General features: G+C 42.6%; 4 protein-coding genes and 1 long non-coding RNA gene across 5 annotated transcripts; 2 read left to right on the top strand and 3 right to left on the bottom strand.

The window, feature by feature from the left end:
• Window positions 1-31,072: 31,072 nt before the first annotated feature.
• Rwdd1 (RWD domain containing 1) lies at window positions 31,073-50,092 on the bottom strand. Its single transcript, XM_006984325.4, has 7 exons — window positions 49,889-50,092; window positions 41,791-41,856; window positions 37,710-37,840; window positions 35,340-35,483; window positions 34,594-34,726; window positions 34,080-34,142; window positions 31,073-31,370 (listed from the first exon to the last, which is right to left on the bottom strand). The coding sequence occupies exons 1-7, from the start codon at window positions 49,959-49,961 to the stop codon at window positions 31,249-31,251; spliced, it is 732 nt and encodes a 243-aa protein (XP_006984387.2). The 5' UTR covers window positions 49,962-50,092; the 3' UTR covers window positions 31,073-31,248.
• A 257-nt stretch (window positions 50,093-50,349) lies between these two features.
• Window positions 50,350-54,086, top strand: LOC143268856 (uncharacterized). Its single transcript, XR_013044992.1, has 2 exons — window positions 50,350-50,717; window positions 53,893-54,086. It is a non-coding gene; the product is annotated as an uncharacterized LOC143268856 (long non-coding RNA).
• Window positions 54,087-63,112: 9,026 nt separating this feature from the next.
• On the bottom strand, window positions 63,113-68,367 carry Calhm4 (calcium homeostasis modulator family member 4). Its single transcript, XM_006984324.3, has 2 exons — window positions 67,752-68,367; window positions 63,113-65,997 (listed from the first exon to the last, which is right to left on the bottom strand). The coding sequence occupies exons 1-2, from the start codon at window positions 68,310-68,312 to the stop codon at window positions 65,611-65,613; spliced, it is 948 nt and encodes a 315-aa protein (XP_006984386.2). The 5' UTR covers window positions 68,313-68,367; the 3' UTR covers window positions 63,113-65,610.
• A 3,677-nt stretch (window positions 68,368-72,044) lies between these two features.
• On the top strand, window positions 72,045-126,996 carry Trappc3l (trafficking protein particle complex subunit 3L). The gene is made up of 5 exons (XM_076553010.1): window positions 72,045-72,137; window positions 81,503-81,600; window positions 86,703-86,802; window positions 120,814-120,999; window positions 126,249-126,996. The coding sequence occupies exons 1-5, from the start codon at window positions 72,045-72,047 to the stop codon at window positions 126,366-126,368; spliced, it is 597 nt and encodes a 198-aa protein (XP_076409125.1). The 3' UTR covers window positions 126,369-126,996.
• On the bottom strand, window positions 113,738-119,640 carry Calhm5 (calcium homeostasis modulator family member 5). Its single transcript, XM_006984322.4, has 2 exons — window positions 118,189-119,640; window positions 113,738-114,826 (listed from the first exon to the last, which is right to left on the bottom strand). Exons 1-2 carry the CDS (start codon window positions 118,726-118,728, stop codon window positions 114,437-114,439), a joined length of 930 nt encoding a protein of 309 aa, XP_006984384.2. The 5' UTR covers window positions 118,729-119,640; the 3' UTR covers window positions 113,738-114,436.
• Window positions 126,997-142,441: the final 15,445 nt, after the last annotated feature.

The raw sequence follows: 142,441 nt of genomic DNA, 5'->3' as shown, positions 1-142,441 counted from the left end.
GACCAAATTCTTTTAAGAATATCTGAGTGGGTAGTTTCAATTTTTCAGGGCTTTATTACCCTTTCCTTTATCCCAGTTGGTCCTGGTTATGGATTTTTCTGTTTGTTTTCATTTTTGTTGGTTTTTTTGTTTTGTTTTGTTTTGTCCACTTGGCACATGATAGGCCATATGTGAAAAGGGAACCTTGGTTGAGGCCTCATCAAAACTGCCTCTAGAGGAGTCTGTGTGGCATTTTCTTAGTTAATGATTGGTGTAAGGAGCTGAGCCCACTGTGGGAAGCACCACCCTTGGAGAGATTGTGCTGGGTTGTACAAAAGAGCACACTAAGCAAGCCATGTAGAGTAAGCCAGTAAGCAGCAATCTTCCATAGACTCTGCCTCAGGTCCTGCCCCCAGGTTCCTGCCTAGAGTTCCTATTCCAACTTTTGTTCATGGTGGGGTATAAGTGGTAAAATAAAATAAACTCTTTCCTGCCCAAGTTGCTTTGGGTCATGATTTTATCACAGTAACTTAGAGAAAACTAAGTTACCATCTGTGCTGGCTAGTTTTATGTCAACTTGACACAAGCTAGAATTATCTGAAAGGAGGGAACCTCAATTGAGAAAATGCCTCCAAAACATCAGGCTAGAAAGCATGTTCTTAATTAGTGGTTTATGGGGAGGCCATTGTGAGTCATGCCATCTATGGACTGGTGGTCCTGTGTTATATAAGAAAGCAGGCTATGTAAGCCATGGAGAGCAAGCTAGCGAGCAGCACCTCTCCATGGTCTCTGCACCAAATCCTGCCTCCCGGTTCCTGCTCTGTTTGAGTTCCTATCCTGACTTCCATCCATGATGAACAGTGATGTGGATGTACAAGACAAATAAACCCTGTCCTTCCCAAGTTCCTTTGGTCATGGTCAACAGCAACAGTAGCTCTGGGACGCCATCCTTCTGTTAACTGCACCTAATCTGTTTCCACCATTGCATAAAACAGATCCTACCAGTGAAGGTTCCAGTGGTTTCATAAAATCATTGTATATATTAATTTATTTTCCAGTGCCTTCTTAGTGATATCCTTCCAACCCTGTTCCTCTTCTTTGATGTAGATATTATCTGCCCTTGGCTTTCTACTTAATCTACAGTACTGGGCTTTTGTTCAAGGTCTGTTCTTCTCCCATCTCTCAGCCTTTTGTTTCCCAATGCACTGCTTTTAGGTAATGATTCTCAGGTTCCCATAAACACAGAATTTGACTGTGGGAGAGATTCTTATTCTGTTCATTGTACAAATATTTCCTGGCAAGAGAATAGAACACAATCTAAGGGTAATTTAAGCTTCTGACATTGAGCTTGTCCCATTTTACATAACACTTTAAACTAAGGAAATATTTGTAAAATAATCCAGCAAGCATACTATAAAATATGGATATCAATAGTAGAAAACTACTTAGCAAAATAAACAGCTCAGCCAAGACTTTCTGGTCATGCTAATGTGAATGTCATTGAACTGGATGCTTTCAGGGTCATAGATGTATGGAGCTTATGAACATGGAGAGGATGGGGGAGAGGGAGGCCTTACACTTGGAACAGAATGCAAACAATCTATGATACTGTAATTGGTAGAAGGTACAACAAAATCCTCCTTTCACTCATGGAATTTTTACTAAAGTTTGAAAATATAAAGAGATGAATAGACAACCCAGTTCATGAGAAAATATTTGTAATAAATACAAAAAAAAAGAAAAACGGAGATTCATTTTTTATGAAGAATTTCTTCAAATGAGTAAAAAAAAAACCAACTCCATAAGAAGGAGCAAAAACTGTGACTAGATAAATATACATAATAAATCTCAGTGAGTATTCAGATTTATGGTGATCTTTCTCTTTAATATTCATTGGAATACAAATTAAAAACGCATCATAGACTGATTCTATAACTTGATTATTGTGAATAGCACATCAAGCACATGGATATGTGTTCAGATCTGTTCACCACAGGACAGTAAATGTACTTGTGAGGGCTCTTTGCCTTGGTCTGTGTTCTGTTACTATGTTACCGTTTTGTCCCATGTGTTTAAGGGGAATGGGTCACCCTGACTGAACTGAGATAAGCTGGTGGCTCCTGCCAGGTGTGGCTTGGGTATCACAAGAGAAGCCATCTGTTAGACAGGATACCACAAGTGAGGCCATCGTCTCAGTGCTGAAATACTGGTATTTGGTTGTCTGTTTAAGGGTTGTTTGTGTCTGTCTACTCATCTCCCTCATTTTCCTGGAAGAGAAGGAGAGCGAGGCGTGACGAGGGCTGCCTCCCTCTGTCTTGCTACCGGGCCAGCAGCACAGGTGGAGCTGGTCTTGGCCCGCAGGAGAAGCCTGGGGCCAGCCAGCAGCTTTCAGAGGGTGAGGGCACATGTTCTCGGTGCAGGCAGACAGGGACAGGAGCTACGGGCGAAGTGGCAGGGAATTTACTGTCTACAACTGACAAGCTGTGTGAAAGCTGAACAGAGAATCTGGGGTTAATTGTTAATTATTATAGTCAGGGGAGATAACAAAATTCTTTTTCAGGAACACTGGTGGCCAAGGACACACTCTGTGCCCACTGTCCCCCTCCCTCCCTCCCTTCCTAGGACAAGTTCTTCTTCACTGTGATAAGATCAAGGTCTCTTCTGCTAGCCAGCAGCTGCCCACTTTAACCCTTCTTTGTCCTGATACTTATTGAGAAAGGATGTTGAATGACCAGCCTGCATACTTTGAAAAGATTTTACTTTAGAATAAAAGTCAAAAGTATATTATGTTTGGGAAAAAAAAATTTACGCTTTTGCCTCCACAGGAAAAGAAAAATACATGGAGTGTGGTCATTTGAGTTCAATGGATTACAAACACTTGTCATCATTTAAGAGAACTGATTACAAATTATTATTGGTTAAGATAAGAAAACCTGCTGCTAATCTCAAATGTTTTACATTGATACAGATTTTTATATATTAATGCAATTATAAGTTTTTTGTTATGATATATGCATATATATCTATGGTTCTATTCTTGTTTGAAATGTTATACCTATTTGATGTTCTAAACTGCTGGGAAGAAACCACAAGAAAACGGACTTTGATGGAAATTTGCATGTTGTCTAAAAAGCAAAAGAAGGTGAAAGACTGGAATAGTGAGATGAAAGGAAAAAAATGAATTTGTCTATGTCTGGCTGATCCAGAAGAGCAAACATAGAGAAAGGCTTGATCTGGAGGTACATGGAAGTTATAGACGGCCAGAGAGAACTAAGTATGTGAACTATGCTGAATTTGAAGGGAAATTGTAAGATATATTTGGGATTTAACCATGTTATGTTAATTCTGGTTGGTTTTCTTCATTTTAAAAATAGCTGATTCTTCATTGCAAAATATTTATGTTAAAAATGGAAATATGTACATGTATGTGTATATGAACACTCATGTGACTTAGGTTTAACTCTATATATGTGAATATAAGCTAGCTTTAATTCCGTACGGTATGAATGAAAGTTGGATCCAACTGTGTGTATGTGTGCTTGTAACTATTGTTTTATCTTAAACAACAACCACACAGTCTTCCTCCATCTTGGCTGGTGACCTCATTGTGACGTGGGCAGCCACTTGGCTGTCAATAATCTTTAACTGGGGTTATAGAATACCTCTCTTAGTCCTAATGAGCTCTCTATTCATTGTATCTCCTTTTAGGCTAAGGAGGCAACAAGCCTCAAGTATTTTGGATTGGGATAGATTTCTATATAATAATTCATGTCACAAAAATAAGGTTTATAAAAGATAGAATTGAAAAACAATGTTTATTTAATAAAATATTAAAACCGCACCACAATGCTTTTATACACAAGAATGCACCTTGCTCTGGCAGGTAAACTTTGCAATTTAAGAGGCTCCCGGATCATAATGGCTTTTAAGGCATGAAGGGGTCATGGGAAACAACTGAGGGTCGTGGACCTTAGCAGTTTTACCAGGTGGTGGCCATGAGAAGCACCAGCCACAGAAAAATGGAATAGGCTTGATTCTAGAAGGAATTTTGGAAAGGAACAAAATGTAATAAATGTTCCATTCACTAAACAACAAATTGATTGGCTACTTCAAAATAATGATTCTTGGGCAATTGCTTTTGCTTAATTTTAGGGGTCAAATTGATAATCATTATCCTGCTGATCAATTATTACAGTTTGCTCAGATGCATTCTTTTATTTTTCCTAAAGTGGTGTTGAAACTCCTGTGAAAAAATGTTGCTTTGGTTTTTACTGATGGTTCTCCCAATGGGAAAACAGCTTATGCAATTAATGGTAAGGTAGTTCAAACTGCTCTGGTGGAAGATCCACCTCAACTTCCCTCTCCATCTCTTTCCCCACATCCTCCCCTTCAAAGCCCACTAAATGGGGCTCCTCCTCTAGAGATACTCAAGACCACTCCCCCGGGGTATTTAAGCTGCATTCCAGAAAACAAACACATGGTTTTCTGGTCTCTCTTCCAGGCCTCCTCTCTGGGGGACTGAAGAATCACCCAGGAATGCTTTACCCATTCAACTGGGGCTTTTCTACTTCAGCTTGATTTGGATTGCTATGTCAGTGGAGAGGCTTATCAGGATGCAAAAAAACTTATCATCTGGAGGTCGCACTGAGGGGGCATTGATTTTTCCCCCACTGGCCCAGGGACACATGGTAGGAAAACACCCCTCTCCCCCACACCTGCTCTCTGCCAGACTAAGATCAGTTTTTGCCTGGGTAAGTTGCCCTTTTCAAGTGATTGCCTAAGAGGCCCAGGGCCTCTTCGAGTTTTGGGGTGTCCTGCCAAAGATGCAGCTGCGTCAGGCCCCTGACCCATTCTGGAGCAAAGGGCTGCCTTTGTTCCGTGGGATCCTCTTCTCCAGAAGACATTTTTTTGAAGAGAATTTCCCACACCCTCTCGGTTTTTTGTTTTTGTTTTTGTTTTTGTTTTTGTTTTTTTTGACCCAAGACCTACCACAGTGGATGCATTGTGCTAGGCTTCGGGTCCCTGGCACAGACTTGTGAAATGGGTACTTGCCATTCAATGCCTGATCCCCAAATTCCCCTGTGCTATCTTTTACAAAATCTGTTCGTATTGGGGCTATCTGATACCATCTGTCCTAATAGCCTGATTTCAAGGTAGCTTCCTGAGACAACCACCATAGAATTTTTCATCCTCTGCGATCTTGAAAATTTTTGTAGGCTTGGAGATAATTGGACAGAACTGCCCTACATCCATGGCTTTTTAGTTCTGTGTTCCTGTCCTCCCTCAGAGGCCAATGTCTCACAGCACTGTCTTGTTGGCTAGGGTCATGGCACCTCCAGATTCCCGCCTACCTGGGAACTGGGATCCTGAAAATTACACTCCCACCATGCTGCCAGGGACACAGCCCCCCCCCCAGTCCTCCCCCAAACTCTACCTACCTAACCCTCTCCTACTGGGCCACAGATGGAAAACCAAATCCCTCTTCCTTACCCTCCTTCCTGCCCCCCCCCCCCGTTCCTCCCTATCTCTCAATGCCTCAACCTACACCCTGGTTCCCTTTTACATACTGGCCTAATACCCCCAAATGTTCCCCAGTTTCTTCTCATACTCAGTTTTGCCAGACTCCTGCCCTCCTCTGCCCTCTCCTCTGGAGCCAACAGAATTCTCCAAGTCCACATGCCCTCTCACAAATAGAGAAGCAATTGGGTTCCTTCTCTGCTAATCCTTCTGTTAATATCAAGGAGTTCTGTTATTGTCCCAGGCCTATGATCTGACCTGGCATGACTTTATGTGATCCAGACCTCCACCCTCACTCCTGAGTATGGTGATATTTTAATTGTACTTAAATGTGATTTTATTTGTATGTTAATAAATAAAGTTGCCTGGGGGTCAGAGCTAATAGCAAGCCATAGCAGAAACTGGGCGGTGATGGTGCATGCCTTTAATCCCAGCTCTTGGGAGGAAGAGCTAGGCGGATCTCTGTGTGTTCAAGGACACAGCCAGCATGGAGACACATGCCTTTAATCTCAATACCAACCATAGAAGACCTGGAGGTCTGTACAGATGGGCAGTGACGAGGAGGTCATGTGGTTGGGTTTACAACCAATGAGAAGGCAGAATAGAAAGTCAATAAAAAGGACAATCACACAGGAAGTAGGTCTCTTTCAGAGGTAGGACAGCAGCGGCAGTGAAGGGTGAGGTTTTTAATCTCAGCTCTTAGCTATTGCTCTGACCTCTTGGCTTTCATCTCTGAATCAGCTCTGTGTTTCTTATTTAACAAGATGGTTACATCTACACCTGAGGAACGAGTTCAGGCAGTAGCTAGGCAGTGTGCAGACCAAACCCACCTAGTGGACAATACAGTAAAGCCAGCTACAGAGCTTCACTGGGATTACCAACCAGGTCAAAACGGCCACCAGGGAAGAGACCTCATGATTTGTTGCTTCCTCCAAGGTATGGAAATGGTCTTGTACAAAGTTGTGAATTTTGATAAGCTCCAGAGATTACACAGCCAGCTGACAAAAAAACCAGACGTTTTTCTGAACAGGTCCCAAAAGACCATGGTTCAATATACTTGCCTTGACCCAGCCTCCCCAGGCACAGCCATGGTCCTGGCCACCCTTTTTATTTCTCAGTCAGCGCCAGATATTAGAAAAAAAAATTTAAAAAGGCTGAGGAGGGTCCCCAAGCTCCCCTACCAAGGAATTGGTGGAAATGGCTTTTAAAGTTTTTAATGCTCAAAAAGAGACAGCTGAGTCTTCCCCACAGACAAGGCTGCAACAGAAGGCCACGCTCCAAGCCCAAGCCTTAGCAGCTGCCCTGTTTCAAAGTTTCAGGTTTCCATATTGACAAACAATGGCGATACTGATAAAGCACATATGATTGCCAGGAGGCTTTTGAGCCGAGGGACGCTGGCACTATCGATCGAGTCATGAGACCAGCATGGCTGTATTGCATGCACACTGCAAACAGGGGAGAAATGGATTATCATCCAATAGAAATGAAGCAAAGATGTGAGCATGCAGGTGAGAGCATGAAATGGGGGATTTTAGTCTGTTTTCTAAATTGAGTGTTCAGTGATTTTTTTTTCTCCTGGGGCTGAATGTAATTAGAATGGAATGGGTTACTGACTACTGATTAAATGATTTGATCTAAAACCACCAAAAAAAAAAAAAGAAAAAGAAAAAAAAAGAAAAAAAGAGAAAAAAGAAAAAGAAAGAAAGAAAGAAAGAAAAGAAAGAAAGAAAGAAAGAAAGAAAGAAAGAAAGAAAGAAAGAAAGAAAGAAAGAAAGAAAGAAAGAAAAAAGAAAGGGTGGACCGGGCAGTGGTGGCACATGCCTTTAATCCCAGCACTTGGGAGGCAGAGCCAGGTGGATCTCTGTGAGTTCGAGGCCAGCCTGGGCTACAGAGCGAGATCCAGGAAAGGCGCAAAGCTACACAGAGAAACCCTGTCTCGAAAAACCAAAAAGGCGGACATGTTTGCCTTGCTAACAGATTTCATATTAAAGGATAAATAGGTTTTGGGTGTAACTCTTCACTAAAAGAACATGTTTTGCAATGACCGTTTTCAACTACTCATGTCTCTGGTAAGTGATTAGTTGGGTAAAAGGCTCAAAGCCCATGCCAGGGGTCTAAGATTATGTTTTAAGTTAAATAAAGGTCTGAGGATGCAAACACTTAAATATGTTCTGAGGGTCTCAGAAAATGACTTAAGATATATAAGTTGTGAATGTAGATATATAAATAATGGGGGATATTTTAGATTTCTTTCTCCGTCTATGTGTTACACTGAGATTTCAAAGGTTTCGACTTTTCCCATTGATCAATAGAGTTCTGATAATCTAGTAGAATAATTACTAATTGCTATTCAGTCACAAGCTCAAGATTTTAAATTGTCTTTGGTTGTCTTCTAAGTATAGACTTAAAGGTGCTTTTCATCAGGCTAAAACATCTGTGTCCAATCTATATATCTGGCTATCTGGATGGCAGGTGGGGATGTTTATGCTTTTTAACCCAAAGGTATAGTTTTTGCTAGGACTCAAAGCCATGAGTCTATTCCAGCTGTCCTACAATGTGAATTTAAATACAATGGTAATGCTAATACATCCAAAACTTTCATCTCTTCTTGTAAACTAAAACTTCATGTAAGCTTCAGGGAGTCAAAAAGAGTCATAAGACTTGGATCCACCTGTCACAGGTCAAACAGACTCCGGATAAGCTCAGCCTCAGTTTCTCCTCCTGTCTAGTCCTGAGAACAGGATCCCTCTCTTTCTCCCTGCTGGTCTTGGGACTCCTCCCCTCCCCCACCTACCAGAATAATGGGCCTAAAAGTTCCAGATGTAAGATTTTTCTTTAAGTTTCTAAACTTTAACTTCTGTTCCTAGTCTACATATTCATCGCAGAAAATTTCCCATCAGCTAAAGACTGCAAATTGCTCATAAACAAACTAGTAAGCCCTGGACTTGAAACTGATGTAAACCAGATGCTTCTGACAAGCTTTTCTATTAGTGTGAGCCCCAGCTTTGGGCCAGCATTTCAGACTGCTCCAAAGCTACCTATACTTCACTGGTCTCAGATGGTCCACAAACCATGGAGAGCAAATTAGAAGTATCCTGCCCTCCCCAGGCCTTTGACCAGCCTTCCAGACTTTCTGGACCTGATAACAACATCCTATGTCATCTGAGAAGCAGTTACAGAAGAGACGACATCACCCCTTATCATTAACAAAAGGCTGGAATGATAGGTTCAAAGGGAACTAGTTCCTCTCTATCAAAGGAGCCATTTTCCGATCACTGTCAAAAGACAAATGGCTGTCTATGGTGCTTATTAGCATGCTAAAGCTCATGGCTGGCCTCTAGATTCCTTCAGTATTACAAATACCTGTTAAAATCAGAGAGCTACAAAAAGAGTTACTCAAGTTGCTGGCTGGGATCTTATTGGCTTAATTAAAATTAAAATATCAACCCTTAACCCAAACATAAATGTGAATCAACAATTTGATTCATATGATCTCGAGCCAGTGTGGAATGTTATGGCTAACGAAGCCTCATTTTATGCTAGGCATCTGTAGTTCGAATGGAATTGGCCCCATAAGCTCATAGGGAGTGGCACTATTAGGAGGTGTGGCTTTGTTGGAGTGGGTATGGCCTTGTTGGAGGAATTGTGTCACTATAGGGGCTGGCTTTGAGGATTCCTATGCTCCAGATACTGCCCAAGGTCTCAGTACACTTGCTGTTGCCCTCTGATCAAGAAGTAGCCAGCACCATGTCTGCCTGCACACTGCCATGCTCCCTGCCATAAAGATAATGGACCAAACCTCTGAAACTGACTGTAAGCAAGCCACCACAGTTAAATCTCTTCCTTATAAGAGTTGCTGTGGTCATGGTGTGTTTTCACAGCAACAGAAACCCTAACTAAGACAACATCCATCTTGGTAACCTCCAACTGTTTGTCTCTGACTCCAGTCCCTGGGAGGTAAGTTCCCAGTAACCCTGATTCAGTGACCACCCACCCACCCACCCACCCAAAAATGTACAGCCATGACTATCTGCCTGTTATGATATGACTGCTTTTCTTGATTCTGCAACTTGCTACCTCAGACACACAAAGGTTCTTTTGAGTGGCCTTAATCATTTAACTCGGTAGAACAAAACAGATTCTGCTTGCTTGCATAGATATGGAAGGTCTTTGTGTGGTTTTCCCCTTTAAAAGTCCTTTCCCATACTTCTCCTCCATGGCAATCTCAAATTTGGCCAAAGTTCACCTTGCTCGCAGTTAATCAATAAATCTTTTAATTAAAATTGGATTCAGTCTGTGGTCTTTTCCCAAGGGTCACAAACTCTGTAACAGCCAACTCTAGCCAAAAGAGATAAAGAAGAGGTGACTGATTAAGGGATCAATCCATCAAGAGGACATTACGATTATAAACTTAGAATGGACAAGCACAGGTGTACCTAGTTGCATGAGACAAATGCTAATAGATTTCAAGTTAATACGGACATCAACACAGTCATAGGAGATGACTCCAATACCCTATTCTCACCAATAGATGAATCATTTAGGCAAAATGTGAATAGAGAAGCATTAGAGCTAAGTAACATCATGGATCAATCATACTTAACAGATATCTAGAGAACATTCCACCCAAACACGAAACAATTTACATTCTTCGCATCCTTCCATTAGACTTATTCTAAAACTGATCACGTGTCAGGGAACATGTAAAAGTAGTGCCTTTCAATACTAAGAACAATAAAATGTACAAGGTTAGTTGTTAAAATATACAATGTGAATTTCAGAATCAAGATTCAAATGAGATTTTAAAAAATGCATATAAGTCTAGAGGCAAAATGTATAACCAAAAGACACTTTAAACAGATAAAACGAGACTTTGAAGTAAAAACATAATTAAAAGGGAGATATTTCTGAATCCGTTCAATTAACCTGTGTCTTTGGATTAGAGGGTGGAGGCCATTCATATTTAAAGTTATTACTGAAATTGTGTGTTGATTGTTGGGATGGTGTTGCTGCTGTTTGTGTTTTCAGTACTACTTTGCCTTTCAGTAGTCACAGCTTGAATTGCTTTCTTTCTACAGTTTCTTGGCTACTCTTCAGTACTAAGTACTGCTTCCAGTATTCTCTGTAGAGCTGGTCTGGTGGACATTAATTCTTTTAGTCTATTTACACTATGGCAAGTGTTTCTTTGTCTTTCAATGGTGGACGGTAATTTTGCTGAGTATAGTAGTCTGTATTGGCATCTGTGGTGTTTTAGAATTTGAAGCAGATTGCTCTGGGTTCTTTTGGCTATGATTTCCATTGAGAAATCAGCTGTTATTGTAATGGGTTTTTCTTTTATGTGGATTGTGATTTTTCTCGTCCAACTTTTCAAACCCTCTATTTTTTGTATATTTAGTGTTTTAATTATACTATGCCCTGAAGTTTCTCTTCTGATCCTTGTATTTAGTGTTCTCTGTGCTCTTTGTATCTGTATGGATATGTCCATCTTTAATCTGGGGGTTGTAGGGTACCCAGCCCCAGTTGACAAATCTACAACACAAACCCTATAACCCAAACTCACGGAACATCATAGAAGAGTAGGTAGAAAAATTGTAAGAGTCAGATATTCAGGACAACGTCTATAAGATAGTGTCTTCTATATATAATAGGGAAGGGGCCCCCACAAAATCTCAACAATATGACATGCCAACACGGATAGGAGACATTTCCCAAGGCTCTACCTTAGATGAAAAACTACAATCAATCAGTGGCTGCTGAGAAAGTAAGATTCAGTTTTCTCCACAAACTATTGATAGCTAATGGTGGCTGGGGAAAGGATGTCATTTTTTTTTTCAGTAGTGTAGCCACTGATAAGTTTTCCATGTTCCAGCAAATAACCTCCCATGCACCATCATGCAAGTAACCATTTTTAAACCCAGTAGGTCACAATACAAGAAAGACATGAAAGCAAACTTGCTGGGAAGAAGAAAATTTTCACTGGGGGGAACGGGATGAGACAGTGTAGTAAGAGTGAGAACTATAATTTATTGCATGTATGAACCAAAACTGTCAAAGAACACAAAATTGAAAAACAGTATACCACGTGGGCACATATTCCTATGGAAATGCGCTTTATTTAAGGGCACATGGCCTTTGTGAGAGGCTGTGGTTGTTGAAGTCTTGTAAATAGCATCCCAGTGTGTTCCCTTTCTTTCTCTCTCTCTCTCTCTCTCTCTCTCTCTCTCTCTCTCTCTCTCTCTCTCTCTCTCTCTCCTCTCTTTCCTCCTCTCTCTCCCTCCCTCCCCTCCCGTAAAAATGACTCCATTTTTGTTTTTTCGAGACAGGGTTTCTCTGTGTGGTTTTGGTGCCTGTCCTGGATCTCGCTCTGTAGACCAGGCTGGCCTCGAACTCACAGAGATCCACCTGGCTCTGCCTCCTAAGTGCTGGGATTAAAGGCATGCGCCACCACCACCACCTGGCATGACTCCATTTTAAATTGACTGTATTCTTAAATCCTGCTTACGACCAAAATCTTTCTTCAAAAATATCCCTTGTTGTGGAATATTACTTGAAGATGTATTACACTCATTTATGCTGTGGAATATTTGTTTAATGATGCAAAGATGTGTTGCATACTTCTATGTTACATTTGTTTACCTCTGTGAAACTGTGTTATTGTGCCTGTCTAAAACACCTGATTGTCTAATAAAGATCTCAACAGTCAATAGCAAGGCAAGAGAGAGAATAGGCAGAACTGAAAGGCAGACAGAATAAATAAAACAGAGAAGAGGGAGGAACAAGAAAAGGACAAAAAGAAAAGACACCAGGGGCCAGTCACCCGGCTACACAGCAAGCCATGGAGTAAAAGTAAAGAAAGGTATATAGAATAGAGAAAGGGAAAAGCCCAGAGGCAAAAGGTAGATGGAAAAACTTAAGAAAAGCTGGCTAGAAACAAAGCAAGCTAAGGCTGGGCATTCATAAGAAAGAATAAGTCTCCATGTGTTTATTTGGGAGCTGGGTGGAGGGCCCCCAGTAGAGTAGAACAACCAACTACAATCATTCATCTTGTAGTTAAGTTGTGATAATTCTTTGGTGACAGAATGGATCTGTCTAGTAGTTGGTCTCCTGTTTTCTGGCCCCACATCAGGTGAAAGTGATCATCAATTAGAAGTCGCTGTCAAAATCCTTTCAGTTGGGCTGGAGAGATGGGTCAGTGGTTAAGAACACTTGCTGCTCTTCCAGAGGACCTAGGTTGATTCACAGCACACACATGAAGGGTCACAACACTCTGTAACTCTAGTTCAAGGAGATTTAATGTTCTCCTCTGACCTCTGCAGGTGCACACACATGTGGTACACAGACATACATGCAGGTATAAACATAAAATAATAAAATAAATTCAAATTTAGACAAATAGAGCCCAAGTTGTTAACAGTGAGATAAGATACAAATGGTGCCGAGAGGAAGTTAGCCCAAGTTGTTTACACTGAGATTAAATACAAAGATCAGGAGATGATGTCAGTGCATAAACAGCTCGTAAACAAAGAAAAAAGTATAGGGTGGCCTTTAGAATGATTGGTTGGTTCCTTCCACCCCCTCCTAGGGTTCTGAGGTTTTCTGGTGTAGAAGAGGCTTACTGCCTATCAATAAAGGAGTTCTTGCTTGACTTGACTCCCCACTGCAGCTGATTGTCTCCAGGTAAAAGGAAGGCTGGGAAACTGGTAAGCTGAGTGGCACACTTACCTTTCCTCGGTTCCAGGCCACCTCTTCAGAGGTGAGCTAAGTTCCTGGTGGGGCAAGACCCCACACAGAGTGAGTTCCAGGCCTAACATGACTACACAGTAAGACTTTGTCTCAAATAAAATAAAATATAAATTTGATGCCTCAAAGCAGAATACTTGCTCTTTCATCAACAAATATTTCCATGGATTGCTCTATTATATCTAGAATCAAAACTTTTACCATAAATTTTGAAAACATGAAATTGTCATCTTATCCTTAGGGTTTTTTAATACACAGTATGAAAGTTAAAATAATACTTTTAGATGTTTTAAATACATATGAAATAAACCTAAATTTTATTAAGCACAGTACATTTTAAAACCCTATTAAAAATAGGATGTTGAATGCCAGGTGGTGGTGGCCCACGCCTTTAATCCCAGCACTTGGGAGGCAGAGGCAGGCAAATCTCTCAGAGTTCCAGGCCAGCCTGGTCTATACAGTGACTTCTAGGACAGCCAGAGCTGTTACACAGAGAAACCCTGTCTTGAATAACTGGGAGGGAAAAGGGATGTTGAAGAAAATAATCAAAAGAAGTTTTCACAACACAATTAAAAGTAAGCAAGGGTTATGTAGCATTTCTTCTGGCTGTCTTTAATCTACTTCCAAACAAATTATTTCATACAAGTCTTAGATCTCCACATGCAACAGGAGAAGGAAGGAAGGAGCTGTAAACAAATTGCCCTTGGGGATAGAGAGATGACTCAGCAGTTAAGAGCACTGGCTGCTCTTCCAGAGGTCCTGAGTTCAATTCCCAGCAACCACACGGTAGCTCACAATCATCTATAATAGGATCTGATGCCCTCTTCTGGCCTGCAGGTATTAAAATCCATCACTAAGAGAATGTTGCACATTCTCTAGTCAAGGACACAGGCACAAGGAGAGACCACTACTTCCCCCAAACCTGGGGGAAGTACATGAAGTTCTGGAGACACATCCAGACAAGGTGAGAAAGGCTGCTTGCTATTCTGGGATTAGAGTGAACCATTCAGTGTACTCCATCATAATTTATTTCTGTTCCCTCTCACTGGATACTCTATGTTGTGAGTATAATTGATCAAATAAACAAGACTGTTTTGGTTTGGACTTTAAACATCCCCAAGTCAAAGGCTTGGCTGCTAGGCTACAGAACCATTGGGATACGGTATAATCATTCAGAAGGTGGAGTCTAAAAGGATATACTGTCGTTGGAAGCAATGTTCTTGAAGAGTATTTTGGAACCTCCCAGTACTTCTTACCTTTTTTTTTTTTTTTTTTTTTTTAGCTTCTTGGCCACCATAAAGGGAATCGAGTTACTCTTTTACATACATGATGTGTCTCATCATGGATCCAAAGTGATGCTTAAGGACCAGAAACTGAAACAATGCACCAAAATAAATCTTTCTACCTCTTAAGTTGATTTTCTCGGGTACTCTGCCACAGTGATAAAAAGACGGCTAATATGAGACAGAGATCCTTGGACTGCTGTTGGCAATATCTGACAATGGAGTTTAACGGCCTTCACAATTTCTCATGAGAGGAGTCTGGGGGAGTTTGAAGAAGAATATTGTAGAACTTAAATAGGCACTTCTGTGGATGCTCAGGGCATCTGAATAGGACAGAAATACAATTTACTGGGCTCACTGCTAAGAGTTTTGACTTCAGTCTCAGAGGGGACTTTGGACTTAGACCTCTGAACAATTCTGGAACTGTTAGGACATAGTGACTCTTGGAAATAGACTAATTTGCATTTTGATTTAAGAGCTGGACATGAGTCTTTAACAGACCAGTGCCAAATGCTATGGTTTTTTAAAATCTTGTTTTCTCCTTTTATTGAAAATAGATTTTTTTCTCACATAATATATCCTGAATATGATTTCCCCTCTCTCTACTCCTCCCAGTTCCTCCCCACCTCCCTGCCCATACAGATCCACTCCCTTTCTATCTCTCATTAGAAAACAAAAAGGCTTCTAAGGGATAATAATAAAACAGAATATAGTAAGATAAAACAAACAAGCTTCTAAGGGATAATAATAAAGCAGAATATAGTAAGGTAAAACAAAAACTAACACAATAGAAGTGGACAAAACAAAGAGCCCAAGAGAAGGTACCAAAGTCAGAGACCCACTCATTTGCACACTTGGGAACCCTATAAAAACACTGAACTGGAAACCATACTGTATGCACAGAGGTGCAGAGGATATGGTCTCCCAAAGGTCTACATGCTGAGTGCTTTATCAACCAGCCTGGGGCACCATGCTTGCAGTGGAGGCTTGAGGCGGCAGGGTGTGGAGCCGAGCAGAAGGAAGTTGGGTCACTGGGGATATGCCGATGAAAGGAATATTGGGAACTGTGGCCCCTTCTCCCTCTATTCTGCTTCATGTCCCCTATCAGATGAGCTGCTCTGCTCCACTAGTGACTCTTCAGTGTGATGTTCAAGTCCAAACCAAAGTACCAGCCAACCATGCAGTGAAATCTGAGACCATGGCCCAAATAAACATTTACTTTAGGTTGTCAATTGGGTATCTCACCATTTTGTCACAGTGACAATGTGGTGATGTGAATGAGAATGACCCCAATAACCTCATACATTTGAATGCTTGGTCTCTAGTTGGTGAAACTACTTGGGAAGGAGTGGGATCTGTGGTTTTGTTAGAGGAAGTATATTACTAGGCCTGGGCTTTGAGGTTTCAAAAGCCCATGCCATTCCATTAGTGCCCTCCCTGCCCTCACCCCCTACCAATGCCTCGTGCTTGTAGATCAAGATGTAGCTCTCAGGTACTGCTCCAGTGCCATACCTACCCACCTGTTGTCATACTCCTTGCCATCGTGGTCATGGACCCACCCCTGAAACTATAAGCCTCAATAAATGCTTTCTTCTGTATGTTCCCGTGATCATGGTTTCTTATCACAGCAACAAGAAAGGAACTACGACAGATGGAAGCTTATGATCAGAAGCTGGGATAAACCAGAATGAACCCAAGAACATTTCCCACTCAGTTACTGACAACCTTACTATGAGTAAAGGGAGTTTCAGTGAATTGTAATCAGTATACACAAACAACTATCGGGATTCATTTTCCTGTCCATAAACATAATACAATACAGCTGCATCAGTCAAGTGTCCCTTGAATAAAACATAGTAAGATTAAAGCCTGGTTTTCTTTTTTGTGGTCCTCAAACCCCTGGGAACTAAGCAAGGGGCAAGTGACTCCTGAAAAGGGAAGAAAATAAACTGTAGTCACCATTGCTTACACTGTGTCCAGTTCTAAGACTTGACTGGTATTTTCCAAATTATATACTTCATTCCAGGGTTGTCACACAAAATTAATGGCGAGTAATTTTTATTTGTTTTTCATAGATGACACACAAGTGGTTCATCCATTCAATCATTTCTAATTATAATAAACTTTAATTATATTTAAATTAATAAAATAGTATCTGCTTTAGCATTATATTTCATTATGTTTATGTAGTATTTATAATAAATGTATTTATATTTATCTAATAGAGATTTAAAATATGACTTGATAAATAAAATGTCTAAATGTTTCCATTACCAGGAAAGGTAAGAGAAAGGAAATACATTGATTACCTCCAAGATTGTGTCCACAATGGCAATCATCTACTAAGTTTCATGTTATTAGATATTTTTCTTTTCATTCACATGTCTGTATATTCACTGCAGTCACTCAATCATCAAAGTAATATAAAAAAAAAAAGAGAGAAAGAGAGAGAAACTTTGTTCCACAATGCTAAAAACATTTTGAGGTAATTTTTGTTCATTCATTTTACAAATATCTTAGAAAATCAGTAAAATCTCAAATAAATGTTGTCTTTCAGTTACATGAAATGGTTTGAGTAAGTCATTAATGAAAATTAGTTTATACATTCTTTTACGATGAAATCTATTCCTATATGTAAGGTGTATTTACTTTCATAATATATTTTTATTATTTGAGAATTGCAGATACTTTTGATGATAATCATGCCCGACTCCTCCTAACTCCTTTCAGGTCCACCCCGACTCCTTACAACCCCAACTTCATGCCCCACCTTCTGTCATCTAATAACTCATTGACTCCAATTTGTATTGTTCAACTTCTCCTGGGTTTGGGGCCATTCATCAGGGGATGGTCTACCTAGGAGGAGCCACACCTTTAGAGCGCACTATTGCCCTGCACACACTCTAGAAGCCACCAATTGTCCACAGCCCCTTCAGTTAGCGGTGGGGGCTTGTCGGTGACTTTCCTCTCCATGCTAGAGGGGTGACTGGCTTGAACTGGTGCAGGCAACCACAGCTGATGTGAGTTCCTGACCGCAGCAGTCCTGTCATTTCCAGAGGATGCTGCTTCACTCTGGTCCTCTCCACCTTCCGGCTCACGGTCTTCCCGCCTCCTCTTGAGCCTTGATTCTATAACAAAAATACCCCGTTTGCAGCTGAGTACTCTGCTGACCCCTAAGTGTCTGCATTTCCTCTAACCTGAGTTTCTGTATGGAACTACTGCAAGAAGAAAACTCCTCTAGGAGCTCTGAAAGCTGTGCGGATCTAAGGGTGAACCAGCTTTCTTTTCCTAAGTGACTGCTCCTCCGTGTTCTTGTTCTCTTGGCGCTACCACCCGTATCCAGTGTGTCCAGTGTGTGCCTCCATCCTATCTCAATTGCAATGAAGATAAAAAGGAGAAAAAGATCCTTAAGACAAAACTTGTACCAATTATCCTAAAAAGTATTCATATTTCTAATCTATCTTTTTTTCGTGTGTGTGTGTGTGTGTGTGTGTGTGTGTGTGTGTGTGTGTGTGTGTGTGTGTGATGTGAGAGTGAGAGAGAACGTAGGGGAGACCTGCGGAGTTCAGAGGAAACTTGCAGGAGTCTGTTGCGCCACCTTGTGGCCATGTGACCACACCCAGGTCATCAGGCTCAGCAGCAGATGCCGGTCTCATCTCACTGGCCCACTTCTAACTTAACTTTCCATTTTACTTTTAAGATTCCCTTCTTTGATTCTCGTCTTAGTTCCTTTTGCTGCTTGGAGCTGCCGATTGCACAACAGTGCTGAAGCTACCGTGGATGAATGCTTTAACCGCTAGGTGGCACTCAAGAACACTGCACTCTGAAGACCATTTACCCATTTGGTTGATAGATGGCGATAAGTGTCTTTGTATGATCAAAGTATTGTCTAGTCGCATTACAATTACCATGAAGAATAGACTTTATGCTTAGAAAGGGGGTCTCTATCATGAAAACAATACCTAATACTGTATTTAATCATATGCTATCTCAGGGTGAAATTCAGATCTCATTTCTGTTAGAATCGAACAGAAAAATAGACCTCTTTATTTTCATCATAAATAATATAGACTAATAAAAGGGAAAAAAACATACTCCATAGCTCCAATAGAAACACAGCTGTCTCCTTGATAGGTACCGATATCCTTGAAGCCTGGGGACCTGTGTGACTCCGGTGTGCACGGGTTTCTTTGTTAACAGAGCTGTCTTCTGTATCTGATATTTACTTGCTAATGTCCACCACACTCAGTTTACCTCGAAAGGAATACTAGCTTGTTTATCCTGAGCCAAATGAGTCATCATCCCTCAGGAACAGGTTGTCCCAAATGACATTCCAACACAGAAGCAGTTACATGAATTTTCAATAGTCACAGAACAGAAGAAAGTCACAGATTAAGGCATTTATCAAATTCATTAGTGGGGTGCCAGGTAGGCAGGCTGCAGCAAGGCAGAGGGATGGTATAAAGGTTGTAGGTCTTACCCAAAGAAGGCAATCTGAGTGGTCTGCTGACGTCACACACTCGCGAAGTTGTACCTACGGAGATCCAGGCAGGGTGACAAACGGCTACGAAGATGACTAACAACAAATACAAGTTTGGCAACAATCAAAGCAACTTCCCAGCTCTCCACCATCGCCGAGTTCTTAGCAGTCCACTGGTCTGTAGAAGCTTTAACATCGGTGTGGGTTTGGTTTGTGCAGACCTCAGTTCGTGCTAACTTGTGCCCCAGGAGCCACCCCTAGAACTGAGTCCAACTTAAAACTAAGACTTCAGCTCTTCATTGCATTCAGTTTTCCCACAACCGGTAAAGACTGAAGCTCTGTGATTCCCGCCATGGAGAAAGGAATATTTTCTGTCTAATCATCTGAGTTTCTCACCACGTCATAGACAGTACGCTAAACTTAAAAGCCGGTGTTAAACCTCTAATCGGCATCAACACAATTTCAGTTTCCCCTTCCTAATAAACCCGTCTTCCTGAGTTCCATGAGGTCATAGGCCTCCAGGGGAAGTTTCATGTCTGCATGTCAGCATCAGCGGAGGCAGATCTTCCTCTCTGCACTGTCTTCTTGATCTTTGTTGACCTTTATTAATGTGCCTTATTCTCCCTGGACAGTCACACAGTGTCTCTTACATAACACTGACAACTGCATGTGGCAGCCATGGAGCTAGCCTGGTACTCCCATTCAGCACCCTCAGTGGCCTCTTGGTTCCGGTCGTAATCTCCTGTAGATGCCCTTGACCCTTTTTCATCATTTAAAAGAAACATGGGCGCTCTGGACTATGGAAAAACAGTTCTCAGCCATAGTGTATATGCAACTCTTTTATTTGGACTTTTCTCTTTCACAGTTTTTAAATTGTCTAAATTGGGGTCTAATTTATACACTATTCATGAGTACTAACCCACTGATAGACTTTGTAAAATATATATTTGTCAACCCAGATTTCCAGTTAATTTCCTCTACCTCATAGGCAATCCGTACTTTCATTTTAACATAGTGTTTCCTGTTCTAAAACTTTATATAAATGGCATCATTTTGCTGCACATACTGTGGAGGTCAATCTGTTTCTAATGTGACCTAATGTGTCCCTTTCATAGTAGTATTCTACCCCATAAAAATAACACTTCTTTGTTCACTCACCTGAAGATGACATTCAGCTTGTTTCCAGTTTGGACTTTTCTGAATAAAGTTGCTGTGAATAGTCTTGAATAGAATTTAATTTGGAATTCCTAAGTCTCCTGCAAAAAAATACTTAACCCTTGTGGCCCACAGAGTAGACGACTGGTGGGTTTCCATCCCACCGTGCTCCGCGCCAGCGTCCTGCGGGCTGTCCCTGCTGCTCCACACTCACCAACGCCAGGGCTGCCACTATTCTAAATTTTACATATTCTAATGAAGGTCAATGTACATTATTTTCATTTTGGCTGGATTCCTTCACTTTCCTGATATAGAAATCCACAAGCAATATGACCTAACAATACTAGTAACTTGAAAAAAAAATCAATATGCTGTCTTATACATATATATGAAACAAAAAGCAATAAAAGATATATTTGTATAGGAAATCCTTAAGTATTACTAACAATACATTTAAAAGTAGCCAAATTGTTTCACATATAGCAGAATTATGATAAATCCAATTACTATGAGTTTGTAAAGAATCCTTTGTAGATGTAACCAACCGTCTTATTAAATAAGAAACACAGAAACAATGTAAAAGAGAAAGCCGAGAGGTCAGAGCTCAGAGCTAAAATCTCACCCTTCCTCCTGCTGTCCCAGCTTCGCGAAAAGAGACCTACTTCCCCTCGGTTCGTATTTTTAAAGTATGTTGTTCTGCCTTCTCATTGGTTGTAAACCCAAACACATGACTGCCTCGTCACTGTCTGAATGTACAGCCCCCTAGGTCTTAAAGGCATATGTCTCCAATGCTGGCTGTATCCCTGAACACACAGAGATCTTATGGGATTAAAGGCGTGTGCCACCACCGCCACACTCTTGCTATGGCTCTAATAGCTCTGACCCCCAGACAACTTTATTTATTAACATACAATCAAATTAATATTTCAGTACAAATCAAAATAATATTTCAATACAATTAGATTACCACCACATTTCCCCTTTTCTATTTTAATAAAAAGAAAAAAAGCAAAAGGTTATGACTAACAAAAGAAAAACTATATACAAAAGTACAATAACTATATACAATATATACAAGTAATAAATACCTAAACAGGTATTTGACGAATCAGAGAAAATAATTCCATTATCTATCCTATTTTGATAATTCCAAGATGTATCTAATGTACTTTCTATCCTAATTAATTTTCAACTATAACTAACTAATCTTCAACCATAACTAACTAATCTTCAACTCCCTCAGAGACCCAAGAAGGGAATAATATTAGCTAACAAAAATAAAAACAGGAAGTGCATGCAAGCAACTTCCAAAAAAATTTTGTGAGTTGACAGAAACAGCCAGCTGCCTGGGCAGTCACCTGAGGTTTCTCCGCAGTGTTGGGGCATCATCTTCAGCCTATAGGCTTAGTGTATCTGACAGACTCATTTGTGAAGTAGGATGTACACAAGGTCAACAGTTCAACCTCACATTGGGTGAGAGCAGTCCACGTACCAGAAACACCTGAATTCCACTAGTGTCCTGTCATGATTCAGGATTTTAAATTCTGGAAATTGTTGACAGTTTTTTAATTCAGCTGTCCATTCTTCTTGGCTGTGTATATATGGCTTCATCTCAGCATCCCCTTCTTCTCCACATCCCTCTATTAAATGCCAGTCTACTTTTGAGAGGCATGAGCTTTCAGCTGCTGTTCCATTGTACAACAGAATCCATCGGCCCTCTGCCTGTTAAGCTGCCTTCGAAGAAAAGGGCACCGTACCTTTTCCGGATGCGAAGGCCACTTCAGGGATGGGGCCATATTGTCCTGGCCTCAGAAGATGCCTTTTGATAAAGCCATAACCACACTTGTTTTGGCAAGAATCAGTAGTCCCTTGTTTCGTGATCTGTCTTTCCATTTTGTCCTGTTGATTCAAGGATACTTTGTTGTCCAGTGGCTAACTTTTGCCATTGTTCCTTGAAGAAACATTGTTTCTGGAAATGACCTGTCTACAGTCCCTTTTCAAATGTCCTTGCTTTCCACATCCAAAACATCTAACACTCCTCAAACCTTTTGAAATTACTTCTCCTACCCATGTATCATCATGCTCATCAGCTTCAACATTAATTGTTTCTCTAATCCAATCTTCCATAGGTGCAGATCTTGCCCTTAATGGCCTGATTATTCTTTTGCATGCTGCATTCGCATTCTCAAAGGCCAAAGATTCAATTATTGCCTTACCAGCTTCTGAATCCGAGACCGTTCTCTTTACTGCTGAAGCCAGTCTTTGTAAAAAATCTGTAAAAGACTCTTTTGGGCCTTGCTTCACCTTTGTAAATGACTCAGATTTTTTTCCTGGTTCCTCAACTTTGTCCCATGCATTCAAGGCTGCCGTTCGACATAAAATTAGGGTTTGGACATCATATAAACATTGTGCTTGTGCTGAAGCATATTGGCCTTCGCCCATAAGCTGATCCTGGCAAACTTGTACTCCTTTATCCCTCCATTGTTTTTCTATGTTTTTAGCCTCCTCCTTAAACCAAGTCAGAAATTGAAGTCTCTGGCTGGGTTCCAGAACACCTTGTGCGAGGCCCCGCCAGTCCTGTGGTACTATCCTATTATATGTTGACCAAGTGTTTAACATTTGCTTTACATATGGGGAATGCATGCCATAAGATACTATTGCCTCCTTAAACCTTTTTAAATCCAACATTTCAATTGGAGCCCAAGTATTTTGTGTAGCCATTTGATCAGGCATCTGCTGTACTGTTACAGGATAAATTAAGGGTGACTGTGTGAAAACAGGCTTTCTTTCTGCAACCTTATGATCCCGACTTGAAACAACTTCACTGTTAATTTCTTCTGTCTGAATTTTTACAGGTTTAACAAGTTCTTCTAACGCTGTTATCCTGGCACTTAAATTGACTATCTTTTTAAATATTAAAATGTGGATTATTATAGTGATGAGGTGCATAATTCCACCAATACTAATATTATATAGTTGTTCCATTGCCAGACTGCCTAAAATTTCGAACAAAAACCAATTTTCTTCCAATGTACACATAAAACCCATTTGTTTTTTAATGTGGAAAAAAATTCTCTTTTAGATAGTTTCCTTTAAAATATCTGATATATTATGACTTACCAAATCTGCGTAGAACAGTAGAAATCCGAGGGGATTTTCAAAGCAGCCACCTAGTGTCCCAGGTGTAAATCCAGAGAGAGAGAGAGAGAGAGAGAGAGAGAGAGAGAGAGAGAGAGAGGAAAGAGAGAACGCACAAGAAAGCGTAGCCGGCTAAAGCTTAAATGCAGCCACGTGTTCCCTCTTGTGCTGAGTCAAGGCTTGGGTCTGTCTTCCTTAAGCTCCGACCACGTGCGTTTACAGGCAGGGCCCTGTTCGGCAGGGCAGGTCTGAGTTGTTTGTAGCACCGGCTTTAGGCAAGCTGCTCACAGACCTAGGCCCGGGCTAGAAGTTGCTACCCGGACTAGGACGCCAGCAGCTCGGACTAAGAAGCCGATCGCCACCGGCCGCCGTGTGCCGCCCTTGCGGGAAAGCGGACCTGCTGCCAAGCCAAGCAGTTTTTAATGGATTCTTGTCACGTTGGGCGCCAGATGTAGATGTAACCAACCGTCTTATTAAATAAGAAACACAGAAACAATGTAAAAGAGAAAGCCGAGAGGTCAGAGCTCAGAGCTAAAATCTCACCCTTCCTCCTGCTGTCCCAGCTTCGCGAAAAGAGACCTACTTCCCCTCGGTTCGTATTTTTAAAGTATGTTGTTCTGCCTTCTCATTGGTTGTAAACCCAAACACATGACTGCCTCGTCACTGTCTGAATGTACAGCCCCCTAGGTCTTAAAGGCATATGTCTCCAATGCTGGCTGTATCCCTGAACACACAGAGATCTTATGGGATTAAAGGCGTGTGCCACCACCGCCACACTCTTGCTATGGCTCTAATAGCTCTGACCCCCAGACAACTTTATTTATTAACATACAATCAAATTAATATTTCAGTACAAATCAAAATAATATTTCAATACAATTAGATTACCACCACAATCCTTTGCCTAGGAAACTTATGAGACACGACAGCTATTTTATTAAATGCTGAAAACTCCTAACACATTTCTGAATATGACAAAGTAAAACCTTTCTTTTGGTTGTACAGTGATTATGTTCTAATGCTATGAGAGATTACTAAAGTTGCAACGTAAGCTGGGGTACATATGGATATTCTATGCTCGGCTACATCTGGACTGTTCCCAGCAAGGAATACCCAGTACATTAGAAATCTGTGCAGGATTTTTGACTCCTAACCACCATGGTTACATAAGGGGACAACCAGAAGTTGTTGGAAGCATTACCAATGCTGTCCAGATTCACTGGCTCCAGCACAGCTTGGGGTCAGTGAGAAGTCCCTAAGCACACACACTGAGAATTATCCCAACGAACCTGCCTGTTGGTTCTACCATCATCTCCTATTGATTCACCATGGTGCTTTATTTTTGTAACTTTTCCTTACCTAAAATTTTTAATACCACACTTATTAGTGAACTTACATGAAACAAATATTAAAATGTTCCAAAGAACAGTTTTTCTTGAAAAATAGTTACCCAACAGCTATATATCATAATTCAAACAAAACAGCAGGCTAGCCAGATGTGGTAGCACATGCTTATTCTCTCTGTATTCAGAGAACTGAGGCTGGAGGATTGAAAGTTCCAAGCCACCCTGGGCTACACTATGAGATCCTACTTCAAGAAATCAAACACTAAGGTATCCACAAAAAAAATTAGTAAATAAAATAAAAATAATAAGAACTGGATTGCCTGAGTCTTGTTTTATAAAAACATCTCAGTTCAGTGCTAGGTATATAGTCCAGAGGTATAGCACCGCTTTACATGTAGGAGGCCTAGGGCTTGATTGTGAGGTTCATTTAAAAATTACCTAATTCAAATTCCACATCCACTAAAACTTCTTTGCTTCTCAGAATTCTTGTAACTCACTTTTTGTAATTCTTCACACACTGCTTGCCCATATTGTTTATAAACAGAGAATTATATCATCCTAAGAAATTAGATGTGAAAGCAGACAATGAACTTGATTCAAAACTTTATAGTATCTAGTAGCAATTTACATAAACTGTAACAAGCACACTGTAAGGATTAGTTGGGATGTATTTTTTAGGAGACATCTTCCCACAGTTCAGCTGCAGTAACAGATGTGTACCACTCATACTGTGCAGAATGAACCTAAGAGGGGAAGATATACACTCATTACACACACAAAATCAATACCTAGTAGGCAACGGCCTGAACAAAGATGTTAATAGAGCTGCTACTTTGTCCCAGGCAAGCATTTTTTATTTAATTCTAGAGCTGATTTTTAGTTCTGAAAATAAAACTATAGTATATTTCTCATCACAGTACTTATAGAATCACACACACACACACACACACACACACACACACACACACACACACACACTTTATTGCAACCAAAGATTAAGTAAACACTAGTCTAATATCATCAGGATTCATGGTTTATACAGTTGGTTACTCCAAGGCAGTGTTCATACTGAATTCTTGCTCCCCAGGATGGTAACTCAGACACCTGTTACCTCTCCGATCTTCTCCTGCACTGTGCGTGAGTTCTGACTAAGCCACTGCAGAGTCCTGAGGACTCAGAATTTTGCAGATGCACCGGGAGGGCTCAGCTATGTCAGCAGAACTCTCCGGTGTATTCAGGTAAACAATATCCTCGAGGTCTTCAGACATTTGTTTCTGCTCTGCATCTATAGCCTCTCTATACAGCTGATGAAGACCGACTCTGTTCCTTCAGACCCTGACAGGGTCAGCAGATGCTTGTGTGCTTGCTGCTGAGACAGGAGACTGCCCAATTCTTGTTCCAATCTTTTCTATTCCAAGAACTGACTTGGTTGGCCTGGTGAAAAAAGTGTCTCTCTATGTCTTGTTTCCTTTGTTCATCAGACTATCCAGTGGACCACTTATCACCACAGAAGTTACTACCGAATTAAGAGCCAGGTAATAGTAAAGAAAAAACGTTGACTAAACCAGTGTTATAAATACTAGTTAAAGCCACCAGTATCATGATAATGGGATTAGGGGCAACCATGGTAGTGGTCGTTGTAGATGATGAGTTCCATGGCTATCATGGAGTACCATTTGGCATTGCAATAAACATTGTGGTTCTTGAACTAACAATGATGGCAATGTCAGAACCAATCTTAGCTGCAAACTCAATATAGACTACAAGGTAAGTGTGCAGGCCTCTGAGACTGCACAACACTGAAGAGTGGACCCATACCCTGACCTTCTCCATCAGGGAAGAAGTGAAGTCCTGGATGGAGAGCTGCTAGACTCCAGCAGCCTGCTTTAAGTCATGGCGTTAGGTGTTTTAGATTGGGTGTAACTTGGAAACAGACTGGGGACTATTTTAGGGCGGGAACATCTATGAGAAAGTAGAGGAAGTGTCGCTGAGCAAGGGAGAGGTCAATGAGACAGAGGCCACGGTTGATCAGTTGGGTACCCAGGACATCTCCATTCTGTTCCTCAGTTATTCAGAATTGGGGCTCTGCAGCTACAGACAGGGATGAAGGGCAAGAGTTGTGCCAAGTGTAGCTGAAGGAAGAGTGCAGCCCCCATGCTCGGCAGTCTTTCGGTGTTTGCCTGGGTTGGTGGTTTTTGATACAATACCAGCAAAAAGGGGATGGTGTACACTTACTTCTTTATGGTAATTCAAGGTAAAGACCTGTGGAAATTTTCACTGCTGAGTACCCATCTTAGGGCAGTTGATCAGCTTTGATTTCTTTTGAATTCTATAAGTATGTGTGGTGGGGGTGAGTTCAGGATCTCCAATGGTCAGACGAGGGTGGCAGACTCCCTGAAGCTGGATACAGGTGGGCTGCTGCAAGGGGTGCTGGGAACTGAACTCAGGGCCTCTGGAAGAGCAAACAAGAGTTCTTAACCACTGAGCTTTCTTTACAGCCTTCAGGGTTTTTTTTTGTTTTTTTTTGTTTTTTTTTTTTTTAAATGAACTATTCATTCTCTTCCCCTTCCAGAAGAAACTAAGGATCAGACACTGGGTAACTTCATCTCACTCGGACAGCTGTTATTCCAACTCTAGAGGTCATTAGTCCATTTCCCACCATTTTCCACCATGAGACAACTATGTTTCCTTTAAAAAAAAAAAAAAAAAAAAACCTTTACATGTGTATAGTGTGTATTATGTTGTAGAATATTATTTTAACTGTGTAAAGGTGGTTACGTTGTTTCTGCTGCCTTTGTTCACAATGCAAAGATGTGTTACATTTGTTTGATTAAATAAAATTAACCTGGAATGGGGAGACTGAGTCAGCAATTAGCTGACAGGAAGTGGTAGGGAGGAGCTAAGTGTAGCGAGGGTTCTTGAGGGCTGAGCAGAAGGACGGCCCTTTTTTCAGGAGACATGAATAAGAAGAGGTTAGCTACTTGCTCTTCAGCCTGTCTGAGCTAGCAGGATTCCACCTCAACCTCTGAATGCTGAGTTCTGTAGAAGGATCGAGATTTAGTTAGTTTCCTTTAGCAGCCATGACAGAGAAGGTGCCTGAGGGAACAGAAGTCCCACCTCGCTGCAGGGGTGTGGCCAAACTGCTGCTGGTGGCTGTGGAGTTGCAACTGCTGGCTGGGACAGCAGTTGCTTTAAAGGTGCAGCCACCGTGTTGAATGCAAAGCAACAGTATCACACGTATGTGCATGGTCACTGGGCATGAGAATGCCACAGCACGTGTGTGGAAGTCAGAGGACAATCATGGCTGTTCGTCATCACCTCTACACTGAGAATTCCCTAAAATTAGCGGGTAACAGCAAGTGACCTTGACTGAAATGCAAAAACGACCCAGCAATCACTTTCTACTTTCCTATCACTGATTCTGCTGCTGCTGCTGTTAAATCTAGATAGTGTCAGTGTTCTGGGATACCATGAAGTAGTTTGGGAGCTCTTCTTTCTGTTCATATTTTATTCTTAATCTTTTTAAGAAAAAATTAAAATTTCAAAGATGTTCTGATTACAGTGAATTCCACTACATATTTGTTTCTCTAAGATTCTTTGTCTACGATTCAAAAGCCTGATGTTCCACACAAAAGATTTCCAACACAAATGCTCTGTCTTTGTGCAAGGAGACAAAATCAAGAACAGTAACACAAAGAAGTGTCAACAGAACACCCCTCTCCCCAGTTCTGCCTGACTCCTTTAGAAACAGCACTACCTACTTCTCCTAACTTGCTATTTTTGCAAGGCCATGCTTTTCCAATAGGATTTCTCAGTCTGCCTCTCCTACTCTCTCTACTTCCTTTTCTACCTACCAGTACTTTGGTTCAGTGTTCCTGAAACAATTACCTGGAAACTTAAAGGCAGTTAACATGGACGGTTCAGGACCATGGACAGTGCCACGGTGACATCCTGTAATGGGGGCCAACTGAAAAGTTAGTGTATTATTAAACATATTTGTTGTGGTGCCTAAAAGTGGGTCAAGTTCTAGTCACAATAGTAAACTTCTGCATTATTTTGCTTCATCGACTGGAAAAACATTAACACTATCACAAAGGACAAATGGTTCATAGTAGTCCAGTGATTACTGAACGGATCTTTTAAGTGACTGACTGTCCCCAGTAAACAATCGGAAAGCAAATCTGTGTGTTTTAAAACTGCACATTTACAGTGTCAATGCAATTACCAAAGGTTGGGTCAAGGATGAGAAGTGGATATAACTTCACTATTTTCACTGGAGAGTGCAAGATCAGTTCTAGATATAAAACGAAAATTAGCATAGGCCATTTTTCTCCGATGATAAAAATACAACGTCCTTTGATGAGTGTGTCTTCACAACTGAACAATCCCTTTGGCCGTCTTTTGATCCTAGTGAACTGACAAAGAGGTCACATGAACTTTCACCTGAGAAGAAGCACCCTGACAACTCACTATCTTGTTGGCAGTCAGTGTCTGCTGCTCTAACAGCGGCTGAGCAGCACACAAGCTAATGCCACCCACTGGTACACACGCTGCAGGTGCCACTGCTTCTGGAAAGCTTTCCCCACAGTGGACGGCCTCTTCCCGTTACTCGGTGTACATGGTGATCATGCTGACACGTACTCCTGCCTTGTCCCACTCTTTACACAGAGTATGTATTTAAAGACAAATACATCAAGTGGTGCCAGGTAGCTCGCCTCCCTTCCATCTGCAGCAATGGGTAACACAACACACAGTAACAACCCACAGTCATCTGACTTCTAGAAACTCATCTTTGGCTGCTTGACGCACAGTTTGTGAAGGACAATGAACTCTTCTTTTCAGTGAGATGACACTGACCCCTCCTCCTTTTAGCTTGACCTCAACTGGACAATGTTCAAGTCACCCTTTACGTGCTGCCTCAGATCACCGCTTCCTCAACTTACCCCTGAGGATTCTTGCTGGCAAAGAGCACGAAGGGATGAGGACTCAGGAGCCTTCTTCAAGGATGTGGGTGGAACTAGAAAGCCCGATTTGAACTCTTCAGAGAATTCTCATTCTTCCCATAAGTCATACAGTGCTCTTCGGTGGGGTCCAGACATGAATTCACCTTTTTATCCTACTAATATTGTTATATCACTTGGCACAAATAGAAAAAACAGACACAAGTTTGCCCACATGCAAGTGGTCACGTACTGCTTCCAATGCGACTGGTCAGGCTGCTGCACAAGTGGAATCCTGAGCTCATTCCTAGAATATGAATCCAACAGTGGTTTACATTCGTGTGACAAATCTTGACGTGTCATGAGAACCAGCCAGGTGGTCTTCGTATCAATCGCTTTTCCTACAGTCTGGAATGACCAAGGTGGAAACCCACTTCAGTACCAAACAAAACATCTAACAGTCTTGTAGATCACAGGAAGGGAGAGGGACGCTTTGGCACATCCAGGTGAGGGACCTGACCTTGGCAAGGATTCTTCGTTGCTTTGCTAACCTTAAAGGAACAGCTTCTTCCAGGTTCTTACTCACATAACACAAACTTTTGGCTCTCTCTGCATAGGAATTCTGAGTTATTGCTGCCAGGTAGCATCAAGGCCAACCAAAACATTCTCAAAAAGTATTAAACTCCATGATAGTTTTATTATAAACAGTTTGATTTCACTCATAAGTCTCACTGCTAAAATACCTGTGAGATCGATACTCCATTTGTGGGTCCATGACAGACATATTTTTGCTACTTGGAATAGCACAAGTGATTTCCACTAGGGTCAAGTCAACCTTCTAAAACTGTAGTGAACGGACAGCTTCCCAGAAGCCTGGCTCTCCTACCTGATGCCCCAAAAAACGACCTCAATTTAAATGAAGACGACATCCCATACACACGTGTCTGGATGTATTTCTCACCAGTAACGAACAGTCCCAGTAGACCCTTTGGACTAGTTAACTGGCAGGGAACACACTAATCCTGGTAGGACAAACCAACACCACAGTGCTCAATCGGGAAGGTATGTTAGAACACCTCTAGAACTGCTGTAACGAGACAACTATTTTAGATCAGATTGGGACCCCGTTTGTGGATCTAACCGGAGAAGGGCCCCGGGGTGCATGCCTCGAAGCCCTCCAATTCTGACTCAAATTCTGCCACCATTGTAATAAAGTCTATTTATTCCTCTCTACATGATATTTGAGCTCCTAATTTTGTTAAGACTCAAAATTATTGTGCCTTGTTATTGTTGTATTCACTGGAGTCTTCTTGTAAGACACTTGGAACCCAAACTAACCACGGACTCCAACATAAAAATCCTGAGTTACTTCAATTCTTCATTTGTAAACCCACACATGTACAGCAGCAGCCTACGTGATACGAGTGGAGGGCTCTCTCCATCACTAAATGATTTTAAATATCTAAACTGTTCATCAATAAAAGGAAGTAAACATTTTATATTTGAAATTTTATGGGCAGTTTATTAAGTTCAATGTTGAAAGCTATCAGAAGAATATTCTCCTGAAAAATATGTTTTTTTCTTAGAAAAAAATGAAAGGAAGATCCAAACCCTCTCAGCATAGCCACAGATGCTGTGGCAGTCATGCCTCTCTGGAGTCAGGGAGTCTGTTAGTCCGAGGAGTCGCTCCCTGGGGCCACAGGATTGTAGTCAGGATCGTCCTCAGCATCCTCCAGTTCCAAGTCATCCATTTCCTGGAACAAGGACTCATCCACCTCCACGTTGTTCCCGGCTGTGAAAAGCAAGACAGTCTCAGTCTCGCCTTACACTCGAGAACACACAACCATGGTGTGGGAGGGGGTGAGTGGTGACTCCCAGCTCCTGGGGCAAATCTTTCCTAAGTTCATCAGCAGAGACTCTGACAACACAAGAGCACCTCCAGTCTTCATGTTCATCGTGTTTTTAAAAAAAGGCTCACAGAACACTTCAATGTAGCATGTTACAGTAGAAAACAAGACTCACTGTCTTCTACACAGTGGACCATCACTGAGCCCAGATCATCTCATCTAGTGGTGGCAGATACACATATCATCAAGCTCTGCTGCAATTCTTAACTTTCTGTCGGATACTTGTATACTTCCATTAATATACAACAGAGGGCAAAGGTTCTAATGTGGAACCCTATGAGAAGCATCAGCCAGGCTCTGCCTCAGCATCACTACCCTGAGACGGCCTGAGGGAGACACAGTAGGATACACAGCACTCCCCAATCTGCACAAACGTTACCTTCCTTCCCTCTCGGAGTCTAGCTTACTGACATTCAATCCATAAGAATAGAGAGAGCCTTGAGCAGTTCAGAACTAAAACTATAATGTACCAAGTCCAGGCCAAAGAATAACTGACTCAGGAGTAGTGAAAGTTTCTCAAATATCTTCAGGGAACACCTAACTCCACCAAGAATGAAGCAATTCTAGACGTCTAGAAAAGGCAGAAGAAAAAGTAAGAGCTTCTTGAAGGGAAATACCTGGAGGCAACACAGGCAAGGCCAGACTGAGAGACACTGGCGAGTCTTTTTTCCCCTAGCAACCAACTTCAAAGTTTTACAATTAAATAGGAGTTTCACCTTCTCAAAAGCAGAGCAGTAACTATAGACTACTGAAGGTCCTGAGAAGGAGAGAGAGACTCAGAGGCTGGAGAGATGGTAGAGGACCCAGATTCAATCCTCAGTACCCACATTGTGGCTTACAGCCATCTAACTCCAGTTTCAGCAGATGTAGTGGCCTCTTCTGGCCTCCATGGCAACTAAGCACACATGCAGTGCACACATACATGCAGGCAAACACTCATACACACAAAATAAACAAATCTTTTTAAAAAGGGAGAGAGGTTCAGAGAAATGATTTAGGAGGCTACAATAAAAGTCCAGGCAGAAATAATAGAGCCTTCAAATAAGAGGAAGAGATTGCTGGGAGACATTTCCACAGTAGACTAGGCAGGTCTCTTTGGGAAATCTAGAGATAAAGAGCTACCCTGACCTAAGAGATGAAGAAAGGAGTCAAGATCAAGTGAAGCCAAGCACGTTGGAGCACACCGCTAATTCCAGCACTTGAGGTGCAGAGGCAGGAGGATCTCTCCAAGTTCAAGGCTCGTCTACACAGCAAGTTCCAAGCCAGTCACTGCTATACAGTGGGACACTATGAGAGGGAAAGAGGGAGGGAGGGGGAGAGGGAGAAAGGGAGGGAGGGAGGGGGGGAGGAGGGGAGGGCGGGCAAAAGTAAAGATCCTAAAGTTCCTGAAGCACAAGAGAATGAGATGAGGCTTTGGGGAGCTGGAATTCCTCAGCAAAGCCAGAGAGAATACCCTACTGAATTTCTGCCTTTTTTTGTTTTGGTTTGTCTGAGAGCGTCTCACCCTGTAGCCTAGACAGGCCTGTAACTCACAGTGCAGAACAGTATGGCCTCAAACTTGGGCAATTTTGTTCAGTCTCCAAGTACACAGATTACAGGTGGTAAACTACCATGCCCGGCTTTGGGTTTTGTTTTCAAGACCATAAAAATAGAAACCTTGACCCATCTGCTAGAGAAGGTAATAATATAAATTTGAGGGAAAAAAAAATATTGAGGGCTGCCAGTGTAGCTCAAGGACAGCATTTACTTGCATGCACATGGCCTGGGGTTCAGTTCTTAACACCACAAAGAAAGGGACAGGGTGAGCGCCACTAAGTGCCCCTGTGAGGTCTAGAAGAATGGTTTAGCAGTGAGCGCCATCAACAGTGCCTACTCTTCTCCAGCAGATAACCAGGGCATGTCTGAGAAGCCAAACCTAGACAACTCCAAATGGCAGGGTAGGCGTGAGAGAAGGTTAAGGAGACCTACAACCCTAACAAAGTGCGACTGTGACCAGGCGTGACTAAGCATGGCGGCCAGTCTGAAAGCACAAGCAGGCCAACAGTTGTGCGAGGCAGGCCGTGGTCCACACTACCCTCTGCTGGGCACCGTGGAGGGAGGGAGGACAGCCCTATAAGCATCTGTGGATGGATGGGCAGCTGGAGATGCAGAAAGAACAGAGGAGGTAAGGGAGGAGCACAGGACAAGATGCCCTACAACTGCACACACAGGAGGAAGGGCCAGCTGCCCAGTAGAGGATGCTGGGAGTTCCACATCTGGGGCTTCTCTAAACCCAGAGCAGATCGTGGATTCGCTTTTCCAATGTCTGATAGAGACTTGTGAGGAAAATGTCACCTGAGCTATGCTGTCCCAGTTTTCCAGCCAACAAAGGCTCGTGTATTATAACTGCCACCCTGAGAACGCTGAAGTCATCAGAAAACTTAAAAAGCACACATTGCTATACAATTTAAACATTTAGATAGAGTATATAAATTGATCATCTATTTGAACTTATCTTCAAAATGCCATTTTAACAGGTTTGACAGGATAAATTTCCTCTCGATAGATTAAAAGACGACACATTACACCCACAAGGAAGTCTAACAGTATCTTACCATCCTCCAGGAACTGGATATCAGATGTGTCAAGATTATGATCTGTTTCAAATAACTGTTTCCCTAAAAGAAATAAATATGCTTAATTCAAATGGCACAGCATCCCTTCATCCCTGCAATCACTTCAAAGAGGAAGAGCTCAATGAAACAAATCTGAACATCTGTATTGCCGGGAATTTCAAAAAATTTATGAATTTTGCAGTAGCTTAGCAGTTAAGACTTGTATTCACACTAAAACAGAAAAAAATGAAAAACCTAGGTTCCTCGGGCCTGGAAAACTAAGGGTTTGATTCTCACACTCTGAAGGCTTTTGAGCCTCAATATTCTTATTCCAGGATCCAGATACAAATCCAGAGTCACCAAGAGAAAACAAAGATACAGCACACACAGTAGCTATGACTTGTGTGTGGAGAGATCATGTTCACTACGGCAACCTGTCCTGATCACCTTTGCTGTCAGGGAACGGCGCGGGGTGCGGGGTGAAGGAGTGACTATGCCAGAGAGGCAGCCATACCACTTAGTTTATTTTTCCCGGCTTGTTCTTCTTCTTTCATCCGTTTCTTTTTAATTTCCAGGAGTTCTGCATCAAACTTGGCCTTCCAACTCAAGAAATTCTCAATCGTAACAGGAGTGCCATGGAACAGTTTCTTAGAAAATAAAAGACACAGGCACCCTGTCAACGAGGCAGCAATTTAACAAGTAAAGCCAAGCGCTTTTGTCTTTTAGATATACACAAGCACGAAGGTGAGAGCATTACTCATTTCTGCCTGGACTAGTTCTCTTCAGTTTCAGCAGCTTACTCTGCAGAAGTCAAATTTTAAAAATATTCTTCTTCTAAAAATTAAAAAATAAAGATACTATGCAATGTACTTCTGTACTCGCCATCGTTATTTATTATTAAGAAAGTTGTTGGTTGTATCATCTTTTGGACACACATCAACTCACAACACTGCCATCACTTTTCACTTTACTCAGAGCTTGGCTGATCTCTGTCTAGTTAGCAGCTCACTGCGCCAGGGCTTGAAAGTTCAGTACCACACACCGGCGGCTCAAATGATTCACAACCTTGGTCTCACATGAGTGAGCTTTATCAGTCTGTCACTTGTCACTCACAATATGTCACCAACCAAAATTTCATTCCTAGTAAATTTACTCATTAGTTTCACTATTGTGATTTCCAAATCATCAGAAAAAAGGAAAGATAAATATCAAACAAGCCAACAAAGAGATGTGAAGAAAATGAAGATTTTTCAAGTATACCTTCTCTGCTTCTTCTGCTTCCTTTTCTTTCTGTTTCTTTTCTTCCTCTCTTCTGGTTTTTATCTGATCGACAATCTCATTTAACTTTTCCTGAACGGCTGTCACAAGAGTGAAGATCATCACCATGCCAAGATTTTCCTCAGCCTGCATGAAACAAAGAGCGGTATCGAGAAGCTGCCCAAAGAACCAAAGTTTAGTATAACATCTAAACCCCATGTTTAGAACATGATTCCTCATTCAGTTATACCATATATTTGGATAAGCGAACATTTAAAATTTAAGTAGTGAGCCAGAAGTAGTAGCCTGTAAATCCCAGCACTTGTGAGCCGGAAACAAAGGATCAGAAAACCTTGGCTACATAGGAAGTTCAAGGCCACCCTGGGTTACATGTGCCTTTGTCTTTAATGACTAAGACGTGGTCACAGGAAACAAGGAGGTACTGTTGTTCTAAAATCTGACAATATAGACTTCAAACCAAAATGAGTGGGAAAGATAAAAAAGGGTCATTTCTTAATGATTAAAAGAATTTCAAGAGGAAATGTATGTCCAGAACACGGATGGGTACATGCAATTTTGTAAAAACAAATACTACTAGATGTAACATCAAAGATTAATCCCAGCACCACAGAGTGGATGACTTCAATACCCAAAAAGAGTTGCGAGCTGCCTTGTGGGTGCTAAGAACCAAACCCACGTTCTTTGCAAAGATCCAATTCTTGTTTTGTTGAGTCTCTGTATTTTGTTTTGTTTTGTTTCCACTTCATTTATTGTGGCCCTACATGTAATGATTTCTTTCAGTCTACTGATTTGAGGGTTTGGGTCCTTTGTTTTCTATAGCTTTGAGGTATCTTTTAAGTTATTTGAGATCTTGCTTATTTCTTAATGTAGATAAAGCTATAAACCTCCTTCTTAGGACTGTTCTCATATTCTAAAGGGTCTGGTATGTTGTGTTTTCATTTTCATTTGTTTCTAGGAATGTTTTTATTTCCCTCTTGATTTCTTCAAGGGCCTATTAATCACGCAATAGTGTATTGTTTAATCTCTATGCATTTGTGTGTGCTCTAGAGTTTCTCTTGCTGGAATTATTTGTTTTCTGGTATATTCTGTGACTTGATCTGTGTGCTAATGTATGATCTGTTTTGGAGAAAGTTCCACAGGATGCTAAGAAAATGTATATTCTTCAGTGTTTGGATAGAATGTTATATAGATATTCTTTAAGTCCATTTGATCTATGATATCACTTAATTTAAATATTTCTCTGTAACTCCAGCTCCAGGGGGTCCAATGCCCACTGCTGGTTTTCATAGGCACAGGTACACACACAGTACAAATATATACATACAGTGTAGTACTGTAAACCTGGTCTAAAGCCCATGACTGGGGAGGTCACAGATCCTAATGGAGAGCCTACTCAGCTAAAGTTAAACAGTCTTCTAAGTACTTATGTTTGTACTTATAGATTAATGCTGTTCCCAGTCTTGGAGAGAATCCTAACTGCCCAAAGTGCTGAAAATAAGTGACTGCTGACTCCTCATCTCTAAATGGCACATGTATATCAGCCCATTCTACCAAAGTTCAGGGACCATCATGGAAAAAGGTGTGGAAAGAGTAAGAGCCAGAGGATAGGGAGGTATTCTGTGTCTTCTGAATGACATGCCATTGAGTCATGAACTCATGACAGCTGTAAAGACATACACAAAATCTGTATTAGATTAAACCTGTCAAAATCCCAACATTGAAGGTAGAGGACACAAGGCCCCACCCTCAGCTGAGGAGCTATGGGCAGCTGGTAACTTCTACGGGAAGGAGTCATGTTCCTTCGGGGTATGGCCAATGGTGGGTTGCCCATGCTCCCGTGAACAGCCCCTTACCAGGTGAATAGATAACACTAACTGGTCTACGTGAGCTCTTTAAAAGAAGGGCTAGAGAGATGGTTCAGTGAGGTTAAAAGCAAACCGCTCTTTCAGAAGACCAGAGTGCAGTTCCACGCCCCTCCATCAGACAGTCACAACTGCCTGTAACTCTAGTTCCAGGGGGACCCAACACCTCTGTGGGCACCTGCACCCCACGCACAGGGACACATATACATACACATAATTAAAAATAAATCCTTAAAACAACAAAAAAGGAAGAACAGGATGTGAAGGTGGGAGGGGTTTTGTTAAGAGAGGGTCTGGGGTAGCATTATATACATGCATGAAATTCTCAAAGAATAAAAATCTTGTCTTTCTTAAAGATGCTTTGTGGTTGTGTATCATGAATTCTGATTGGTCAATGTACTATTTACATACATTTAAAAACATTTTCTAGCCAACATTTAATACTAAGGCCAATAAAATATGCTACTATAAAGCAAAATTATTTCCTTACCTGCAATGCCAGTAATTTTAAAATGTCTGAGACATCATTATCTTCTAGATTTTCCTGGGAGAATATTTCATAAAGGGGAGCTTCATCAGGGTATTTTTCACTATATGTAAACTTGAGAGTAGTCTGGACAGCTAAAGCACAAGATAAAATTTTAATAGAAATACATTAAAAATATAAAAAAAATTCAGTGTTTCTACTGAGTCAATAATTTATAAAATCAGTAAAAAGTAGTACAATAGAATTACTAATTTAAACAACAATCTCAAAGAGATGAGTGAAACAGATCAAGGAAAGGCAGAAATCCCTTCCTGCCCATGAAACATATTTACCACCTAGGAGCACTTAACTATACTGTATTTCAGAGGACTGACAATATCATTTTGTAAAAAATCCTGGCAAGGCTGGGCGTTGGTGGCGCACGCCTTTAATCCCAGCACTCGGGAGGCAGAGCCAGGCGGATCTCTGTGAGTTCAAGGCCAGCCTGGGCTACCAAGTGAGATCCAGGAAAGGCGCAAAGCTACACAGAGAAACCCTGTCTCGAAAAACGAAAAAAAAAAAAAAAATCCTGGCAAACAAAAACTTAAGTGAAAATAATATTAGCATTTTTGTTGTTGTTGTTGTTTTGCTTTTTTGAGACAGGGTTTCTCTGTGTGGCCTTGGCTGTCCTGGAAGTCACTCTGTAGCCCAGGCTGGCCTAGAACTAGTCTCACACTCAGCCTTTACTAGAGGAAGTCCCTGACTGCAGAAGACTTAGCGGTAGACTGATTCATATTCAAATACGCGCAATGATAGCAGGATGCTGATAACTAGGTGGCTAGGTGACACATTTTTTTTTTTTTTTTTTTTTTTTTTTTTTTTTTGGTTTTTCGAGACAGGGTTTCTCTGTGTAGCTTTGCGCCTTTCCTGGGACTCACTTGGTAGTCCAGGCTGGCCTCGAACTCACAGAGATCCGCCTGGCTCTGCCTCCCGAGTGCTGGGATTAAAGGCGTGCGCCATAGGTGACACATTTTTACAGCGGGCAGGTTGAGAGGTTAGCTGGGAAGTTTTCAGGTAGACTCATCTACACTAATAGTCTTAACTTTATGCCATTTAGAAGTGCAATTCTTATGAGCACACTAGTGCAAGGTAAATGCTGCAGCCCAGCACATGGGTGGGTGCTCTGGTCCATGAACAGCATGGAGGCAGTCAAAAATGATAACCCTTTGTAATTCAATCTACGATCTTTTATTTAGAGTTTATCATTCCTGTTAGTCACATCTTTATTATTAAAGCCTAGCAATTAACAAATATTTCTTTGCTTTGTAAGAGGGGGTGTGCCACAATGCACATGTGGAGATCAGAGAACTTACAGATGTTGACTTCCTCACCACGTAGGTTCTGAGAATCAAACTCAGGTTGTGAGACTTAGCAGCAAGTATCTTTTCCCACTGATCAGCCCCATAACCCACTAATTAAGATGAAATAATTCAAATCCATGTTGCTCTCAACTAGAAGGCCGAAGCCTACAGGACTGATACTGTTTTAATTTTCATGCTAAATTTCAATAAGTATTTGTATGGGCCTCTTGTGGTGGTACAACTCTATAAGCTGAGCCCTCAGGGGGCTGACCTATGTGGATCATGAATTCCAGAACAGCTGCTGGGAATTGTTTTTTAAATATTAATCAAATTAGATGATTTTTAAAAGCACTAATGAACCAAAGCTGGGAACACAGGCAGCTCAGTGGCAGAGCGCTTGCCTGTGTGTTCAAGGCCTTCATTCAACTGGAGTTCTGTAAAATAAAAAAGCACTTCAGAGGCAGGCACAGGCAGGGGGACTGAGTGTGCAAGGCCACCCTGGGTTATACAGGGAGATCCCATCAGACCTAGATGCAAGGTTTCGGGTGAACTAGGTAAATTCTTAACACTGTGCTCTAGTCCTCAGCCAATAACAACAAATGAAAACCAGTAACTGCCAAGAGATTAAAATCACAAGAAGTAAACTTAACACATAGAATTCACCGCAGTCAGCATATTAGTATTTACCTCTACTCTCTGGAGTTCTAGAATTCATTGTTTTCATGTTCATTAACCCGAGAATATTTTTAAAGACACAGTGTAAACAACTGCAGTGAATTTTATCCTGCAGATACATTAAAACACACTTAACTATTTTAAGTAGTTACATTTTTTGTTTGTTTTTAAGTAGGTATTTTTGTGGCTACTGTGTGTGTGTTATAGTTTCACTGAATAGCTCAGGCTGACCTGAATTGAAAATTGCCTTGCCTCAGTCTCCTAAAGGATGGGACTCTAAGCATGTATTACTATACCTAGTAAAAAGCATAAGCTTAAAAAAAAAAACCAAAACTTACTGCTTCTACTATAAGCAATCCCAGGTATCCATTATAGAAAAGACATACCTACAATCTCAAACCTAACAGGTACATCATTCCAATTCCTTCAATATTAAAAATGAGCCAACTTCCTTAAGAATGTCACCACTTACTGGCTAAGACAGAACCAGTATGATTATTATGATTATGATGACATCCCATGTATCATTTACCTTCCTTACAATAATATCCCGTAAGCAGAAGTGCACAGAGGGTTATTTTCTTACATCCCTTGTTCCATGATCTACCAAGGTCAATTCTTCAGTCGCTGCTCCATGATCTTACACATGTAAGTTTCTACAACCCTTGCTCCACAATCTAACAAGGGTCAATTTTTACATCCCCTGCTCCATGACCTAACAGCTATCCTGTACTAATCTAAACTCAAAACAGCATATTTCTCTGCTTGCCAACACTGAAAATCTACTGGATAAGATGAAATATCTTCATTTTAATTTGCCTTAAGTACTAGTGGCTAGTTTTTAAGTAATCATTTATAACTCTATGTCTAGAAACTATGCATCAATTTCCTGTCCACTCTTTTACTAATCGCTTCATTAAGATAAAGTATAGGCCCAGAACTCAGGATGCAGAGGCAGCAGATCTCTGTGAGTTCGAGGCCAGCCTGGTCTACAGAGTGCGTTCCAGGACAGCCAGGGTTGTTACATAAAGAAACCCTGTCTTGGAAAAAAATTTAAAAATAATAAAGTAAAATGAAGTATAGGAACAAAAACAGCATGACCTAGGTACTGTTTTAAACACCGTTAAAAAGCATTTCTCAAATTAAGGATGAACTGTTCACAACTACTACTACAGGAGTGTTATTTGCTCCCAACGAAGGTACTGTTCAGAATATGGGAATGATCTCCAGAAAGTTTAATAAGAAAATTAAATTTTGTCTCAATGAGTGCTGCCATGCCATTGTGCACACACACACATATACTGGTTTCACATTGCCAACTGATGCTGAAGAGTTGGGGGGCAGGGTGAGAACAATATTTATTTGGAACTTTAATACACTAACATTGTAGAAACTTACCTATAAAAGTACAAAAAGAGTAACTTTAGCAGTCTTTTCATTGAGATTGCAAAATATCTCAATGTGAAACTCATTTTCCATAACATAACAGTTTTCAAGTGATAACCACTAAAACTGACTGATCTTGTTACCACAGAACTTGTTACCACGTGAGAAAAACATTCTTGAGACTGTCAACTTATATGTAACTTTCAAAATTATTAACTGACTTAGACCAAAAATAGATAACCTTCATATTCTCACTAAATTTAATTTATTAGCTTACTAGTTTTAAAGCTATTTTATTTCGGGGGTAGGGAGACAAGGATAAGCAGATAGGTGCACATCCCACTTGTTTATAACAGCAAATGCTCAATAAATAATCTACACTTCCGAGGAAAAGAGCAGCATTTGAAAGGTCGTAGTCACCTGACAAATGCTTTGAACAAAAATCTCCACCTTCTCTTCATCTGCTGTACTATCAACCTGAATTCTTCATTTTTAAACACCAAGCATACTGGCCAGACAGACTCCAGAGCCTGGGCTGCCTCTGTCCCCAGGAGTCACACCTCCACAGTAAACACAGGCTTCAAACACAACAGTGGCGGCCCTCAGCACCTCCAGCCCTGCGATGCCCTGCACAAGGGCCGCAGAAGGAGCCTAGAAAAGCAGCGGAATTTCACCGTGCTTACTTTCGTCATTTTCTCCAGCCTCTGACGTCACAGTGATGGTGAAGCTGGGCGGATTCTCTGATAATACTGCAAGAAAACAGACACAGCAGTTAGCAGGATGCTTCCTACAGCGGACACTCCCACTGGTTTATCGCTGCTCAGCACTAGAAATTCATACCTCACCTGTGTTTTCATTTCAACCACTACAGACTAACAGAACACTGAAATGAGAAAGCCATCATTTCAATCGAGAGTAATTTAAAAAAAAAAAAAAAAGATTTATTTATTCATTATGTATATAGTGTTCTGCCTACATGCCAGAAGAGGGCACCAGATCAAATTATAGATGGTTGTGAGCCACCATGTGGTTGCTGGGAATTGAACTCAGGGCCTACTGGAAGAACAGTCAGTGCCCTTAACCTCTGAGCCATCTCTCCAGCCCCGAGAGTAATCTTAATCTGCAAAGAAGTACCTTTAGTTAAACAACTCTCTAATTAATTATTAGATCATTTATATTTTATTCCAAAATCTACCAGTACATGAAATGCATTCCAAAAAAAATCCCAAACAGAATGGTAAACAAAAACTTTGGCATTTTTTTTTCACCAGCCACGCCCACTGATATATTCATGTTATGATGGATTATTATATTATCTTGTTATTTTCTATAAGTGAAGTCAAAGCTAATCTTTCCAAAAGTCTGGGCCTTTACCATCTTTCACACAATTAGAAAAGAAGTTAGATAAGAATCTAAACATCAAATTACTTAAAACTTACAAAGCCAGACATGTAAGTCAACATTTACATAGACAAGGAAGCTTGAGAGATCACTTTAGAACATGTCCAATAACATCTGTTGATCATCTACTCTCACACAAGAGTATTATAAAATGCTTGAGGAACCCCAAATCAGTGCCCAGCGGGGTCTGGAAAGTGAGCAAATACTGACTTAATGGACGAAATGGAAAAGGTAACAAAGGAAACGCTAAAAACCAAGTGAAAAGTAACCAGGACGCCTCTAGCTGCAGGGGTGGCCACAGCGTCTAAGCCTTGCTCCGCCCCTGGGAAGCATGGCCTCAAGGTTGGCAGCAGCTGTGTGAGAGCTCTGAGGAGCACAGATCACTCAGCCACTGTGGAGACTGCACGGCTTCAAACTGCCCAGGCACTTTCTGAAGCCACCACAGACTCGTGTTATCAGTAATGTTTTTAAGATGGAGACCCTCATTGTGACTTGGGTTTAAAACACAATGATTAGCTGGGCAGTGGTGGCGCACGCCTTTAATCCCAGCACTCGGGAGGCAGAGCCAGGTAGATCTCTTTGAGTTTGAGGCCAGCCTGGGCTACCAAGTGAGCTCCAGGAAAGGCGCAAAGCTACACAGAGAAACCCTGTCTCGAAAAAACAAACAAACAAAAAACAAAAACAAAAAAAACACAATGATGCCCAAAAGATGAACTGGACTCAAACTGTCCATCACAGTCTCAGACAATACACCGTTGCTGAAAAGGCATTGGAAGCTTCTTAAAAGCTCCCAAATAGGTTATTACCGATTTTAAATGTTTATTACACTACATTATGTACATTTCATTATTCTTCCTTAGCATTAACATATCATGAGATGTAAATACTGTGACACAGAAATAAATGGCATACCAACCAACAAGGACTCCAGGAGGCTAGTAGCCTAACAAACACAGCCATGCTGACTGAGCACCACGGTGTACGTGTGCTGTGCCATGCAGTTTAACAAAAATCCTTTAAATCCAATACCAAGATCATGGGTTTACACTCTTAATACAGTCCACCTAATTTAAGATATTAAATACAAAATAATTTACCTTATATACCACTAAAAAAGATGCCAATTAAACCATGATACGTAAGTTCTTATGTTAATCATGTTCAAATAAACGACACACGTCTCAGAAACAGTTACATCCATTGTCACCTCAAGGCCACAATGAGGACACTGAACCGCAGAGCTCTCTCATAAATTACCTCCATGCAGCTCTGCGGTTGTAAGTGGTAGTATGAAAGGAACCACACAGGGCTTCCTTTTAAAAGGAAAAGAACATTTCCAGCTGATGAATTTCAGGACTGTTATTTGAATGGGTCTGAAAGCCATGAACGGCACAATAGGAAGTAAAGGGGAGGAAGGGGGATGTGTGTGAGGGTGGCGGGTCACAATGGCCGGGAAGCTGAACTGTTGTCAACCGTGGGATGGACAGACATAAGTGGAGCAGTGCAAGGACAGCTCACAGTGCAAGCCTCGGCAGGAACAGCTTCAGCAGCTGGAACCGTGGCTCTGCACAGGACAGTGTATCTAGCGAGAGTACACAGGACAGGAGGCAGGTTGTACAAGCAACCAGGCAAGGCTAATGAGGCCCTGAACTAGGATGGGAGCCATGGGAAGAGCAGGAAATTGTGATGACAGCTGGAGCGGGCAGCTGCGGATATGGCGCCACTAAGCCAAATAGGAGTGCGGAAGGAATGGGACGGATATGTTAGAATAGAGGGAGGCCTGCAGGGAGGAGTGGACAATCAAAAGAGCCAACAGGAGAACCAATAAGGCCTCAGTTCAATCCGGATCTTCTGATAACAGCCAAAGCTATCAGACCAAGGAGATCATTAGGATTAGATGAGAGCACTGGAGACACATGATAAAAGACAAAGGCTAACAATTAGAGAAAAAAGTGAGAGGGGGAAAAACAACTGCCGGAGAGTAAAAGCGGCAGCCACAGAAGAGAGTAACAAACCATAAAGAAGCATTACATAAATCACAGGACAGAGTCTCAGGGTGGAGGATAGCCCTGTTATCCCACCCCACCCCACCCCAGCCCATCTCTGCTCCGCTTCCTAGCATGGAGGTTTATCACATTACCTGCTTTTAAAAGCAGTTCTCAGGACAGTCTGGTGGCACCTGCCTGCAATCCCAGCGTTTAGGAGGTGGAGGGAGGACAGTCAGGAATGCAAGGATGTCCTCAGCCACAGAGGGCACTGGGGGCTAGCCTGAGCTAATCGAGGACCTGACAAAGGCAGGGAGGGTGGCAAACAACAAAAACTAACAGCAGCTCTCTATCTGTCCTCAGAGAGTTGGGAGAGACGGGGCTATCCAGTCCACACACTAGAAGCCCTAGTCCGGGCGGAAACACCAGGTTTGACACAAGTCTCTATAGTATGCACTGTACAGTTTGTGTACGGAGGACCTACTGACAGAGCAGATCTGACCCCGGCAGGGCCGTCAGTCATCTGGTTCCTGCTCCCCTGTTAGTGCTCTCTCATTTCTTCATTTCCCACTTCTGACTTCAGGCTCTAGCAATGCCATCACTTGTATTCAGCACAGTGTGTCTGTTGCGGAATGTTTAACTAGGCAAAGATGTGTTACCTATGTTTATGCTGCATTTGTTTAACGATGTAAATATGATGTTGCCTTAGGGGGCTGGTAGGCAGAGAGAAGTCAGAGGAGGAATGCGGGCTTGAGAAGAGAGAGGGAGAACAAGAAGGAGAGAACAAGGGAGAAAGAGGAGAAAGAGGGAGACACCTGGGGCCAGCCAGCCAGGCAGCCACCAGCAGCCAGACAGAGTAGGACACACAGTAAAAAGCCCAAAGTCAAACATAGATGTAGAGAAACAGGTTAAATCAAACTGTAAGTGCTAGTGGGACAAGCACAAACTAAGGCCAAGCGTTCATAACTAATCACAGGTCTCCATAAGTCTCCGTGTCATGATTTGGGAGCTGGTGGTGGCCAAAAAGAAAGCCAGCTACGTGTGTCAAGCCAGAGCCCTGCTTCTGCACATCACGTCCCTGGGAAAGAGTTTCCTTAGTTCCACTTAGCTCATCACCTCTGTTTTCCAAAACTCTCCTTCCCTACTTCCCTAGAAGACTGGGTTCTTTAACGTGTAGCTAACAAATACTTAGTAAATGAAGATGCCGAAGGGACACAGAGAGGCTAGCAAGAATGACACCGAACAACTGACCCCCGACAACAGACTAGGAAGGAGAGGTGGAGCGAAGGAAGAAAAACTACCAATCCACCAGAAACCACAAGAGCCCTGTAAGGGCTGGGAACAAAAAACACGGGACCACAAAGGTCACAGAGGCGGGAATCTACCTGGCAGTTCTAAGGTGTGCTGATGTCCACATGCAGCAGGAAGTCAAAATCATTAGCTAATGCAGACGGCGGAGGATGAGACCCCGTTACCAGAAGGAGCAGCAACTTACACGGTCTGTTTCTAATAAGGAATCTCTTATGCTTACTGAACTGTTACGAAGTATTTACATCTACATTACTTCCCATCAAACACTTGAAGAAATCCAGGCTTGCAAAGGACACCACACCAAGCTGCCACTTTAAAGAGGGAGGAAAAGGAAAATAAAGGCTAAGGAAGAGAAATGCCAGAACACTCTTACGTGATGCGGTAAGTTCCTGCTACAAAAATGAAGACAGATATGCCTTCTGACAGCTACCAGGAATTTTCCTTAAAAACTGCTAGCTCCCCACCCTAACCAACCCTCAATTTTTATCTCTGCTGCCGCTGCTACCAACTTGACCGAAACGGTGAGACCACACCTTAAGGATGACAAGTCCAGAAGCCCCTTCCTGAAGGAACTTTCCTGAATGGGTGCTGCCATGAGACTTTTACGTACAATAAAAATAAACTTTTACTTCTAAAACCTAACTTTATTTAGGATGTCTGTCACAGCTGAATCTAAAATAAAACAATAATAAAAACAAATAAAATGAGGGGAATCAGGGGATAGTGCCAATGTGGGGATGGGAAAATTACTCAATTGTATTTGCAAAAATCAACAATCCCTGGATTCTGTTTTGTTCAACATGAGATTTCACCATGAAACCCAGGCTGGCCTGCAATTTCCAATCCTCCTGACTCAGGCTTCCAAGTGCTTGGATTATATGCATGTAGCACACCTGTGGATTCCTGAGTTCTGCGGATGGAGCAATCCCATTCTAATGTACTGCTTGCTCCAATGCATGGCTGTGGGTTAGGACAAGCCGCGGGTGCTGATGGAGCAATCCCATTCTAATGCACGGCGTGCTCCAATGCCCAGCTGTGGTAAGTTAGGATAAGCCACGGGTGCCAGACTTCTACCGCTGTGAAAAGAGCACAATATTTTTGACGTGACGTTTATTGTGTATGTGTGTGTGCTTATGTGTGTGTGGTGTATGCATGTGTGTGGTATGTAGTGTGCATGAGTGTGCGTGTGTCCCAGGTGTGAAGAAACCTGCAGAGACAAGAAGGGATGTTGGATCCCAAGAGCTGGAGCTACAGGCAGGTGTGGGGCATCTGATATGGGTTCCTAGACAGTGCAGAAGGTGTTCTTAACCCCTAAGCATCTCTCCAGCCCAAGATCAAAGTACTTTTGAGAAAAGTAGTGGGTTTCTGGGCATAGTAGAAAGAATTAATGAACAATCAGAGGAGATGCCAGGTGATACAGAGAACATGAAATAGATGGAATTGAGGGTTTTGTTTAAAACATAATGGAGATGATGTCTAAAAGCTATGCCAACAGGCTATATACAAACAGCCTTGGTTTTTCACACACACACACACACACACACACACACACACACACACAACCAGAAAGCTCCTATTAAAATAGGTTCTTTGCTTGATGGGGGTAACTAACCTTTCAGAAAGTATTTCTCAAAAGTCTGCTTTCACAACACACTCTCTGCTCTTCCTTTATGATACCGCCGTAACTACTGAGTGCTAATGACTTCTATCAAAGGAGACTGACAGAAGAAATACAGGATTATGTCCGCTCTTGGTAAAGCCAACAGAATTAAGGGAACTTGCTTTTGGTTAACTGAAGGTCAACCACTGACTTCCAAAAACCTCCCCCACTACCATATATTCTAATACAGAAATGGAAATAACTAACTTCTACTAGCTGAGCAGATCCTTGTCAAGTGAGGCACCACTGATGGAGAACAGTATCAAGAGTCTATTTATACTCTGCAAAGCTACTTGTTAGGAGGGTGGATCAAAGTGCAGCCAAGCTACAGAACAGGCAAAAGGAAGAAACTGTAGCGTGGTGATGGTTCACAACAAACGCAACACTGGATCAAAAGGTCATCGCAAATATAACAGCAGCAGATTATAAGTTTCAGCAAGGTCTGTGGGCCAGAAGTTGCCTTTCTGATATCACACAAGGTCAGGTGTTCCTAACAAATGCTTCTCTCCTAGTTCACAAATATCCATTACAGAGAGGGTAGGGTGAGGCAGGGTGAGATCCAATCCCTTCACCAGATGGAGCATTTGCCAAATCCAGTACTAAATGTGATTCAAAATGAGGTGAGAAATCTGTGAACTAGTGTTCTTGGCAAACCGACACAGGGTAACTTTCTTAAACCTAAATGTAAGTATGGAAACATAAATCCAACAAGCCACAAAACAGAACTTAGAAATCCTCACAATTTCCAAGATCAAGCACAGAAATATTTTATTTCAAAGTCCTACCGTTTCCCTAAAAGGTTTCATAAGAAAATGATCAAAAGCAATGCAAAAATCCCTAACATGTATAAATCAAGATGTTTTATTTATTGCAAAATGTGTACGGATAGGAATTACAAGCAGGATCAACTGGTAACTATGGAAGCGTTGAATGCATCACAACAGTCACAAACTGTCACCTATCACCCTGGCTCAGGCTCCTCAGGCACTTATGCGTCTGACAAGAATTTCAAATACTACAGTTATTGGGACCTAGTAAACTTTGACACAATACTGCTTTATAGGACTTACAGTATATCACCTTGTAAGACGCACATGCACAGTATTCAGCAAAGGGCACCTTTACATCAAAGACAAGTTAAGAATATTATACACCGCATGCATTTTTGCTTCTGCCTACAAAAGGCTCGTGCCTATTATATTTCGAGTACTAGAAAGGTCTAAACATCATGATTAAGACTATCTGGCAACTGACCCTATTTTAGTTTGACATCGACATAGAAGCAAGGATAGAGAAGGGAGCCAGACTCCATACACACTCACCCAGGTAACGACACTCTCAAACCCCTCTTCACTCATCCCCTTAACATCCTCAGCACAGCTGTATTGCTGGTGAGAGAACATGAACACACAGGGGTAGCTGAGAGACTTCTGCCTGTTGGCAAAGCAAAACAAAACGTGCCACCATCGCAAGCAGTTGATCAAAAGGTGAAGCCAAGAAAATAAAAAACAAAAACTGAACAATGAGAAGGCGGGTTTGGAGTTCAGGAGTTAAAGCAATGCCCCTTAGGCTCTTAATCCAGATAATCGGTGATACTGGCAACATTGGGAGGAAGAGCTGTGGAATGTAAATCCCACCAAACTGGAGCCTACACTACGCGTTCAAACTGGCTTCACCTCGACTGCTCTCCAATCTTGAAAAACCATAGACAGGTTATCCACGAAAACACAGGCTCACGCGGAAGAATTCTCCTAATGAATTAATTTCTCACACGTTCCCCCTTAGCCCAAATCTGCTCTTCCTTCACCTCGGCTTGAAGCTGGATCCCAAACCTAAGTCTGCAGGGTGAAAGGACAGAGAAGAACTGGGGGCCTCTGGCAGGAGGACCCAGAGCGCAAGCCACTGGCCTTCCTGAGCCTCCAGAACCTCGACGGAGTCTAAGACACCGTGCAATCGTTAACACCTAAGATCCAGGGCGGCCCCATCGTACAGCAGGCATTCTGACTAATGCCCGATCACTCTTATACTTAAATAAAGCAGACAAGCCCGAGTGCTCGGCTCTCAAGACTCAGCACGTCAACCACCACTGCAGGAAAAACAGCTGCTACTTCATAAGAGGGTAAAACGAGGAGAGAGGGAAGGGGGGAAAAAAAGACACTCGGCCCGCGGCGCAGGCGAAACTCATCGCACTCCGAGAGTTTCTTTGAATCTCGGGGAGGCTGCGGTTACGTTGACACCAAAGTGCTCGGGATCGACTTCCCGAGGGCCTCGGCCGGGCCACCCGGCCCTGCAGATCTCAGGGCAGGGGAGAAGGGAGCCGGCAGGGTGCTGGAAACTTGACTGGGGAGCCTGGGCAGAGGGGCGGCAAGGGAGGGCCGCGCGGCCCGGGGCCTCCGCCCCAGCGCGGGCGGCGGCCCAAGTCACCTGTGAAGGAGTCGGGATAGATGGACTCCAGAGCCTCCAACTCGTTGCGTTGCTCCTCGCCGTAGTCTGTCATCGTGGCCCGCGCTGCTGCTGCCCGTGCATCGGCGCGACACCCCGGCGGCAGGCTGCAGCGGACACGGCGGCCGCCGGCTGCCGAGCGGGCGCACGCGCAGAGTCCAGCGGGGAAAAGGCCTGGACCCACGCCTGGCCCCGGCCTGCAGAAGGGGGGGGATCCCGATGCCTGCGTCGGAGTTCGACTCGTCGTGCCTGGAGTGAGGGCCGCTGATTGGTCGCCTGCCCACGGCCGCTCGGGATTGGCTGGAGCGTGACGGCGGCCGCTCGGGATTGGCTGGAGCGTGACGGCGGCCGGCCAGCGCCTGCCGCTGGGCCGTGCGGGCTTCGGATGGAGATGCCCAGCCGAGCGGCATCCTCATTCTGCGCTCGAGAAGTCGGGCCTGGAAGTCTGGCTCCCGCGTGGGGGCGCGGTGGCGTCACCGGGGGCGGGGCCTGGAGGTCCGCCGGCTTCCGCCTTTCCGGGTTCCCGGCCCAGCGAGCGGGGTCCTGGCCCTGAGCAGCTCGGGGGCCGAGGCTGGCGGGAGTCCTGGGGTCCCCCGAGGGCTAGATCGGGGCGGGCTCTTGTAAGCCGAGCTGGGAGGTCTGGGGAGCCGCGGGGGGCGCGTCCCCGGGTCGGCCCGGGCTGCTGGGGAAGCAGGGCACCCCGGGTCGAACCGGAGGCTGGACGTCCGAGCCCCGGCTTCAGCAGATCTTGGGCTTCCCGTGAAAGCCGGGAAAGGAACGAGGCGGAAAGTTGTTCCTCACGATGTCTACAGTTGTGTTTCAGCGAACGGGTGGGGGTGCGGGTCTTAGTCCCAGTTTTGACATTGCAAACATTGCGGTGAAATGCCGAGGAAAGGACCCAACGTTTGCTCTAGTTCCACTTCTGCTAATAGACTAGTCAGCTTCAAGTTCATCGCAACGATCAAAATGTCAATAACCGTAACAGCAAAAAACTAGGAAAACAGTTTGCATACTTTTTTTGTGAAATAAGTATTCCAACAGTTAGTTGGGTTTTGTATTTGTTTATAATAAAGGAGCGCGTGTTAGCTTAAACAAAATGTGGGGAGATGTGCCGCGGGGAAAATAACCCAACATACTAAAAATATTCCCTCAAGATTACTTTGCCTTTCTTGTGTATTAAAGCTCGCTTTACTTGTATAATGTTTTCTTGCTAAATTATGATGGTTCCGTAGATGAGTTTTTTTAGGTTTTCTAGGTTTTGACTGTGGTCGTTGCTTGGATTCATCTTGCTGTCTAGCCTGGGATTGCTAGAATTTGTGATACCCCTAATCTGGCCTCAGTAGTGCTGTGAGCCACAGTGCTCCACTTACACATATGATTTTGTTTTGTTTTGTTTTTGTTTGTTTATTAGCAAGTATTGCTTACTTACAGCAGAGGAATAAATTATATCCAATGTATTCAGGCACATTTTACTTCTGACTTCTTATTTCAGATATATTGAGTTGATTTTTGTCTCCTTTTAAACTTTAAAGGAGGGAAAAGGAAACTCCTGAGATACTGGATATCAAGGTCCACGAAGTAACATTTCAATTATAAGCTGCTTATTCAAAGGAATTCCAATGATTTGTTACCAGATGGACTATGGGGAGCAGCTACTTCAGTTTTTGGTTTTGGTTTTGTTTGTTTGTTTCGAGACAGGGTTTCTCTGGCTAGCCCTGGCTGTCCTGGAACTCGCTCTGTAGACCCAGAGCTTTGAACTCAGTGATCTGCCTACTGAGTGTTGGGATTCAAGGCGTGTGCCACCACCACTGCTTCACAGTTCTTAAGAAAACAGTTCACTTGGCGAGTTGGAGGCCAGTGGGGAGCATGCGCAGTGATCTGTGTGCATATTGTGAGGAATTCTTGAAGTGTTAGAATAAGTGGTGCAGACTTGTATTTGAGACAGTGGCATTTGAGACACGCTACTGTGGCTACTCCATGGCACAAATCTGAAAACAGAGGATGCTATGGCGATAACCTAAGCAAACGGATGCTGATTTGAACAAACATAAGGATCAAGTTCGAGGTATGTTTTGAAAATAAAAGTGTCAGGATTTGGTGCTGGTGAGTAAGGGGAGAATCAAGATGAATCTGGCTAGACAAACTTGGAAGATAAAGTTCTGATGATCAGAAATGTCAGGTGAAGAAGGCAGCGTGCATTTGACAAAGACGATGACCCATGCATATTTCAGTGACCCCGAGTCAAAGGACAGGCAAACAAATCCTAACAGAATAACAACGAAAACAACCTGGCAAAATAGGTGAGGTACAAACAACCAGCGTAAAATTCACAGACTGGCTACTATTTGCGTGTTTCCGTCTTGTAAGTGGAATGGCCCTTTGTTTGATCACCTCTTTATGAAGTGAAGTTGTGGTACATCCCTAACTTGTCTGCCCAGCTCAGAGACACAGGTAAGTGTAGTCCTCACCCCTCATCGAAGAAGCTGCTTTCCAAAGCAGACTGAGAAGCAGAAACTACAATTCATCTGAATGCAGACAACAACTGACCGTGGGGTATCTAGCCCCAACTGATACATCTTGCACACAGCCCATACACCTAAGGCTGGGGAACATGGCAGAAAAGGGAAGGAAAATTGAAGGATCCAAAGGACTAGGAAGTCTGCTGCAAGATTGTCTTCTAGATATGACAAGTATCTATGCCCAGGAAATCTCAAAAATATGAGCACTTAAACAAGACCTGAACAGTGACAATACTAATTGACAAGCCAGCAGGGAAGGGGACTCATAGGGCCTCACCACTTGATGAAGAGCCACAGATAATTTCCAGCTGCTGAGAAGGAGAGAATTAGTCTTCCTCACAGATCCACCCTAAATGATTATCCAATCCCAAGTGGTTAGCCCAAAAAAGTACACATATAAGCAACACTAAATAGACTCAGCAGATTGCATTTTTATACATACTCCCATATATATGTGTGTGTGTGTGTGTGTGTGTGTGTGTGTGTGTATATATATATATATATATATATATATATATATGAAACAATAAAGAATAAGAGGTCATTGATTTTAAAGGGCGGTGTGAGGCATTAGAGAGGGGGAAATGACGTAGTTGTGTTTTAATAAATAAAATTTTAAGAACTACAATTAGCAAAAAGTAAAAGGAATTCTGGGTAAACTTTCATGCCTATTACATGTTAGCAAACAAAAGGTTTTTATGAATGATTGTGTGTGTGTGTGTGTGTGTGTGTGTGTGTGTGTGTGTGTGTGTTTTGCTGGAGATCAAACCCAGGGATTTGCACAGACTTGGCAACTCTCTACCACCGAGTTACATCCCCAGTCCTTGAGGGAGACAGTGCCTTAGGAGAGTTCCAGGGCTGCTGTTACGAAGAAACCTGCAACTCTTACTTTGTCGTACATGAATGGAGATTAATTATTAAGCATGTTCCGTTGATCTCTTGATTTCATTCTGCAGTAACGGGCACTTGTAGGACAGGAAGCCCTTAGCTATAATTGTAGAAAATTCTCAAAGGGGGAATGATCCTTTTAGTGTTTCTGTTTTAACTTGTAGTTAATGATGTTAGGAGCAGGCCTGCTTCAGGCTCTGCCAGGCGACAAACGGTGTAATGAGAGTGGTCCTCATGGTTCAGGGGACAGAATCAAGGGATCTCTGCTTAGCCACGTACAGCTACATAAGCTTGTAAGACTGCAGAAAGTCCAGGAAGCACTGTGTATTAAAGCATGCTGCGAACTCAAAAATACAATACCAGCTTTATTAATAATTTTTAAAAATACAAAATTGACCAGAAACAGCAGGAATAAGGGGCCTGAGGTGAGGTGTTGAGAGGACCAAGGATGATGACAGGTGAAGATGAAAAATGAAGAGCAAAGCAATAGCTGGGACCAGGAAGTACTGCATGTGCTGATGACTCGTGCTAAGTAAGTTTGTTAAGAAGTACAACATCCTATTGTTTTTTTATCTGCAGTATAGCAGCCACACCTGATCCTATCGCTGCCTCAGCTGCTGACTGGGCCTGCACAGCCACCGGAGATGCAGCCCACCCAGGGGAGCCTTTGTGTCCTGTGGCCACCACCTCAGCTGCCTCCACTTAGGGAGACAAATATTGTTTTAGCTAAATCTCTAACTTCTTATTTTACCAATAAAGACTCGGGAGCCAGATGCTGGAGTGAAGACCTGCTAGCTCAGAAAGGCAAAGAAAGCGTGCTGACTGACCTTCCTCCTCTGCTGTCATCCTAGAAAGAGCTCTCTTCTAGGCCAACTCCTCCAACCAGATGTTTCTCCCTACTTCCTATGCCTCTCTCTCTCTGACCTCACTCCCTTCACTCTCTATGGTTACTTCCAGTCAACTGGTGGCTTGCTCCACCTCTTGAACTATCGTTGACTTTATTTAAATAATGCAACCTTGGGGTTCACAGCGTGATCAAATATCTCACAACATCATATATACTATTTGCAGAGGGGAAATGGCCAAGGTCAACAGAGACCTAAGTCAGACAATGTTGGCAAAGAGAACATGGGATCCCTCAGACATAGCTGCCCAAGGACTGAAAACCACAGACCATGGGGAAGAGTCAGGTCCCCAGAAATGGTAACTGACTCCTGCAAGGCACTAGCTCGAGGTTCAGATGGGCCTTGCCAAGTCCTTCCTAGACAAGAACACAGAACTAAAGTTCCCTTTGTCCTTTCAGCAGAGCCTCTAAGGAAGACCTGGGTCATTTTATTGTTAGTATTTAAGTTTCTTCTATAAGTACTAGAAAGTTACAGTGGCTGTTTCTTAGTTGATATTACTGTTACTGTTCTTGTTGCTGCAGCCAGGTACCTAACAAGAAACAGATCAGTGAAGGATTTCACAGTCATAAGGATATATGGAATATATATATATGATATATACATAAGGATATATAATATATATTCTCACAGTTCATAGGGATATAGGAATATGGCTCAGTTCTTAGGGATATATGGAATAATGGAATATATATATATGATATATATGGGATATATACATAAGGATATATAAGGTATATATGGGAAGTATTCTCAAAGTTCATAGGGATATACTCCCATTGTGGCAAGGAAGGCTGAACTGCAGGGAGCATAATGAAGGGAGGAGGAGCCTGCCACAGCTGTCTGCTCACATCTCCATGGATCTGGAAGGAAATATGTTATTCCTGTCTCCCTTCTTACTCATCCTGAGCCTGCAGGATAGTAATGTTGAGTATGGACTCAGGCTAGTTCTTCCCTGCTCAGTTAGTCTTCTCTGGCAGCACCCTCACAAACATATCCCAGAGCACTAATAATGCTCCAGGTGTTTCTTAATCCAATCCAAACACCAATCCAAGTTGGTGTTTCTTTCTGCTTTGTGGCTGTGAGGTACCAAGTCAACCTTAGTGCTCACAAACCCAGAACTGAGCCTTGCCTTTTCAAAGCTTACTTTTAAGTTCTTAGTCCATGTGGCTAATGGTTCATTTACTGAGGTGTCTCCAAGGCCCATCACTAATCACAATCACATGACATTTCATTTCAGTGTCCACTGTCAAGCCCTGGAGAGGTGGTGTCGTCCATCATCTGGTCTACCATACCTGGTCTCTCTGCTTCCAGCCTTACCCTAAGTCTATGACACGGTGCAGCTGCCCCATGGTGCTGCTACAATCTAACTCCTTTGCTCCATATTTCCCTGCTTGCTATGGATTACAGGTTTTATCAGTGTAAGCCATATAGACCATGGCTCCGTGACATTCATGTACAACAGGTCTCCTTTCTCACCTTGTTTTCTCACCTTGTTGGTCCCCTCCAGTCACATTAGTCTGTGCTGTGGCTGAGACATGTGAAAGTGTCTCCAAGGGTGTACACCTCTGGTTCTCTCTGTAGTGTTGTGACACCATAACCAGATGAGTCTCCCTCACCACCTAGTCTGTCCTCAAAGGCAGGGCATTCTGTTGACTTCTGTATTTCAGGACATACAACAGTACCTAGAACAGTGTGGGTACTAAACAAACAGATGACTCAGTACATGAGAGGGTGTTTGCTACCAAGCCTGGCCCCCTGAGTTTGATCCCCGGGACCAACTGCAATAAGTTGTCCTGTGACCATCATAGATGGACCATGGCACACACACAAATATAATGATAATTTTATATAATCTTGAATGAAAGAATGAACCCAACGGAATGGTTATGATATGGTTATAAAATGACAGGATGGGTGCTTAATTGGAGTATAGGTCTTCCGTATAGTTATTTACCATATGAATTTGGGTAAGACACAGCCTCTGTGTGTCTCAGCCTCTCTGTCTAGAACATGAGGGCTTTAAGTTATTTCCAAGTTTCTAGGTATAAGGGTCTGTGATTCATCAAGACTTTGCTTATGTTGAAGTTGGTTGTGTGCAATAAGACCTCCGAGTTAGTTAACTTCTCTAACTCAAGGTTTAATAGGTAAAAGAATAGTGTTTCTATTGGTGACCTTGTTGCTCATTGAACAGCCAAATGCTAATATTATTTTAATTTTTTCCTTGTATTGAAAATAGATATTTTCTCACACACTGTATCGTGATTACAGTTTCCCCTCTTTCTATGCTCAGCTTGTCCCCCACTCCCCTCCCATTCAGATCTTCCCCCTTTCTGTCTTCCATTAGAAAACAAACAGGCTTCTAAGGGAATATAATAATATAATATAATGTAATGTAATATAATATAATATAATAAATAGTACAATTAACATAATACAATATAATGTAATATAAAGATAAAATAAAACCTAGCCCATCAGTACAAAACAATACTGGGGGAAAAAAGAGTACAGTGAAAAACACGAGAAACAGATATAGATGCAGAGACCCCACCGGTTCACACACTCAAGAATCCCATTTAAAAAAACAAAACAAAACACTAAACTGTAACCCATAATATACAGGCAAAGGATCTGTAGGGTAAAAAAAAAAAGATATAAGAAAAAAATACATAGAAATAAGATAAATTAAAAAAAGGAAAAGCCTGACATGATATTATGAGATATGGAACCTACCTCCAAAGACGTCATTGAGTTCATTTTCTGTTGGCCATCTACTCTGGTCATGCAGCCTGCCCATAAGAATAGTTTTTTTCCCCAGTTAGACTCCCTTCGAAAAAACTAATTTTCATTTGCAAGTGGTTATCAGTTGGAGGTTGCTTCAGAGTTAGGGATGGGGGCAGGTGTCCACTTCTCCTTTCAGCTCTAGGACCCTGTCTGGTGCAGACCCATGCAGGCTCTGTGAGTTCATATGTGCCTTGATCCTTTGATTTATAGGGTTGGAGACTTTTTTATGTAGGCACTTGGTGGTATGAACTTGCCTCTTAGGACCATCTTCATCGTGTCCCGTAAGTTTGGGTATGTTATGTATTCATTTTCACTGAATTATAGAAAGTCTTTAATTCCTCTCTTAATTTTGTTTGGCCTTGACCCATTTTTCATTTAGAGCTGATGTTTCGAGATCTCTCAACCTCTCCATATTGTCTGGCTGTGGATCTCTGTACTTGCTCCCATCTGATTCACCAGGGAGCTTCTCTGATGATGGCTGAGCAAGGCACTCATCCATGAGTATAGCAGAATGGCATTAGAAGTCATTTGGTTTTGCCCCAGGTCCCCGGGCTATTTAGTTTCAGGTCCTTGGTCACCCAAGGACCCAAGCAGTGTCGGGTATGGGTTCCATCTTGTGTGGTGGGCCTTAAATCAAATCAAATATTGATTGGTTAACCTCATAAGCTTTGTACCACCATTACAATTGCACATCTTGCAGTTGGGACACTATTGTAGATCAGAAGGTTTGTGATTGGGTTGGTGGTTACTTATTTCCTTTGGTGACATGCAGAGTACCTGTTAGAATTCTGCCCTCACTCCAGCTGCATGACCACACATGCACAGTGCAGGAGTTAAGCAAAGGGTCTTGCGTCTTATGTCATCAGTGTGCGAGGCATGGTCACACAATCAGTGCATGCATGGTGTAGCTCCGTAAGCCCACCTGCACATGTTCACCAGGAACCCTTAAAAAGCCAGACGCAGAGCCGGGCGGTGGTGGTGCATGCCTTTAATCCCAGCACTTGGGAGGCAGAGGCAGGCGGATCTCTGTGAGTTCCAGCAAAGGTGCAAAGCTACTCACTTTGTAGACCAGGCTGGCCTCAAACTCTGAGAATCCACCTGCCTCTACCTCTAGAGTGCTGGGATGTGCTTTCTTGATGGCAGCAAATAAAAATCTTACCCATTATGCAGGAAAACATGAGCAACCATCTATTCAAAATATGCAGGAAGATGGGAGAGACCATCTATTTTCCAAATCGGCCAGATTTGCTACCTGTTTCCCACTTTCTTCAAGCCATGCCCATCGCATCCTGGAACAGGGTCTCTTTTGATGTTGGTTGCAGGCACCTAACACACCAAGCCAGGTAGGAGGACCTGGGACAGACCTGAGGGCGCCTCTCCCTTTGGTTTCATTCCAGCGTGAGGAAGTCCTTGATACACTCCAGTGCATTCCAAATTGAAAAGACGGCGACCCGACCCGAAGACTCTTAAAAAAGCCCCATCCCGGGCTGCTGGCGGCTGGGACAGCCCACTCTGGGTGCCGGGGTGCAGCGGGAACGGGGTGCTGGGGATGCAGGCTGGAGTTGGCCCCTGAGGGCGGAGCACCCGGGAATCGCTGGCCACGAGGGGGCGTAAAGCCCTCGACCCAAGCTGCTGTGCCACTGGGCTTCACTCTCCTGGTACCCAGGACGCTTCAGAAAAAGTTCAAAGGCCAGGAGGCTGGGATGGATGGGGAGCGGGATAGAATTCTATAATAATCATTACCTCTTGTTCTGGCTGCAGTAACCTACTTTTTGGTTTCAGGGACAGAGGAGAGATGCTTTGGGCTTTATTTTTAGAAAAACAAAATAAAATAAAACCTTTCTCCAAGTCTTTCAATTAGTCTACCAAGGATGCTTATTTCGCCAGTGGCCTTCTTCAAAGGAAAGGACGACAGTGTAGTCTTTGCAATAGCAAGCCAGCTTAATGTATGAAACACATAATCCATAAAGTCCCACAGAAATTGAGATTCCTTTACATTTCTTTTCTTTCTTTCTTTTTTTTTTTTTTAATTTTAGCTAGGCGTCGTTGCACATGCCTTTAATCCTTGGGAGGCAGCGGCAGAAGCAGGCAGATCTCTGAGATCGAGATCAGCCTGGTCTACAGAGAAGCTCCAGGACAGCCAGGCTACACAGTGAAACTCTGTCTCGAAAAAACTCTCTCTCTCTCTCTCTCTCTCTCTCTCTCTCTCTCTCTCTCTCTCTCTCTCTCTCTGTGGTGTTTGTGTGCGTGTACATGTATATATGCATTTGGCATGGCATTTGCTTTCCTACATTTCAAAAATTAAAATACATATGATGAAATTAACTTATAGTACACAGTTCTGTTGATGCTAACTGCCAACTAAAAGAAAATATATTTTTAATTATATTTGTAACTTACAAATGGAGCCTGTAGACTGAGTGATATATTTCTGTAATCCCAGTATTCAGTCAGCTGAGCAGGAGGATCATTATTTCAGGCTACTGTGTATCCTGGGCTACATGGTGAGTTTGAGACAAGCCTTAGCTTCACAGTGAGATCTTGTCTGAAAGAGAGAGAGAGAGAACACACATCTATGATCCAATAAAGTTAACATGAGCTCTTCTTTTTGCAGTTTGCAACACCTTAAAGTTGGATTACATTGTATTTGATTTCTTTACAAACCATTATAGAGATATATGATGAATAGATAATTGACAGAAAGATAGAAAATTGATAGGTGGGTAGGTGATAGATTCCAGGAACAACAATTTTGCCTAAGCAGACTGCCAAGGCAGACACAGTATCATGCTAGAAACAGCCCTGACGAGAATCCATAGCTTGTGGACCCCTAAGCTCTTGAGATGTGTTGGTAGTGTCACCATTATACCACACTATCACCACTATAATAAATTCCTAGAGACCCTGTGGCTTTAAGAAATGCAAGTTTATCATCCTGTAGTTTATAAGAACTATATAAAATTCTTGCCAGTCTGACACAGGTCCCCACTGATCAAAATCAAGAGGTCAGCAGGGCTGTGTTCCCTCTGCTGGCCCTCAGAAAGCATCGGCAGCTTTGCCCCTTTGTTTCTAGAGGATGCCCACATCCTTTAGCTCACGGCACTCTCCATCTGTGACACTGGACACTCAGTGATGGCTTTTCCTTTTCCCCTGTGGAAATAGACTCCAGATTGAAACATTTGCTCCAGGAGAGAGGTTCCTCAAGTCTCAGGAAGTGAACGTTTCACGAGTCCTGGGCAGCCTCGAAACTTACCTGATTCACGAGACTTCTCCTTCTCCAAAGTTGCATCAACAGTGAAGATGGTATGGAGAACCCCAAGGGTCTAGCTCCTAAGAGTTGTCACCCGTGTATGGGTGGTCTTTGGGTGATGCACAGCCTTTGAGTCACCCTACTCCTATAAGCAACCCCTCACTTATACTCCTATGAATGATTCCAGTCAATTCCTTGGCTTGCCAAGTTGCACGTGGTAGAACCGAATCTTTGCTCTGTTTATTGTTAGTTCCCTATCTGTGATGAGTAAGCATTGTTCGTAATTCCCCAGGAATAGCCACACACTTCAATTGATTCCTACTGTGGGGAAATGACTTATGACTACACGGGAATAGATCCTCCTCTAAAAATGTTTAATTTGGCCACATCTGCAAAGTGTCTCCTTTCATAAAAAAAATTACTCTGACAAGTTGCAATGGCTAGGATTTGGAGGTCTTTGAGTATAAATTCTGTGGCATGTAAATGTGTGTGTGTGTGTGTGTGTGTGTGTGTGTGTGTGTGTGTGTGTGTGTGTATGCAACTTTGTAGGGTATTTGTTCAAAATAGGTTTCTCCAGAACTACTCTCCAAATAAGTTTGTGATCAAAATGGTTTACTAAACCATCCTTACAACTTAATCATCCTCTCCTATCTCATATAAAGAAAAATTAAGGTTCCAGAGAGACTGACGTCCATAAAGTCGTATGAGTAATGAGAGACAGTTTCCCTGACCTCTGCTTCAACCCTTCATAATCATGGCCTCCTGAAAACAAATCAGATCATAGTGCTGTCCTGACTGGGTCCTTTGTGTGTGTGTGTGTGTGTGTGTGTGTGTGTGTGTGTGTGTAGACAGACAGACGACAGACAGACAGGCAGAGACACAGAGAGAGAACCTGGGACTCTAGGACAGGCTTTTGATTATTCTGGGAATGGTAGAATCATTGTTGCTGGCTACTGTGTTGTCCACACTGAGTCGCCAGGAGGTATGAAGAAGTCACTTTGAGAAGAAAAACACAATACCTTGGCAGTGAACCTTTATGTATGCAGGTGAGGTTTGGGTGGAAAAGGGGGGGGTCTCAAATGGGATATTGCACCTTCTTCTTGAACCCAAGGGGTGAGTATGAGGTGACTGGGCACACCTACAAGACTTGAGAAGGACCAGTGAGCTCTGTCCCTTGCTACACAGCTCAGCATTACGGGATGCAGGACTGGACGTCATACAGCCGGGCTGCATTCTGCCTTCCCCCATCATAAAGTGATGTGACCTTCCGCACACTTTCTTGACCTCTGAGTGTCTCAACTGTTTCATTAATAAAATTGGGAAAGTGACACTGTGAGTGTTAAACAGGCTGGATTCCGAAGACTGATGAATTACTTGTAACCTAGTAAAAGAATTGTACATATAGGAACGTACTCTGTTCGTGTAAGACTTTAAAAAAAATCTGTCCACCTTCTCATTATTTAATGTCGTTTTGTGAAGCTGTTCCCTAATATGCAGCCCCATTTGTCATAGTTACAAGTTACTGACACATGGTGAATGTCGTGGGCTCCTCTCCTCTCCTTAAGTTGGGCCATTGATTATTCAGAATGCTTGAGATCTGAAGAGCTTCAGATGTCAGAGGTTTTTTTTTTTCCCCAGGTTTGGAATATTTATGTAGAATTGCTGACTGGTCATTCCTAATCCATCATATTGCTGTTTTAAATGTTTCGAATTTTGGAGCACTTCAGAGTTTTTTTTTTTTTTAATGCTCAGTTTGTACTGCCGCCACCCACTACAGATAGATGCAAATGCTCGTGTAAACCACTAGATGGCAACAGAGGAAACCATACGTGAACACTGTAGCCTCCCTACACACTGAATTTAGAGAAGCTTTATCAGTCTTGAGCTTAGCGCACACAAATGATTTTGACCAAGAATACTGTGGTTTGTCTGTCTGGGACCACCATCCGTTGTTCCATTCAGAAGTCCCATTTGTGTGCTTGTTACCATCCAGGTCACCTTCTGCTCACATGACTAGTTTTAAATCTGTCTTCCCCTCTTTCCTGATCGTGTCTAAATTGTGGTAGGCTGCATTTTGAAACTAAAATTGTGCCTCTATACGTGGCATGTTTTGAGATAGCAAATGCATATGCACTCTGCATCCAGAAAGCCTGTAATCGGTCATGTTATTTCAAAATGTGAATGCTAATGTGCTCGCCTTCTAGTACAAAGTGGAGGTAAGCGGAACAGCAAACTCTCACAGGCGTTTCTTTTTTCTTATTTTTTAAAAACATTCATGTGTGTGTGTCCACGTGCACCCGTGGGTCATACTTGTACAGAAGCGAGAGGAGAGCAGCAGAGGGTGATGGATCCCCTGGGTTTAGTAGTTATAAACTACCACGTGCAGGTGCTGGGAACAGAATGCCGATCCTCTGGAGGAGCACCAGGCACTCCTCAATGTTGAGCCTCCACGCGGCCGTTTCTAATTAACAACCATTAGTTTGAATTTTTAAACAAAAATACAGCTGGAAATGAGCACAGAGCACAGAAACCGGAGGATGACAACGTGTAAGTTCCCTACAGATCAGCGTCGATGATAAAAAGGAATCAGGATCTGCCGTAGCTGAGCTTTGGGAAGGAGGAGATCTGAATCCTGGTGGAGTAGTGAGTGAGCTTGACAAAGCAGAATCAGCAAGTCTCTCTCTGCCAAGCCAGAGTCACTTGGCAGAAAAATACAAGGTGTGCACATATAATTGATTTTAATTACATGTTTTATAATTACATAAATCCATTAAGCATAAAGGGAAGGAAGTGCCACGTTCTTAATGAAAAAAAAGTTTTACCTAACTAACTATAGAACAAAAGAATACACCAAAAGTGTGGTGTGTGTGTGGGGGGGGGGCGTCAATTTATTTTACTTGAAGTGGATGATACACAGTACAATGAAATCCTAAGAATATATACTTCAAATATTCATATAGGTGCTAGGAATTCTTTGAAGCTGTGTAGATGAGGATTTCTCCATCTCCTTTTACCCAAATCCATGATCATGCTTAACTGGCTCAGAAGGAAGACTTTCTATGTCATGCTCTGAGTTTAATGTAGAAAGGACTTCAGAAGGCAGCCCAGGCTGTTTCCTGGGGCTGTCATAGGCAACTGTAATCTTCCTGGTGAGGTAGCACTCTAACTTCACACATTCCTTGGTTGTGCGATTAATGGAAAACCTTACTGAAGAGTCTCTTTTCAAGGTAAAGGTCCTGAAAACTAATAGACTAATTCTGAATATGGTGAAAATGATTGATTCATTTTCTAGGAAGTCTCAGAACAGAGGAAGTTCAAAAGCTCTAGTATCCGTGGAGACTGGGAATTCTAGAGCTTTGAGAGAATTTTGAGAATAAAATAGATAATGCCTTCCATATTTACTAACTTTGGCATTAGAGGGAACTAGAACCAGCATGGCCTTTCACAACATATATCATCTTTGTTTTCAAAATTGCTTTTGTAACATTATATCATCACTGAGCCCACAATTAGTTGACAAGGTAGAGTCAGCTTTCCCAGACCCCCTGAAAAGCTCTTTCAAAAGTAGAAAGCTAGTAGATGTTTTTAGAGAACGCTAGATTCAACTCGGTGAATAAGCAACATGAGTCTACCATCATTCCAGAAAAGTCTATACACATTAATTCCCCTGTATAACAATAAACATAAACATTCTATCAGACTAGGAAGGGACTTCAATAGTTCATTTGGTTCAGTTCCTTGCTTTCCAGAAGGTAGGGTATCATTAATTTTTCTTTAAAACCAGAATTAGGCCCCCAGGGAGATGGTCCAACTTTGGTAAGGTTGATGGTGTTGCTGGTGAGGACAGGGCAGTCTCCTGACCTAGCACAGGGTTATACTCAGCAATCTTCTATTGGGGAAATGCCTGCAAAGGTTTTGTTTTCTCAAAAACCCTCTCTTGTTTCTATCAAGCCAAAGTACCCAGAATTTGACATAAAATATAATCCTCCATAATTGTATACAGACTTATTACTAAGAAATTGGTGGCATTTCAAACAATCCAGTTATTCTGATCTTCTTGAAGGCCATACTGGCCATTGGCTGTTGGTTCACTGGCAATCAAAAATCACTTTGGCTAAAGAAGTGAATAAACAAAAGCTTTCAGATCTCTCTGTGGTTCAATGAGCCAGGTGCTTAAGCTAACACAGCAGAAATCAGGTTTGAAGCAATCCTGATCAAGACACGCTAGAAGATGTCAGATGTTAGAGGTTGCATTTAGCAAAGCCTGACAGAGAAAAGCTGGCCCCTCCCCCAGGTTCTATTTACTTATTTTTAAAATTGTGCTCATGTGCGTGTCTCTGTGGGATTATGGTCCCGTGAGGCAGGTACCTGTGGAGGGCAGGGGCATTAGATACCCTGGATCTGGAATTTCAGACAGTGTAGGCCACCTGACATGGATACTGAGAACCAAACTCAGGTCCTCTGAAGGAGCAGTATGTGCTCTTACCCAGTGAGTGATATTTCCAGCACCACCACCATCCCCACAGCTCTGAGTTCTAGAAACAACTAGAAGTTGTACTTCACGCTTTAGTTCCTCAAATAGATTTTGAGCATAAAGGAAAAATTTGGCAAGGAAAGGACAAGCTGGGACCCGTGGTGTGGAGCAGAGAGGGAACGCTTTTAGGGTAAACTTTGTAAGAAGTTGTCTTACAGACACCTCTGCTGTGATGCTGCATCTAATGATAACGTGATGGTGTGTCCTCTTCCCTGAGCGCAGGACGACGCTCAAAACCTTCCTCACCGTTACCACTTCAGAAATGCCATCTTATTCTACCTTCGCCTCTGGACGGCTACATATTCAGATGTGAGGAAAGAGGAGAAGGTAATGAAAAGTATCATCTAAATGAAGACGAGGAGTAAAGCAAAAATTAGCGTGAGGGAAGACAGCGAGAGAAGACATAATTCAGAGAGGAAGGATGGAAGTGACTTTGGCTTGCGTTCATCGTCTGAAAAGCATAGTTTAAGTGTTTCCTGATCGTCTCAACAGCTCTCCGAGGTAGCTAATATGGACATATGACAAAATAATCCTCAGAAATATTGATCTTCACACAGATACCCAGTAACATAACTGAATTCCAATTTGACATGACTTAAAATTTTGTACCCATTTAAAATGGACCAACATGACACATTAGTCGTTACGAACACATGATGAAACCTCATAAGTATGGGGAGGTTGTCTCTCTATAAATGGATTTTGGAAATAAGATTTTGGATGGACTTCTGTAAGTAAGTGTCAGAGAGATAGCAAAGGAAGAGGCTGCCCTGAAACTCTAGCTTCAGGAAATCAAGCACCCTCAACTTTGAAAGGTGCAGCTATCAAGGCTTCATTTCAATACCTTCTTGTCTGTCTTCCTCATGTTCCTCAACCACCCTGTCTCCGAGGAAGCTATAGGGACCCTGGGAGGTGTCACCCACACACAGAATATTGGGTACGGAAATCTCCCTCCAGTCCTGGCATGAAGGAATACGAATATGTTTGATGTCTTCACTCCCAGGAATGAACCCAAACACTTTCTTGATGCGATGTCTGATGAGAAGCCGCGAGTGCTCCTCTGCAGCTTGTTCAAAGAGCGCTCTCTCATTCTGAAGGTGGTTGGTCCAATAGTGATGCTGCATAGAGGTGAGGGGAGAGCAACATCTTGCCAGACAGGTGGAGGTCAGAAGAGCAATGGTTGCCACAATGAGCAAAATCCAGCCCAGCATCTACACATAATTAGTAGGAATATAATTAGTAGACTCAAGCATCAATCAATACAGCAAATATTCAAGAAACAGTCATGGTAGGATCGGAGTCCTACAAACCTCAGAACTAAAATGTGGGTCTTTGCTTCCGGTTTTTAATATATAATATACAGTGATGGTCATTTGATGTGGAAATAGCCACGTCGGAAGGACAGGTCAAGCCATTTTAGTGGAGCCCTCATATTACAAAGGAATTTGACCTGTTCATGTGGGATGGATTCTAAGTACTGTCCTTGAAGTGATAGACGCTATAAACCACCAATTACCCTTATATAAAATGCTAAAACCTTGTCCTCTGCTTATAACCCGATCTTCCTTCTCAATCATTAGGTACAGACCCAGGCATTTGTTGGGGGCTTAATTAATATTTGATAATGATGCTGTCATAGGCACTAATGGCAGCCTCCCAAGACGTCTTCAACGATCTGCTACCAAGTACTCATAGACATGTCTTCCTCCATCCCCCTTATCTTTTGTAACCAAAGAAGTCAGCAAACAATTATAGGCTATGCTTTGAAGTTCCTTATTGTTTTCCTTTTTTAGATGAACTAGCTTTATTTTGACTACTTAGTAACTGCTTTTGAAACACTGACTTTTTTCCCCCTTAGAATCCTTTTGTTCCTTTCTGTATCATTCTTTTAAAAAAACATTCAGCAACTGGTAGGTAAAATAAAGAAGATGAGCTTTTGGGAATGCTAACAGGTGGGCAGTGCACTTCTCCTCTGACCTTTCTCCTGCCAGCTTTCTCAAGCTCCTCTGGCTGAGCTGGTTTTGAGACTAGTCAAAACAAACAACAACAAAAGAAAACCCAAAACAAAAAACAATTGTGACAAAGTATATCTTAGTGGACATTTTCTGATTTTTCTTCAATTGAGTATTATTGCAGCATTTCAGGATTCCATGTCTTGACTGTAATTTTTCTAACTGAACAGTATCTAAGTAGCCGAAGGATAGCAGGTCAAAAGCCACGGAAGCATTTGCAATTCGGACTTGAAGACAGAAGATGCTTTTATGATATGTGCTTTGAAAATATATTTTAACTCATCCCTTAGGGAAGGTGATGGCTTTTTCTTGCCAAAATGAAAAATTACACTTCGGAAATTGAACCTGAAAGTATTGCAGGCTCGTGTCTTCCTCCTCTCCCATCCCACTCCCTGACACTAAGTTGTCCATGAAGATTATATTTAGAGCCATCATCGGAGATTTTAAAAACACAATTGAGCTCCCTGTAATTTCAGAAGAGATTCTTAATATAGAAGAGCATAAAGGTGAAAACACAGAAAAATGAGATTTAGTAGTATAGCACTATTCTGATAATACTTATGATATTTATAATAATACTGACAGTCATTATTTTAACCGAGTCTAGGCACAGTCGTGAGCTCTTTAAAGGTATGAGTTAATTTTCTCATTCACAACCATTTAGGTGACAGATTCTATGATTATCTTCCTTTCACAGCTCAGGAAAGTGAAGCATTGAGCAGTTGTACAACTTAATAACAAACTTGTCAGTTACTAAACGGCAAAGCACCAGGAGATAAGCAGGCCTAATGACTCCCGGCATCCTAACCGGGTGCATGCAGCTATCCAGTAGAATTCATCCAGATGCATGGGATCTAACCTGTGCTCTGTAGTCAGATAATATGAGCAACAGCAGGCACTGTAATAAGTTTGGGATAGCACGACAGAAAAAAAAAAAAAAGTCATAAACTTACTTGTGACTGGTACCTGTGCAGAAGAGCCACCTCATCCCTTATTGGAATGACATCAGATGGAGCTGACGTGTAGCATGGAAATCCAGCTAGGATCTCTTCCCGTTTGCTGGCAGTGACATTAGCAAACATCGGGTACTGGTCCACGGAGGCAAATTCACTCGCCGCACATTCGTAGTAGGTGCCTGTCAGCAGGGTCACCGTCAGCCACGTCAGCGGAGCCACCAGCGCCCTCCCGGTGATGTTGAAGAACATGAGGCAGGCCAGCCTCCTCTCCAGAGGGCTGCTCCTCCGGTACGGAGGGGTACAACTGCAGCAGCAGTATTCGCTGGCAACTGTCCACATCTGGCCTCTTAGAGCATAGCCAGCGATCAGGAGGATCACGGCAGGAACCAAGAGAAAAGCTGAACCGTAATAGAAGTTTTTCCCGACTTGACACGGGCAACTGAATGTGTAAGAGGAGAACAGTTGCTGCCCACAAATAGTCAAAATCGCAATCAAGGTATTGGTGCACGCTCCACCTCTCTGCAGAGACGAGAGAAGACAATTGAGATTTGGGCTCATCCTGGAAGCTCTGACCCAGCCAGCGGGTGGCCCTTTCTGATCTCTGGACTCCACCAGCTGTGACCATTTTATAGGATTGCACTGGTTTAACTGGTCGGGTCAAGCGACCCGACATCCTTCTATGTTTAAAGGATCCCGGAGTCCTCTCATGTGCTTTGTGAATCCTGAGCTCATAAATTCACACCAAAGTGGAGCTGGGAGAAAGAGAAGGGATCTCAGCTTTGTGTGAAAGAGAGAACTTTTCAACATCCCGTCGTGGATGACCACAGCACACTTGCCAGGCAAATACCCTCCATCTAGCTCCTCACCACTTTGTACAAGAAATATTAAGCATCAACCAACGCAGCCTAGGAAGCAAAGCAGAGACATTCTTACCTCAGTGACAAACAGATTCTACAGCCAAAGCATTACAAAACACAGAGAAATAGAAACTAAATATTAGAAGAACCCAAAGTTTCTAGGAGGTCCCAAAACGTTTTCTAAATGAGAGAGGGCCGGGGACAACAAAGCCGCATCAAAACAAAGATGTTTGTTGACAGAATATTGCTATATGTTGATTTAAAAGTCAAATTGCAAACATATAGTTTTAAATAAGAACGAAATGATCAAACATGTGAGCTATTTGTGCTATTTAATTAGGAAATATTTAACATACAATTTTTGTGTACTGAATACTGGACAAGGGTTGGTTGGATTTAAAAAAATCTTTTTTTCTCAGATTCTAGATGGGTGTGGTGAAATGCATCATTGGTGAACTGAGACAGTATGCTGAGAAATTCATGCAAAGCGCAACACAGAAAGATAAACAATATAGTTCACAAAGCACACGAGGACACAGAAGATAGACCAGGCCAACCCCAGTGTGTAATGAGAATTCCAAAAGAAAAAGAAAAACCTAGGCAGAGAAGCAATACTTGAAAAAAAATCAAAATTCTCGCCTAGTAGAAGGTTGGTATAAAGCAGTATAAAGATAAAATCAGAGCAAAGCTATAGAATGTGAAAACAGACATATTCTTTAAAGGTACCAGACAGAAAAAGTAGATATTGCAGCCGGGCGGTGGTGGCACACGCCTTTAATCCCAACACTCGGGAGGCAGAGGCAGGCGGATCTCTGTGAGATCGAGGCCAGCCTGGTCTACCAAGTGAGTTCCAGGAAAGGCGCAAAGCTACACAGAGAAACCCTGTCTCGAAAAAACCAAAAAAAAAAAAAAAAATAGATATTGCACCAAAGCATGACACTAGATCTAGAGCGGAGTTCACATCAATGACAAAAGAGAGTAGAAGACATATATCTTCAGGGAGTTTAGTAGCAGCAAGGCATCATTCAAGACAGAACAAAATAAAAACAGATAAAGATGAAGAGAGTTTGTTCGTTAAGAGGATTACAAAAGGTTGTATTTCAACAAGAGGTAGATGAAGCCTGAGGACAGACCTTTAGAGCACAGATAGTGATGAGCCCAAAATGCTAAGCAATTCTCCGTTAGGTGTTGAAGCTATTATCTTTATTTCAAAAACAGAACTATGTATTATTATAATATCAATATTATATTAACATATGACAATATATTATTATAGCATTCTATCACTACTTATCTACCAGAAATACTGAAAGTAAGACGATTAACTGGCCAGATGTTGCTGAGGTTGTATAGCAGCTGGAGTTCTCACACACTGGTGGCAGGAATGTCAGGTAGGACAACTCCCTCTGGAAAATGGTAGTTTTCTTAAAAGTAGATCTATTCCCACCGTACAATGGTCACATCTGTTAGTTATTTGTAACAGATAAAGGAAAGCATATGTTTACATGAACATTTACACCTGAATATGCATAGAAACTTCCTTCATAAAAGCTGTAAACTAAAAATAACACAAATGTCCATCACCATATGACTGAATTAACAAGCTGGTATATATCCATTATTACTGCTTTCAGAAGAATCAAAATGAAAAAAAATTTGATATATATAACAACAGGAATGAATTAAGAATAATTTTCTAGATGAAATAATTGAAAAAAATATATGCTGTTCTTTATATAAAACTCTAGAAAATATAACTAGGCATGCGGTACATGCCTTGAATTCCTGTACTTGGGATGCAGAGGCAGGTGAATCCCTGTGAGTTCAAAGCCAGCCTGGTCTGTGTAGTTGAGTTTTGGGACATCCGGTGCTACATGTGGAGACCCTATCTCAAAACAACAAGAAAATAAACTCTAGAAATATAAATGTACACCAACAGAAAGCAGACCTGTGCTTGCTGAGACAGTAAGGAGGGGGGATACAAAGAGAGGTAAAGGGCCATGAGAAATCCTTTTGGAGTTGTACATTTCTACACCAGTGTTTGGATTTGTGGCAGAAATGCCAGCACTATCAAAAGATTTATTCTTTTTCTTTCCCCAGGAAACTAGGTCAGAGAATGCCAAGCAGGGTCACACCAGGAAGCATCAGCCTGGGTCAGAAGGTGGGAGAAGGAAGAGAAAGCCTGGGCCCCCAGTAAAGATGGGGGGATCTGTAGGGAACATAAGGCATGGCAGGGGAACACCTAAGATTGGCTTTTAAACAAATCTGGGCTTTGGGGCATAGAGATTACCCCTATATGTCTGCAACCTGGCAATGGTTGATTTAGGGCAGGACGATATTAAGTTAGTATGTGAGCATTGGATAAGGTGGTAGCCCTGGCATTTGACCTCTGGCTCACAGAGGAAATACAAATAGCTTATTATCTGGCCCTGTAATTAATGGATACCAAATAGATAAACATAGAACAGGGTGATAGCAATGTTAATTACATTGATTAAAAACTTGATCTATATACTTATCAAACTGTGTATCAAACACATCTTGATAAACCATAAACATTTTAAGTGTGACCACTGAAAGACTAGAGATATGCCATCTATAGATCATTTAAAACATAGAGGGGGTAAAAAGAGAATCTTCATAGGAAAGGAGAGAGTAAACAAAGACGAACAAATGATGAAGAGAAAAGACAAAACCGCAGTATAAATGAGACCAGACGCATCAACAATGACAACAAAATAACTAACAACGACTGAGCGCTTACTATCTGCTAGGCCCTGTGTTAAGAATACCGAATCTCCTCTACAATCCAGTCTTGAGATGCGACGAGATTAAAGAACTTGCCTAGCACCACACACAGATGAATGGAGGAGTCAAGACTAGGATCCAGGTGGCCTGGCACATGTCTTTAACCACCAAAGCAGAACTGGTTTAAACCTGCCCATGCAGTGTTTTTAAAACAGCCATGCTGCTTGTCAGTGACACTCCCCAAACTATACCACACACGAAGCTTGAAAAGAAAGACATGGAATCATGGACCACTGGGAATAATAAATGGTATTAGGAGAAGGCAAGACTGGCTACTAGTAAAGAGGTAAAGGGCTAATTGCACACTCCATCACAATAAAAACAATGCATTACGGAAGACATGAAAGTGGCAGTTTGTACGTCCATGATTGCATAACTTTAAAATATATAAAAGGAAGATCTGGCCGAATAAGAAGGAAGAATTCCTTCACAGAGAGATTTTTAATGTAACACTAACAAGTGTGTTGATCAAATAAACAAAGGTAGATAAAAGATAAAATAAATTTAGCAAGTTTTGCCTAAGTTAGATCGTTAAAGATGCATGGCATTCTATGACCTAAAAGTAGAGGATAAATACTTTATTTTATAAGTTCCACAAATAATTTCCCATTCAATTGTGTGGGAGATGCAAAGGATCGCCAAGGAAATCTCAGTATCGGCATCCAATAACAAGGAAGTGGATGCAGTAACCATGACGACGGTGTACTGCAGTGGTGGGGTTAGTAAAATATGGTACAGGAGCCAAATTGCCCACTGCTTATTTTGTCTGGCTTAGGAGTTAAGAATGACTTCTGCATTTTAAAATGGTCGAAAAAATCATATGTGACATGAAAATGAAGTTAAGTTCAAATGTCAGTGCTTATTAATAAAGTTTTAATTGGAAAATAGGCATGTCTGCTTGGGGATGGCTGCTTTTGAAATTGACAGCAGGATGAAGTTATTACTACAGAATCTGTATGGTTGCAGAACCTGACTTACTATCTGGTCCTTTACAGAAAGTTTTGCTAACCCAATGTTAATCCGTATAAATACATTATCTACAATGGCAGGTATCATTGTGGAGAAACCTCAACAAACAACCTTGAGGAGAGAGTTCTGGCCATGAGATCCGAGCTGTATGGCACCACTCTAATATAAAGTTACAAGTACTATTACATACTCTGAACGGATGGTAATATATGTGGAGCTTTAACACATGCATAGGAATGATAAATCCAAGGTCCACGGAGTGGTGACCACTAAGCAGAACAGGAAGACAGGGTCTAAAAGGGTCCCTGATATTTTAGCTGGTTCAGCCTGAAGCATATATAGCAAAGCTTGGTAACACATACCACATCCTTCTTCTGTGTTTATTATCTCATATCTTAAAATCCATTCGTTATAGTATCTGTTATATGAGGAAATCGGGAAGAACATTATAGAGCATTCCCACTGGGAGCTGCGTAGGACACAGTAGAGGGCTGGCTGAACCCTACTGGAGTAAGGGCTTCGTTGATGCAGATCTGTAAGGATCTGCTTTGTAGATTCCTTTATGGCATACCCACCTGTGCTGGCTTTGGATTAACACTCCCCTTGCCCCTCCCCCATGTTCTCCCATTCACTTTAATATCACCTCTCCTAGATGCCCCTGGTGACCACACACACCCAGTTTCTCATAAATGCACATGCATCAAAATTCGAAGCTAAAACCCACATAGAGAAGGAATGTGCTTGTCATTCTGAACCCTTGGTTTCTCACTTGATACAATATATTCCAGTCCCATGCATTCTGTAAATGTCTTAATTTTAGTTTTGTGTATTGTTCCCTTTGATAAAAATGAATCCCAAAGTTAGTTTGCTGTTGTCTGTCCTTCTTGTAGCTTTCGCATGTATACTACTCGGGGACCCAGTTTCACAATCTCTCTCACAGAGCACAACCAAGTGTATGACTGGGAAAATCAGATCTGAGCATCACAGCTGTCCTTAGGGGGCCGGGGGTCACAGGATGAGTCATACATTAATTTTATATAAGGAAAGCAGGTTAAAATAAACACAAAGATCAGCTTAAAGTAGAAACGCGTGTGTGGTTTGTGTGTGTGTGTGTGTGTGTGTATACATGTGCATGTATTCATGCACATACATATAGAGGCCAGGTCTTCCTCTGTCACTCCTTATTTTCACTGAACTGAATTTTCATTGGTTCAGCTAAGCTGGCTAACCTGTGAGCTTGCAGAATCTGCCTGTCTCAGCCTGCCAATGCTGGGGTTATAGGCACAATTTGTAGCTGGAAAGTTTCTCTCCAGGGCCCGCCAAGCCCCCACAGTCCCGCAGTCCACTTATAAAATAATCACTCATAAGCTTTTATTATTTAAACTGTTTGGCCTAATGGCTCAGGCTTCTTGCTAGCTAAACCCTAGATTTTAAATTGACCCATTTCTATAAATCTATACCTTGCCACATGGCTTGTGGCTTACCGGTATCTTACATGTTGCTTCTCATGGCAGCGGCTGGCAGTGTCTCCTGATCCCAGAGTTCTCCTCTCTCTTTGTCCCACCTATACTTTCTGCCTGGCTACTGGCCAATCAGCACTTTATTTATTAACCAATCAGAGCAACACATTCAGAGCATACAGAACATTCCAGCACTAAGTAGCTAGCTATGCCTGCCTTTTTAGGAGGATGCTGGGGATTTGAACTCAAGTTCTCTTGCTTTTACACTGTTATCCACGGAACCATCTCCCTAGATCCTAGAGAAGATTTGTAGGAAGAAATGAGATTCCATACAGGTGCTTTGGTAGCTGGGGTTGCTACTGTTTTCTGTTAGGATTTTCCCAAGTCTTTACTCAGTTGTTTAGCTGCCTCTCAAAGGACCTGGGTAGAGGTGTGGCCTGAGACACTGTTAACTTGTGTTGACTGGAAGCTGAGTAAATCTGACAAGATTGAAGAATGCTTCTTTGCTGTGGGACGGTCTGTATGTCAAATTGCTCTGATTGGTCAATAAATAAAACACTGGTTGGCCAGTGGCCAGGCAGGAAGTAGGTGGGACAAGGAGAGAGGAGAATTCTGGGAAGCGGAAGGCTGAGGCGGAGAGACACTGCAGCCGCCGCCATGACCAGCAGCACGTGAAGATGCCGGTAAGCCACCAGCCACGTGGCAAGGTATAGATTTATGGAAATAGATTAATTTAAGCTATAAGAACAGTTAGCAAGAAGCCTGCCACGGCCACACAGTTTGTATGCAATATAAGTCTCTGTGTTTACTTGGTTGGGTCTGAGCGGCTGTGGGACTGGCGGGTGACAAAGATTTGTCCTGACTGTGGACAAGGCAGGAAAACTAAAGCTACAAATGGCGCCCAACGTGGGGCAAGAGTTTCCACCTAAAACCTGAGAAAAGATTCTAAAATGGAGCTAAAAACAGCTTCCTAATTGTCTCTCTCAAAGGAGCGGCAGCTGCCGGTTTGAGCTACTGGCGGGTTCCTAGCGTGCGAGCTTGATCTGCAGTATGGCGGGAATGAGGCCTCTGCAAGTGGCACATTAAGCTGCATGGTGGATTTAACCTTTGCTAGTACAAAACAAAAAGAGGTTTCTGGGCTACACACTGCTTGGATAAAAGCATAGACCCAGGATGGCTCCCAGAGCTGGCGGAAAAGGTACCATCGCCATGTTGGGAAGCTGAAGTGGGTGGAGCCAGCAGCCGCAGCGCCGTTTCAGGCTTAAAAGGCTGCAGTTTAAGCAATAGGCTCAAGGTAATATAAAAAATAAGCCATGTAAAGATGGCTACCACACAGAGAATCTGGATTATGTTCTCTTTGATATTTGTAACTGAAGAAAAACATTTGATTGCAAAAGCTGTTGAGTTATGCCAAAATGTGTATTTTAAAGGTACCTTGACTTCAAAATTTGGCTATAAGGATATGTTGCTTTGGAAAAGAGGCTCTGGTTTTGTTTCCACAGAAAGCCAGAGGCTATGGATTTGTTCCAGATTAAGATACATCAGGTTTGACCAGCCAAGACCACCTGAAAGATCTCTGATGACACCATGACCCAGATGATTCAACATCCAGAATCGTTTCAAGGCAACTGGCTCAGACAATACAGTCTCACGGACTACTCCATGATCCTAAAATTTTCTTTGTGTCCCCATAAGATACAGCGCCCCCCTCCAGCAGGAAGTAGTAAGAGAAGCTACGCCCAAATTCCCAAATATACCAAGCTGACTTTGGAGATGTGTAAAAGTTAAAACCTTCCTTTTAAAAAAAAGAAAGGGGAAGTGCTGTGGGACGGTCTGTATGTCAAATTGCTCTGATTGGTCAATAAATAAAACACTGGTTGGCCAGTGGCCAGGCAGGAAGTAGGTGGGACAAGGAGAGAGGAGAATTCTGGGAAGCGGAAGGCTGAGGCGGAGAGACACTGCAGCCGCCGCCATGACCAGCAGCACGTGAAGATGCCGGTAAGCCACCAGCCACGTGGCAAGGTATAGATTTATGGAAATGGATTAATTTAAGCTATAAGCACAGTTAGCAAGAAGCCTGCCACGGCCATACAGTTTGTAAGCAATATAAGTCTCTGCGTTTACTTTGTTGGGTCTGAGCGGCTGTGGGACTGGCGGGTGACAAAGATTTGTCTTGACTGTGGGCAAGGCGGAAAACTCTAGCTACACTTCTTTCTCTCAATCCCAGCTCCAAATTCTATTCTAGCCAGCTTAACGATTCTTAGTAAAAGTAGAAACGCAACACTTGGGCATGACTTTGAACCAATTCTCTCCTGCCTGCTCTAGTGTCAGGGCAAACATGGGTCATTTACATTCAGAAGCGCCAAACTACGTTTTTTCCCTCTTTAACAGTGCAGTGTTTTTACATAAAAAGAAAGGGCCCAGAAAATGCAAGGTGTACTCAGATGTTAAGAAATGTTGAAGGATGCTGAGTTTCATAGTCTGAAAGGGAGCAAACCAGTGTCCAAGTGACAGTGGCCCACAGCTGTGTTTGCTCATGAGTGTCTGCCAGGCACTCAGCTCCTTCCTCGGTCAGGTCCTAGGTCTGATCTGGAGGACCGTTGGCTAGCCAACGGCCTTGTCAGCCTGGAGGAAGGCGTCACCTTTCCTGAGGTACCCCCATGATGGCTTGAAGCTTTGTAGTGGCCTTGATATGACCACCACACAGCCATGGTCAGGTATTGTTGTTGATTACAGTACAACCTTTCCCTCACTACAATCACATAGACCTTTCCTGTTTCTCTCAGGGCTCTCTTACCTTGAAGACCAAATGACCACCAAATTGACAATGTGCTGTCGATTGCACATTTGTGGTTGTTTAGCGTCTACTTCTAAAATTTTTCATCAACTATGCTGGAATGTATATGATAGATGGGGGGGGGGGTATTAGGAATCTACAAATGTAGTTCTGTTCCCTACCATCCAGATCAGATTGAAGAGCTTTCTCAGTCTTTTTATTTTCATATTTCTATCCTGTAAAATGGCCACAAGTATCACAATGACTATTTCATTGACTGTAGTTGGATTAAAATGATATAGACAGTGAAAACCATGCTGCAAACTGTGAACTTGCAAATATAAGTTATTGGTCTGCCCCTAAGAAAGCCGTCAACTCCCAAAACCCAGTATTGCTGATTTCCCTGAGACCATAGTTTCATAGAACACAAATAGGTGTGGAACTGCTTCATATGGTATAGACTTCCATCCCATATATCCACCCGTAAGAAGAGCCTGCAGTAATTAGTTTTTATACAGTGCATTATAATGTGTTTTACGGTGCATATCATCTCTTTGATAGTCAAATTACTTTGTGAGGTAGGTTTTACTATTGCCATTTCACAGATGTGAAAACTGAGCCACAGAGCAATAAAGTGGCTTGTCCAAGGCCACACAGCCAGTAATCAGGAGACTTGCAACTGAATCGGAGCCTCACCAATCATCCTAGGCTCTTTCAACCATGTGCCACACTTGTCTTCAAAGTGCTCACCATCTTCACTTTGCAGGAGGGGTGCTCCAGAACCAATGGGACTAATTGTCTCAAGATGTAAGAAACAAAGACTGCCTTCTCAACCGAATTTTCCGTGTCTATTTCTGGAACAGCTTTGAACTTGTGCAGCCTGCATCTGTCACGATGAGACTTATTTGAACTTTAAATATATGTACTTTTGCATAAATAAGGAGAGCCTCCAGTAGCTCAGGAACTATCAAAAGAAAGCTAAGGGCTTACTTACTCTCTCTGCCAGGATCATTATGCATTATTAAACTACAGAGCACCCATTCTGAGCAACAGCTCTGTAAGAAAATATCATCTGCTTTATGACTCCTTAAAATTGCTGATTGCTGCTGTGAAAACTTATCTTTTTCAAAACAAGATGCTAGGTATATTCGAGTGCTATGAACACACACAGTGGGGCCAGGAAGTGTTCTGGGGACAATGTGAAACTCATTTGTTGATCAGATTTAAACTCAGGATTTAGTGCCCAAAGATTGCTGATCCTGCCTCTGTAATTCATAGAACAATCAATATGGGAGTGAATAATGCTAACATTTAGATCTGTCTTGGATTGCGAAGGTTTCTGTTTGTGATTTTAAAACAATACCTTGGCATCCGAACAAAACACCACTCATCAACTCCCTGGGGCTAGAGAGTTTTTAGTGGCTTGGTACTTTGGGTCTGACTTCACACACACTGTGAGCTTTTATGGGTCTGTATTACAAGTGAGGCTGTTCCTTGAGCAGGTTACAGAGGTACAAGACAGTGCTGTTGTTCCTGAATTTTGGTGGGGTTTTTTGTTTGTTTGTTTGTTTTTTCTCTTCCATTCAGCAAAGAGCAAAGGCAGTAGAGAAGACTCCTGCACCAAAGCAAGGAGGAACTTGCTAAGACAAAGGACTGGTGGACTACTGGTGCATGTCTAAGTCACAGACCGAAGAAAAGAACTGAAGATCATTCCTCACACACCAAGAGAGATGTCTCGCCCTGCACACAAAAAGCCAGAGTATCACAAAATAGTAAGACCTTTTTTCTCAAAAACCTTGTTTCTGCTTCCCAGCCAATGTTTCCTTGAGGGATATTTTATGTATTTTGGAAAATGATGTTAAAAGTAGAAGGTTTCAGTGAGGCAAAAATGGTATTTAGTGTTTAGTGAATGACCCTTCTGGGAATAGTTACAAGTATCTTTTAATAGTGTAGCGGAATAATCAATTCTTTATACAGATTTTTAGGACCTTCTTTTCTAATGGATGACTGGAATACAGGTATCAAATATTCCTTTTGCCTCTAAGATAAAATATGAAAACATCAATCAATTCTTTGTATTGCATGTTATATTAAATAGCAAATGAAATCTGTGATCAATTATGTGTAAAATTAAGTAGGAAAAGACCATCAAAACACTAGGAATCAAAAGATTGTCATTAAAAATACATTCCCTAGTCTTAAATGTGTTCGTATTTGGTGTGTGCCATTGTCCTTTTTACATCTTCCGAAGTTGCTTATTTCTAAAACTTTTTTTTTTTTTTGGCACATTTAATTTGAAGCAGTACTCCTTTTTTTAAAACTCCTCATTATAGCTTTAGTAATTCAGATATTACAGGTAGGAAAACTTATGGTTATGTTTAATGCTGTTTTATTATCTCAAGGACCGGTGGGCATTTAGTGTAATTAAGTGATTTCGGACCTGTGCTCTCAAGGCTGCATTGACTAACTGGTGTGTACCACAGTTGGAAATGCCTACAAATAGTTCATCTGGCATTATGGAATCTTAAACCATTTGCCTGTTGACATATCAAATGACAAAAATGTATACTAGACAATTCATATTGTACCTAACTCACTACACACACACACACACACACACACACACACACACACACACACACACAGAGTAAACCTTTTAATATTGGTGTACCACTGGGAAAAATTACTGGAGTTCTATTTTTCACATGAAAATGATTGATTTTATTATTTTTAAAAACCAAAAGGAAATTCCTGTTATTATTTCTTGGGATCTGTAGTATGGATTTGAGACCTACAAAGATATGCTATTCACAGTATAACCTCTGGTCATGAAGCAACATGAAGAAATGGACCGTTATGGACAGTGTACTTGAAACTCGGGTGGAAGTTAACATGTTTCAAGAAATATGAGTGTGTCTCTCATGGGAGAGAGAACCTGAGACTCCAGGGCAGGAATCACCTTGGCTTTAATTCGAAACAAGCACAATGCTCAGATTGTGACAGACAAGAACGACATAATTTCTTCTTTCTTCTCCGTACAAATTCTTAGTTGTGTACAGTAGCAACAAACACATCCCTGTCTTCCTTTCTCTTCTGTTCCCACTCTGCCTTTCCCTCTCCCCTTTCTACCCTTTTTCCTTCCTCTCTCTCTTTCTCTCTCCCTCCCTCCCTCTTCCCCTCCTCCTATTCTTTTTTGTTTCTGTCTACAGAACTGGTACAAAGCAATGCTTAGATTTCTGCTGTTGGGCATAAGCTTTGCATATACACACAGGTATTTGTTGTGTTCTATGTTGAGCCTCTTGGCAAGTTTATATCACAAGCACAGGAATAAAATTGAATATTTGTGACCCTCAATGTTAGGTTAACATTATTTTTGTTCAAATCTCTTGCTTATATCCCTTATTTCCTGGAAAAAGTATTAACATCTTATTTTCCTAGACCTGAGGTGTACATATTATTATAATACCAACTAACATGCAATATAAATTAATTTATAGTGTCTATTCCACATATACTGATGGCATTTTGTTTCTAGTTTTCACATAAATAGGTTCAGGTGTACCAGCTAATATTTAGATTCTTTTAAAATGTATCAATAATAAATATTTTCACTTGACAAAGAGGCATGTTTGTCATGATATAAACCCACATGTCTCATTCAGATGTCCCCCCTGGGGGGGGACACTGAGGCACTGGGTTAATTTTGGAATTATTTGCATCAAAATTCATGGGGTTTTATAGACACTATTGGGTTGAATAAATAATTTTATTGTTTTTTTAAAAGACATTCATATCCATCTTTTAAATATAAACCCATACATTATCAGGCCTCTGGTCCCCTACGTATGAAGTTAAGACAGTTGATGGTAGAGGTAAGGATGCCCCTCCTCGCCTGAATTCCACATTGACCGCTCATGAACATCTAGTAGTCTGAGTGAAACGCGCTCATTTTCAATAGTGGTCCCACTTCTGCCTCCTTGCCGGTTTGTCTCTGCTCCCGCCACACATGTGCCTCAGTGACTGACTCTGTGTTAGAGTTGGAGCCCGGAGTCGGAGGGGGCCTTCTGACCCCAGATGGCTGGGCATGTTTCCGCATCCTCTGGGTCCTCCCCTGGCTCTGAAGGGTGCACGGTGTGGAAGGCATTCTCAACAGGCTCCCCTCCCTTTCATAGGCCGCACTTCTCAGCGGGTACAAGACCGACTTTTAGAAATAGGTCGACCAAGCTTTAAGCTTTGCTTTCTGCTTCTTTTATTTTTATCTTCTCTGGACTCAGTGAAGCATGGCTGCACCTCAGTTTTCATTTGTGCTCATAATTCACTCTAAAAAGTGGAGAATGATTTGGAATTCTATTTTTTTTAAGGTACTAATGTTTATATTTGGGTCCTCTAAAAATCTCTTTTCTCTAAGCAAAAAGCAAAAGCAGTTCCCACCAGCTTGCTGCTGTGGTTGGGATCATCCTGAAGCCCTCTTTGGTAGATCTAGGACTCAGATGAGGGCTACGCAATTGCACAATGAGCCTCACTGGTTATCCCTTCCAAATGAAACAGGCAGTGTAAAGCACATGGCTTTCCAGAATAATAATAACTGTACCAGAAATGAGTAGTTCAAAAAAACCCTTCCTCCATGAAAATACACATCAAGGTATGATAGACACAAATGTGTCGGGAGATGTGAGAAAACGGACTTCTCAGCTCTTCTCCCAGCCTAGTATGTGCAAATAAATTTAAGTAGTGACTGGAGAGTGCAAATTGTTGTAGTCATGGGAGAGATGAAGAAATGATCTCTGGGTGTGATTCCTACCCATAGATTAAAATAAATAACACAGCAATATACTGTCAGAACTGCCTGTAACAAAACCGTGTGCCTTCCCCCTACAGAACAAAGACCTTTTTGTACTCACATATGGAGCTCTGGTTGCCCAGCTGTGCAAGGATTATGAAAAAGATGAAGATGTGAACAAATACTTAGATAAAATGTAAGTACATGTCTCTTTGCTGTAGAGTATCTATTGCGTGTTAATATCACCTGTGTTCTCTAGCTTCTAATGGCTTGCTCCACCTCCTCAGCTCCTCCTTGGCTTCGACAAACCACGTCTAAAAGTGGGACATACATTCTTACAACTCAGCCTGAAAACAATAGGAAGGAACTCTTGCCTGTTTCTATCAAATAGAAGTTTTTCAGGTTGGAAACGATTTTTTCATTAGTCACCTATGATCAGCCGACGTGACAAAACCAATGTGTTCTCTTAGGAAGATGATGGATTATTCAATTGGATTTTCAATTTTCACAATTCCTTACAATGAAAATGTTTGCTTACATAAGCGTAGGCCACCTATTGGGGCCTATGCAACAAACAAGTAGACAGAAAACTAACAGTGGGAGTTAGATTGAAAGGGGGTGTCTTTTTCTTATATAGCTTTCATGGCTTGAGTGTTTTTAAAAAGATTTCTAATATAAAACCCAACCTCTCCTTTTTAAGTAAAGCCCATTTTCCTGTTTTATTTCATTAGTGAAGATTCCTCCAGTTTATATTCAACCTTCTAGTTTCCCCCAAATAATTATATGATCACCAAATTATTGTAATATTGCCACTATTTGTAACTTTTTCTTTCTTAGTGTTTGGTGAGCATGTATTCATTATGCATACGAATGGGTTTTATTATGACACTTTCATGCATGTTCACAGTGCATTGCGGTCCTATTCAGTCCCTTTATCCTCTCTTGCCCCCTCTCATCCCCACTAATCCCCCTTCCTCTCTCACCTAACCCTCCTTCTTCTCCCATGTCTTTATTATACCCGGTGAGTTTCACTGGGGCTGTTTATAGGGGAATGGGCACCTTATCAGTGGCTATTCCGCTGGACAAAAATGCCCCTCCCTCCTCCATTACCCACTGCCTGCATAAAAACAGAAGGAAGGGACCCCAGGAGCCCCTCCCCCTTCCATAACAGACTGCTGATTGGCCCACTGTTCTCCAAACTGTGTGTGGGTAGTCACCGCTGCTGTGAGTGCGAATGTCAGCTCATGCCCGGATGTCAGCATTCCACACCTCTCCCCATCCCTCCCGCTCTTACATTCTTTCTGCACCTTCATCTTCAGTGTCTTCAATGTCCTCTAAGCCTTGAAAGGACTGATAGTGAGGCCCCAATTTTGGCAGGACATTCATTAGTTAATTATTTATTTTCAGTATTTTGAGCATTAAATGAGTCACTGCCGACAACTTTAAAAAAAAAAAAGCCTCCTTACCAAAACTGGGAGCAGCACCATTATACGCACTATACAGGTTTAAACATGGTTATTTATAAAGCAGTTTTGATATGCTCACCATGCCCACTTAGCAAAGCAACCACAGTAGCTTTTCTACTAGGGTCTAGGGCCTCTCCAGCCACAGGCGTTTGACTGGGTTTACAGTCTTAAACATGGTTTCCTTCCCATGGAGAGGTCATCAGATCCAGTCTGAAAGTGGTTATCACATAGCAGACTTGCCATTATCGAACCAGGGTGTTCACCTTGCCTGGCTGGTCAGTATTGTTGTACCCAGGGCCCACAGCTGAGTAAGACTGCTAATGATAATTCTCCCAGCAGCCTGCGTAACACCTAGTACTACAACGGTGGCCAGTAGGTAGGAAGCTTCTAGCCCAGTTTTGGCTTGATTTATCTATGTCTTGCAACTAAGATGCGTGGTGTTTTCACCAATAATTCCTGACTAGGATATCTTAGCTTTGATGGAAAACCTACAGCAACTACTTGCATTGTTTTAGGACGTCAGGGATCTCTATGACCCACAGCTCATAGAGAGGAAGCCCAAACTTGGCTATTTTTGTTTCATAACCTATGGCTTTTGGGAACAGTTTTATCCATGCACATAGGATACAGTCTTTAAAACTTGTTTTTTTAAAAATATTTATTTACTTAGGTGTGTGTGTGTGTGTGTGTGTGTGTGTGTGTGTGTACGTGCGCACACACAGGTGCACGCGCGCACACACACACACCTGACACAGCATGAATGTGGAGATCAGAAGACAACTCTGGGGAATTATTTCACTTCTTCCACTTCATGGGCCCTGGGAATTGAACGTAGGTCATCATCCCTGTGCCCTGCCTGTTAACAGCAACCTCTGCCTGTTAAGCTGTCTTGCCAATTCTCCACCTTCATTTCTTATTCGTTTTCTTTAGACAAGTTCTGTCACTGAACACAGAGCTCACTGATTGTCAAAAATGGCTGGCCAGCAAGCTCCTCCCATCCCATAGTGGTAGAGTTACAGAGTTAACTGTGGTAGAGTTATATGCCACTACGCCTAGCTTTTACCTATTATTTTAAGATGTGTTACATTTGTTTATGCTGTGGAATATTTGTTTAATGATGCAAAGATGTGTTGCATTCCTTTATGTTGCATTTGTTTAACTCTGTGAAACTGTTTTACTTTGCCTGCTTAAAACACCTGGTGGTCTAATAAAGAGCAGAACAGCCAATAGCAAGGCAGGAGAAGGGATGGGGGGGCTGACAGGCAGAGAGAATATCTAGAGGGAGAAATCTGGGAGGAGCAGGAAGAAAGAACAAGAGAACAAGGAGATGAGGACGCTAGGGGCCTCCCAGCCACCCAGCCAGCCACGGAGTAAGAGTGAAAGTAAGATATACAGAAGTAAGAAAAGGAAAAAGCCCAGAGGCAAAAGGTAGATGGGATAATTTAAGAAAAGCTGGCAAGAAACAAGCCAAGCTAAAGCCATTCATTCGTAAGTAAGAATAAGCCTTCATGTGTGATTTATTTGGGAGCTGGGTGGCAGGCCCCCCAAAAGAGCCAAAGAGCAAAGAGCCAAAAGAGTAAAGAAAAAACAAAACATTTTGGTGCCCAGCGTGGGGCTAGAGTAAAAGAAAATCTAACAACACATATGTGCTGGGGATTGAGCTCCAGCCTTGATGCTTACACCGCAGGCATTTTATTGGCTGAGCTGTCACCCCAGCCAGTCCATAACTTTATGATTTGACTGGCTTATCAAGTACCAGATTTCCTTGTAGCTTTTTCAGGCACCATGAGCTTTTTGGTCCACCTCTATCACCCATTCTCTCCCCAACTGACCTTCCCACCTAAACTGTTCTAGCGCTAGAGTTATTTTTTAACCTCTTAATGATGGACTCTGAAAAGAACTATAGCAGAGTAATTACTGGGAAATATAGGAGGATTATAAGCTTTATTCAGGCAGGGCAAAGGGGAAATTGAGCCTAGGGTTTTTTTAAGAGTGTTAAAAAGGGCCCATATGTTTTTTTTGTTTTGTTTTGTTTTGTTTTCAGGAAAATACATAGTAAGTCAATACCAAGGAAAGCTTGGGGGGGGATTAAATTCTTATTTTCTTCCATTTCCATGTATTTATACTCTTCTTTGGGGGGAGTTCTTTCAGTTTATTACACATGGTTCTGTTGCATTTCTTGATAGTTGTATTTGCAAAGACACAAACTTCCAGACAGCACCTACAGCCTTGTCTCTTTCTTCCTCAGCTGAACTGATACTGTTGGTTATGCTTAGGCCACATACATCCGATGTAGCATTTCCAGGAACTACTCCAATTTATTTGACGCATGTTGATACGTCAAATGATTTTGTATTATTTTGTCGAATGGCTGTAGAAGACAGAGAAATTCCCCTGTATGATTAAAAAAGTACACTTGGTGAACCGACCTTAACAGATGTGAGTGTAATAGTAGACAAAGAATAAAGTTTGAGATGCTGTACCGAGGCCTTGCTTAAGAAAAAATGTTTCACATTTGCTTGTCTTGAATATCTTCTGAGAGCGTCACATTTTAGATTTCACATATAAATATGTACTTTGTCGAAACATATCCTTTGGTGGAAGCCAAACATATACATACAAATACGTACACACTATGGATGTGCAGTATGCACACTGCTCATTGCATTCTTTTCATCCCTGTCCCCCATGGCTGAGCCCATATAGACATAAAGATAAATAACAAATATTGGACTGTTGTAAGGCCCCCACTCAACTGTCTTTTGGAGAAGACTCTTACCTCTTTGGCATAGCCTTGAATGACTGAGCCATCTCTCTTTCCCGCACAGATGCCCTGCTCTTAATAAATAGAATATCTCAGTAGATCTGGTAAATTATTAAAGACTCTGACCTCAAAGCCATTTTCCCATAACTGCCAAGCTACCTGAGATCTTTCCACTTGTGTTTCAAGGCACAAATATTGCCTTGGAAAACTCCAGTACTGATTTTCATGGGTTTTCTGTTGCTCTGTCCAAGTGGTTTCACTTGTCTATTTATACGGCTGTGAAAGTAATGGCCATTTTGTTTTGGCTGGTGGTTAGGGAAAAGAATATTCCTTTTTGCTCCTACTTTAAGGTCTTATTTCTGTAACTGGCTTAGAAGTTCTTTTAAGACAGAGACTCTGGCATCTCTTGGTGTCCTTCTTAGAAATGTAAGTTTCTCAAGCTATCTTGTTCAAGGAGGCTGCTGGGCCACCTCAGCCACTTACTCAGTTATGACACCTCTGTAAAAGGCTTTCTCAGTAATACATCAGTTACCGCTACAGGTACACACACACACACACACACACACACACACACACACACACACACACGTTGGAAGGAGGGGGCATGAAAAGAGAAGGAGGTAAACGCAAGAAATTTAAACGCTGAAGCTTTCACTGACAATAAAAGAATCTTTCTCTGCTCTCTTCCCCTCTTCCTTACACAGCCCTTCTTGTAAAGGCTGCTCCTCCGACATGCATACTAAGAGAGGCCCGAGTATCCAGCTGCCACACCGAAAGCAGAAAAGTTAGCAATCATCTTTCCTCATTTCACAATAGTTAACCATGAGCAACATTAGGCTGCAGGCAACCAACCACCCTTCTCTGAATGTACAGTCAAGTTTGGGCCAGTCTCAACTCCGGGCAGATTCCTCTCCTGGCAGAGACTAATTCCTATTTCCTAGATATGTTGGCCTCTGCTCCTGTGGTCTGTGGAATAGACACAAAACCCATTACCTAAGACAATTTGACCCATTTCATTGGGCTTAGCTTGTTATCTACTATGCAAATCATACTTTCCTTCATCCACAGGGGCTACGGAATTGGAACACGGCTGGTGGAAGATTTTTTGGCTCGATCCTGTGTGAGAAGATGCCATAGTTATTCAGAAATCATAGACATAATTGCCCAGGTAAATGCATTTTTGGCTCTGTCCATGTGTCTTGAGAACACGTCAAGCATGAGGGTACACAGCTACAGTCCATACAATACTACCATTTGGGAGGTTGAGGCAAGAGGAGTGTGAGTTTCAGGTCTCTCTGGGCTAAACAGTAAGTTCCAGGCCAGCCTAAACTAAGTTTTTGAGATTCTGTCTCAAAAATAAGACAAACAACAAAACAACTTGAGTTCTTTTTGAGTTTGGTGGTTTTCAGTTTTGACTACACAGGTTCCAGCTACATATGTTGTTAAGGGATTATGACTGAAAAGCTTTGTCGTCTTCTTCTTCTTCTTCTTCTTCTTCTTCTTCTTCTTCTTCTTCTTCTTCTTCTTCTTCTTCTTCTTCTTCTTCTTTTTTTTTCAAGACAGGGTTTCTCTATGTAGCCTTGGCTGTCTTGGAACTCACTCTGTAGACCAGGCTGGCCTCGAACTCACCGAGATCCACCTGCCTCTGCCTTCTGAGGGTTGGGATTAAAGGCATGTACTAACACCACCAGCTTAAACTTTATTTTCATACATACTATTATGAACTAAAGACAAAACTTCCAAACTGACTTCATGGTGTGTGTGTGTGTGTGTGTGTGTGTGTGTGTGTGTGTGTGTGTGTGTGTGACTGTGGTAGTGCTTTACAGGGGACTGGGGAGATAGTTTAGCTGGTTATGTATCTGTTAGACAGGCATGAGGACCCAAGTTCAGATCCCCAGCAGGGTTACAGCTGGAAAGTTCTTGGATGACCGCAGAGTGCCAGTCAAGAGCAGTCCCTTGTAGAAATCTGCAGAAAGAAGTCTCCAATGGGAACGACATCTCTGGCAGGTTTTGAAGGCTGGTCGTTTTGGAGGCTGGAAGCAGCTGCAGAGACACAGTCTTTATGCAGCCAAAATGTCGTCTTGGAAACTGTGACAGGCACAATTCTCTCAGTCTGCAGCCACGGGTCAAGTACTGGAGGATGGAGTCATGGGAGCCTGAGCAGACCTGTTGTGCCTCTTAGGAATAGTGAAGGAAGAGACAAGCCAGACAACAAGAGGTCAGATCCTAAAGTTTCAGGCCTCTTCCTCTGAAGAGAGCAGGCCAGGCTTCCAGCCTAGCAGCTGGGCTCTGAAGTTTTCCTCTCTACCTCCTCCTACTGGTCTGAGGTGGTTCCGGTGCTGAAGCCCCAGAGGATCTGAATTTCTAGGGGACAAACTAGGCCTCTGATAGTGTGAATGTAGATATGAAGAAAGGGAGGAAAAAATGAGACCAAGCCAAGAAGAGCTTTCAAAACTAGCGGTGGGAGGGGGATTCTAAACCACCTGAGGGCTGCCAGAGGCTCACAAGTCTGCAGGCCATTGTCTCTGCAGAATTAGGGAGCAAGGTACTTTTTATGATGTTTTGCCGGTTCCTAGGGGTTTTGGTCTTGTTTGTGTTTCTTTTGCTTCCTGCCCAAAACACACACACTTGGCAAATGCTTCATGAAGGTGAATAGAGCAGAATGGGTAACCTTACAGAAGACATGCCCCAAACCAGTACCGAGTGGGGAAGGGACCAGTGTTTCCCAGCCCCAGAGATTATTGCCGGAGCAATATTTTCCCAAGGGAGAAAGTAAGGCTTCCCGTGCTTGATGTACCATGCGACGTATGTGCGAGAGCCTTACACAATCCTGATGTGTGGAAGGCAGGCTGGAATCAGCCAAGAGTAGTTTATCTTTCTTAGAATAACACATCTTTAGCCAGCGTCCTTTCATCTCAGACCTGTGGTTATCAGGCTAGTGTTGTTACGTTGTTCACTAGTAAGTCGTTGAGGACACAAGAGGCGTGGGAGGCCTTGGTTTGCTGCCGAATCCAGTTCACACATCACATCTACTAATTGGGTTTCCTCCTCTCTTCTTGAGCCCTGATATTTACATGCAGGAGAGGACCGACTTCTTCACATGAGTGACTGCCGCACAGCACTCTCTGGGATTCTGATTGTAGGCACTGTCTTTGGTCCTTCCATCTAAGAGCATCCCTCTGAGAAGGCAGAACAGGGTGATGATGATTGCTATTTTTCAAATAAAAGTTCTAGAAAGAATATGATGGAAATGAGTAATCTATATGAAAAAAACCTTTCAAAACCACAATCTAAATGAAAGTTGTTTCCATGTTATTATGATTATTATTATTATTATTATTATTATTATTATTATTATTATTATTTTAATGGTTAATGAATCATGAACCTGAGATTGGAAGCTAAGTGTCTTCCAACTTCAGCACAGTGAATTCAACATACCATTAAACAGGTTAAAAAGAACAGAAAAGGAAAGAAATCCCTTTCCCTGTGTATTGGCAGAATACAAGCAAGATCCTGCAGCCATGTGGCGTGTGTTTATTTGTATGTGGGAGCACATGTATGTGTAGGTGCATGTGCATGGAGTCCAGAGGTCAACCCCAGATGTCATTCTTCAGGTACCACCTCCCTTGAATTCTCAGATGGGGTCTCTCATGAGCATGGAGTTCCCCCGTTCAGGAAGGTGGCCTGGCCAGGGAGCGCCAGGGATATGCCGATCTCACCCTCTGCAGCATCTGGGGTTATAACATGCTAGCCCATCTGCCTTTCTCACATGCTGCCACACTTAGAGGTCCAACTCAGTACCTTATGCTTGCATGGAAGGCCCTGGGACAGCTGAGCTGTCTCCCCAGACCTTGAAAGCAGAATTTTAAATAACTTTTTAATGGAAGTTTTCAATAACTTTTCATTAAACCCATTGTGTGTGTGTGGGGGGGGTTGCTATAAAATACTTGTCACTTTAATGTGAACGGAATACTGTAATTATTATGTTAACATATATGGCCCTGTTTATTGTAGTCCTGGTAGTAGCTCCCCCAGTCCTTTTGATTAATGTCACTGTATTCCAATAATAATGATTCTGGCATTGCTTTGGGTGTGACTTCCCTTGGCCTTTACCTGAATTCATCTCATTGTCTTAAATGTGCACATAAAATTAAATATAAAATATGCCTGGGGAAATCAAGCTTCCAGATTATTAAGACAGAACATTGACTGATAATTTGCAAAGTCATTTAATATGGGGAATAAAATCTCTCATAAACACATGTTAGTAGAACAGTGGACATCTTGATCTATTCCTCTGGATCTGTTCATATGATCTACATATTTTTACTTAAATAATGTAAAGTACTCATGTTTAAAAGGACATGATTAACAGATAATTTTTAAAAGTCAGTTAAGAGCAATACCCAGTCGTGAGTGGAGGTTTGTGTAGCCTGTTATCGATAACCAGTGGTTATTTTCTGTTATGCACTGAAATACTAGAGCTCATCTGATCTGTGCTCAATACTTGGAGGATATCGGGGGACAGTGGCTATTGGTCTAAGTGAGCTCCTGTCTGAGCAGTTCAGTAGCACAGGGGGCCCTTCCATTCTCTCTGGGTGTTGTTCTTAGCTCTGTGAACCTAGGGTGATGATCCCACCTAGTCATCCAAATCAGAAAAACAAAAGGAAACAAGGCTTCTCTAGTAGAAAAAAAAATCCATCTAAGACCTTTAAACTAGGTGTAATGATGTAAACTGTAATTCCAGCATTTGGGGGGTTGAGGCAGGAGGATTACGTGCTCAAGACCAACTTAAGCCACACAGAAATCGAAGCCAGCTTGGGCTACAGAATGAAATCCTCCCTCAAAACAAAACAGAAAGAAATAACTTTTCCTAATCAAAATTATCCTCCAAGAAAGCCCTAACAAATAATTTATGGAAGTTATTCTTGAAGGTAGCTATGCTGACGAAAGTCTCACATGGAATGGTCTTGTTACTGTGCTCTTGTCTGGGGAATGCTGTCTGTGTGCTGTTGACTACAGGAAGATTACAAAGCCTAAACCCAAAGGAACAATTCCAGGATGAACTATGGTTCATGTTTAGGAGCCCAAGCCAGAACTTGGTACTTGGTAAAACTAAATATTAGTCAGAAAATGAGGAGAGAAAAAAGATGAAAAGGAAGAAGGGGAGGAAGGAGGGAGAAGAAATGAAAGCAAGCTTTTGTTTAAGGCTTTTGGGGAAAGAGTTTTTCTCTAACAGGGAGGGGGCATGGGAATGGTCCTCAGACACCAGACAGTTAGGGGCTCCCTCGGCCCCTTTCATGAGGATCCATGTTGCAAACCTACCCGGTAGTGAAATTAAAGAAGAACTGCCTTCACGTACCATATTAGAGAGGACTCTAGTGGGAAATGTTATAGGGAGAGTGAAAAAGAAGGGGGGGGGAGGGAGGAACGAAGGAGGGAGGGGGAGAGGGTGGGAGGGGGAGAGAGAAAGAAGGAAGGAAGGAAAGAAGGAAGGAAGGAAGGAAGGAAGGAAGAAAGAAAGAAAGAAAGAAAGAAAGAAAGAAAGAAAGAAAGAAAGAAAGAAAGAAAGAAAGAAAGAAAGAAAGAAAGAAAGAAAGAAAGAAAGAAAGAGGGAGGGAGGGAGGGAGGGGAGAGGGACGGAGGGAGGGACGGAGGGGAGAGGGACAGAGAGAGGGACGGAGGGGGACAGGAAGGACCAACAGGGGAAGAAGAAAAAGAAAGTAAACAAAAACAAAGTAAAAGATTAATATCCCAGTCAAAGAGAAAAAAGGTCCCCAGGTAACGTGCCCACTGTGGGAGTATATTCTGTCTTTAACAGAAATAAAGCGGCTTCTACAGATAGCAGCCTCCAAGCCGCACCATATTCCACAGGCTGGACACAATACTGCCGTGTTTAAAATTACAAACACGTCCGATGTCTGCTTTTCATCGCTCTCTTCTCCAAACGTTTCAGTCATCCCGTCGTGTGTAAATTCTTGTCTCCATCTTCGGTTCTCAGTGGGGCTGCGTCTCCACTCCCGTACAAGTTGTCCTTAGCAATAAAAAGAACATTTTGCCATTCTCGTAGACAGAGCGGCTGTCTCCTGGATACCTCTTCCTTCCCGGGCCTGGTTTCCACCTCTTACCCATGGTGATGATGTCACCTGCTTGCATCTTTTGACACAGATGCAAGGTCAGGCTTTAGCGATGCGCACGCCCACTGATGCTCTCCTTATAATTAGCAGTTTTCATTCAAAGATCTGGCCTTTGGCAGCATTATCTCATTAACCCTGTAAACTCTCTTCAGAGGAAGCAGGTGGTTAACGTGGCTGAGTCAGTTTCAGAGAACTAGGACAGATTCGGAGGACCTTTAATCATCGCTTACACCCGGCAGAATCAGGAACGGGAGCCGTGGCTGTGTTTCGCTCAGGTCATCGCTCAGACCGAGTACCGTGCAGAGGTCTCTCTCTGCACATCCATATCCCTCTGCCTCCGCAGAAGCCGCAGTAGCTGTCCTGGTTTCAGAGAAAGGGAAGGGGTACATTTCAAGCGAATTTGCGAGATAGAGAAGTTTATGTTCAGACGGGAAAGTGATTTCTCTGAGGGAGTTAGGAGAAGGCTGGGTGAGAACAGATCTCCTGATGTTGATATGAGCTCTGCACTGCTCTGCCTTCAGAAAGGAGGGCCGGGCAGCTTCAAATGATAACAGCATCCTCTTTCTCTTATTTTCCTCACTTTGTACTTTCCAGAGGGAGGGTCATCATCCATGGCTAGGCCTCAGAGTGGTTCTTTCCGTGCGTGTAAGATCTCAAATTTTGCCATCTAGTGGCCTAAAGCAAAATCTCTTACGAGTGAGGAGGGTAACAACACATCTTACACTTTCTTCTTCTTTTTTGTTGCTGGAGGGCTTCTCTCCAGGTTCCACCAAGCCCCACAGTCCCACAATCCACGTATAAAATAATCACTCAGACGCTTATATCACTTATAAACTGTATGGCCGTGGCAGGCTTCTTGCTAACTGTTCTTATATCTTAAATTAACCCATTTTTATAAATCTATACCTTGCCACGTGGCTGGTGGCTTACCAGTGTCTTTACATGCTGCTTCTCCTGGCGGTGGCTGCAGTGTCTCTCCCTCCTTCTTCCTGTTTCCCCAATTCTCCTCTCTCCTTGTCCTGCCAATACTTCCTGTCTGGTCACTGGCCATCAGTGTTTTATTTATATAGAGCGATATCCACAGCATTTTTTTTTTTTTTAAAAAAAGAGATGATAGGCTAACTATAAGTTTAATCTTTGCTACACTAAAGTTAGAAACCCAATTAGGACACCATGGCTGCCACATCTGTAGATTTAACAAGCCACAGATCAAAAATCTTGGAAAACAAATTGGGCTGGTGGTGTACCTTTCATCCCCTCATTATTATTTTCCAAACAACACAAGGCTAACAGATATTTATGCACCGCTCCATTGTTTTAGACCTTGCAAGTGATCTGGAGATGGTTTTAGGTAATCTAGGGGGATGTGCATAGGTACGCGTACTGTTTGCTGTTTTGTAAAGTGACCTGAGTATCCACTTGGTTTCCATGGGAACCCTGGAGCCAGTCTTCTGCAGATACCACAGGGCAGCTGTCATTCGAAGTGGGTGTCCTTACTATACCATGGCGTTGAAAAAAACTTCAATAATAAATAGATTTTCTTCATGAACGTTCAAAGAACTCTCACCTGTTGCTGATATAGTCACAAGACCCTTGTAGAATTGTTATGAAAGAGCATGAATCATGAGCCAATGGATTGAGGGTGTAACTGAGATGCATACTACACTATCAAACACACATAAGAAGGGCCCCTCAGGATTTAATTTGTTTGGTCCATTCTACTGCTATTTTGTTTGTTGGTTTTGTTTTGCTTTTACAAATTAATTGCCTCTTTAAAATATAGATTTGAAAGTTTTTCGTATTTTAAGTGTTCTAAGACTGTAAATGAAAATGTGTAAGTTGCAAGAAAATGCTCAGAGCTGAATTCGGTTGTGGTCACGCAATATTGGGGGAATTAATTTGTTGCTTATGGATCACATATCTTCCAGTTTACTGTAAGAGAAAGTAGGAAATACAGTCATACTTGTCCTGGTCTCATGACTAGAAACCCTTCCTAGTGACACAATATATATTGGGTCAGCAAGCACATTTATGGTAAGATATTTTAATTACTCCAAAAAGCTAATTAGAAATTAACTTGATTTTTTGAAATAATGATGGCGATGCAACCAGGCTGGACCAGGACTATCATCATATTTTAGACAGTCCCTTAGTGCTGGGGATGCAGCTCTATTGTGGCCCTTGCCCAGCATCTGTGAGGCTTCAGTTTGTTTCGCAGTGCAGAGGTCTGGGGGAGTAACTCTTAAGTTAAGAGGCTCTGTGCATGCTAACCTAACAGGGTCCAGTAATGTAGGGATTAGAAGACGGGCCCCATCTGCTCAGCTATAAGCTACTGTGTGATCTCCAAGTTACTCAGGCCGTTAGAGCCTGCTTTCCTGCCTGAGCTGAGACCTCTCTCTGCTCTTAGCCTGATGCCTGGATATTTTTTTCTTTGGCTGGACTCTGGATGCCGACTTGCGGTACATACCTGATTGTGGTAGGCTAGGCTTCCAGAGCCTCCCTCACAGCATCCACTTTGTTTGGTTACTGACTGTATTTCTCACTGCTTGGCCTTGCACAGGTCCTGCTCATCAAAATTCAGACAGCTTCTACTGTCGGGTCAGGGTCAATGTGGTGATGGTTTCTCTAGGATGCCATAGAGAGAAATTTGAAAATGTCAGAGAGGAAAAAAAATGATCATTTCCTTCTACAGTGAGTGTAATTTGAAATTTAACCTTAATTAAATAATATGAGCAATGGCTATTTTTTGAAGAGTGGTATAAAAATCAGTGAAATAATTGAAAAGAGATGATCGCAGGAAGCGAAGGAAGTGAGGATGCAAAAGCCAGGGAGGAATCTTCATAGTGAATGTGGTAAGCGTGTGCTCTGGGGAAGTGGTTCTCAACCTTCCTAATTCTGTGATCCTTTCATACAGTTCCTCATGTTGTGGTGACCCCACACACCATAAAATTATTTTCGTTGCTACTTCATAACTGTAATATGGCTACTGTTCTGAACTGTAATTTAAACATCTGTGATTTCTGACCCCTGTGAAAGGGCCAGTTGACCCCCCAAGGGGTCATGACCCACAGGTTGAGAAACTGTTGCCCTAAGAAAAAAAGATTTGGGGGACACATTCCAGAGAGGAATCTGCATAACAGAAGAAGTTTATTTTTAAAAAGAAGTTGTCTAGAGTTGCATCTACATAAGAGGAGTGTAGTAAATCACACTAGTCATATTTTTAAAAAATCTTTCTGAAGTCTCTTATTCCCACGCTGCTTTTGAATGGGGACAGCACCATGACCATAGATAGACTGCTGAGTCAATTGAAGTGTAAAAACTGGGTCTATACAGCCTAGCAGTAGAGCGTTGACTTGTGTGTCTGAGGCCCTGGGTTTAATCTCTACAGCCAGCAACAAATAAACAATAGCTCACCCAGAAACTGTTATTTGCCGCTTTAACCGGAGCAATGAAGTCAGATGTTATAAGGCAGTTTTGGATGGAAGAGCTATGGATTGAAAGGCCTCAGTGTTCCTTGTTGAAATGCTAGGAGACAGGACACAAAACCATCCAATGATTTCCATCAAGGAATAATATATATATATATATAAAGTTTAAACTGTCTACAGGGATTAGCTACCAAGGAAGAAACAACACATATCAAAGACCCTAGGGGTAAGAAAGAATGTACAGAGAAAAGACACAGTTTGAAGGAAGAAAGCCTGACGCTCACTGTTGAAGGAAGGAAGATTCAGACCACAGACAGTAGCAAAGATTGCTGGGTGCCCAGGAAGAGACTCATGGTTGACTATGATGCATAACTTTTCTCTGGGAAGACATGAATAAGCATATGTCCATTCTAGGTATCATCCAAATGCAGCTCTGTGAACCAAGGTGTTTGCTGGGCTTACGTACAGGGGCGTGGGTAAGAGGTTTCCCACAGGAGCATGGGTGACTTGGGCTGCTACATCATGGAAGGGCCCATCCCAGCATGGGTGATGATTCACAAAGGCTGCATCCCTGGAGCTCCTGCAAGACTTGCAGGCATCTACACCACTCAGGGATGCAGCATCCACACACAAGATCACATATATAAAATCTCCTTGGGAAGGGAGCTCTTGAGCTTACTAAGTTAGGAGTTTCTTCTGAGTTTCATGAGCCTTGTGATCCTTCTCCCTCCTCCAGGAGGAAGTGTTTCAGACTTGGAGGAAAGAGCTACTTAACAGGCAGGCAGGGAGCTAGGAGGCAAAGCTGCCCCAGAGGAAATCCTCCGTAAGAAGTAAGAGGTCTGAGGCTGGCACATTCATTACAAAGGGTGGGTATTCCATGCACTGCCAGTTACCCAAACAGGTACAAACCAAGCAAGGATTATCCAGAGCAGGGGCCTCTCCATTTGTCCCTATTGCATCTTCTACCTGTAATGGAGGGATGCTTACACGTTCTAGCTGGCGCTTCACAGAACTGGGGATAGTAGCTTTGGTGGTCAGAGGCAGTTGAAAGTGCAGAAAGCATGGGCCATTCTGATTATTAATATTTCTATAACCACAGCTATGGCACCTTTTACTTTTGTGGCCTTACGTTTGACCTCACCCCACCTGTTCACACTTTTTTTTTGTTTGTTTTGTTTTTTCAAGACAGAGTTTCTCTGTGTAGTTTTGGTGCCTGTCCTGGATCTCACTCTGTAGACCAGGCTGACCTCGAACTCACAGAGATCCACCTGGCTCTGCCTCGGGAGTGCCGGGATTAAAGGCATGCGCCAATGCAGCCCAGCCACCTGTTCACACTTTGGCTAGTTCATGCCTCTCTGGGCAACTTGAGCTAGGTAGTGGGAGGAGCAAAGGAAGCCACGCCCCCCCTTTCCAAGAGCCTGCCACTGAAACAAGTAGACTGAGGATACTGGTCTCAATCAGGCAACTTTTCTTCAGAAATGAAGAATTTTTATTAAACATTGTGAAATTTGTCAAATCTAGCCACCGTCTCTGGTATCTATAACTTTCTCAACTCTGATAACCAATTGCAGGCACTCATGCTTACTTACCAGGCCAAGGTCACCTGATACGGCTGTGAGGAATGAAATCAAGCCAGGTTGGAGGGGGCCACAGCACAATCGAGGCTGTGACAATTGTGAGAGCAATTTTATTGAGAGCAATCCGACTTTTCATACCTTTGTCGGCAACAGAATATAATGGCAATTGCCAGGATCAATACAGTTGTAGTTGCTAGGATACAGTGAAGTTTGCAAGCTACACGGGGTACACAAGACTAATGTGTAAGACAAATTGTCCTGTCAAGTTTCCTTGTTAACTTCTAAGGGAGTGCCCAGAATAACACAAAGCAGCCTGTGGTGATTTGAAAGAAAAGGGATCCCAAAGGGCCCTATTAGGGGGTGTGGCCTTGTTGGAGGAAGTGTGTCACTGTGGAAATGGACTTTGAGGTCTCATATATGGCCACACTCAGTCTCCCAGACCCGTTTCTGTTGCCTGTGAGTCAAGAGGTAAGAACTCTCAGCTTCTTCTATAGCTTCTTGTCTGCCTGTGTGCTGCTTTACTTCCTGCCATGACTATAATGAACTGAACAGTTAAATGCTTTCCTTTATGAGAGTTGTCATGGTCATGGTGTCTCTTCACAGCAACAGAAACCCTGACTAAGACATAGTCTGACCGCTTCGCTGCCTGAGGGAGCGCATCGGTCTCTCAGGAACTAGAAGGTACATTGTGTCCCAGGAACCATAGACTCTAACCTGAAAAACCTATGGCGCATGCCTCTCAAGGCAGCTAGGCCAATCCAACTCCATGGTTCCCCGCAACCAAATTATCTCTCTAAATCACTCTCATGACTATTAATTCCAATATCCATTTTATTATTGTTAGAGGTGGTATTACATGGCAGAATGGCCAAGAACCCCAGGATATGACTGACCAAATCATTTGTACTCTCCTCCCTGTAAGACCAAAGACGTGACTTGCAAGACACAGTGGCTGATCATATCTGTAGCAGGTGAGTGTGAGCTCTGGGCTTAGACTTAGTGATTGTGTGAGCGCATCATAGATTTTTAAGTCAGATTCACCTTCTGAACCATCTGTTGGCTTCATGGTGGCCCAAGGGTGAGATGGAGTTTGTAGGACAGGAGTTACAGTGTTGAGATAAGCTGGCAAAGAATCACCTTAGAGAGGAAAGGGGGCAAACCCCTTGGTTATGAAAAGCAAGCAACGTGAATATACATTTTGGTCTAAGGTCTGAGAAATAGTTACTTTTGCTTTTGATCTTCCAAAATTTTTCTGTTGATTGGTTTCTTTTCTATGCACTTCAATTCCCCATCTTACTACAGCGAACAATGTCTTGGGAAGCATAGAAAGAGCTGGTGCAGTGGTCAGGCTAATAGTCCCAGCTCCTCAGCAGGTTGATGTGGGGAGGATGCCCTGAGCCAGGGAGGCTGGGCTGGGCATCAGCATGGGAGTTTGCACAAAGAAAATAGCTTCCCGAGCTAGTATTACGGTGCAGGTGAGCTTTGTTTAATCTGGCACGTTATTGGGTCGTCCATTGAAATCTTTCATTCGTAGGCAATTTTGTTTCTCTATTATGTGAGTAAGCTTTTTAAAGGGAGGAAATTGTCCACATTGCTAGTGTCCAGCCTGCTGCACCACACATTATAGACTTCATTAAGTGTTATTAATGTGAACTCAGGAAAAAAATTGAAAACACACACCCCTATGCAGGGTATCTTCTTTTTCTTTTTTGTCCAGACACAGAAAGAAAGAGAGAGCTGTGGTCCACATTCATCTACGGTGGAAGATTACCACCCTTTTCTGTTCTGCCCTCATTTCTACCACAGGCAAGAGAACCCTCTGAGCCAGGCAATGTTTGCTACATTGCAAACCTCTTGCTCCAGACACACCTGCTAGTTCACTGTAACAGACCACAGTAACAAGATTTAAACGACAGCAGAATCCAGGAGTATCTGAGTCTCGTTAAATAACAGGCAGTGAATTCATCTTGATAATTTCATCAAACTGTTTATTTTTACCACTGCCATCTATATGACTGTGGAAAATTACCAAAGAGAGAGATTCATTCCTCTTCTCTGAGGTCAGCCACAATTGCGAAATGTAAGCATTAAGCAGGTAATTAAGTAATTACTAATTATATTTCATGTTATTCTGGAAAACGTTTGATATGTATCCTAAAACTTATCATGGAGCCAAAATGCAGAAGATAGACTCCTCCAGTTGCCTGAACTGGGGTTTGTCAGGTCATAGGGTTTGCTGAAACATACTCTGGGATGTAAGATCCAGGCCCCCAAGAACAGAATTGGGAAAGTGCTCAATCAGTTTTGTCAGGCTTTTGTGACTGCCTGCTTCAGTCCCTTTCTGTTTTGGTGACTCATCTGTTAGCTGCTTGTCTCTTCTTGCAGGTAGCTGCTAATGTTTTCCTTCCTTCCTTCCTTCCTTCCTTCCTTCCTTCCTTCCTTCCTTCCTTCCTTCCTTCCTTCCTTCCTTCCTTCCTTCCTTCCCTCCCTCCCTCCCTCCCTCCCTCCCTCCCTCCTTCCTTCCTTCCTCTTTCTTTCTTTTCCCTATGCTTCTGGTGCTGCACAGGATTTTTCTGCCTTGGAGTTTTTGCCCACTCTTTAAAAAATGTGTGTGTGTGTGTGTGTGTGTGTGTGTGTGTGTGTGTGTGTGTGTGTGTGTGTTGTAAGTGCTGAGGCCCCTGTGGAGGTTTGAGGACAGCTTTGAAGAGCTGGTCCTCTCCTTCCCCTGTGAGCTCCAGGTTTTGAATTTAGGCCACCAGGTTTGTGCGGCAAGAACCACTCTTCTCTCTGGGGACTCTTGGTCTTCTGCTCAGTCAGTCAGGCCCTGTGACTTTCTCTGTATATCAAGTACTTGGAGTTCTGAAAAGAACATCTCTAATCTGCTCGCTCAATCATGGGACTCCTGGAAAAAGTTTTATGCTAGGTCATCTCCAGACCCCTAGAAAAACAACAGACAGACTGCCAGGCTCTCAAATGTCCACAGGAGTCCATTAAGTGTGACCACAATGGCAGGGTCATGAGGCAGAGCATGGCATCATGGGAATCCTTCAGAAATAGTTCTTGGGTATTAAAAAACATTCTGGGATTTTCCAGATGAGGCAAAGTCATTGGTTCCACCTGCCTGGAAAACAGTGAACTATGAGTCTTACTTACCTGCTCAGAACCCCCTGTCCACTTTATTCTTTTCAGGGGCTGCTGTTTGCTTTCCTTTATTCCAGAGGCTAGACTTTGCAGGGAACCTTAGTGTAGCAGGCTGCATTGGCACTTACCATGAGGTATTGCAGTGGAGAAAGCGGCCTTCATTATGTGTTGTGCAGATAATAATCAAGTAAGTAAATCTTTAAAAAAAAAAATGCCTCCCCTAGGAAGCAGTCCAAGTGAAACCACATTGTTTGTGGAAAGTAAGTATTTTAGACCATTAGTGGGAGTGGGACAGACATTTCTCAGAACAGTAAACTCAAAGGGATGCTTTGAGAGCTGAGAGGCGGGCAGCCTCCTGAGGAAGGGGACGCTGTGATGCCGGAGACAGATTGAGTTTTCCTTTGAGTTTAGAAAGGAAGCAAGCACACTAACTTGCCCTGGTCCTCTAGTCCTGTGGGGCTTTTCTTTGTTTCTTTCTCTTTTTTTCCTCTTAAATGTTTTCCAGTCCAGTCTGTGGACATTCTGTTTTTTTGGTTTTTTTTTTTTCAAATGATGATTGCCTGAGATGACCTGATTTTTTTTTTTTATGTGAATAGGAAAACTGCCCAGATAAAAAGAATTTGAACCAGATTGCTCAAGTCAGAGGCATCGGCATAGCTTGGGTTGTTTAATTTTGTTTTGCTTTTTACATTTTTTTTTTAAAAAAAGCTTTTGTACCTCATGCTTCTGTATTTTACTTACTCTCCTTTTTTTTTTTTTAAAAAAAAATATATTTGGCTTCCTTTACTTTCTAAACAATGAGAATTTTTTTTTAATTACTCACCCTGAAAGCTGCTGCATTTCACAATTACTGCTCCCTTATGGTACTCAGCGCTTGAGCTCTGTTGCCATCACTGCGCTGTTCTTCAAGGGCGGTCTGTGTCGGACCTCTGGAAAGTCTTTCTTTTATCAGGATAGAAATGTCTATTTCCATTTTACAGCTGCTTTCTTTGTACACACACACACGCACGCACGCACGCACGCACGCACGCACACACGCACGCACGCACGCCTTCTCTTATGACTTATCCTACGGGACATCCTAAGATACGTAGGCAGAAGGGAAGAGAACCTGGAACCTGGAAGCGAGGCACAGTGAAACCACCAAACTAGACCACCCCGTGGGTAGAAAGGAAAGCTTTTGTGGAACACAAACTGTCGAAGAATGGAGAACAGCACCCTGCTGGAAAAGCCCTGTCGGTTTTATGGGGACTGGTAGCAGCCGGCGGAGGGGTGCAGTCCAGAAGAGCCGGGGAGCTACCCTGGGGGCCTTTCGAGTTAATCAGGAACTAGATGCCCTTTGTCTAAGGTGGTTGACCACTGGGGACAGATGAGGAAAGTAATGGCCTTCCTGACAGACAGGAACCTGCCTCGTGAGATTCCTGAGGAATGCTGAGTTTAGGTCTCCGTTTCGGTTCCGTGATAGCAGTCCTTCCGTTTGCCAGTCAGGGTCCTGCCTGGGTTGGTCTCCAGCTGTCGTTTACGACACCGTCAGCAGCACGGCCTTGTGAGCTGCTTTGGACCCAAGAGAACCTCTTTGTTTCTCTTCTCTTTGTTAAAAATCTCTCCCTGGTGTATAGAACTGATTTTTGCTGATGATTTTCCCATAACATGACCCATTCCTTCTGCTGTGATTTCTTCAGAGCTGGGAGCACATCATTGTGGCCGTCAGCTTCTCCAGGTGATCATGTGACTCTTTTAGAGGGGACATAACTACCTAGGACAGATAAGAACATAAGACGCAGCACGTTTCCGCACAGCTTGGACCTACCCATCCTGGGAACTCAATGGTCTATCCAGGACAACCTGCTAATGAGGAGGATGGGAGCAGAGTATGGAGGGTACCATTTATTTCATAGAGTTCACCCCAGAGCTTAATTTTTTTGAATGTCTTGCCACTATCTTATAGAAGAAAAACTTTGGGAATTATATGCTATTCCATGTGCTTCTCATGCAGCCAAAGATTGGAATAGAAAAGTGAGATACCAGAGTAATACCAAGAACTTCGAGTTTATATTTTTGGTTGTGAGCCTAGCCTTTAACGGCTGAGCCATCTCTCCAGCCCGAACTCTGAGTTTAAAACCCCGGCAATCTTCACCATGCATGGAGCTGAGGACTTGGATGGGGAGGCCAAGCAGAAGTTCATCTCTTAATACATAGAGTCTGGACCGATGTGGAGAATACAAGCTCACAGCAAGTTGGATGGGAACTGAAGGCCAGGTCAGAGAGAGTTCTTCTCAGCACAGTGCAGGCAAAGCAGGACCGAGGGCCAAAGCATCATGGATGCCACGTTGTATCCCCGGGCTGGGTTCCCCACTTCCTCCAGTTCTTCAACTGGAAAAACTGGATGCTAATCAGATTAAGTTTAAGCTTAACATCTTCTTTGGCCTTTGCTATTTGGCAAAGCCTAACTCAAAGCCTAAATGAGCTGCTTGCCTTTCTTCTTTATTTCCTAACATATATTAAAATAAGTGGGAGCCCTTGGTAAATGGGAATTGAATTCCATAGAAGTCACGGCCCAACATAACACAGCATTCCAGAGAAGGTTGGCATCAGAGTTAGCTAAATGTCGGGCCGTTTTCCTACTTAACATTTTTGGGCAGAGAAGAAAGGGGGTAGAAATAAACTAAAAGGAAAGAAAAATTCTTTGCGGTCATAAAATTTTCAATATTTTAAAAAAATGATAGTATTAACAGCCAAACTGACTCATAAAATATTTTAAGAATTTTCACTATTTAGGCTAGAAATGTGGTAGATAGGTTATTAAAAAAGAAGAAACTTAAAAAAATAAATAGCCACTTACATTTTTTTCCCATTAAGTAGGAAGAAAAACCTGTTATATAATCTAACACACACTTGATCTGTTCTGCTCTACACCTCAGGGGTGAGTAGAAGAGAAATGTGGGAAATTATTTCTTGTGGAGAGCATGTGTGTGCAGCCACTGAGGGCTATGGGGTTTGGAACTCATAGTTGGGAGGAACCCCAAAACCATATGAGCAGCTTTGTTAGGGTTTCAAGATAAAGAAAAGGTGCCTTCAGGGAAATTATCCTTACACTCTAATCAAAATATTGAGAACAATGGTTTCCCCTTGGTCACGGGGAAGTATCTGCTAAGACTTGATTGTCAGTGAATTCTGAAAGTCCCCAAACAAACCCCCTGCTTCTTTTCACCTTACAGACACAGGTCTGTCCTCCCCTTCTCTTTGTGACCAGGCCTGGCAGCAGTGAGTCAGGCTTCCTCCAGGCATCTTCTCTCCTTGGGTCTATTGCTAAATGTTCAGCAGAGGAGGTTTGAAATGGTCCACATCAGCCTCTGTAAGCTGGGCTGCCTCAGTTTGCATGGGGGCCCTCTTAGCGTCATCCATTGATTTGGTGTGCATATTGTGTGACTGTGTAGATGCACACGTGTGCATAGCTATGTGTGTTTGTGTATGCATGCACACCTGTGAGCACGTATGTGGAGGCTGGAGGACAACGTCAATGTTATTCCTTAAGAGTCATAAGCATTGGTTTTTTCAGAAAAGGTCTCTCATTAGCCTGAAGCTCACCAAGTAGGCTAGACTGTCTGACCAGCAAGCCCCAGTGATCTCCCTATCTCCACCTCCCCTGCTCTGAGAGTACACGTGGACCACTATTTCTGGCATTTTTATGTGGGGTCCGGGCCTCAAACTTAGGTCTTCATGCCTCAGCAAGCATTTTCTCAACTGAGCTATCTCTTTAGCGCCAGGTTTTGTTTATTTTTTGTTTTTATAATGTTTAATTTCTCTCAATTAAACTCATAAAAAAAAAATCTCAGGGAAGCCAAATCTTCACCTCTAAGCCCTTAGGTTTTCTGGTTGTTTGTTTTACATTGAGCCTGAGTTATAACTGACGTCATTACAAAATGCACCTGAACTTATTTAATGGAAGTCTTACAATGCATGGGAGCCTTCATTAAGAAATGGAGAACAAAAGGATTGAACACTTACATACTCATTAGAAAAGAATAGTATGTTGCTAAAGAGCAAGTCAATTAGGCCAGGAGGCTGGGAGACAGTAGTTACATTAATGAAGTCTGTGGCGTTTTCTCAACCCCCATCTTGTATTTGGGGATCCCATCTCCAGCTTTTAAAAACAATATGGAAGGTCAGAGTGACATTCTGACCCTTAACTCAAAACACAACATGCCATAGTAACACATTTGGGGAATATGGCTTGGCCCCAAAACCTTTGAAACAAATCCACTCCTGTGGGTTGGAAATAGTAACAGCTTTGGAAGCATTTCAATGGATGTCTTTATCAAGAAAAGAAAACTATGGAACATATATTTTGGGAAACAAAACCCTGCATAGCCTTCTGTGCATAAAGAAGCAGAGATACTGGGAAGATCAGCTGAATTCTGGGCCATTCCTGCTTGTCTGGACTTGCCCTGACCATTCCAGGATCTCCAGGCAGCGGTTGTCAACTACAGCTGCCCTGTAAACCCCCCTGCGCAGTACAGAAAGTCCAGAGCTCCAGGCTAACTTTTGAGCACTTAAGCCATGTTCTCCCAACAGGACAAAGACAATAGACTATTTTAAATGTTTCCTCGTGTTTCTGATGAGAATTCGTGTTTAGACCAACTGTGTCCCATGTCACTGGGGAGCAACTGCTGTAGAAGTGAGGTGGAACTCTCATTTCATGCCCTTTAAATATTTCACATAAAATAATAAAATAAGATACAGTGAAGGAAAAAGAAAAAACATTCCACAGATGTGACACAGGCTGAAAAGCTGGGTGGAAAGGATGCACGTTCTCCCGTCGTCCTGGAGGCAAGCTGATCTCAGAGGAGAAGGAAGGACGAAAGTCATGTTTTCTATACATTTGCCCCAAAGATGATGGAAACTGTTCAAACATAATTCAGAAACATTTTTTAACTGCTTTGCTTAGCATGTAGGGTCAGTGACCTAAAAGTCGGCCAACTGTTTAAGGAATAAAACTTTTGTTAAGCCTGATCACTGACCCTTATGTTTCCTCCCACCATGGAGATGCCAACGAAGCCCTTGGGAGAAATAACCCGGTCCTGTTTAAATTGTCAGTGCTTGTGTTATTGAAGACGCACATTTCTTTATGTTGACATATAGGGCACAAATGTTTTTGCAATGTGACCTGTTACCATGTTCCAGGACTTAGGTTATATACTCTACCAAGGATGATTACATTTTGAAGTTTTGTCCTTACACCCATTTATTAGCACCAGATTCTCATTTTTCCTCTTCTTTGAAATGATCCAGTGAATGCAATTAGATGAATTAATTAATTTTCTCCACTTTAATCTGTTTTTGTTATAATTTATATAACATCATAATTTGTAACTATTTCCTTCTGGTACTGATAGAGCTACAGGTTTAGGAAATTATGAAAAAATGAGCCAGTGAGACAGATAAAGGTAGGCATAAAATTTTAAAGTCTAGCCGGGCAGTGGTGGTGCACGCCTTTAATCCCAGCACTCGGGAGGCAGAGCCAGGCGGATCTCTGTGAGTTCAAGGCCAGCCTGGGCTACCAAGTGAGTTCCAGGAAAGGCGCAAAGCTACACAGAGAAACCCTGTCTCGAAAAAAACCAAAAAAAAAAAAAAAAAAAAAAAAAAAAAAAAAAATTTAAAGTCTAGGGAGAACCCTAAACCTTTTATGAACTTCCTCCCAATGTAAATTTTATCAACTGTCATTTTTAACTAAGGTAACAAGAATAAACAAAGAGAGATTATGACCTCATTAATGCAGTAGAAGCAGAGCTGAGCAAAACTGTCCCAAATGTCCAGACACTGGATGCAGAGGGTCCAGTGCTCCTGATAGAGGCCAAGGCACTTGAAGACAGACATTTACTCCCAGGAACAGATCAGAAAGTTGCTCACTGGGAACCTATGTGCTACTGCCCACAATTTAAGGTGGCAGATTGAGAGGCAGACTAATTCAAGATCACCACATTACAAAGGAGAGAAGACATGCTTTTAAAGGTCGCAACATGAGAAAGCAGCGTGTGTGTTACCAGTCAGACAAACGTGTTCAAGTTCATTTCCTGTACCTTAACAGTGGCCTAACCATGTTAAGCTGTTTGAACTTTAATGTATTTTATAAAAAACGGAAATGCTGATACTCTTCCTCACAAATGTGCTTGAGGAATTTAAGTGAAACAAAAAAACAACACTACAATATCAGATAAGTTTGAAAGGTTAATTTAATGAAATACCAACAGGAACAGAGCAGGAGTTTGTTTCTGAGTCCAAAGAATGCACTTCTTGAGAAGGATACAAAGCAAGAGCTTATGGAGGGGACTCAGCAAGTCAATCTTCCTGACATTAAAGGAAATGGCTCTGCATGACGAAAGAGTAGAACCTGTCCAGAAACTTTTACCTAGCGGAAAGCATGTTTACGAACATCAGATGATAACTATCTTAGGTCACCTTTGAGAATCTAGGCAAATACCGTGCTACTAACTGGAATATATCAGGTGTAGGTAGAGTCCTAATATCTCTGTCAAGGACATCCCCCAAGGATCATTAGGAACTCTTCCCTGAAGGCTCCACCCCTTTCCAACAGCACCATAAGCTTATGTACAACTTATGTACATGGGTCTTTGGAAAACATTTCAGACCTAAATGCAAAGTAGAATCATCTAAATTTGAATTTGCCTGGTTGCTCTGTTAACGAGCTTGCCTTATTTTGCTACCATTTCCTATAAACCCAATTATTGTTGGGTTTCATTTTTAGTAAACAATACTTCCCAAGTGGTACTGTGGGCTTAACTTTTACCCTGCATGCCAAGGCACCAAATGTCTGCTCGCTGTTTTTGAGGATGCTAATGTAGCTAAGTGGCTTCAAGTTGCACGGGTTTTGGCTCTCTTGTTTTCACCTAATAGTTTAGAATTTAATATTCATTGTCTACATCCATTATGTCATTAGGAGTTGTAAAGCCTTCTTTTTCTAGTTCTGAAAAGCAATGAAAAGATCAATAAGGGGGCAAAAGATGGCCTAAAATAATAGCTTTCGTGTACTCAGATAACAACAACCCCTTTGAAGATAGAATGGAAAGAGACACCATTGGGAATAGCAACAAAGAATACTGACAAATAAATGTTGCAAGAAACTTAACATAAGATAAGCTTTCAAACATTCCTAAAGCATCAAGAGTGTCTGTGGACAAATGGAAAGACCCCCAAGTTCTTGGACAGGTTGATATAACAAAGATGTCTGAGTGAGTAGGTCCGGGGCAGAATCCAAAAATGTAACTATATCTAGTCTCCTTCCCCACAATGGCTGGCTCCACGCTTTGGAGCTATCTCTCATCAAATTCTCAAAGTGTGGTCACTGAACCAATGACATCAGCATTGCCAGAGAACCTGCTAGAAATGGAGCTTGTCTTGCTTATCTCTAGACCTATGGACCCGGACACTTGGAAAAGGAATCCAGCAAGCTATATTTTACTAAGCCTTCCGGATGAATTCAGCATGAGCTAAGTTTGAGAAAGGTCCCTCTAAGCTCAAATCTAACTTGCCCTGGAGTCACCTACATACTTTCAGCTCAGATTCGATTCTGCGGGTGTGGAGCCCGGGCTCTAAGGTCTAACAACCTCCCCCTGGAAGCCTATGCTGAGGATCTGAGAAAATGCCTGGAGAAGCAAGATGAGGGCTAATCCATCTGTCTCCAGCTCACTCAAAACCAGCCTACCCTGTAACCCTCCCACCCACCCACACCCTCATTTTTGACCCCGGTATTAATGACAAATAGTAGTTTAATGTATGATTCCTCCCAATACTATGTTGACTTTAAATGGAGTTTAATCCATAGCACGATGTTCTTTTCAGACATAATTTAACCAAAAATAAATGTGGAAATGCATTTCCAGCTTTGGTGGAGATATTCTGGAGAGGCACTGATTCATGTTTATTAAATCATGACATATAGGTGATGGTGCCACTTGGAACTTAAGGAAGAAAATGTCAAGGGAAAAACAAGGGAGGATCTTTGTATAAATCATATCCTTGTGGGTTTTTTTTTTAAAGTTCATATTATGTATTATTTCAGGTTGCCCTCAAATTTAGTCACTTAACACAGGAAGTATTTACTTGAGCTCATGGTTTTCCTGGGTCAGCAGTCTGAACAGGTCACGGTCCCGTCTGGGATAGCTCAAGTGTGTAGGAAAGGCTTACACTGGTTTGGTGAGGGCCTTACATCGAGGACTTTTCAAAGCTTTCTGACTCTTTTTCATGCCAGCCTGCTGTATTAAGACCAGGCTTTCCAAAAGGCCTCTTCACTCACTGGCTTGCCTTGATCTACAATAGCTGGGACATCTGGGCCCGTTAGGTTCCTTCTCTCTTGCCCTCACTTCCTCCACATTCTCCTCTCCCTCTCTCCCCTTTTCCCTTTCTCTACACTTGTCTAACTTGGACTCCTTACTAGGTGACTGACTAGCAGATCATTGGACATTGAAAGAGACCAGTGAACAAGCTGTCACACCTTGTATTCATCCAGCTTTCATGTTCTATTGTATTGTTGTTGTTGTTGTTTACTTGAGTCTGAGGAGGAACCTTAGTGTGAAGATTATGGAGTTCCATCTTTCATCTGGAGTTATTAATTCTATTTCATTTTACCATGTGTGATGGTTAGTTTTTGGATGTCAACCTGATTAGATTAATACTCATTTGGTAAATCCTTATTTGGGAGTATGTCTCTGAGGGTGTAGCACTAGTATTTGAATCGGTGGGTTGGATATAAAAGTCCCCCCTCACCTAATGCAAGTGGCCACCATGCAATCTACTAATAGTTTGCAGAATACAAAGAAGACCGATGAGGGAATAGATTTGCATTTTCTCTCTACCTCTCCCATTAACTAGCTTTCTACCTGCCTTTCCTCCTCTCATTACGCACCTCCATTCTTCTCTCTCTTGCTGAAGAATTGGTACATCCATCTCCTGCCCTTCAATATCAGAACTCCAAATTCTCTGTCCTGTGGCCTCAAACTGAGTTAAAGCATCAGCTCCTCTAGTTCTCAGGCCTCTGGACCTGAACTGAATCATATTAACCCACTTCCCTAATTCTCTAGCTTGAAAATGGACTGCTGTGAGACAATCCAGCCTCCCTAATTGTGTAAGCTAATTGCCACAGCAAATCCCTTCTCATATATCTGTATATATGCATACAGATGCAATCGATTCTGTTTCACTGAAGAACCCTAATTAACACCCAGATAGTAGATTTTGTAAAAGTAAGACCTACATGGGCCAAAACTGACTTGGCTAGAACTCTGTACCTCTAAGAAACAAAACAAAACTGGGTGTGTTGGTACAGGTCTGCAACCCCAGAACTCAGAAGGGAGAGGCAAGATCACAGGTTCAATGTCGGCTTTGGCTACACGGTGACATAGTGAGTTCAAGGCCAGTCTAGGCTATAGGGCACAAACAAACACAGTTATTATTTCTTCCTACCTATTCATTTAATGGTATCACATTGGCAGCTTAAAATTGCACCAATGCACATTGTCAAATACTTCTAATTAGGGCTTTTCCCCTACCTGGAGACACAAGGTCTGGTCATAAGTCACTGTTCGAAAACCAGATAGCATTGCAAATATCACAAATGCATGCCCTTATCATTAGCATGAATTCCCTGGAAACAATGATGTGGATAGTTTTCAAAATCCTAATGTCCAGTTCCAAGAAGAAAAAATATATCAGTATATGTGGAGTGGGCCCAACAGTGAGATTTTCAAAGCCTCAGATTATTGCAAAGTATGAGACACACTGAGACACACTGACAAACAGATCTTTGGATCCAGCCTCAATATTTTTTTTTTAATGAGTTGGGGGTTATAAAAGAGGCGGATCCTAGTCTCACTCACAAAGAAACTAAATATCCTCTCGCTTATACAGCAGAAGACAAAGAGGGAATGTTGGGGAAATTAAGAAATCTATGTTAGAGAATTCAGAAACACAGAAGTCTAAGTGGAATAATACTGTGCTACAGTCTGCATCTGCAGTATCCTTCAAAGGCCCAGGAAAGGATTGCGCTGCAGTTTTTCATGGTGTGGAGATGGTGTTGGGAAGAGGTGGGGCGTAGTAGGATGACTTTGGGTTGTTTACGGCGTGCCCTGCGTGGGAGTGGGTGGCACAGCCCATTGCTCTTCTTTCTCTTGCTTCCTGAGCTAAGTGGCTTTTTTATGCTATGTGCTGCCTGGCCACGTGCCTGAAGTGGGACAGGTCTGTCATATATGATAACTCCCAAAATTGTGAGCCAAGACAAACCTTATCCTTTTGAATGCTGACTTCTCGTAGGTGTTTGTTAATGACAGTTAATAGGTGAAATACCTGAAATGAACCCTGGGAGGAAAGGTATGAGTTTTCTGCCATCTGGTGACTCCTAGAGTCTTAACCAGTTTTCATGGTAAACCGCTGGATCTTTGGGTGTTGAACTATTGGACCACATTTCAAGTGGATAGCTTCATCAGTTTCCTAACTAGATGTATACACACTTAGCAGTGTTTTATAAAAAGAAAATAATATATATTTTTTAAAACATAGTTTGAGAAGATATAATATATGCAAAATATGTAATCTTAGGGCATAATACATAAAATTCTTTATTTCTCTATCTAGACTTACTTTGTAATTTTTGCTATATACTTTTTTTTCCATTTCCATTGGAAATTAATAAACTGAATGCATCCTAAAACTACAAGGCTTGTTAATTGAGTCTAAAGAAAAAGCTAGGGGTACATGGGAGAAAAAGAACCTTATATATTTGCGACTAGTTTCTCATGGGATAATTAAATTAGACAAAAGGAAAGTGGAGTATCTGTGAATTTTCTTACGTCGATCCTTTGCTTGGGGAGGCATCACATCCTTTCCCTGGTGTCACAGAGCACCGTGGTGGGAGAAGGTGGTGGACCATATTGGCTGCTGTGGCTTCAGGGAAATTAGAAGCTGGAAGAGGCAGAGAGCCTGGGCTTTGGATGTCTTCCGTTCACATCTAAAGGAAAACTTGATAGCAGATATCGGGGAACCCTCTGCCACCTCCAGATATCTAATCCCAGGTGTCCCTGTATCAACTTCCCTGGAAAGTCATACTGAGCCACTGACTGCTCCTTGCTTGAGAATTTCTTCTCCTGTTACAGGAAAAAGTCTTGTCTTACCTGGAAGAGCTCACAACCTCATCTGAAGTCTTTGGAGCTAAGGCAAACGGCCCAGCATTTGCCAGGGGATTGGTAGGGCTGACACCTTACCTGTAACCCCATCTGCTTACATCTGGCATGCTTGTGGGTCTTTCCTGAGCCCACTCCTTTTGGAAAGTCATTTATACAAGTTTGGGGTTCTTTCTAGGGAACCCCATCTATGATAACAAACTGCCCACACTTCTAAAGTTTGCTACACAGACCATCTTGTCTCCCAATCTCTAGAGACCTGCACCTTCTGGACACCAAGGAACAGGTACTAATTTGCTCTCCCTGTCTCCACCCATCCCCTCCAAGGCTGTTGAGGGAACAGATAAGGTGTGCTGAACCTGTTCACCTCCTGCACAAAATACCTCTCCACAGGGATCAGACTAAGAGTCAGGAAGAGGACCTGACTCATCTCAGGGTGACTAGAGTAGGAGAGTCAGCTCTTCTACTCACTAAGCAAAAAGTCCAGGCTGCTGGCTTGCCGGCTTGGATATTCTTGAACAAGGCATCCATAATCCTGAATGTACTGAATCTAGAAAGGTTCTAAGATAGAGGGTGGTGGTCATGTGCCCCAGTGATTTCTCCTCACTCCCAAGCCTCCTGCAACTAAGCTACTTTTGTAAAACTGCTGCCTGCCTCTCTACCTTTGACCCAACCCAAGAGAAGCATGGCTATTGGCTGGGTCCCTTCTGCTTTCTAGCTCTCAATAGACACTCAGTGGTGGGCAAGCCCCTAGTCAAGGAGGGTTGAGGAGAGCCACTCATTTTCCATACTGGCTTATTTATCCCATCTGACACCTCTGCCTTGTCTCATCCATAAACTCCGTATCCCCATACCCAACTCTAATGCTGCTGCTCTGAAACTTGAAGGAGAGTGTTTTATATACATTTCCATATCAACAGTTCTGGCCTACAAGAGTAGCTGTTTTCCCTCATACTGCTAATTCTTAAAGTGAGTGTCCTATAATTCAAATCATTTCTGACACTAATTGGAGTTAAGCATGTGTCCCATGCAGGTTTAGAGCCCATATCCCAATAATTGTCCCTGACTTTGGATGACATTTGGATGAGTGACTCTGGATGCCATCCACTAGCAGTAGACTCCCAGGCTACTTACAACTTGTGCTGGGAGCAGCCAGCAGTTAGAGGTGCCCCTGATTCTTTCTTTACACTGGTTTATTCACAAGAGTAGCACAGGACTCAGGAAAGCACTGTATGTATCACCTGTTTGGATGTTTCCATTACCTTTGGTGTATGTGTGTATGTATGTGAGTGTGTATGAGTGTATATGTGGAGTGTTTATATGTGAATGTGTGTGTATGTATGTGTGTCTATGCATGTGTATATGTGTGTGTATGAGTGATGTATGTGTGTGTCTATATGAGTGTGTGTATGTATGAGTGGTGTGTGTGTATGTGTGTGTGTGTATGTGTGTGTGTGTATGAATGGTGTGTGTGTGTGTGTGTGTGTGTGTGTGTGTGTGTGTGTGTGTGTCCCATGATTGCCCAGCCAGTTTGGGAGCATAAACTTTGTAGATGACAACAGCATCGTGTTGTGATGTCAAAAGAGTTGGACATTCCTGCCAGAATCAGTTCAACGTTCAGCCCCTGTCTGCTCTCTGGAGGTCAGAAGATGAGGCTGAAAAGTTCAGCCTTTTAGTCACATGGTTGTTCCTGGCAGCCACCCCCCAATCTTCAGCTGTTTAGGAGTCATTTCATTAGTAAAAGGATACACAGTAAGAATCCAAGGGTTCTAGAAGCTTTGCACAAAGGGGAGACATAAAGGCCAAATATACTTTTCATATAAATCACAATCTTAAGATTTTCAGGAGATCTTGGACCTATAGGATTCTCCCACAGTCTTTCATCAACGTTTATGTTAATGAAGACCTAAGATGAAGCCTTCTTAAATCTGGAGATGCAGAGAGCTAGTGACGTAAGGTATGAGCTAGTTTCAAGTGTGAGCACTGATCTGCTCAGAGATGTATGGGAACTTACACACAAACACAGACTGGCAGGCAGGCAGACAGACAGACAGACAGACAGACACAGTAAATGTTACATAGTAGAGAGTACCACATTATTCCCATTAGGTATTAAATAACAACACAATTTTATGCTAGGACTACTGAGGATAGCCTCCCCAGACCCGTATCAAGTCATTATGAGTCTACCCTATAGTATGTTTACATCCCTCTGAAATTCTTATGATGAAACCTAACCTCAAAGGTAATGTCGTTAGGAGGTGGGTCTTTCTGGGAGTCATTCGATGAAGGCAGAGCCTGCAGCAGGGTTGAGTTTCCTTAAAAAGATGTCTTAGGGAGCTCATTTGCCCTTCTCATCACGTGACCCTTCTCACCACGTGACTCACAGTGGGGTATCAGCAGTCAGTGACCTGAAGAAAATCCCTCACTGGGCCCTGCCTGTTCTGTTACCCTGACCTCAGAAGTTTTAGCCTCTCAAATTGTGAGGACTATTGTTTGCAAGCCACGCCGTCTGTGGCATTTGGTTAGAGTGGCCCAATGAAACTGAGACATACCCACAACATAGTAGGCACCATGCCCTGGACCCATAATTTTAGTAGGAATCCATGAAAGTGATTTTCCATCTTAAAACGGTAAAAATTGAATTTTTATTGAGAAAAGTGTTTTAATATGCAATATTAATGGATTTGTCTTTATATCAGTGCAGTCTTGTATGTGGGTCTTTTAGAATGTAGAAGTGGGCTATGAAGGCATGAATGCCTTCAGCATATACCAGTCATGAGGCAGCCCTGCCCTCAGAGACAGACTTTCAGTATTTGGGGGAAATGTAGGAACCTCTGATTTTTAGACATTATATTATTTCAGCTGGTGACTTTTGAGAATGCAGTTCTTCCAAGGAAAGGAATACTACATGCTAGAATTCCTTTCATAAAGTGTTGGATGTATTTGTGAAAGGGTTCCTGCGGGGCACTCCACACATGCCACTGTGCACAGACCTCGCCCCCAATACCACAGCAGATACTTGCAGAGAGTGGCAGACCACCTTGCCAGGGCCTGGGGGCGGGGCTGAGTCATAAAATCTTAGAGCTTAGAGTCACTGTTGGGCCTCCTGGGCCCAACCCTTCACCAACTCAGAGTGTCTTCGTTATCACTCAGCATCAGTGTGAGCACATCCAGACACTGCACTCAGATGCTTAAAACAGTTCCCCACTGCGTTATCCTCTTCTAAAGAAGCTCTGATGGTGAGAAAATCGGAGACATATCTTGTCGTGGAGATGGTGGGCGACTCTCGGAATGAGTCTACCACTGGTGATGGTGAGTGATTCACAGACTCTGGGCAGTGCCCACCATGATCATCGTTGTCTCTTCCTCTTGAGGGATTTGTTCCAGACCATCGTCTATCACCTTGTGGAGGGCGCTGTAGTGTTCACGGTCTTGGTGGAACGAATGTAGCTCGGACGCAGCCTCCCAAGCAGCGAAAGAGGGCATGGGAAAGGGATCTGGCCTCTTGTTTTCAAAAAAGCACTTCAGGTTCCTCTCACTCAGCTTGTTGGCACAATCCAGGAGTTTGTTCTCCAACTGCTCCTTCTCCCTTTGTGCGTACGTCTTCCAGAAACTCAGCTGCAGGTAGCTGACTTTAGATTTGCAGCGGGCGTAGCAAGTGGTCAGCAGAGAGAAGAAGGATGCCGAGCAAATCAAGCACCATCCTAGAATCTTAGCAAGAAAGAAGTATTGAGGACGCAGAAAAGCAAAATGGCGTCTCAGAGAGCTGGGTAATATTGGGAGAGTATGTAACGACATTAATACCACAGTCATTACAACCATCTCATTTGAAATTATTCATTTTAACTGTAAATGCCTTTGACAGTCCAAATAAAGATAAAGTTGACTCAATATCCAGTCCCCTACTCAACATTGTTGCTAAGCAAAGCAATAACCGGAAGGCTGGCAAATGGGAAGAGTAACTATCCAATAACTTACTATTAAGGCACTTCCAATAGTATTAGCAGAAGAAAGAATTCTTTCTAATGGATCATGGGGGTCATTTGAATGAATGAGAGGTGTGTTAGCGAGGTGTCCAGGCACTCATCAATGCATTCACAGACTCCTGACCAGATTTTCCCCTGGGACTTTGTTTGTAGAGAGCCGCGGCCACTTTATAGATCACAAAATTTATTGCTCACAGTAAAGACCAAAAAAAAAAAAAAAAAAAAAAAAAAAAAAAAAAAAAACCACAATACAGTAATACACAGAAACTTTAAGAATTTAAATGTTGAGAATTCTTTCTAAATTCTTTCTAAATGTTGAGAGAGGGAAAAAAAGGGGGAGGAGGATCATTTCAAACTTTGAGAATTATTTGTTCTTGATTTTCTAAAGTTAGAGAAAAAACTCATTTCTAAATATGAGTGATCCTATTGGTGTTTTAACTTTGAAAGCAAAAGTCTACAGTTCATATATCTTCTAAATTTGTTGCTCCAATTTCACTTTTCATAATTTGAATTGATTTAATATTTGAGCAACTAATAGATTTCTTGAAAGCATCTCTTGATTTCAGTTCAAAGGACCCTTAGCAGATGGGCCCAATTGAAAACAAAAACAATAATCTGCAAATGGGTCCACTCAGATCATAATAGAGCCAAAATTAACTTTAACTCAGTGGTTCCCAAATTCTGAATCAGACATAGGGTCACTAGAAGGGTCTCAGCCTACATAAGTGCCATTTCTGAGTTGGCATTCCTTGGGCCGAATACCTTTCTCCTCACCATGGGTGTTCCCTGTACCTCAGGCTCTAATTATTAAGGTCACCCATCCCAGAGGATGTTTGGGGAACCCAGTGAAATGATGCTGGGTAAGAAGCTCATGGGTCCCCTCTGTTACCCACCTGTTGGCGGGCGTCTCTTTCTGTTCTGTGATAACCAAGTGAGGCCCAGTCACCACCCTGTGAGAGTCCTCTTGTTCCTTCAGCCGCCAGTGAGCTGGACTCTCTCAGTCCTTCCTTTCCTTCAGCGTCCCCTTCTTCTCTCCTGTGACCAGGTCTCCTGTGTAGAATCTATTCCCCCTCTTCCTGAACTCCCCCTGACGAGTTAGAAACTGTTTGATCAGCTTCAGATCCTCTGTTGCTTTCTCTCCAACCTCAGCATTGAACGTTTCTCACCCGACGGCTGAGTCTTGTCCTCCTCCCAGAACCACAGCACCTAGAATTCCCACTAGAATGCAGTGATTGTGCCCGGCCCGGCCACTAATTGCGTCCTATTTGCCTCTTTCCCCAAATCCTGCCAGTTTTCTCCTCACCTTGGAATGCTTACTAATGTTCTAGAAGCTTTACACCTCTTTATGTCCATGATCTCTAGCTTTCCACAGTAGGTGCCCCCATCCCCCCACTGTGAGAAAACTGGGGTTCAGAGTTCTAGATCACAGAGCTGGGGAGTGGCAGCATCAGGATTCAAAGCCAGCTGACTCCCAGGCTGAGCTCTTTCCACTGCTCCATTCCACCATCCTTAAGAACACAGAGTCACCCAGCTGGCTTTCTTGTTGCCCTGCCGCACCCACCCATGAATGAATGCACTTTTCCCACCTCCGCCCACACGCCCAATTATTGTTTTGGACTGTGCAATGCCAGCTGCCATCTGAACCTCATGGTCAGCACCTGCTATTGCTACATCTTCTTTCATCCACATCTCTTGGGTATCCTCCTGTACGTCTCAAGCCCAAGTTCGTCCTTACTCTGCTGAAAAGTCAACAGATCACTGTGGCCAATCTAAGTTATAACCAGATGTGTATATTTTTCTTTGGGTTTATATTTGACGAAGGGCTTCTACAGTGGTGAGTGTTTGGAGTTGGCACTGGCTGAATGGAGCCTGGTGCCTGCAGGGGCGGGGAGGGGGGTAGTCCATGTGTCATTCACACTATCATAACATTAGTAATTAATACCTTCCTTCAACAAAAGATGGAAGGCACTCAGGAGCCTGGCATGGTCCATCTAACCGATGCTTTGTGTATCAAACAAAGGAGTTTATTTAGGGACATTCTTTGGCTTGTTAGTTTATGGAGAATATGATTTTATCATTAACCATTTTAGACTGCAGGAGTCACCTTCGCTTTGATGTGTTTGTGGGAAGGCAAGTCCTTGCTAAAGAAGTAAAATTACAGCACACATGTGCCTTCATCCAGAAACTAACAGTACTCCTGAGAAATGATGACTCTGCTCATCTACTCCTACTGCGTCTTTTGGCCTCAGAAATAGGAAATGAACTTCATCTCAAGGCCAGGCCAGGGCTATGCATCAAGACCTGTGTTCATATACCCGGCACCATGACAAGTTACTTTCCTGTATTGATGAGTTGAAGCTGTAGAACAATGCTCCAAAGTCTGAGCTTCTAAAGTATCGTGAGAACTTCTTTAGCTGTATAGCACAGAGAGTGAAAAGTCATAATCTCTCTAGGGAATATGGTCACCCTTCACGGAAGGCCATTTAAAGACCGCTCAGTCCCACTTCATTTGGGAAACTCTCGATCCCGACAGCTTGTATGCATACAAGTAGCAGTGGCCACAGTAAGTAACTCAAGTAAGTTTCCCTGCTAATTGCACCACATGCTGCTCTGAAAAGTAGTAGCTGTGTTTCAGTGGATGAATAAGATGTGTCTGTGGTTTTTTGTTTTTTTGTTTTGTTTTGTTTTGTTTTTCAGAAACCAGCTCGAAAATCAATAATCAATAGAAGGCAGTAATGCTTAATTACCGCTCAGGGTTAGCACTCAGTGTGTGGTTTTGTGTTCTGCATTATTTACAAAGTCAACCCGGAGAGATGGTTTAGAGCACTTAAGTATTTACATATGCATAGCCCAGAGGGTATTTTCTTTTTGGAAATGGAGACTACCCGATCCAATCAGCAATTTTACTGAGCCACCCTGTCCCTAAAAAGCTTTTCCTGAGCATTGTCTTAATGCTACGTCGTGTTCCAGTTTCCACTTAGTGCCAACATATTCTGGCAAGACTCAAGACTCTGGCCTGGCGGAAAGGAAGACAAGAGAGAAATTTCCAAGCTCACTCTGGGAGCAAAAAGTCCCGTTGGTCCTTACCTGAGACTGGGCTTGCAGAGACAGCTTCACCTCTTCGTTTTCCACGGGTGTCATGCTACTTTTACCACAGGAGACTTTGTACAGGTCTTCCTGGCACTCTCTGGGCTTGCCCTTGCAAATCAGTTCCAGGAGCTTTTCGCTTCTGGTGCCGCTCATGGCACACTCATAAAACGTCCCATTCAGCAGAGCCACGGAGAGCCACATCACTGGCGCCACCAATGAACTCAGTGTGATGTGTCCCAGGACGTAGAAGAAGCGGCAGCGGTGTCTCCGAGGGAAGATCTTCTTGGGGTTTATACAGCAGCCAGTGAAGAGTCTCCACGCCTTGTTATTCAGGAAGAATCCAAGGATCAGTAACACCCAGGCAGGGGCAAAGAGGAAAACCAGCCCATAGGTTGTGTTCTCAGAGCTGCAGGGGCACTTAAACGCCACGAGTGAGAAGAGACGCTCACTTCCCACCGTCAGCAGAGCCATGAAGCTGTAGCCAATAGCGGTTTTTTGGTTAAGAAAGAACTTCAAAATGCTCTGAAAAGCATCCATGTTGGAGACCCACGAAGAGGGGGGAAAACGTTTGCCTGGGTTTTAACACAGCCACTGCGGCTGGGGCTGAGGGTGGAGCTCTTTTCAAACAACAGTCCTCCTCTGTCTGCATCCAGCCAGATAAGGAAACAATGTCATTCCCCAGGAATGCTTATTTCCCAACAGCGTTCAGATAATGCCTCCTACTGGTGAACGCTGACACTCGAGGGCAGTCAAAACACTGAAGACAAAAGGCAAAGCGCATCTTTCAACGTGCTTTTTTTTTTTTTTTTTTTTTACTGCAAATAGAAAATTCTCACACAAATTAGAGTAGAGAAAGTTTCCAGTGGGAAGCTCGGCACTAGCAGAAATGGGGTTCAGCCATTGACTGGTAGCCAAATCCAGTCTTCAAACGCAGCATTTCATGGTAAGTTTCTTCTCTTGTTCTAAGCCTAAGATTTGGTAGACAGGGACTCCGCCTTCCTAAAAGGGCTCACATTAAAGACTTGAAACAGGGTTTAGGATTGGGATTATTGGAATTCATGAGGGAAGCCTAGTAACTGAGCTTTCAGAGAAAAAGAGGAATCCTCACATGATTCATATCACGATGGTTTTGACACAAAGAAAATCCTTCTAAAGCAGATGTGGAGTCTGCATTAGGACGTCTTCAGGCCTCCCGACTGCCCACCAATAGGTAGATTTGGACCTTTCCTGGTCCTCAGCACGGTGTTTCATGCCGAGACAGGTCTAAAGTGTCTCTGCCCCTTCTTCACCCCACATTGTCCACTTGGCAAATGCTAGCTCACTCAACGCTCATGTAGTCTAGGTCTACACATGATGTCAAATGTAGATTCGAAACTCAGCAGCTGGATTTGCAAGTGGCTACCGAATTTGCTGTGTGGTAGGCGCTTCAGGGCAGTCCTCCACGGGAGCCTACCAAATGAACCAATGAACAAATGAATGGACATTTTTGTACTTCAAATTATAAATAATTTAAGAAAATTGCTTCCATTTCTCTAACGCTGCGCTTAATTTTAAAATTAAGTTAATTAAGGCCTCTGAAGGATGGCAACACACCAAGCTGACAAGTTTCCATTAATAAGCTTTGAAAGCTGGGCCTGGGTGTTTGGGGAAAAGAAATTGCCTTGGATTAGGAGCCAGGGAACTAAAAGGCCACAGTCTCCGCTGTCATGTCTACTTCTCTAAGCACCAGATTACACAGTTGTGAAACTTGTGCTTCGAAGGAAAGCGTGAGATGGCTGGTGGGGTAAAGGTGCCTTGCGGGAAGCCCGAGACTCTGAGTTCTGTCCTTAGATCCCGTATGGAGGGACAGGGGAGCCAGCTCCTCATCGTCCCCTGACTCTGTGCCACACACCCACACGTACACAAACAAACAAACAACTAAATGTAAACTAATGTTTCAAAAAGAAGTGATTCCTAAGATGCTTAAGATCTGCTTGAAAACCAAGACAGGACGAAAGAAGAGGCGAAAGTGAAGGAGACTGGCTAAGGTTCCCCCATTTCCCTGTGGCGGGGTTCTTTGAGTCCAACACCACAGCAGACACTTTTGACAATTGCGTTAACACACATTTATATAGTCCCCACCGCTACCCCTTGCTCCTGCTCGAAGACTTGACATCTACAGTATGATAATGCCGTGTGTCCAAAAATACATTCTTGTGTCTCATCTCCCCAAATCAGTGCCTTCCTATTGTGGAGCAGATGCCCCGGACCCCTTGAAACTTTGAATCTTACAGTCTGCCATGATCAGTGTGGTATATACCATGAGGCTGTGTGGATGATTAGTAATCTCTTTGTTTCTCGTCATCCTAAAACCTATGTGTTTTCTCCAAGGATTTTTGGAAACAATATGTTTTACAAACCATATTGTTCCACAAAGCCTAGCACTTTGCGATATTCTATAAGAATTTAAAAAATAATTTAAGAGTCTCCCATGGCATAAGTCAAAGAAAAGTCTGAGCACAAACATCCTGGCTGCAGACTTGGCTTGGCAAGCTTGACCATGTGCTGAGATGCCTGGGACTGGGTCGTCTGAATAGACTTCCGTTTGAGACTAAATGGGGTCATTTTCTCGCTCTTTATCAGGTTGCCTTCAAGATGTACTTGGGAATCACGCCGAGTGTGGCCTGTCACAATTCAAGCAGAAATGAGTTCTCCCTGATTCTGGACAAGAATCCTCTGGCGGAGTTCGTAGAGGAGCTCCCTGCTGGACGGTCTGCGCTTTGCTACTGCAACTTACTCTGTGGGGTCATCAGAGGAGCCCTGGAGATGGTAAAGCACGCGTTTCACCTTGTCATGCATGTTAGCCATCCGGTGCTGTCCGCAAAGTGTAACAGCCTCAAAGCAATGCACAGTCTCTAACAATGGGAAGTCCGGGACCAAGCAAGACCTGTTATTGCACGCCTGTCATCTCGGCTCCTTGGTGGGTAAGGTAGGAAGATCAGGATCGTAAGTTCTAGGCCAAGTTTGTGCTGTATAAAGTGAATTCAGCATCATCCTGGGCAATTCAGTACGGTCCCATATTAAATTTTAAAAATAAAATGGAAGACTGAGGATTTGTGCCCAAGAGAAAGAAAACAAATCTGGGAGGTGGCTTGGCATGTGCCATTAAGCCTGACAGCCTGATTTCAGTCCTGAGAACCCACATCATGTAAGGATAGAGCCGACTCCTGCAAGTTGTAACTTTCGTTCATACTCTATGGGACATGGGCATGTGGCTGCACACACACAGACTAGATTGCTTTTCAAAAAAAATTTACTCCGGGAGTACTTCAGGTACCTGTGTCTGATAATGATCTTCCACAGCTTAATTTACATGCAGCCTCAGCTGTAGCCTCTGCACACTTGCTGATCCTAGACAAACCACTCACAAGTTCACACAGTCTCAGGGCCTTGCAGGCCACTGTGTGGAAGCTTCATAAAGCTCCTTGCTGCGTAGACCTCTTAGTAGATCTAATCACAGCGTGGCAGTCTGAGCTGCCAATCCTGGTGCTATGAGGGAGGGGAATAGCCGAGGGCATGTGTTACAGGAAGTACAGGTCAAGGCAGGTCATTTTTGAGGTTGACTTCCACACCTAAGCTATTCGTTGGCTTAACTGACACAGTTATTAACATCTGTAAGGTGTCAGTGACTGGGCCTACAAAGATGGACAAGATACAGTTGCTGCCCACAGAGAATCTCCTGTCTAATTCAAGAAGTCATGTGCAAAGAAATGTGATAAACGTGTAGAGGGAGACCCGGAGTAAGAAAGAATCCATACAGTCTTGACAAAACTCTGAACTGGCTTTTTGAAGAAACAATGGGAGTTAGGTAAAGAAGGCCTTTGTAAAGAGGGCAGGAAAAAAAAAATAACATTCTAGGTAGAAGGATCAGAATGTTCAAAGGCCCTTCAAAATGAAAGAACCAGAAAGGCAAATCAGTTCAGAGGGACTGACGTGAAGACTGTAGCCAACAGAGTAACAACAACATAACCAATAGAATAAACTAAGAGGGTTGCAATGGACAAGCGGGGGCAGAGCTCAGTTTCGAACCTGCTAATGTTGAGATGTTTAACAAATAACACAGTGAGGATTTCAGAAAGAAGTTGTTGTTTTTCATTCATTTATTGATAGATAAGGTCTCATTATATAGCAGAGGTTGGCCTCGAACTCATGATCCTCCTGCCTCAGCCTCAGAGTTCTGGGATTACAGGTGTTTGTTACCATGCCTTGCCCAAGTTGTTTGTATGTGCCTGCCAGAATATGACTGAAGAGCTGTCAGAACTGACAGAAATACCTGAGGAGATGGTCTTGGTAGAGACTGTGATGAAGACAAGACGAGGGAGAAGAGAATCTGTCAGACAGAATCTACAGCAGCTGACAGAGAGGCAACAGTCAATAGCCAACAGTCTTGTTTTTCTAGAATCTTCTCTATTTGGATGGTGAGGCCAGCTCTTAACCATTCTAAACCTGTGTTGTTAACCTCCTCGATAAAGATCCATGCATATAATTTTACTTGTAGAAATTAAGGAAGGGCTAAAGTAGCTGATACCCCCAAAGTGTAAAACAACGGAGATGATTGCATGCATCATCTTTGCGGATCCTTCAAGATGTAGTACCGATTGCGTTAGATTTGATCTGCGTCAGTAAGCATTATATCAAGGAAAGGGAAGAGTGGAAATGTAGGAGGTTACACTGAATGGGGTAACCACATAACATAAAGAAGTTTCCAGCTTTCATGGGTAATTTCTGACCGTATGTGCTGACCATGAGTGTCATAAGTCATGTAGTCTCACATATCCAAAGAGCTTCAGCATAGTCTGTGTGTTTCTTTAATGGATTTTCTTTTATATTTCCTAAGACATAAAAAACTATGGGGAAGAAAATACAGAGATTAATTATAGGCCCTGTATTTCAAAGTACAGTCTACTCTCTTTCATTGGATGGTCAGTGTGGTAGTTTGAATGTAATTGGTCCTCATAAGCCTATAGGGAGTGGCACTATTAGTAGGCATGGCTTTATTGGAGTAGGTGTGGCCTTGTTGGAGGAAGTGTGTCACTGTGAGGGCAGGCTTTGAGGTCTCCTTTTTTCAAGCTTTGTTCAGTGTGACACACAGTCTACTTCCTGTTGCCTGTAAGATGTAGGACCCTCAGCTCCTTCTCCAGCACCATGTCTGCCTACATGCCACCATGTCCCACCATGATGATAATGGACTGAACCTCTGAACTGTAAGCCACCACCCCAATTAAATGTTTTCTTTTTTAAGAGTTGTCATGGTCATGGTGTCTCTTCACAGCAACAGAAACCCTAACTAAGACAGAAGTTGATACTAGGGACTGGAGTACTGCTGTGATAAACCAGACCATGGTCTTGGTTTGGAGGAATTCGGACTTTGATACTTTAGGTTAAGAAAACAATGGAATGCTTTACTGCTTAATGGGTCATACTAGTAGGGGCATGGAAGACCGTGGTGCTGAGTGTGATTTGATGAACTGTGAGGGCCTTACTGAAGAGGTTACAGAGGAGAAGAATATTAATATGTGGCCTAGAGATCATTCTTGTGATATTTTGGTGAAGAATGTGTGGCTGCTTTTTGCCCTTGTCCAAAGAGTCTGCCTGAGGCTTAAGTGAAGAGTTTTGAATTAATTCCATTGGCAGAGGAAGTCGCAAAACAGCCTAGTATAGACTCTGTTCTGTGGTTATTAGTGTTAACTCTGATGAAAATCTATAATAAAAAGGAACAAGCTGAGCAAGGAAAATACAGAATGTACGGGTTGGGAAAAGAGGCACCAGGAAATGGGATAGAGCTAAATCCTGTGTTCAAGGAGACAAATGGAACAAGAAATGGAATAAAAGGAGTGGTGACCTCAGGGCAAGACCCCACCCAGCTAAGTTTCCAACTTGTGAAAAGGAATTGAAGAAAAGATAAGAGCCAGGTGTTGTGGTGCATGCCTTTAATCCTAGCACTCCAGAAGCAGAGGCTGGCAGATCTCTGAGTTTGAGATCAGCCAGTCTCCAGAGCAAGTTTCAGGACAGCCAAGCTTAGGCAGTGAAAGACAGAAAGCTGATGAAGATGTAATTGAATGAGGAGACCATCTTTCAGCTCCAGCAAGCAGCATAACTTGACAGCTTTGGCTACATGGTTCTGGAGGTAAGGATAGAAGAAAGGAGCTATGGAATTTGTCCCCGAGACTAAAGAAAGCCGCTGAGGCCAGGCGTGTGTCAGGGGTGTCCCTGAATGAAAGCCTAGAGAGGCCATTGTGTGAGGCTGTGAAGTTGAAGCCTAGATTGTCTAGAAGAACCCAAGATTTTGAAGATGGTAGAGCTGAGGGATACCTGCTGCAGAAAGCTGCTCACAGGGAGTGGAACCAGCCCAAGAGAAAGAAGTGTGTTGCAGTCAACAGAGCTGAAAGGAGTTAGAAATCCGAAGAGTGTTTTGACATCAGACATGGAGATGCAGAGTTTGAAGTTTGCCCAGATGGTTTTTGGTCTTGTTTTGGTCCAATATTTCCTCACTATGCTCTCTTTCCTATGTTTTGGAAAGGCCATTATATGTTGAAAGTATGTGATCTGGTTTTTTATTATTATTATTATTATTATTATTATTATTATTATTATTATTTTGACATTATAAGGAATTACAGTTAAGAGACTGCATGAATCTCAGAAGAGACTTTGAACTTTGGGCTTTTAAATACCATTGAGAATTTGATAGACTATGGGGATTTTTGAAGTTGGACTAAGTGCATTTTGCTTTATGATATTGTTACAAGCTTATGGGAGCCAGGGACTAGAATGGGATAGTTTGAATGTCATTGGCCCCCATAAGCCTATAGGGAGTGGCACCATTAGGAGGTGTGGCTTTGTTGGAGGAAGTGTGTCACTGTGGGTTGGGCTTTGAGGTCTCCTTTGCTCAAGCTTTGTTCAGTGTGACACACGGTCTACTTCCTGTTCCCTGCAAGATGTAGGACTCTGAGCTACTTCCCCAGCACCATGTCTGCCTGCCTGGCACCATGTCCCACCATGATGATAATGGACTGAGCCTCTGAACTGCCATCCCAATTAGGTGTTTTCCTTTATAAGAATTGCCATGGTCATGGTATCTCTTCACAGCAATAGAAACTCTAACTAAAACAGTGGGTATCACAAGGCAAAGGCTTTGCGTTCTCTATGAGCCAGACAATCTGACATTTGGAGGCACGTGGTTTAGAAAATCCAAGCTCGTTGCCTAGAAGTTCTTCATCTGGGAGGGGTGAGTCAGGTAAGATTCAATAAATATTAATTAATTGCCTGCTGGACCCAGGAGTTTTTCACTTACTACTCTCCTTCTACCAGCTACCCTCACTTATTTATCTTCTTTATCCCAATGACCAAAAATAACTCTGATCAGAGACTCTATTGAAAATAGGTCAATGCTACCATGCTGCTCTCACATGAACACGTTTTAATGAATAGAGAAGTAAACCCTTGAGCTTTCTCCATTGTCTGGGAAATGGGAAATGCTTTCAAGCTGAAAAGAAAGCCTGGCCATCAAATATTCATGTCTGTAATTCAATATCTAATTTTATATTTATAATGTATTTAGTCGGTATTTTTCAAAGCTCTCAAAGCCATAGGCAATTGCTAAATGTTGTTAGAATAAGCGATTATATCGTTTCACTAATGACAGAATGCTTTATGGCAAGTCAGCTTGAGAGGAATCCTATAAGGAACCATTTCTCCTCTGAAGTTCCACTTGGCCAAGCACCCAGAGTGAGATTTTTCTGTGAGTCAGGAATTTGGATTCTTCCTCAGATGGGTAGACAAGTCTGGGCCACTCCTGGACCACTCATCCTTCCTCCAGCCGTCTGCCACACCACACTGATGACATGTGGCCAAGATATCTCTAGAGAACACAGTCCAAGGGTCTTTATTCTCAAAACAGATGTTTCTTATCAAAAAAGAAAGATGGGGAAAAATAGATTGTGAAAAAAACATTGTTTTGTTTTGTTTTCAATGACATAAGCCTGGTTTTTTTTTTCCTTTCTTTTTTTCTCTCCTAGGTTCATTTGGCTGCTGATGTTACATTCTTGCAAGACAGACTAAAAGGCGACAGTGTGACAGAAATTGGAATAACATTTCTAAAAAAGCTGGACGAGAAAAAATATAGACGGAAAAAATGAAGACTGGCAACCACAGTGCCATGGGTGGCTAGCTGAACAGCGAGTATTAACTAAGCGCACAGCCACAGAAGTTTTGCATTGCCTGATGGCATGGGCTTTGACAGGCTTATGAATCTTAATGTGCATCACACATTTTCAGGATTTCAGATACAACTAGCTCCTTATAAAACAGCAAGCATGAATTCCACATATTACTCAATCCAGCCTCAGCCAGTCTCTCTATCCAATTACCTGTGGCAATAGGAAAAAATGGATGAAATGATACAGCATTAGAGAGAGACAGACTTAGCCAGGTGGTGGTGGCACAGGCCTTTAATCCCAGCACTCAGGAAGCAGAGGCAGGTGGATCTCTGTGAGTTCAAGGCCAGCCTGGGCTACAGAGCGAGTTCTAGTATAGCCAGGACTTCACACAGAGAAACCATCTTGAAAAACCAAAAAGAAAAGAAAAGAAAAAAATATATACATGTATTTGCAACATTCATCTTAGTTTTTATAAGTGATGAATATGATTTTTCTCATATATTGTCTTGGCTTATGGCTTCAACCACTCTCTATGTATAACCACCGAGGCCAGCCATTTATCTGGATGCCAGCTCTTAAAGCATTTAAAACCTTACTTAGTTTTAATTCATTTTTACTTCCTCTAATTTGGAAATAGCTAGTATTGACCCAATCCCATCAGTGTCTCATGGTAGAACCCATGGAGACCCACTCTGAAAGCCCTGCATTTGAACCGGCACTCTCTAGCTCTCTTGGGTACTCTCTGGGCCCTGGAGCAGGCCCCTACTTGCCTGTGCCTTCTCTCCTGCTCGGCCAAGCTAGCCATCAAACCTACCACCCTGATGACAGCTTTACCTGTTATTCTCAGTGATGCCGCATCTAGAGCTGGTGGTGGCACCAAAGGAAGTATCACTTTTTAACTTTTGATTCATCAGCCTAGAGAGAGGAGTATCTCGGCACTGAACGCATGCTATCGAAGGTGACCTGCATATCTACATATCTACAGAATGGCTCTCTTGTGTTCACTGTTTCATCCTGAAGACTGTGAGAGGCTTCATCTTCTTCTTCTTCTTCTTCTTCTTCTTCTTCTTCTTCTTCTTCTTCTTCTTCTTCTTCTTCTCCTCCTCCTCCTCCTCCTCCTCCTCCTCCTCCTCCTCCTCCTCCTCCTTCTTCTTCTTCTTTTTCTTCTTCTTCTTCTTCTTCTTCTTCTTCTTCTTCTTCTTCTTCTTCTTCTTCTTCTTCCTCCTCCTCCTCCTCCTCCTCCTCCTCCTCCTCCTCTTCCTCCTTCTTCTTCTTCTTCTTCTTCTTTTTCTTCTTCTTCTTCTTCTTCTTCTTCTTCCTCCTCCTCCTCCTCCTCCTCTTCCTCCTCCTTCTTCTTCTTCTTCTTTTTCTTCTTCTTCTTCTTCCTCCTCCTCCTCCTCCTCCTCCTCCTCCTCCTCCTCCTCCTCTTCCTCCTTAATGAGATGTCATGTCACCCAGTCTGACACTACAGTCCTCATCCTCCCATCTTGACTTCCCAAGTGCTGGGATTTCAAGCATCATGCTCCAGCTAATTTAAAAACTTCCAGGACCCACATTAAATAAGTATAAAGAAACTAATGACAATCATTTTAATAATGAATTTCATTTATATCTATTATCCCAGATTATAAGTTTTAGCATGGGCATTTTATACTCCTTTCTGAAATAGTCTTTAAAAATCTACTTTATTTAGCACATATCAATTCAATGAATTTAAACTGAGTTTAAATAACTCAGCAGAATTTAAAGCAAAATGTAGTCCTTCCAAAATAATAAATTTGAAATTAGTAGCATTTAATAGCATTGGTTTTTAAAATCTGAATCCGTTCAACCAAATAGAAACAAATGCCACAGTAGTCACCCAGCGAGTATTTAGTGATGACGTGTGTCTTGCAGTTGCTGCCGTGGGCTGCACAAATTCAAAGTTGAAGGTTCAGGTGGGTCTCCTTCCCCTGATCTGGAAAGCCAGCAAAAAATGACACAGGAGTCCATGCCAAGTTGTCCTTGATACCTGAGCGGTGGCCCAGAGAAGCAGTAAAGGAGGGTGGCGCCAGTGTCCCTGTTCTTAGAGTGTGTTTCCGCGGTTGTGGGAAGTTCTATCATTTTGGCCAAGGGCTGCGGGAAATCTTTTAGACAGCAACAGGGTTTTTTGTTGTTGTTGCTGTTGTTGTTTTTCAGAGCTGAGGACCAAACCCAGGGCCTTGCACTTGCTAGGCAAGTGCTCTACCACTGAGCTAAATCCCCAACCCCCAGCTACAGGGTTTTATTATACTTCCATTTCACAAAACCCTTTAGCTTGGCCCCTGAACTTTGATCCAAACAGATTCTTAATTGAATGAAGAAAAAGAAAAAGAAAGAGGAAAGGCCATGGCTGCTCCTGGGTGTGGTGGAGGACAAAGTTTACTATAGATATGTGGGAGAGCATGATCAGAGGCAGGGACATCTGGGAGTCCAGAATGGACATGACCCTGAGCCATGTGAGGAGAGAGGGGAGTGGGAGGGGGAGGGAGAGAAGAGAACCAGGTGTAGCAGCCAGGAGGCCCAAATGGCCCAGGTAACCAAAAGTCTGGCTTATATAGGGAAGGGCATCTGGGGGGAGGGCAGCCCAGCCCCTGGGCTGAAGAAGTTCAGGGTAGGGGTCAAGGTATGCCAGCCTGGAGAGCCCTGTATCAGGTGGGGACTGAGGGATGTTGGGAGAACTTGGTGCCAGGTTCTCTTTGATATGTTAGATAGGCACCTCAGCCATTTGTCCCAGGTTTAAGACCTAACACTTATCTTTGCAAAGCCAAAGGCAAAGAAAAGAGTCAGAGGGGTGTTGTTCTGATGATACCCAAGTTGCTGTCGGTGTTCTTTCCCTGTTTACTGTGTGCAGTTGTGGGGTGGGGAAGGGGGATGGGCGAGGGTGGGATGGGGTGAAGGGGACAGGGGATGGCAGCATCTTCCCCAGCACTTTGGGCTCTTATTTCTTGTCTTCTTGAGTTTCCTGCTTTCCTAATTTAGCTTTGGAAGTCCAGACCACATCAGCAGTTGGGCTGTTGGGAATGAGTACAAAGTTCCCTGTTGACATGGTCATGGAAGACCAAGTAGAAATATGGAAAAACAAGTGTATTATGTGAAGGAAGATGTTGCAACCAAAGAGACTGGTTCAACAAAGATCTGCAATTTTTTTAAACATACAAAAAAAAAATCTGTTAAATATTTACTAGCATACTAATGCTGAGTATAGCTATTATTCCCTATTAAGGGCGAAAATTCAGCTGGGATTATAGATTCTGGGTAGTCCAGATATTTCACAGTTTCATCACCCAGCTGTGGAAGCTAATTAACATCTCAATAATTCTGAAGGAGCCAGTGTTAGAGTCAGTTTCCCTGCCATGGAGCTTGGTACAGAAAGAGACCTTCTAAAAACGTTTAAGAAGGAGACAAATTTACTTACCTCACTCGCATATTTCTTGTGTGTCTCTGTGTATGGTACGCATGTGTGTGTGTGTGTGTGTGTGCGCGCGTGCGTGTGCACGCGCGCGCTGGAGGCTGACAACGGGAGTTTTCCCTAATCATTTTCCATCTTATTCATTGAAGCAGAAACTCTCAACAGAACCCAGAGCTCAAGGATGCTATCTGTCTAGCCAGCTTGTTCTGCCTCTGCCTTCTGAGTGCTGGAGTCACAGGCAGGCCTCCATGCCTGCCCAATATTTATGTTGGTTCTAGAGATCTGAACTTTTGTCTTCATGCTTACACAACAAATACTTTATATACTGAGCCATCTCCCCAGCTCCCATATTTTATTAAAACAAAAAAAAAATCTGTCTAGTCACTGAAGTTCCTATGTCCATAAACCTTCCAGAATTTTAGCCAAATGTGATCAACAGTCAACCAAGAGTATCTATGGAAACCATCAGCTGACAGAAAAGGGGTGTTAAACATGCAGTACAACCATGTGTGATCTGAGGAGAAACTCAGTTCTCACGCAGTCCACAAGTGCCGCCCTACTGTTGAAAACAGCAGTCAGAAACAAAATTGTATTTCTCAAACGTTTGAATATAAAAAGAGTGCTCTGTCGTGGGTACCACACATCAGGCACTTGGACTGCTCTGGATGCAGAATCCACATGAATAGAGGGAGTCCAAACCAAATAAAGAGTTGCAAGGTCTTCCCCCAAAACATAGATGTCATGAGACAGTTTCTTGTTCTCCAACTCAGCCCCATCTTTCCTCATTAAGTTTACCTCCATCTGAGAGGCAGGAAGGAAAGAACAGCCCTCAGAAGGCTAAGATTCCAGTCAGACATGTAGAGGGAGGGGTCTTGGGAACATGACGTCAAGTTACAGAAGATCTGCCCCCAGCCCGCCTTCAGAGACTCAGTGCCAGCAGCCAGGTTATCACCAGCCTCCAGCATCAACCCCCAACATCACAGCCTCCTCTCTCTGTCTCTCTCTGCCTGTCTCTGTCTCCCTTTCTCTCTCACTCTCTTCATCTCTCTTGTCCCCATCGGAGGTGGCCTTTCACTCTCCTCACCTCCCTCACCCCCCAAAATAAATCTCTTGAGTGAGATCTGTTGGGTGGTATGATCCCTGTGGCCTTCCTTGACCCTGATCTGCCAAGGCACTCTTCCACCACAGAAACCCTAACAGCAATCCACAGAAGACTCCAAAGAATTTGACCACAAAAAAGATGTTGGAATTGGCAACGAGAAGGTCTTTGTCTCAGAGCAACTTCAGGACATTGATGGATGCAGGATGCTGTTTATAGTGACTGGAGGCATCAGATGGAGATGAGATGGGTTTTTTTGGTTTTGTTTATTTGTTTGTTGTTGTTGTTTTTAAGAAAACTGGCTGTAAAATGGAAAGAGATGGGGTATTGTAGCATGAATCTTAAATGGTCTTATTTATAAAAAACAAACCTGAGGCCAGTTATTGGGGTGGATGCCGGAAGATCAGAGAAGCAGAACAAGCCACTGCCACCTCACCTTGCCAGTTCCTCAGCTGATCCTGTTTCCTCAGACTGAAAACCTCTGAGTCCTCATCCAGAATGAATCTCAGCTGAACTGCTGCTCAAAAGCCTAAAAGCTTAACCAGCCAAATGCTTCTAGTTTCTGGTCCTTGTGCCTTATATACCTTTCTGCTTTCTGCCTCACTCCCTGGGATTAAAGGATCACTTTCTGGGATTAAAGGCATGAGTAACCACATCTGGCTGTTTGCAATGTGGCCTTGAACTCACAGAGAGCCAGAGGGATTCCTGCCTCTGGAATGCTAGGATTAAAGGCGTAAGTGCCTAAGTATCTAGTGGCTTTTCTGTTCTCTGACCCCAGACAAGTTTATTAGGGTACACAATATTTTGGGGAACACACTATCACCACAGGGTATTCTGCCTAAAGTTCTGCTGTTTGCCCCTTTATTGTCATAAGAATGTAGGGATTTGAAAATATACATGAGGAAGAATACAGGCTGAAACAGTCATGAAGAGATGGACAAGGTGAGGATCCAGATCATGGGAGGCAAGCCTAACTCAGAGCTACAGAAAGAGTTCCCTTCTGGAAAAGGCTTCATGACACTGAGTGGTCATGGAGCAGATGACATCTGAGCTTCAGAGAAAGAGCTTGGTTCAGCTCATGAGCATTGACCACAACAGTCTCCAAGAGACAAGATTCAAGGTGTTTATGAAGACAGAGGTGAGCTGAGGTTGAATGAAAATACTCTGCTGTGAAAGAAGGTTCATGCTTGGCTCTAACATCCCCAAAGCAGCAAACTATCTTCATATTGAAAGCCACACACACACTTTGAGGAATGGGAGGATATAGCTTAAGTTTTCCTAGTCCTGCCCGGCTCCTGCGGCCCTGCAGCCACTTGGACTCAAGTAAACACACAGAGACTTATATTAATTAAAACTGCTCAGCCATTAGCTCAGGCTAACTATTGACTAGCTCTCACACTTAAATTAACCCATAATTCTTATTTATGTTTAGCCACATGGCTTGGTACCTTTTCTCAGTCTGCCTTCACATCTTGCTTCCTCTTTGTTTGGCTGGCGGCTCCTCACTCAGCCTTCCTCTTCCTCTCTGCTTATCCCACCTGTACTATACTTCCTGCCTGGCTACTGGACAATCAGCATTTTATTTATCAACCAAATCAGAGCAACACACATTCACAGCATACAGAAAGACATCCCCAGCAGGAGGACTACATATCCTTGTGTTCCACTGAGTGATTCTCCACTTTGGTACCCACACAACCAGGATGGCATCTTCATTGGACATGCCTACCTGAGAGTTTCCATTGATCATGAACAGCATTTCCCGCCTGAAGGAGATGGACGCAGCAGTGTGGTGATGTGCTGTCAGAAGGACCTCTTCTAAGCACACATCAGATTGTAGTTGTGAATTTTTCTCAGTGTCTCCTGCATTCTGCAAACACAATAATAGGCAGTGAGGATTGCCAAGGAAAGTGACAGAAAGCAAAACAACTGAGACAGTGAAGAATTATATGATGGCTTTAGCTTTTGCCACTACGACAAACCACTCACAAGAGGGCAGGGTAACTAGGCTCACAGTTTCAGAGTTCACTGTGTGGTTGCTGGTTCTGTGATTCTGGGTCTGTGGTAAGTGAGCACACCATTAAAAAAGGGCATGATGGAGTAAAGTGATGGAATAAAGCTCAGTGATGACAGCTAGGAAGTTGAGGGAAGAGAGAGAATGTGTGTGTGTGTGTGTGTGTGTGTGTGTGAGAGAGAGAGAGAGAGAGAGAGAGAGAGAGAGAGAGAGAGAGAGAGAGAGGACTGTAATGATGAATATGAATGGGAGACCAAGGATAAGATATAATCCCCAAAGTTACAATGACCTGCTTTCTCCAACTAGGCTCATCTTCTCAAAGTCTATTGAGCTATGGATTCAGCAACATGCTAATATATCAGTTAAGTTTGCATCTTCATAAGCCAATCACCTCTCAATAGCACCACCAGATGGGAACCAAACCAACATAGTAGCCTTTACAGGGGACATTTCCTTCCCAAGTTGTATGACGGTATTGTCCCAAAGTTGTAAATATAATAATAGTAAGAAAGGAAGGGAGGGAGGGAGGGAGGGAGGAAAGAAGAGAGGAAGGAAGGAAGGAAAGAAGGAAAGGAAGGAAGGAAGGAAGGAAAGAAAAGAAAAGAAAAGAAAAGAAAAGAAAAGAAAAGAAAAGAAAAGAAAAGAAAAGAAAAGAAAAGAAAAGAAAAGAAAAGAAAAGAAAAGAAAAAAGGGAAAATACCCCCGGAGAAATTTGTACAAAAACCTGGAGCCAAGAAATAAAATAGTTCAAAGACAATTTTATTGACTGATTGATGTAGCCATGCTAAAGGTTGAGTCCAAGGCTTTGTACTTGCTGGTCAAGCGTTCTACTACTATACTACATCCCTGGCATATAGTGACAACTCTTATTGCTATAAGATGCTTAAAAGCTGAAAGAGAGAAGATCCTTATCCGAAACTGCTAGCAGACACCTCCCAAGCTCCAGCTGTGACTGTCTGTGGCTGCCTAAGACATTTTGCATTTCAATTAGAAAGAACTTCAGTTCAAAACAATATTCTTTCTAACCAACCCAATCCAAAAATGAAGTGTTATATTACAATTAAATAATAAATAATGTGTAACTTAATGCAGCTTGTGATGATTTTTATAATATGTTAAGTAACAAAGTAAAGTAGATAAAATGTATGCCATTAACATGGGAGATCAAATTAAAAGCATTTTTTAAAAGGTTACTCTTTTGAAAACTACCTTATAAGTTGTAAACACCTGATGTGTGGAGCCCTCAGGAGGATGTTGACTCAAAACAAATGGATGGGGGACAAAGTCCTCAAATGGGCTGCTGTGGTATAGACAGCTCCAGGGCTATTCTTTACTAAGAACGCAAACTCTCCAAACCCAGGGTGTAAAAACTGAGTGGAGTGACCCCCATAAGGTGGAAAGTGACATCTGGTATCAACCTCTGGCCTCCACACTCATATGCATGGAATTCAAGCACATACATTTCCTCACGCATGCAGACGTCACACACATACATGCACACAAAAGACACAGCCGGTAACCAGTTTGGGTGAGAATGTAAAGACCAGACCTGGTGAGCCTTTGGTAAGAGTGTAAATGGTGCATCTGCTGGAGTACATGCTGTGCTGGCTCCTTAGCAAGTAAACAATAGAATTACCTGTTATCCGTTGCTTTTAACTGCTGGTTAAATATAAAAGCAGTCTTGAAATGATCTCTGTGTGCCCATGTTCATAGCAGCACTGTTTGTTATAGCCAAAATGTGGAATCAGTCCAAGTGTCCATCAGTGGATGAATGTTAAAGGTGGCTATTTTAATATATATGGGCATATCTACAAGGAACTTTCATTCAGCATGAAAGGAAGGACATTCTGACACGAGCTAGCACATGGATGGACCCTGTGAATGAACTTAGAGCTATTGAAATATGTACTTAAAGATGAGCAAAATCATAAATCTTGTGGTATAGAAATTTTACCACAATGTAAAAATTTAAAAAAATGTGTTAAGTATCCATAATAAAGGATCAATTAAACAAAAAGACATTTAAGGAGTATTTTAAGTTTTTAATATATGGTCTTTATATGAATCACAATTCAAATGACTGATACTTTCATGATACAAAAATGCTGTTTGTGTTCCAGAATGTCAGAGAATTACTGCTTCTCAGATGCAATGATGGTGGTGTGAGCTTTGGTGTCTTTCCCTTTAAACATATATTATGTAAGTGTACACACACACACACACACACACACACGTATATATTCACAGATGAAATGATGTTGAAGACATGCCTGAAATAACCTAGCAGCAGAGGAAACAGCAGCACACAGATAAGGCAGACGATACACTGATGATTGTTGAAGCTGACATGTGGACACAGGACTTGATAATATATGGGGTTTGGGTTTATTGCTACCATTCTTATTATTTTGCCTTTGTTTATTCTTGAATCTTCCCTTTGAAAGTCCTTGTTTAAAAACACTAAATAGTGCTTAGACATTTTAACAATGGCTAAATCTATGTTTATGGTGGGTAAATTATATTGTTCTATTTTTTCTGTTTACATAATAGTCACAGAGTTTTTTAAAAAAATCCTTCACAAGAATGATCCCTCTGCATCTGGCTTATCTGATAGCAGCTTTCCGCTGCTCCTCCATTGTCTACAGGGCAGTATTGGTTCCTTGTGTGACAAATGAAACCCCCTGCTCCCTGCCTTTCTCTCTAGTTCTGTACCCAGTGGCGCCACAAGGCTGATAGAGGTTGATTCCCGGATGCATAGTGCTGGCCCTACCTCCTTGACTTCTCACACGCTGTGAAATGCCCCTCCTTCTGGACAGCGCGTAAACAAGCAAGCTTCCAAAAATGTGTTCTGTGCTTATGCTCGCATGCCTTCTCTCAACAACCCTTCCTGTAATTCTTAGTCAATGTATGTCTTGCCTTACTTAGTCCATGCCATGTGATGCTGCTCCTTGAGGATGAACGGTCTGTGTCTCTGACATCCATTGCATCCGTGGCATCACTGGTCTTTCCTGACCCCTAACACCGTGGTCATGTAATGAGTATGCAGTCGACATTTTGTCAGTACACTAGCTTCTGCTTTAAAGTTTTTGAGTGCCATTGCAAAGAGGAAGAAAATCCAGAACAAGGGGAAATCTAGTAAAGAACGGAATAGGTTTTCATACCTTAAACCCGTGGAGGAAACCACCACCACAAAACCCCGGAGCTGGTTATAGATTCACTGGAACTCAGCACACCAGGCGCTTCTCATCTGGAAGCACACGGGAAATCTTAAACTGAGGCTAATGTCTGTCCTATAGATACAACGACCATACCAGAAGGCCTCTTGAAGAATATTGGGCGTTGCAGAAGATGTCAAGTAGTGATGGGAGCACTAGTATCCTTCCAGATCCTTCCATGTCTTTCAGTGGGTATTTTACAAATGACCCTGCTTCTTTCTTGTTTATTTACTCTTTAAAATGAATTCATGAAAATAGTTTAAGGACTAAGATAAGACTATAAACCATGTGCCTTCTTCCTCTCTGTTCCTGACCTCCATGACTGCCACCCCCACTATGATTCTCTGTGTGGTATCAGTACCTCTTGCCTATTGTATCAAGCCAATTCTTCTGCTATTTACAATGTTTCTGAATGCCTGGCATTTGTCTCTTGTTGGAATTTCTGTGGGAGGCATTGTTTTTCAACTCCTGCATAGGAAAGATGAGGTTTTTCTCCCACATAATCCCCACCTCATCTACACAAACACACACACACACACACACACACACACACACACACACACACACACACGGAAAGTTCCTAGTCCTATCTCCTTTATTAGAGGAGGCTTTGAAGACCTTGTCATCTCTTTTACATTTTTTTCCTCATTTTAATTGAGCTGTTCAGTCCAGCACACTCGTGAGGGAGGACACTGACGTCCACCTCTTTCAGGAGAGAATTTCAAGGACTTTGGAAATGTGTTTTAAAGCCACCACAAATGACCTAAATGAGTTCTCAGTGGTTTCCCAACAAACATTGTTGTAACTTTTTTCCCATCTCAAGCCTGCTGTCTGGGCTGGTCTTATTGATAGAATGGTTTTGCCCTGTAATTCCTTTAAGATATTTCCTTTCAACTATTATCTGTGGGATTTTCCCCTTTATCTCCCATGGAGCCCCGTTTTTCTTGCTGCAATTCCTTACCTTTCTTATCATACTATTTTTCTAGAAGACTGTGTACTCTGCTGGTGGCTAGGATGAACAGGAAACAATGGTTGTGAAAATACTATCACCCACTTCCAGTTGCTTTTCAGAACACAATGCTGTTTGAATCTTTATCCTCGGTCTCTTCTGTCTGTTGGGTAAAACTGAGGACTTTGTCCATTGCTTCAGCACCCTGAAGTTGTACCGTGTTATGCTTCCATCTGGGTGTGTATCCATCCACTGTGCTGACCATAGTCTCCAAGTCCATACCTCTTTCCATTTGGAGAAAACTTGCAATTGATTTCTTTAATGACATCTTCTTCTATTTCCCTGTTTCTCCCAAAATCATATCAGAAGGCCATTGGGCTCCTGGAGTGGTCCCCTAATTTTTTTCACTCTTCTTGCTTTTCTGTTTATCTTAATCTGCTATGTCAGGGATTTCCCCCAAAACTTGTCTTCAATATATTTGATTCCATCTGTTACCATCTTACTAGTTTCCAGTTATTCTTTGTTTTTTAAATGTTTTAACAGATTACACACACACATATATATTATATGTGTATGAATACATATAGATACATATACATTCCATTTATAAGCCTGAAATTATTAACAATAGGGTTTTTTAAAGTTATATTTAAAACGGGTTGTTTCTGTTATTTCCAATAACTTTTTTTCTGTTTGTTTTTACATCTGCCTTTTCTCAAATCTCTAGAGTTCCTTGGCTCTCCACTTATTTTAAAATTTAAAATGACATTAATTTATTGCGGGTGCTCGTATGTGTGTGCATGTATATATCCGTGCACACGTGCGTGTGTCACCATGCTCGTGTGGAAGTCGGAAGACATTTTCAGTAGTTAATTTGTCTTCTCCCCATATAGGAACCCAGAAATCAAACTCAGGTTGCCAGATTTGAGAGCAAACACATTTTCCTGCTGAGCCACCTGAATGGTCCAGCTATCTACTTACATTGAATAAAATAAACAGCTTGGTGGATGCTGGAGACTATTTATTTCAACACAGATAAATATGAATCCCTTATCGTGTCATTTTTATTAAAATATTTTCCTTTGGTCAGTCAAGTTAGAGACTCTTCTGATAAACTGCATAGAGAATAAGGGAATCCAGGGAAGGAGCTGGCATTCTAGAAGCATGGTGAGGGGGGAAACCAAACACCTGAGTAGATACATTTCAACTGAATTTCTGTTTGCTCATGGTCTTGTCCCTACTTCCAGCTGTCCCTGCTGCTCCCCTTGGTTAGAAATCTTTTCTTAACACATCTAGAGACGGAAGTTCCTCCCTCTGCTAGGAAGTGAAGCTGCTCATCTGAGTGGAGTGGTGACGGGTGACAGTTTCTGAGGAAGATTTCTTTTCAGTTAAAATGGCAGTCCAGCCCCATCGCCAGAGGCCAGATGCTGTTCATTCCTGAGCAGATTTACAGACTCTGAGGTGTAATTATGCAGCTCATGGCCCCACTCTGGTGGGTTTCAGACTCCTCAGGTCCACTGGGACAAAAAGCACCTACTATGTGCTCTGCAGCATCCTCCAGGCCAGACTTCCTTTTCTTCTCTCCTTGTCTCTGGCTATTTCATGCCACTAGAAAAGCACCTTTTGCTTTTATTTTTGTCATGACTGAATATATCCTTTCAAGTAACAATTTTATTTGGAAGCTCCTCTTTTGATGGCCTGTCATTGGGAGTGAGCATTTACTCTATTTTGATTCCTTATTCACAGAAAGGGCGATCATTTATTAAGGCAGTGTTACAGGAAAGCATAGAGACCTCATTTGTAGCCTGGCTCCAAGAGAGCAGGGACAGAGGGAGAGAGAGAAAGAATGTCAATGTCAGATCTCAAACTGTGACAGGAATACTGAGGCTCCAGAATTTAAAGAAAATAAAAACTGTTTGAACAGCTTCACCGTCTGCAAGAAGGAGGTAACTACTACCTGGGATGGGTGTGCCAATGAGCCTAGAGAGGTTGTGGAATCCTGCTAGTAAGATCGGCAGCAAGCAGACTGAAAAGTGAAGAAGAAATGTGACCTCATTCAAGCCTGTCCTCTGAGCTTGCACATTAATGGAATAACAGTTGCCCCATCAGGAAGTCCTGGGCAGAGCTGGGAACCCAGCAAGAAGTTAGGGTTGTTTTGATTTTTAAGAGGAAACACATATGGATTTGATTTCATGCACCTCCCTCTTTCTGAGTGCATCTGAGGATCTTTGAAGAAGCCTGGACGACACATGGTGGCCCAGTGGCTGTGAGATGAGTCTTCCTTCCCCCTACATGCTACCCACTCCATACCCTCCTCGCCTCCACAAGTATCTGAGTACTCAGCAGCTCCCTATCAACTGGTAGCTTTGCTGTGGCCTGAGGTGAGGGCTTGAGTACATACATAGAATACACACATGCATGCCAGGGAAGACTAGTGACTCCATCCATGCAGCTGTGGGGAAACCCTCTTCCCAGTGGGTTAAGGCTTTCCAGGGGTGGCTGGTTGGGGAGGAGTACCCACACCCCTGTAAATGACCCCCCACTTCTGCTCCGTAAGGAAGCCCAATAAATCCGTTGGTTCCTTGGAGTGAGTTTTAGTTTTAGTGTGCTTCAGTTTGTCATTGTGACCTTAGGAAAAGGAGGAGATGTGGCTTACATCTCCATTCTGGAAAGGAGTTTTAACAACAGTGAGAGAGAGAGAACAGGGGAGGAGGAGAGGGGACAGAGAGAGGAGAGGAGGGGAAGAGAGGGAACAGCCAGAAGAGGGGGAGGAAGGGGAGGGGAAGGGAGAAAAGGAGAGGAGAGGGGAGGGGAAGGAAGGAGAGGGGAGGGGAGAAGAGAGGAGGGGAGGGGAGAGGAGGAGAGGAGAGGAGAAGGGAGGAGAGAGGAAGAGTCAGTCATGGGAGAAGAAAAACTTTATTAGAATTAAGTTGGCAACTAGACAAAGAAATTCAAAGAACTTCTGAATTTCATCTTATTAGGGGTTAAAATTATAGGGCTCAAAATATTTTTGTGAGGCTTCTCTGGAGTCTGATTCTAGTCTTAGCCAGATGGACACCATAATGGTCACTAATTCTTACAGTAATCAGTTTTTTTTTTAAATGTATTTCAGTGCTGTTCATAAGTTACCAAGTATATCAGGCATTCCTGGTCCCTAATTTTTATCCGTCCATTTTACAGAATTGCATTTATGGCTCACAGCCTTGGTTGGAGAGAGCAATGTCTCTTCAGGTGAGTTGCAGGATCCTTTCTACTTCCTGTAAAACAATAGTACGTCCAGGTCAGTGTTCTCTCCGGCAGCACAACCTACTGTGTGTGCAAGGGTCTTCTTAGCCGTGTAAATTACCTCCAAGGAGCTCAGGGGTGAGGAGACCCATTGCAGAATGTCAACCCTGTGCTCTTGGCTCCTCCAGAGTTGATAACAGCCTCATCAACGGCCCAGAAATGTCATCTCTTCGGCCAGCTTCCTCTCTTCTGCAAGAGGCATATGTACAGGCGTATGAGCTGTTACTGTGACAGAATGCCTGAGCAAAGCAAGTTAAGGAAGGGAAAGGTTGCCTTTGCTGTCAGTCCAGCATGGCGGGGGAACTTAGGCTTGAGGAACCTGAAGAAGCTGATTACATCGTATTCAGTTTTGGAAACTGAGTAGCAGTCTCTTCCTCCAATGGCAGGAGCTCAGCCTCTACCAGATTTGCTGGTATCAACAATCTGGGTCTCAGTCAAAGCGGCAGAAGCAGAGGTGTCTTAGGAAGACTGCCACGGCAGGCAGCTGATAAAATAAGCACCAGCTGTTGGTGCAGAGTGAAGAGGCCTACCTTAACATTAGTGCAGCCATGACAGGCTGCATACTAACAATACTGGAACTAGGCCTCATCATTACAGTAACCAGGAAAAGCCACAAACTGGACCCTCCGGGAGACCAATCAGAATTGAGACAAACAAGTACTAGATGCTCCAAGGCATAAAGCATACATAGCTTACATCGCTTGTATATAGGTTGCCAGTTTCCTGGCAGCAATGTCAGTACCAACCCCTGTTTGACAAGACATCTGTTACCTCACTCCTGCCCAAACAGGAGTTCAACCCCCGTCTGAATCCAGAATTCCCCTACCCCCATCTTTTACTCTTTAAAATCCCTGCCACATAACTGAGCTCAGTGCTCTCCTTGATCCAACCACTATGTCGGAATGGATGGGAAGCCCAAGCTTAAGCTTGCAATAAAGGCTCTGTGCTTTTGCATACGAAATCAGACTCCTGGTGATCTCTGGAGGAGCTCATGACTAGGTCATAATACAGAGACTGGCCCCAAGAGGATTTTTCTGTCTTTTGTCTTCTGGAGAATTATTTACCACAAGCCACCTGGTAGATAAGATGTAGGATATTCAAAACAGGTTTTCCCAGATGTTGCTCAGCCAGAGGAACTTGGGACATTGTTGTACCATCAGGTGTTCCCTAGGAACTTGCAGTGTTGATATTTTTAGTCATGGTTTGGGATGGAGAATGACCATGTGTAATCTATGGTTTCTGAACTATATTATCTTGCCCAGCGCTCATCACAATGGAGAATTCCCTTGCAATAATATATATTTGTCTTTCAGCAAGTTTTAACTATGCAATCTCTCTCTTGTGTCTCTCCTAAGATTAAAATTTCAGGACAGCATAAAGCTAGGGTGATAATGAAGGTTCATCTGTTAAGCCAGAAAACACACAGCAAATCAGGACATGGGTCTTGAGTCCATGGTGTGGTCTGTTTGAAGACAGGCCCATTGTCTTACCCAATGACAAAGACCATGTCCTCACCAGGAAATAATCCTATTGTGTCTTGGTCACACAATGTTTATTCAAAGATGTCTTAGCTACCTTAGCTGCCACATTTCAGAATGAAATGTGGAGTATTGGGCCTTCCTGAGGAAATCTGGGTCTCTGCTCACAGAAGCACCTGGCTAAGAAGGGAACTATGAGAATTAGTAATGGAAATAGTCAAGTAGCTGCACTAAGCCACAGACCCCAACTATGGTTTTACCTTCACTGCCCATGGGCCCTTACATGCTCATCCTATCTAGCGTTCAAGTCCTCCGTCTTGAATCTGAATAATGTGTTTTGTGGGTAGCCCACAAACTTGTCAAAAATGAACACTGATTACAGATATAAAACTGCTTTGTTGGTTGCATATATCAATAACCATGCAGAATTCTGAATCTTTTCTAATTACACAGTTATCCCTAAGTCCAAAGATCAAAAGTGTGTAAGGATTTTTTCTTTTTTTTTTTTTAATTTTGTTTTTCCAGACAGAATCTCTCTGTGTAGCCCTGACTGTCCTGGAACTTGCTCAGTAGACCAGGCTG

This window comes from Peromyscus maniculatus, chromosome 16 (assembly GCF_049852395.1).
Source record: "Peromyscus maniculatus bairdii isolate BWxNUB_F1_BW_parent chromosome 16, HU_Pman_BW_mat_3.1, whole genome shotgun sequence".
Lineage (NCBI taxonomy): Eukaryota > Metazoa > Chordata > Mammalia > Rodentia > Cricetidae > Peromyscus > Peromyscus maniculatus.
The sequence above is the reverse complement of the archived record's forward strand: the minus strand, read 5'-3'. Positions and strand labels throughout refer to the sequence as shown.

Excerpts from the sequence above, each read along its gene's own strand:
- Calhm5 (XM_006984322.4), bottom strand. The coding sequence starts at position 118,728 with ATGGATGCTTTTCAGAGCATTTTGAAGTTCTTTCTTAACCAAAAAACC. Across the intron at positions 114,827-118,188 it reads CTCTGCAAGCCCAGTCTCAG|ATTCTAGGATGGTGCTTGAT; the intron begins GTAAGGACCAAC and ends TTTCTTGCTAAG.
- Calhm4 (XM_006984324.3), bottom strand. The coding sequence starts at position 68,312 with ATGAGCCCAAATCTCAATTGTCTTCTCTCGTCTCTGCAGAGAGGTGGA. Across the intron at positions 65,998-67,751 it reads TGCACAGGTACCAGTCACAA|ATGCTGGGCTGGATTTTGCT; the intron begins GTAAGTTTATGA and ends AATTATGTGTAG.
- Trappc3l (XM_076553010.1), top strand. The coding sequence starts at position 72,045 with ATGCAAAGGATCGCCAAGGAAATCTCAGTATCGGCATCCAATAACAAG. Across the intron at positions 72,138-81,502 it reads CGGTGTACTGCAGTGGTGGG|AACAAAGACCTTTTTGTACT; the intron begins GTTAGTAAAATA and ends TTCCCCCTACAG. Across the intron at positions 86,803-120,813 it reads TCATAGACATAATTGCCCAG|GTTGCCTTCAAGATGTACTT; the intron begins GTAAATGCATTT and ends GCTCTTTATCAG.
- Rwdd1 (XM_006984325.4), bottom strand. The coding sequence starts at position 49,961 with ATGACAGACTACGGCGAGGAGCAACGCAACGAGTTGGAGGCTCTGGAG. Across the intron at positions 35,484-37,709 it reads TAAAATTACTGGCATTGCAG|GCTGAGGAAAATCTTGGCAT; the intron begins GTAAGGAAATAA and ends TGTTTCATGCAG. Across the intron at positions 34,143-34,593 it reads CGGGAAAAATAAACTAAGTG|GGAAACAGTTATTTGAAACA; the intron begins GTATGGCTGCCT and ends TATTTCTTTTAG.